Source organism: Rhinolophus hipposideros, assembly GCF_964194185.1.
Source record: "Rhinolophus hipposideros genome assembly, chromosome: 16".
In the NCBI taxonomy this organism is placed as follows: Eukaryota; Metazoa; Chordata; class Mammalia; order Chiroptera; family Rhinolophidae; genus Rhinolophus; species Rhinolophus hipposideros.
Genome location: NC_138062.1, coordinates 39110829 through 39251824, shown reverse-complemented (window position 1 = coordinate 39251824; position 140996 = coordinate 39110829). Strand labels below are relative to the sequence as shown.

The 140996-nt window shown below is 49.1% G+C and overlaps 4 protein-coding genes across 11 annotated transcripts in view; 3 read left to right on the top strand and 1 right to left on the bottom strand.

Moving 5' to 3' along the window:
- The window catches only part of CARM1 (coactivator associated arginine methyltransferase 1), a 40010-nt gene extending 33403 nt beyond the window's left edge, over positions 1–6607 (top strand). For 2 of the 3 annotated variants that reach the window (XM_081077442.1, XM_081077444.1), the window contains 8 exons: positions 3043–3128; positions 3296–3385; positions 3883–4020; positions 4104–4193; positions 4279–4391; positions 4537–4614; positions 4889–4957; positions 5113–6607. In XM_081077442.1, coding sequence (XP_080933568.1) covers positions 3043–3128; positions 3296–3385; positions 3883–4020; positions 4104–4193; positions 4279–4391; positions 4537–4614; positions 4889–4957; positions 5113–5255 — 807 coding nt within the window. In that variant the 3' untranslated portion in view covers positions 5256–6607. The remainder of the gene's footprint in view (positions 1–3042; positions 3129–3295; positions 3386–3882; positions 4021–4103; positions 4194–4278; positions 4392–4536; positions 4615–4888; positions 4958–5112) is intronic. The other variant, XM_081077443.1, reaches the window with a different exon arrangement.
- YIPF2 (Yip1 domain family member 2) lies at positions 5386–10807 on the bottom strand. Its single transcript, XM_081077445.1, has 9 exons — positions 10529–10807; positions 10030–10175; positions 9858–9938; positions 8819–8906; positions 7532–7648; positions 7282–7448; positions 7025–7207; positions 6805–6936; positions 5386–6706 (listed from the first exon to the last, which is right to left on the bottom strand). Exons 1-8 carry the CDS (start codon positions 10557–10559, stop codon positions 6823–6825), a joined length of 927 nt encoding a protein of 308 aa, XP_080933571.1. The 5' UTR covers positions 10560–10807; the 3' UTR covers positions 5386–6706; positions 6805–6822.
- Positions 10808–10950: 143 nt separating this feature from the next.
- On the top strand, positions 10951–14337 carry TIMM29 (translocase of inner mitochondrial membrane 29). The gene is made up of 2 exons (XM_081076527.1): positions 10951–11065; positions 11139–14337. The coding sequence occupies exons 1-2, from the start codon at positions 10972–10974 to the stop codon at positions 11825–11827; spliced, it is 783 nt and encodes a 260-aa protein (XP_080932653.1). The 5' UTR covers positions 10951–10971; the 3' UTR covers positions 11828–14337.
- A 27678-nt stretch (positions 14338–42015) lies between these two features.
- SMARCA4 (SWI/SNF related BAF chromatin remodeling complex subunit ATPase 4) lies at positions 42016–126979 on the top strand. Of its 6 annotated transcripts, none has more exons than XM_081076521.1 (35): positions 42016–42202; positions 54356–54605; positions 56860–56992; positions 57766–58170; positions 58463–58561; positions 59489–59747; positions 61774–61900; positions 62462–62635; positions 64624–64797; positions 66003–66170; positions 66273–66323; positions 71131–71261; positions 71445–71502; positions 81087–81208; positions 81546–81696; positions 83098–83261; positions 88561–88627; positions 89664–89774; positions 91308–91550; positions 93774–93887; positions 94554–94661; positions 95756–95842; positions 96703–96749; positions 97829–97995; positions 100389–100552; positions 102618–102845; positions 103121–103219; positions 103476–103553; positions 104296–104514; positions 108881–109143; positions 123346–123454; positions 123791–123892; positions 124639–124771; positions 124976–125118; positions 126476–126979. In XM_081076521.1, exons 2-35 carry the CDS (start codon positions 54384–54386, stop codon positions 126506–126508), a joined length of 4953 nt encoding a protein of 1650 aa, XP_080932647.1. In that variant the 5' UTR covers positions 42016–42202; positions 54356–54383; the 3' UTR covers positions 126509–126979. The 6 variants fall into 6 exon arrangements, with proteins under 6 accessions (XP_080932647.1, XP_080932651.1, XP_080932649.1 ...); XM_081076523.1 differs by lacking the exon at positions 42016–42202 and adding an exon at positions 42228–42398 and having other exon boundaries at positions 54353–54605; positions 108890–109143; positions 123349–123454; XM_081076522.1 differs by lacking the exon at positions 42016–42202 and adding an exon at positions 42228–42398 and having other exon boundaries at positions 54353–54605; positions 108890–109143.
- Positions 126980–140996: the final 14017 nt, after the last annotated feature.

The window sequence follows — 140996 nt, the reverse complement described above, 5'->3', positions numbered from 1 at the left end:
TAATTATTGAGATTTTTGAACTGATTATATAGACCTATGGTTAAAAATCAAAAAAGTAAGTGTGAAGCCTCCCGACTCCTGTCCCCAGACACAGTTCCGCTTCCTATTGGCAAACAGTATTTCTTGTATCTTTCCAGAAGTTTTATACGTAAATGCGTGTGTGTGCGTAAACCTTTCTTTCTCAAAATATATATATAGCATAATCAATATACTGTTCTTACTTTGTGGTCAGAGAACATACACTGTATGATACTAGTCCTTTGAAATTTGAGAGTTGCTGTATGCCCAGTATATGGTCTCTTGGTTTATGTTCTGTGTGTACTGAGAAAAATGTGTATCAATCACTTGTTGAGTGCAGAATTATATTACTGTCAATTAATTCACATTTGTTAATATGTTGGTCAAATCTTCTGTCTCTAGTGATTTTTCGATCTCCTTTTCCTATCTATCAGTGATTGTAGGTTTAGTTTCCGATTTAGTTCTGATAGGTTTTGCTTTATATTTTTGGACACTACATTATTAGGTACGTACAAGTTTAGGATTATTATATCTTCCTGTTGGATTGATCCTTTTGTCATTATTAAAAATGGCTCTTTTTATCTTGAGTGGTATTTCTTGCCTTAAAGTCTATTTTTTTTCTGATAGTGGTTCAGCTACTCTGGCTTTATTTTGGTTAATTTTTGTATAATATATATTTCTCTGCCTTTCTACTTTCAGCCTTTTGTGTTCTTATTAAGGGTTGTCTTACGTAAGTAGAATATATTTGGGATTTGTTTTTGAACTAGATTAATGTTTTCTGTCTTTCAATTAAAATATTTAGACCATTTACATTTACTGTGAATACTGCTCTTTATGGGTATAAATCTGTCATTTTACTGTTTTTCTATTTATCCTGTTTTTGTTTTTAATTCTTTTCTTGCCCTCTTTTGTTTTAATATAGTCTATATTATTGCTTTCTCCTCTTGAAGTCTTTCACTATTTTCGAGAGATTCTTGGGCCGTATCTTTTTTTTTTTTTGTATCTCTTTTAAATATACCTCCACACCATTCTCTTTCTTCTTCCAGGATTCTAATTATATGTACATTAGACCTTTTCATCATGTCTCAGATGAGTCTTACACTCTGTTCTATGTTTTCCATCCTTTATTCTCTCAAATGCATCATTTTCCTATTTTCTACTGATCTACCTTCCAGTTCTAATCCTCTCTTCGCTATGTCTAATCTGATTTTCTAATTCTTAATTTCTGTTCTAGAATTTTATTTGGCTTATTTTTTATTATTTCAGTTCTCTGTGAAATATTTTCACCTTTATTCTTGCACATATTAATTATAAGTCTTTGATCACTTTTAGTATCTGGCTAAGTATTAAGTGTATTTCTGTTGTTTCATTCTCTTGGTTGTTTGTTCTCATCCTTTGGTTCTGTCTCTTGGTGTCTGGTCATCCATCGCCAGAATGAGAAATTATAGAGGTTCTGGATGATGTTTTTCCTTCCAAGGATTTGTTTTCTTTGGGCAGTTAGCCATATGGACACATCACCTTGGTCCTGTCATGCGCTTGAGATATTTATTGGTTGCTTTTCAGACTTTACTTGGCTGGTATATTTCCTGGCTTCCCTATAGGGCAGTGTTTCTCAAAATTTTGGTCTCAGGACCCCTTCACATTGTTAAAAATGGAGGATCCCAAAGAACTTTGGTTTAAGTGTGTTGTATATATTGATTACTGTCAATATCTATGGGTATTAAAAACTAAGGCCAAGAAATTTAAAAATATTCATTTAATTAACATAAATAGTATTTTTAAGAAAAAACTATTTTCCAAAACTTTTCAGCAAGAATAGTGGGTTTTTAAAGATTTGCAAATCTTTAATATCTGGCTTAACAGAAGATGGTTGGATTCTGCTTCTGCATTCCTTTGCTGCGATATCACAGGTGAGCGAATGAATGGAAAAGCCAGAAAACATCTGAGTTTTATTATGTAAATAGTTTTGACTTTGAGGGTGCTCAGTCTGGAAGGCACCACTCCTGGAGAACCAGGGCTTTAGGCAGAAGCCTTCAGTGGTCTCAGTGAGCCTGGGGGTTCCCAGAGCCCCTCATTCCAGCTTTCCAGCACCAATACTACTGAGCCTTTCCTTGGCTTTTTAGCGTCTTAGAAGTGGTCTTCTGTTTGGTGTCTTGGCCTCTAACCCGCACCCCGTACACAACTCACGACTTGGCAAATGCCACACACGATGTGAAATCGCATACAGAACGTCCATCTTGCATTTCCGCATTTCCCTTTTCTTTTAACTCTTGGCCCCTTGAGTCCCAACTACCTTGGTAACCTGGAACCCCCACTTTGCTTTCCCCATGTAGGGAGGCTCCTGAATAGTCCCACCCCAAGGGGGAAAGGCACAGGCCAAAAAGCATCTCCTGTCTCTCTAGGCTCTTGGCCCCCAAAGCTGTGGCTGCTGCAGTCGCTTTCCAGTGCTTTCAAACAACTGGGATTTTCTCTCTGTATTTTATTCGGCTCATAGAGTTCTTGGCCAGAATGTTACTAGTCTGATAGAAAATCTCCATCGTAGCTGGGAATGGACATCAGCACACAGTTTTCTTAACTTGGTTTTTTGTGGACTTGCTTCACAATTTATCTCGGAGATCTTTCCCCATCTGTTCATAAAGAGCCTCTTCGTTCTTTTGTATGTGTGCACAGCCTTTTATGGATGGGCCATCGTTGATTTAATTAGAGGATTTCTAGTGCGTCACACTCTACACAGTCTCATTATGCGTGAGTTTGTACATGTGCATATCTACCCCTAGGTTAGACTCCTGGAAGTGAAACTGCCATGTTTTAATCCGTATGAACGCTTGTCATTTTGAGAGCTGTCACCTAATTGTCCTCCATGGCGTACCTATTCATTCTTCCCAGTATGGTTGAGAAGGGCGAACTGTTGAATGGCTGCTGAATGGCCTAGAGGCCATAGCCACACTCGAGGAGAGGGCAGGGCTCTCCCTTGCCTCGCTGGCCCCGAGCCTGAAGCCAGATCACCCCTATGGTCTCTCCCAGGACACATTTGACATCCGGATCCTGATGGCCAAGTCTGTCAAGTACACAGTGAACTTCTTAGAAGCCAAAGAAGGGGATTTGCACAGGTACCAGCCCCCGTGCCCCTCCTCTCGGGCCACTGCTGGCTCCCATAGGCGTCCTGCTGCCCCCGGGCAGGTGGGCGGGCGGGGTCCAGGACTGCGCACTGCCCACCCCTCTGCTCTCCTAGCAGCCCGTTCGGCTTCCCCGGCAATCACGGCCCTTTGCCTTCCAGGATAGAAATCCCATTCAAATTCCACATGCTGCATTCCGGGCTGGTTCACGGTCTGGCTTTCTGGTTTGACGTCGCATTCATTGGCTCCATGTGAGTGCAACAGAGCAGAGCATGCTGCCCCCGGCCCCCCAGGCCTTCCCTGCAGCTGTGATCCACAGGCCTGGCTGCTTTGGAAGCTGAGCTGGGGGCTGGGAGGGCAGCACGCGACCCCTCCAGATTCCCCGTCCCCTCCAAAAGGCAGTGAGAGCTTGCCTTTGAGCCAGAGGTGGTTGTGGGAGGGGAACGTGTCTACCCTGTTCTGAGTGACTGTCCTTCACGGGGCCTGGTCTGTCTCTTGGCACAGATGTCGCTGGACGGGCACCCATGGCTGGTTCCCCGTGTGTGTGTGTGTGTGTGTGTGTGTGTGTGTGTGTGTGTGTGTGTGTGCGCGCGTGCACGCGCAGCTGGGGCTGCCTGCGTGGCCAGCCTCTTAGCTGCAGGGCCCCAGGGGACCCCCGTCAGAGGCAGACACCTGGGGAGAGACAGCTGAAGGTACACAGGGCAGCAGCTCCAGCCCGGTAAAGCACATGCCTGTCCCTGCTCGGCAGAATGACCGTGTGGCTGTCCACGGCCCCGACAGAGCCCCTGACCCACTGGTACCAGGTCCGGTGCCTGTTCCAGTCACCACTGTTCGCCAAGGCCGGGGACACGCTCTCAGGGACATGTCTGCTTATTGCCAACAAAAGGTGTGAGCTGCCGCCCAGGGCTGGGGGAGGCAGGGGGCCGGCGCCCAGCAGCTCATGGCCGCTCTCCCCTGCCCTTTCCACAGACAGAGCTACGACATCAGTATTGTGGCCCAGGTAGACCAGACGGGCTCCAAATCCAGTAATCTCCTAGATCTGAAAAACCCCTTCTTCAGGTACGATGGGTCCTTGGCCTGCGTGGGGGGCGCCTTCCTGGCCCACAGCCCCTCGGCCCTGCCCATGGGTCCATCTCTGCCGCAGATACACAGGCACGACACCGTCGCCCCCGCCTGGCTCCCACTACACGTCCCCTTCGGAGAACATGTGGAACACGGGCGGCAGCTACAACCTCAGCAGTGGGATGGCCGTGGCTGGTGAGGCCCCCGTGCGGGTGGGTGGCAGCAGGGCCACTTCCTGGTCACACCTGCCTGCGCTCCCAGGGCAAAGCTGGCAGTTCTGGCCCCACACCCCCGCCCAGGACCCTGTCCCCTCCCCTGACGCCTCCGTCTTTGGGCACAGGGATGCCGACCGCCTATGACCTGAGCAGTGTTATCGCCGGTGGCTCCAGCGTGGGCCACAACAACCTGATCCCTCTAGGTGAGTACCCCCAGGTCTGGGTGCGGGGGGCTGCCCCCCAGGACGGCCTGGGAACTTGGGCCTCTGTATCACCGTCGCCGTTATCCTTTTCCTCTTCCTGGGGCTCCTGGCTGAGGTCCTCCATTCTTCTCTGCCTCGCTCTGCCGCCACTGCGCCCACCCTCTGCACCCTGGTGTGAAATCGCGAGTGGCAGCGCCACTGTGGGCAGAACGTGGGCTGGGGCTGGCCGGGGGCGGTGACGCCGTCTCCCTTCCTTCCTCCCTCTGCTGCGCAGCCAACACGGGGATTGTCAATCACACCCACTCCCGGATGGGCTCCATAATGAGCACGGGGATTGTCCAAGGTAACGAGGGAGTGGGTCCCGCGGGTGTGAGCGCTCTGACCGCCGGGCCACCCACCCGCCCTCTCGCCTGCTCTCTCTCTCCCTCTGACTCTGCTGTGGGGCTGGGCGGGCGAGGGGACAGAGCCAGCCCTCAGTGTCTACGCCTCGCCCCACAGGCTCCTCCGGCGCCCAGGGCAGCAGTGGCGGCAGCTCCAGTGCCCACTATGCGGTCAACAGCCAGTTCACCATGGGTGGCCCCGCCATCTCGATGGCCTCGCCCATGTCCATCCCAACCAACACCATGCACTATGGGAGCTAGGTCCCTGCAGTGGGGAATGGACTGACAGCACCAGGAAACCAAATGAAGACCCTGCCCACCCACCCCTCCGCCCAGGCGGCTTTCACCCCTGTACTGGAGAAGCCGAAACACCGGTCACAGCCTCTTTGCTATGGGAACTCGGACACTTTTTTACACAATGTTGCCGCTACCACCCTCACCCTACGCCCACCCACATCTTGGCCCTCCATCCAAATATGGCGTGTCGCTGCCATGTTTTACAGAAGATCATGTCGTGGGAGCCCTGTTTCCCTCTCCTGCCCTCCACCCTGACCTGGGGTTAACATCGCCCCCAACAGGCGTGTCCAGGCCTGACAGCTGTGGGCCCTGTGGGGAGCAGCTGCCACCCCGTCCCCGGGCGCCTGCCCCGCTCGCCTGTCTCCAGTGGGAAAGCAGTCCTGGCCAGGCAGGGCCTTCCCTTCAACTACCAGGCCTTGGTCACGATGGGCGTGACATGCTGCTTTTTTTAATTTTATTTTTTTACGAAAAGAACCAGTGTCAATTCACAGACCTTCTGAGAAACCAGGCCGGCCGGGCCGAGCCAGCATCCCCTCCCCAACTCAGAGGTTAGTGGTGAGGGGTGGCCCTGCCGGATCTTCAGGACGGGGTGGGGCTGGGCCTGTGCAGCCCCACAGCCCCTCCCACAAAAGGGTTCACCTCACACTTGAATGTACAACCCACCCTGGCTGTCGGGAAGGCCCTCCGTCCTTGGCCCCTGCCTCTTGCTGCTGTCCTTCCCCAAGTCCCTGCGGGTCCCCCACCCCCAATAAGAGCTAGAACAGGCAGGCCTGGATGGGGAGGGTCACTGTCAGTCGCTGGGGGCAGACACAGAAACCTCAAGGATCTGTCATGGAAGGCGTCCTTTTCCTTGTAGCGAAAATTAGGCCTGTGTATTTCCCTCCATATTTGTAGATGTTTCAGTCCCTACTATAATGATGGCATTTTGGTCCCTTCCCAGCCTGGGAAGGGACCTTGCAGGGACCTTTCCCTCCAAAAAATAGAAAAAACAAAATAAATAAGGAAATGTATGTTTCAGCACAGGCAATTTTCTTCTACTTCTGCCCCCCGCCCTGATTCTAACATCCCCAGACTTGGATGTGGTGGAGCTGAGGTCAGGCCCTACGAACTGGGCACGCTGGGAAGGGTGGGCACAGTGGAGGCTAGGGTGGCCCTGTCTGCTCTCCTGCCTGTCCTGTTGGGGAAAGCAGCATGCGCAGTGGGCGGCCTGCGGGCTGACAGCTGCACTGGACGCTCCCTGCTCAGCCACCCCTCTCCCACCTTTATATAAATTCTCTGAATCACCTTTGCATAGAAAATAAAAGTGTTTGCTTTGTAAGAAAAGTGTGGAAAGTAGCAGAGTGATCTCGAAGTGTCAAGGGAGCCTTCAGTCATCGTTGGGGGGCAGGCAGGCAAGGACATCCCTCGTGTTGGACCTGAAAAAGAGAAACTAGCAGTGACCCTGTGACTTCTCACTTGGAGGGGAAGGAGAAGGCCGGCAGCCCCTCAGCCTCAGCTGGAAACAGTTCCTTACCTGTAGGCTCGTGCCTTCCTAGGTCACCATGGTCCTTGGTGAGGTGGATGCCAGGAGTGTATTTGGGGACAGAGAGATGACCTGGGGTGGAGGTGCTATGTTCTCCGGAGGCAGTGGCTGGAAGAAATAAAACTGAACCGAGACGCCCTGGGGTCAGCGTCGGGGCCAGCAAGCTGACCCCCAACCCCAAGGCCCAGCTGTGACCACCCCAGACCGGTACCTTACAGCCCACGGCCAGGAGGGCATGGAGCAGCACGACGGCAGACAGCAGCACAGCGGCCACCAACCTGGTGTCCTCGCGGACGACGGGCCAGAGGGTGAAGACCAGGCCAGAGGCTGACAGGGCCAGAGCCAGCGCCCCAAAGAGCCACTGCAGCCACGGGACAGGGATCAGCCACAAGACCTGGGGGCGACATGGCAGCTAGCTACAGGTATCTCCACGGCACCTGCCCCCCGCCCCCCGAGGGCCGCACTCACCACGGTGGGGATGAAGACAAAGAGGGAGTAGCCATAGACGCACACGGTCTCCAGGAAGGTGTACGGCCCCATGCGCTCCCGGACGCCCTTGCGCCACCGCAGAAAGCCCCAGAGTGCCAGCGGCACCAGCCAGGCGTAGCAGTAAATAGAGATGCCAGCCACCGTCACTGCAGGGCAAGGCGGGCAGTCATCCCCGGAGCCTCGCGCCCGCCTCGTTCCCGCGGGGCTGTGCCTTGCCTGCTCTGCTTACCTTTGTGGAACTGGGGGCTGTAGTGGATGGAGGGGTCCTTCCTCTGCGCCAGCACCAGGGTCAGGTTGCCGGTAATGGCCAGGACAAAGGCCAGTGTGGCGCAGATCCAGAAAGGGCCTGCGGGTGGGGTGCGATCAGGGTCCCAGGCCCAGAGCTCCTAGGACAGCTGACTTGCCCTGTTTCGTCCCAGCCTCTTCCCAAGCTCTGGGCTGTCTCCACCCCAACTAACAGCTCACATCCATGACAACCTGGTGGCTGAATCCAGTGCTGGCTCTCAGTCCTCACTTTTCTTGGCCTTTCAACAGTGCCGTAGCTGATCTTCCCTCCTTCTGGAAACACTCTCCACATTCTTGGCTTCTGTCTCATGTCACCGGCAATTCCTCAAACTCTTCGATACCCTGACTTCTTTAACAATAGGGAGCCGGCTGGGCCCAGTTCTCGGCCCCCTCCATCTGTATTCACCCCTCGCATGACCTTGTTCAACCTCAGGCTTTGTGCCACCTCTGGGGGGATGACTCCCAAACGTCTCAAGTCCAGGCCTCTACCCTGAATCTTGGGTTTATAGTCCGTGTTTCCACATGTGCATTTCCTCCTCCACGCTCGCACTTGCCTCTCAAACCTACCCAGCTTTTCCCATCAATAAATTCCACCCTGGGTGTCGTCCGTGGCTGTTCTCTGGCCATCCCACACCGCGTGGGTCAGCAAATCCCATCAGCTCTACCGTCAAGACACAGGCCCAAATCCAAGCACTCCCTCCCCTGGAGCTGGGCCCCAGCACCATCCCACAGCTGAACCAGGGCTGCCAGCCTTGCCCTTCACAGTGGCCAGAGGGCACCTGAGCACTGAAGTAAGATCCCTTCTCACTGAAGCTTAGGAGGCCTGTGCCATCTGTCACCCTGATGGCCTCCTGGCAGGTCACTCTGCTCCAATGACAATAGTGCCCTGCAGTTCAGGTGTGTTTTGGCCACAAGGCCTCATGCCCCTTCTGGAGTGTTCTTCCCCTAGATCTCCCCACCCCCCAACCCTGACACCAACAAGGCTCATTCCCTCGCCGTCCTCAGAGGGCCCTTCCCTGAGCAACCCATGCAAAGTGGCAACTCTCATCCTCTACACCAGCTGCTTCTCTTCCTGCACATGGCTCTCTGCAATCGTTTTGTCTGTCACCCTGCACAGTAGAAGTTCCACGCTCTCCGTGAGTGATTCTGTTTTCTTCTCAGCTGTATTCCAGGGCCTGGCACTCAGTTCCCAGTTGCTGAATGAATAATTGAATGAGCTGAAAGCACTCACCATACAGGTCTGGCCGATTCCGCAGATGGTGCCGTACAAAGTTGTGGCCGGGTCTGGGCAACAACGAGCCTTTGATCCGGTCGAGAACCTGCAGGCGAGGCCGGGGCCCAGGATGGAAGCCTGCCAGGGCTCCCCACCACCCACAGAGGAAAGGGGCCAAGCTCCTCCCGACCTTACAGGCTTTCTGTTGCCCCCCCACACCCCTCTCCATACCGCTTGAAAGGAATCAGTTCTTCCCTCTGGGATTGTAATGGGCTGTTCCCATGGCCTGGAGCCCCTTCCCCTGGCCAGACCCCACTCAGTATCCCAGTGCTCCATTACTCTGAAGGCCTCCTGGGCCTGCCATCTTCCTCGCTAGGCCGCCCTTGCTGCCTCTTCTAACCCCGGTAAGGTCAGTCAACAAGTCCTGAGTATTCTCCTTCCCACATGTCTCTCCAACAGGTTTCCTGCGCTAACCCTGGCTGCTTATCTTCCCCCCTGGCCTGGGGCCTCTGATCCACCTTCCACGTTGCGTATCAGCTCGTTCCACTCAGTCTTCTGCTCTAGACCCATGACTCTCCAGCACTCAGGATAAAACCCAAGCTCCTTAACACAGCTAATAAGGCCCTTTGTGATCTGGCTTCTGCCTCCCTATCCCCCACTTCTCTCTCCAAACAGACCTAGTTCATGCCTCTGTCATCTTTTGATCCTCTGTATGTGATGTCCCCTGTGCCTGGAACATACTTCAGCTTCCTTCTACTCTGCCCTGACAAGTCTTCCCTTTCCTTTACGTCCCAGCAAATCCCTCACCTCCTCCAGGAGGCCTTTCTCTAACCTACCATATCACGCACATCCCGTGTTTCCAAAAGCCCCAGTCATCACGTCATAACCTTATAGCGTCATGATCCTCACAGTGCACCCGTTCCGTCTGCTACCCCGGGTGCAAGCTCTGGTTCTCCACACGTGTATCTCCAGCAACTTGCCCCGGGGCACAGAAGTGCTCAGTACGTAGTAGCGGGACCCTAAGCGTGGCCGTCCCACCGAGGTTCCTGGGCCTGACCTGTGAGGTGTCCACGTCAAAGAAGCTCTGATAGTAGTCAAAGGTCCAGAATCCGGGCTGCTGCTGCTCCTCCTGCAGAAGCTGCACAGTGCGGGCTTTCAGAGCCTGCCCTTCCAGCCGGGGTCAGGCGGGGGCTGGATGCAGGCGGGGCACAGGGATTTATGTGACTCACCGAAGTCTTGTCACTTTCCTCCACCTCGTCCTCAGCTCCCAAGCCCACAGCCACCGCCACGTGCCCCTGTGGGGTCAGCTGGTCACTTCTGCTGCTGGTGGCCGCATCTGGGGTCTCGGCCAGCAGATTGGTGGCTTCCTCGAACTCTGCCGAGAATAAATATGGGCCACAGGCGTGTGTGTGAGGTCAAGACAATTTGGTTTGGTCCACTGCTCACCTGGGGTCATCCCAGGGTCTCCCCAACTCGGGGCCTGGGCAGCTGCCTCAATTCTGGGGAGCAGGAAGGTGTGTCCTCTCACTCCTGACAAGGGGCTGCAAGTGAGCGCTGGTCCTGGACGGGGCGGGGCGGGGTCGTGGCCTGGGTTTGAGGTCCGAGTCCAGGGCTGGAGTGGGCTTTGAGTTAGGGCTCGGTTTCATGCCTGGAGTCGGGGTTGACACCAGACTGCGGCTCCTGTTAGGTATGGACAGCAGGTTCTGGCCAGGTCGCAGCCGCACTCACCATGGAAGGCTAGTTCGTCGGCCGCTGCCATGGTCGCCCAGGGGCATCACCGCACCGCGCTCTGAGCACAGAGGCCAAGCAGGCCCGCCCGCAATCCCACGCGGCACCCTTCGTGGAGTCAGCCCCGAGCCGGGCCTGGCGGCTAACCGCACTCACCCGGGCGTGAACTCGCCGTCCGTGCCCCACAGGCGCAACACCCCCTCTTTACCTGAGGCCGTCTCAGCTCGCGTGGCCAGGGGTTTTTGCGCCTGCGCGGCCCGCCTACCCGTCAATCAATCCAGCTCGGCCCAGAGAGCAACATCCGGAGCCTGTCCGTTTTCTATCTTCTTCCGATGGGAAACCACTTCCGGCAATTTTAGCGCTTGCGCAGATAAGACTGCCCGGACCATTTACTTTAACAGTTGGCGTTTCTCTTCGGAGATCGGTCTCTAAGCCGGAAGGGAATGGCGGCGGCCGCTCTGAAGAGACTTTGGTCGCGAAACCGCGGAGAGGTGGAGGACGCCGCGGCCTCTAAGCCAGGCGCGTGGGCGCGGCTGGGTGAGTAGCCGCTAGCGGAGGGAAAGGTAGCCGCAGTGGCTGGACCTCTCTCACCGCGCTTCTCTCCTTTTAGGCGTCTGGGCCCGCGCGCTGCTCCGGGACTACGCCGAGGCCTGCGGGGACGCGGCAGCGGCTGCGCGGGCCCGGCCAGTAAGGGCGGCCGTGTACGTGGGGTTGCTGGGCGGTGCGGCGGCCTGCTGCGCATTGGCGCCCAGCGAGGCATCCTTCGAGGAGGCGCTGCTGGATGCGTCGGGGACCCTTCTGCTGCTGGCGCCGGCCACGCGCAATCGCGACTCAGAAGCGTACGTGCAGCGGCTGCTCTGGCTGCGGGGCCGCGGTTGCCTGCGCCACGTGAACCTGGGCCTCTGTTCGCTGGTGTATGAGGCGCCCTACGACGCCCAGGCCAGTCTCTACCAGGCCCGCTGCCGCTACCTGCAGCCCCGCTGGGACGAGTTCCCGGACCGGATCCTGGACGTGGGCTTCGTGGGCCGCTGGTGGGTGCTGGGGGCTCGGATGCGCGACTGCGACATCAACGACGACGAGTTCCTCCACCTGCCGGCACATTTGCGCGTCGTCGGGCCCCATCAGCTGCGCTCGGAGGCCAACGAGCGGCTCTTTGACGAGAAATACCAGCCTGTGGTGCTCACCGACGATCAGGTGGACCAGGCGCTGTGGGAGGAGCAGGTGTTGCAGAAGGAGAAGAAGGACAAGCTGGCCCTGAGCCAGGTCGACTTGCTTATGCAGTCGGAGGGCGCGAGATGAAACACAGGGAGGGCAGGGTCCCAACGCAGCTCTGAGCTCTGGCAGACTGTTTGCCCGGATTATACAGTTGGTGTGAGTGAGCCTCAAGTGCAGAGTGACTGAATAACATGCGGAGTGTTCCCCCGCTGGGTTTTCATAAAATTAGGGGGTCTTTTTTTCCTTTCACATCGTTCCTTGTTAGCTGAAGCTAATTCAGAGCCTTCTTGGTCTAGGAGTTGGGGAGAGCGGAGCGACAAGACCATATGTTTATCACTGCCAGAATTTGTAATGAACCTTACACATAAGTAAGCCTTTTTCATTGGGCCTCACAGTCCCCCGGAGGTATAGCATATCTCTCAGGCCTTTCAGATTGTTGTTTTAAATTTTTAGGTGTAATGTTTATACTTTCATGTTCATGAGCAACTTTTTTTTAAATTTAATGTTGAAATAATTATAGTCCCATAGGAAACCGGAAAAATAATACAGAGACGTCCTGTGTCCCCTTTGCCCAGCTTCCCCCAAATGGTAACATTTTACATAAGCAATACCAAACTAGAGATTGACATTGTAGGACTGTTTGGATTTTACAGGGAACCTTTTTGCAAAAACAAGCTGCTTTTTACCATGTGCGTATTGATAGTGATGTTAAAGAAACTTGGAAGGATAAAACGTTTTCTGAACTGGAAGTCTATATGGAATCAGATTCTGCCTTTGTTATACTATAATAATGTTGAAAACAATGCTATGGAAAGGAATATGTTAGTGTACAGAGCTGGTACTTAACTAGGTTATGGTAATCATATTTTTTAAACTGAGTTATTAGAAGAATGAGACTAACTAGGTGACCTGTGGCTAGTTAATAAAACCAGGAGATGAAACAGCCAGCTTTGTTACCATGTTTGTATTCGTGTGCTTTGCTATTAAGTTTTGGTAGTTGAACCTTCCATTCGTACTATGGGTGCATTTGACACGTGGTAATTTTTATCCTTATTTTGGGGGCAGGGGAGTGTTTTCCAAGTCAGCATTTTCATTTTACAAAGGAAAAAGTGAGGTTCAAAAAATGTGTTATTTTTCCAAGACTGTGGCAGAGCCAAGATTCAAACTGTAACTCCCAACCCTCTCACTTAATTCTCAAATTCACAGCACCATCCTTGGTCCTGATAATACCCTGCCAGAAATTAAGTACTGCTATCATTAGCCATAAATAAAATTTGAATACAGAAATAAATATTTAAAAATGTAATGAAAACAAAAGACAAATAATATTATACTGTATTCTAATCCTACAGTGTGACATGCCAAAGGCTCTGAACCTAAATCCTGACATTTTTGTTCAAAAGAAAGAGAGAGAGAGATTGGCCAACTTCAGAGAAGGGTTTAAGCCACATTGGCATCAAAGTGAGACTTGTTCCTCACCATGACCAGGAGTATTGAAGGAGGACTACACATCTACATTGCTTGAGTCAGTTACTAAGTGCCACTTCTGACTTCCTGCTCAGGTGTGTTCCATGCAAACCTCCTGTAACAAGCTCAGCAGTGGTTGGCAACAAACTAAACAACTCTCAGTGTGTTCATAGGAATTAAGGGGCTTGCTGTAGACCTGAAGTCCGTGTGGCTTTGTCTCTGGTAGGAGGGTTGGCCTTTCCCAGAGGAATCCTACCATATTTTTACTCCCCACTCCAGTAGCTCTGGCATCCTGAGTTTGATGGAAGGCGTGTGGACCAGAGCTGTTAGACTGGGGACCGTATTCATCATGCTCTGCATGTAGGACCATACACAGGCTCCCACAGGACAGGTCCAGATTTCCTTGTTCACTGATGAGCTCCCATTTCCCGACAGTGCTCAGCCCAGTGTGAGCCCCAGCAAATGTGGAAAGACTTAAATGAGATACTACACATGGCCATTGTGGGTGGGAGCTGGTATCGTCAGGCTATTAAGTGGCAAGCAGACCGAGGTTGGCTCCCCTTCCATTGGCCAGCCCAGGGGAAGAGGCCTTCTGGTCTCAGCCCTGCCCAGAGCCACCAAGAGCAAAGTGGACATACTGTCTCGGTTTCCATAAGGGCAGTAGGATTTGGGAAAGAAGTGGGCTTTAAAGTAGGGTTTGAACCTCAGCTTTCACACTCATTAGCTTCATAACTGACCTGAGCCAGAGCAATTAGGCAAGAAAAAAGGCATGCAAATCATAAGTAACTGTCACTATCGTCATGTGCCACCTAATGATGGATGTGTTCTGAGAAGTGTGTCATTAGCGGATTTCGTCGTTGTGCAGACATCACAGAGTACACTTCCACAGACCTACATGGTACGGCCTACTACAGTCACACGGTAGGCCACACGGTAGAGCCTACTGCTCCTAGACTACAAACCTGTACAGCATGTCACTGTACTGAATACTGTAGGCAATTGTAAAAGTGGTAAATACTTGTGTATCCAAACATAGAAAAGATATGTTTAGCTAAACATACGGTATAACATAAAAAATGGCACACCTGTATACAGCACTTACCATGAATAAAACTTGCGGGACTGGTAGTTGCTCTGGGTGAATGGTGAATGACTGAAGGCCTAGGACATACTGTACATCGCTGTGGACTTTGAAACACTGTACACTTAGTGTAGTACACTTAGGCTACACATGGTACCATATTTTATGTTTAGATAAACATTCCGTGTTTCCCCGAAAATAAGACCTAGCCGGACCATCAGCTCTAATGTGTTTTTTGGACCAAAATTAATATAAGACCCGATATTATATTAGTATATTTATATAAGACCTGGTCTTATTTTACTATATTTTACTATATTACTTATTTACTATACGTATTTACTATACTTATTTTACTATATTACTTATTTTACTATAAGACTGGGTCTTACATTACAGTAAAATAAGACCAGGCCTTATATTAATTTTCGCTCCAAAATACGCATTAGAGCTGATGGTCTGGCTAGGTCTTATTTTTGGGGAAACATAGTACCTTTTCTATGTTTAGATACACAAATACCATTGTTACAATCAAGTCTTTAATCCATGTGACTTGATTTTTGTGTATGGTGTAAAATAGTGGTCCGGTTGCATTCTTTTGCATGTGGCCGAATAGATTGTCCGTTGCTCATTGTGCATTCTTGGCTCTTTTGTCACAAATTAATGAATCTATAAAACTAGAAGAAAATAGGCAATAAGTTCCTTGTCATCGATCTTGGTTTTTTGGATTTGACACCAGGCAACAAAAGAAAAACAAGTGGAATTACATCAAACTAAAGAGAAACCATAAACTGAATGAAGAGGCAACCATATCAATGAGAAAATATTTGCAAATCATGTATATCCAAAATATATAAAAACTCATACAACTCAATGGCAAAAACAATCCTATTAAAAATTATGGGCAGAGGATCTGAATAGACACTTGTCCAAGGAAGACATACAGATGGCCAGCCAAAAGGGACACGAAAAGGTGCTTAATATCACTAGTCTGGGAAATACAAATCAAAACCACAACGTGATGCCACCTCACATCTGTCAGAATGGCTGTTATCAAAAAGATAAGAAATAACGTGTTGGTGCACTGTTGGTGGGAATGTAAATTGGTGCAGCCACTATGGAAAACAGTATGGAGATTCCTCAAAAAATTAAGAATAGAGCTACCATATGACCCAGCAATTACACTTCTGGATATTTAGTTGAAGTAAACACTGGAAAAGAAACCTGCACTTTCACGTTCACTGCAGCGTTATTTACAATAGATACGGAAACAACCTGGGTGTCCATCAGTAAATGAATGGATAAAGATGGATATACACACAATGGAATGTTACTCAGCCATGAAAAGAAGGAAATGTTGCCATTTGCAACAATATGGATAGACCTTGAAGGCATTATTGCTAAGTGAAATAAGTCAGACAAATGCCATATGCTCTATATGTGGAATCAAAAAAAAACAGAAGCTCATAGAACAGATTAGTTGCTGTTGATTGGGCGGGGGTAGGTGAAATGGTGATTGGAGTCAAAGGTACAAACTTCCATTTATAAATAAGTCATGGGGCTGTACTGTACAGCGTGGTGACTACAGTTAATACTGTGTTGCATGTTTTAAAAAAAAGCACTTGAATCTCAGGTTTCACACTAGCTTTGTGACTGACCTGGGAGTGGTGAAGTGACATCTCTGCCTCAAGTTCCTTACCTGTAAATGGGAATGATTCTGCTCAGGACTGTTAGGAAAAAAACACATGAAAGCATTCGCAGTCCGTGGTGTGGCTGTGTGGGGAAGATTGAGGCTCTCAGTCCATCCCTGCCCTTCCTGCTTTACGTTGGAGGGGCAGCTGCTCCTCCCCAGCAGTGGACAGCCCAGCCTGCTGGCATGGAGCTGGCTCAGGACCGCCCCCTGGGGAGAGCTCAGTAAATGGAGGACCCATCGAGCCCGGAGCCTGGGTGTGGGCGTCGCTCGGAGCCAAAAGACACTTGAATCTAATATGAGCAAGTTCTAGGTCTCCCTTCCTCTTAAAATGTATTCTTGATTCGCTGTCATCATTTGGCCCCGCCAGGCCAGGCCTGCAATTGGCCTTCAGAATGTCCTTGGTGCCGGCCGTTGTAATCAGAGAGGCCAGCAGAGGGCACCCGAGGTTCAGTTCAGAGAAGCCGGCTGGCTCTGCCAGGCTTACGCCCTGGGAACCGCTGACCAGTTAGTTTGCTTTTGTTCTGCGAAGCAGCATTGTAGGTAGTGCTGTCCGCACACACCCGTGTACTGCTCTTTAGAGATGGTAGATAGATAGTGGCTGAAGTCAGGGCTGAGGTTTGATTGGAATCCCGTTCAAGTGTTCCAGCACGTACCTTCCTAGGGGGTGCTGCTGCTTACTGTTGCATCACATGGAGAGGCATACCATGTCTGGGTGTCCCACTGGGTAAGCCTGGTCCCTCCCATTAGGTTTCCTGTCAGCTTTGCTTCTCACAACTTTATCCTTTTTGATAAAATGCGTGAATCATGTCACTAGGGGCCCAGTGGAATGGAGCCCAGTACTTGAGTTCCTGTAATCTTACGTGGAGTTGATGAGGCACAGGCATCCATATGCTGTCATTGATTTACCATGAGCTAACACATGGGACTTCGGGAGAGATCGCTGCCACCCATGACAAGTCCCAGACCTGCCCTTTGGAGAATTCCCGGAGGGCGGCTGCAAGGGTGCCGTGTCTCTTCTCCAACTTGAGGCAGGACAGATGGCTGCTACTAACAGTCATTCATTATTGCACACAATACCTGTGAGGAGGGCCACCTCTGGACCAGGTGAGGCCAGAACAAGGGCAACAGCCAGGAGCCATCCTAGAGTCAGCTGGAACCACATGAATGGGATTAGTGCCTTATAAAGGGACCCCAGAGAGCTCCCTTGGCCTCTCTTTCCACCATATGAGGACACCGTGTGATGTGCCTCTATAAAGCGAGCTCTCACCAGACATCAAATTAGCCAACACCTTGATCTTGTTTGTACTTGCCAGCCTCCAGAGCTGAAATAAATGCCTGTTGTTTGTAAGCCCCGCAGTCTATGGTATTCTGTTACAGCAGTCAGAATGGACTAAGATAGTCATTATTTGTAGTTAAATGCATGAATTTAGATCCTGCAGCATATCTTTTATAGGGAGGGATGTGAGGTGACCTCAAATGACAGCCCGATTTGCTGCAAATGGAAAATCCTGTCCAATCATTGAGCAATGGATCCCAGGCATTAGATCCTGGTGGCCATACATTATATTTAGGCTTCTTACCATCATAATGCTACCTTTTTTTTTCCCCCCCGAAGAGTAAGAGTCTTCATTGTCTCTGCTCTTGAGACCATAGCTTGAAGGTTATTCCACTTTAGCATGTGGTCAGGGGAAGGTCCCTTTGCCTGTTCGATTTTAGGCCATTCATTACTCCATGAAGCTCTGCTTTGAAATGCTACCTTGCAAAACAATCAAAGCCCATTATGAGTCTTTCTGCTCATAAAATATTGTAAACTTGACCTACAAGATGGAAATCGTTTAAATGGAGCTTTAAAAACTGTACCAGTATTTTTTTCACCTCCTGGCTCTCCCTGGGCCCCTGTATGACCATGTTCTTGCAGGGATGACAGTGACGTCGATATGGGATAATATTACCATCGAGACAGCGGGGCCTGGTTCTATTAGCTGCAGTCATGGCAAGAAAGGGTAGGAAGCAATTAATTTGCCAGCAGCTCCTAGGATATATACTGCCAAAAGTCTGTTAGTTTGTGTTTCTACTGACAAATCCGTGAATATTGCCTGGAACCATCATGAAAATGAAATATACAAAACTGACAGAAAAGATGTCAGAAAAAGCTTCTAGTCTACCCCGTTTTTGGAGGTTTGCCCCATATTAACAGCAGGATAAAGCAGAAATGTTTGCATCATTAGTTGTAAGCATAAATGAAAAAAGAACAAAAACAAAACAAATAAGGCAAAGAATAAAAAAAAAGCCCACCTGACAAGTTCATACTTGGTTTATAAATCACCTGAAGCAGTCAGAGAGCTGGAGCTATGCTTCTATATGCTCTACACCCAGATTTTTTAGCAGAATTTTAATTTTATTTCAGTAACTTCACCATTTCATCCAATGAATTTTCGCAAAGTAAATTTTCTATTGTCACCATACATGGCAGACAGCATCATTCGTTCTAATTAGAAGATAATGGGGAAAACAGATGTGATGATAGCCTCTATGGGAAATAGTATGGTGGTCCCCAGGAAGAAAAAAATAGAATTTCCATGTGATCCAGCAATTCCACCTCTGGGTATATGCACCACAGGATTGAAAGCAGGGTCTTGAACAGATGCTTGCTTGCACAGTTGCCTGTTCACAATGTGAAGTCTCTCTTCTGGGTTGTAGATGGCCAACTTTTCAGTGTATCCTCACATAGCAGAAATAAGGCCAGAGAGTTCTGTGGGGTCTGTTTTATAAGGGCATTAATCCCATTCATGGGGGCACCACCCTCATAACCTAATCACCTCCCAAAGGCCCCACCTTCTGATGCTGTCCCACTGAGCATTAGGATTTCAACGTAAGAATTTTGCGAGACACAAGCATTCAATGCATCGCAGTGGCCATTATCATCAAAGGAAGAACCTTTACTATGGACAACAGCTAAGAGGGCAGCCGGAAGTTAGCAGCCTCTGATTCCTGCTGAGGACCCAGGCCATCATTGGTGGCACATTCACACCCTGTCCTTTGATTCAGTACTGGAAGAAATCTTTTTTTAAAAAAAGAAATGGTTCCCAGTCTTTATATCCAACAAACTCCCTGGCACTGAGAGACAGCAAAGATGGCTCCAGTCCCTGCCTTCATGGAGTTTACCATTTTCTAAAGAAACTGGACTGGGAAACTGTGTAGTAAGAGTTTAACCTTGCCCCAAAAGAGGTCTGTCTTGTTTCCCCATCTTCCAGGAGGTCACCTCTAAGATGCCATGCCTAATAGGAGTGTCTTTGTTTGCCTCGGGGCCTTGGGATGATTTAGGCCAGAAAGATCCACAATGTCATTTAAGGTGGGGCCTTTGGGTCATGTGGTATTAGTGGACCTGGGTAATCAACCACGTAAGCAATTGTGCCCACATGATGGAGCCCCAGTAAAAATTCAGAACCCTGTGCTTGGGTGAGCTTTCCTGGTTGGTCATACTTGGTGTGTATTGTCACAAATTGATGCCAGGAGAGGAAAGCTCAACAGAAACTGCACATTTGGTACTTCTCCTGGACGCTGCCCTCTGTTCCTCTTTCTTGGCTGATATCAATCTATATCCTTTCCTTGTAATAAACCATAACCATGAGTATAACAGCTTTAGGTCAGTTCTGTGAGTCTTTCCAGTAAATTATCAAACCCCTGGGTGGTCTTGAGGGCTTCTGATCTTGCAATTAATATCAGAAATGAAGGCAGTCTTGAGTGGACTGTGTCCTTAAATTTTGTAGTTGGCTCTAACCCTTCACAGCAAATAATTAAATGAAAAATACTGGGGGTGCCCAAAAACGTATACAACATTGACTTTGGTCAACGTTGCTCAAGCAGTAGTTGGCCGTAATCAGAAGTGTCTGGATGTTGATGGTAACCACTTTGAGCACCTCTTGTCATTGCAGAAGTCAAATGTGACTTGTATTCATTCATCTTTTGTTATCGGTATATATTATTACAATTTTAATACAGTTTTCCTTTCTTAAAATGTGTATACATTTTTTTGGTACCCTCTGTATTTAATTGAAATTCTCATAGTCCTTTGAATTGAAAACAGGGAGGGGTGCTCTGAGAAACCAGCATTCCTTGAACTTTTAGAATGTTCCACTGTTTGGGTTCTGCTAAGCACTGGCCAGCCACAGAGTAGGCAGTGTGCGGTGTGGGCCAGTTCAGATGTCACTCCTGGGACAGCGTCTGTGGGAAGCACTCAGCATCCCTGCCGGGACTGCACTCGTCTTCGGCGAGGCCATAATGTCTGCGGCTCTGTTTTTTCCCAGTTTCGCTTCTCATCTGTGGCCTTCAGTCCGCTGAAAAGTCTCCCTACTTCTGAAAAGTTAAGCATTTGGGTGTAGGCTTTTGAAATAATCCTGTAAATCTCACCCTTTGGGGGTTTATGAAAGCTATTACATAGTTAAAACACTTTCCAAAATATGAGGATGGCCAAAATGAGTGATCATTTCAGATGCATCAGGATGGCCAGTATATACATATACATAGTAAATAACAAGTGTTGGTGAGGATGTGGAGAAATCGGAACACTTGGCACTACGGGTGGGAAGTAAAATGCTGCAGCCACGATGGAAAATAGTTAGGTCCTCAAAAAATTAAACATAAAATTACCACGTGGTCCAGGGATTCCACTGTTGGTTATGTACCCAACAGAACTGAAAGCAGGGTGTTGACCAGATATGTGAACAGCCATGCTCACAGCAGCATTATTCACAAGAGCCAAAAGGTAGAAACAACCCAAGTGTCCATTAATGGGTGACTGGGTAAACAAAATGTGATATATGCACACAATGGAATAATATTCAGTCTTAAAAAAGGAAGCAAATTCCGACATGTGCTACAAGCTGCAACTGTTTTCCACAGTGGCTGCACCATGTCCCACCCCCACCAGCAATGCACAAGGGTGTCAAGTTCTCCACATCCTCCCAACACTTGTTATTTTCTTTCATTTAAAAAAATATAAGAGCTACCCTAATGAGAAGTGGTATCTCATTGTGGTTTTGATTTGCATTTCCCTAATGATTAGTGTTGTTGAGAAAATATTTTTAAGTTAGGAATTATTTCAAGATCACACAGAAGTACCCAAATTATATAACAGACAGCCACATGTTGTGTTCAGAAATGACAGCGACGCCAGATTGGTTCTTACCCGTCTTCTGGGCTGAAGCACAGCTTCTTTCAACTTAAAACAACAACAAATGGCACACTTCCCTGCGCACAACACCAGCTGTGCAGCAGCGCCACACACCTGTGCCAGGCTTTGAATGCAAACGGAGCCGGCCCGGTGCACACAGACACATAAGTTCAGCTGCTGCCTGAGGGCGGGTGGCAGTCTGCACAACCACGTGTGACATGCACTATGTTGTAAGCTCACAGTCTTCATTTTCGCAGAAACCAGTTGTCCTGAGTGGCCAGCTCTCTCTACACAGTCTCCGCCCATCGCGACCTCCTTAACTCCAGTTCCTTCTTCAGCTGTCCCTGCAGCATCATTCTAGAGGACTTTCTGGGGTCCAGCCCCTGGTCAGACCCTCAGCCTTCAGAGCGCTCGCCACAAGGAGATCACACAGGGATTCGTACATTTATGTTTCCCATGTCACATGCCCATCCTGACACATGAACATCAGGGATCTGGTCTGTCTCCTGTGCTGGGGAAACATTGGCTGAACTCTGGCCAGCGTACTACTTAAAACAATAGTTCTAACCTGTATATTTTTCATTATTACTAGAATTTCAAGTTCAACATCCACTTATATTTAACCGCATTTACCACTTTTTTTCATTCAATGTTCCTTCTTGGGTCTTGGCCCTTCCAAAGTTTGGGATAAATTTCCTCCTGCTTGGAGAATGTCCTTGAAAATTTCCTTTGATGAAAGTTGGCTGGTGGCAAACTATTTTATTTGGTTGCAAATGTCTTCATTTCGCTGTATTCTTGATAACTATTTTTGATGCAAAGTTGACTCTGTTTTTTTTTAAATCAGTATATTGAAGATGTGATCCCTGTCTTCTGGCTTCCAATGGTGCTTTTGCAATGTCAGCTGTCAGTATAATTGTTGTTTCTTTGAGGATAATCTATTCTGGCTGATCTGAAAGTCATCTCTTTGCTTTTGATGTTTTACAGTTTTATTACAATTGATCTAGGCAGGAATTATTATTTTGACAAATTTTAAATTCAACTATAACATTGTATAGTGAAGAATTATCCAAAGAAAGGTCTGGCCTCTGTCCTGGCTCCTGGGCGGTAACCCCTAAACCCTTGGGATTTCCCCTGTGACAGGAGTGTGTTGGCTTCGTGGTGGGCCCTTTGGGCCACACTTGGTAGTTTGTGCTGTTTAGGTGACTCATGGTGGGACCCTGGATCACTTAGAATAAGGAGATACTCAGAATGAGGGCTGGCCACACCAGGAGGACCAACCACGTGATTAGATGGATGAGCCACGTGATATCAGCTGGAGCTCCAGAAAAGGGAGAGGGCGCCAGAGACTGAACCGAGTGGAAATGCTTCAGTGAGTCGTGCAACAATTCAATCAGTGATGCTTACCTAACCCCAGGAAAAACTCTGAACACTGAAACTGGGCTGCGCTTCCCTGGTTGGCAATAATCTTCGCTTATTTTTGCAAATTGATGTGTGTGGAGTACATGCACCCCTGTCCCAACAGAAACTTCTCCGTGTTAAATTTCCAGTGTCTGGCCATGGTCAGTGCTGGGGAAACATCTGCTGAGAAATACCTGGGACTATTTTCTTTTCTCTATGTCTCATCTCTTTTTTGTGCCTTCATTCTTCAGTTCCTGCCTTCTTTTGTGTTTGATTGGCTTTTTTTTTCTAGTGTCCCATTTTGATCCCACCCTCATTTCCTTTTCATAGGCTTGTGATCTGCCTGTTGCTTGGGCCTTCTGCCATCCTTTGACCCAGATGGCGGTGGGTAGCACATGTCTCTACAGCTTTTGACAGATGCCACCTGGGACGTTGCCTCACCCTGGACTGCTCTGAGGGGATAAAACAGAAGCAAGCTTCTGTGCTAGTCCCTGGGTAGAGGGCCCTGAGGACAAACTAAACTGCACAGCCACAGTTTGAGAATGAGCTCCATATTGCACCCCCCACCGGGGCATCGAGCCCCACAGGTGAAGGGCTCTATCGCACAAGACTCATACGACGTCCCCACCCCTCTGATGCCAATCACCAAGTCCAGGTCGTCACCTGTGCTTCTGACCCTCCAACTATAGATTAGATGTTCCCATAAGCCTGTCCTCAGGTTCGATTAATTTGCTAGAACAGCTCAAAGAACTCAGAGAAATGTTTTACATATTAGATTCTGGTTTATTACAAAGGATATTAAAGAATACAAATCAAAAGCCAGTTGAAAAGATACATAGGGTGAGGTCCTTCTGTCCCCATGGAGTTTGGGGCTTAGTATGTGGATACACCTGGTTCACCAACTGGAAGCTCTCTGAACCCGGTCCTTTTGTATTTTTTACGGAGGCTTCCTTACATAGGCACGATTAATTAAATCATTGGCCATTGGTGGTTGATTCAGCCACCAGCAGTAATTACCACATGTGCACTGCCTCAGGGACTGGCTGGCACTTTCATAATTCCTGTCAGATGAGACACAGTCTATTTATGAGGGGACCTGGAGGTCACCTTCACAATGCTCTCTTCAGGCTGAAGAGCTGAAGAGAGCATTGTGAAGGTGACCTCCAGGTCCCCTCATAAATATGACTCTCATGATCTTGATCAGATGAAAATTGTCTCCATATTTTTTTTCAGGGTGACCGGAGAGGCCAGTAGAGTAGATTCTTAACTATCGAGTTGATGCTTCTCATTTGGAGATTCTTCACATCTCTCAGCCTGCATCTGAGGCTGCTCATGATGACCTGGCTGCTTGCAGCGGAGGTGAGATGGGTGACTTGGATTTATTATTGCTTATGAGGTTTTCAAAAAATTCAGGTAAAATATGCATAACCTAAAATTTACCATCACAACCATTTTTAAGTGTCCAGTTCAGTGGCACTCAGCACATTCCCATCGTTGGGCAGCCATCACACCATCCATCTCCAGGACTCTTTTCATTCTGTAAAACTAAAACTCTCCCCATTAACACGAACTCTCCACCCCCCTACCTCAGCTCCTAGCACCCATTATTCTATTTTCTGTCTCTGAATTTGACTCCTCTAGGGACCCCCTATAAGTGAAATCATGCAATATTCGTCATTTTGTGTCTGGCTTATTTCATTCAGCATAATGTCCTCCAGATTCATCCACATTGTAGCAGGTGTCAGAATGTCCTTCCTTTTTAAGGCTGAATAATATTTTATTGTATGGATATACTCATATTTTGTTTATCCATTCATCTGTCAATGGACCCTTGACTGTTTCCAGCTCTTGGCTATTGTGAATAATGCTGCTGTGAAAATTAATAAAGGAAACCTAAGATTGGAGTAGGGAGGGCCTGTAGGGGGAGATTTCATGTCCTACCACTCATCATTGGTTGCCCCAAACAGGAAGAGATATACCTTGCATCTCCAAGGGGAAAATGTTTTCTACTCTATATCCCAGCAGGAGGAAGGAAGATTTTTCTCTTTCCTGGCAACAGCTCAGCCAATGAAAAGCCACTACACTCCAAGCTCTCAGTTTCTTCCAATAGGCACTTTGGTTATAAAAGTTCTCCCAACTAACCCCTTTCCTCTATAAAAGAACAGTTCTTCTCCTTTGTTCTCTGACTGGCCTATGGTTTTGCTATAGTTTGCATGTCCCAAATTGCAATTCTCTGCTATTTCTGAATACACCCATTTCTGCTGGTAAAATAACTTTTATTTTTAAGGCCAACACTGCTATGAACGGGGGTGTACGAATATGTCTTTGAGACCCTGCTTTCAATTCTTTTGATCATATACGCAAAAGCAGAATTGCTAGATCACATGGTACTTCTATTTCTAATTTTTTGAGGAACCGCCATATTGTTTTCCACAGTGGCTGAACCATTTTACATTCCCACCAACAGTGCACAAAAGCTCTGATTTCTCTACATTCTCACCAACACTTGTTATTTTCTGTTTTCTTGATAGTCGCCACCCTCACGGGGGTGAGGTGGTAGTCACTTCCCAGTGTTAAGAGTCTGCTTCTGCCTTCCTAGAAGTGTTTTGGATTTATAAAGTCATTAGAACGGGTGAGCAGCCCCAGGGAGAAGTAACTGCCAGAGAAACCCAGGACAGTGAAACCCTTCCCCTGGGAGAAGCAGAGCCACTTAGGCCCCACCCACTGTGCCTTTCCCAAGGTCACCCTGCAGACAGGAGCATAAGTGCAGGTGAGGTTCATGGAACCCTCAGCTCTGGCAGAGACAGGTTCTCGTTTCTCCAGTTCAGGGTTGGACAACCTGTTCTGCCACAATCTCACAGACGCCACTCCCAGGTTTAATTTGCACTGCAAATGAGGTCAGTGAAGAAAGGGAGGAGATATTACAGGGAAGGCAAAGAGGAGGTGGATGGAAAGGGGTGGATGGGACAGCCACTTGACTCTGTAACACCCCTGCTCTCCTGCAGGGTCTGCACAAACCCTGGGGGCAGGGTGATGAGTCATTCCTGCTGTGAGCCTCCAAAGAATAGGTGAAGGTGAAAGGACGGTTAGCTACGCAAATCAGTGCTTCTCAATTTTATCCTCCAAGGGGCATCTGGCCATGTTTGGAGACAATTTTTTGGTGGTCAGAACCCAGGGATCGAGGAGGTGAAATTTTTTAAAATAGGAAATATTTTTTCTTCAGAAAGCATTGTAGGCATCCTAAAACCTTAAACAGGATTCTGGACATGTAAACCTACATAACAGACAAATAAATATGCATATCTGTTCCCCCTCTGGAGTTGGAACTGGACATTGGACACTGGAGGGAGGGTATCCTTTATCACATAAGAGTTTCTGAAATCATATGAATATAGAATCCTGTTTTTTTTTTCCTATAGAATACTTTATAATAGTGGATCAGCACTAAATACTAGTTACTGAATTTTTATAAGTTAATTTGTCTTATAGACTGATAAAGTTCTATACATCAACATGTAGAGACAGTCCCATTCCCCGTCGGCCCAGCCTCTGTACCCAGGTCAGTGTACAGACGTCTTCAAGTGGTGAGAGATCGGTCTAGGACCCATGTCCGGGGAAGTGGGGAGGGCAGGGCAGGGCAAGGGAGCAGATGTCTTTGAAAGGTTCTCCCTGCTCCTGGACCCCCAGCTGGAGGCTGAAAGGAGCTGCTGGGCTTGAGACTGTCTCCCCTTTCCATTCTTAGTCTTTTTAACAACCGACGGGGTCCTGGTAGTGGGGACATGGGTAGTTCTAAAGAGAAAACATGGAGGATAGTGGACACAGAGGAGAGAGATAAAACTCAATCCCATCTTTCTACATTGGCTCACACCAAACCAATCATCATCTGAGCAGCCGCCAGACAGTGAGATGGTCAATTACAGTAAAGGACCAAACAGAAGAGAAAGAACAGAACCCAGGACACTGGGCGCCCTGTCATGAGGAAGCTTCTGTAGGGAAGGCCAGACAAAGCCTGAGCCCAGGGTGGCACCCGGGGCGAGCCTGGGCTCTGGCCTCAGTGCTGAGCAGTGATGGATAGAAGCCAGGGTTGTTGCTTGACATCCTACAGTCACAAGACGGCCCCCGGACGGCCCCCGCAACAGAGGATTATCTGACTCAAAATGTCAATGACACACTGTGGTTGAGACCCTTGCCTTAGATTGTCTTCTGACAAACCGTTGAGAAAATGGACCCAACGTGGGCCAAACCCCAACATACACCTCCTGCTGATTTTTCTCCTCAGAGAAGGGGGATAGATGCTACATTTTAGCTGTTTTCAGTTCACACTCCCTGTGGCCAGCTTCACCCTGGGAAAGGAGAGAAAACAGAGCTCCTCTGCCAGCCCTGGGGACGAAGATTGAATTTGTTGGTGTGTCCACTTTAAGAGACATTTTGGCAGTTTCTTGCAAAACAAAACATACTCTTATCATCTGATCCAGTAATCATGCTCCTAGGTGTTTACCCAAATGAGTTAAAAACTTATGTCCATGCAAGAACGTGAATGTTTACAGCAGCTTTATTCACTAAATGTGAAAACTTGGAAGCAATCAATATGTCTCTCAATAAGTGAATGGATAAACCAAACCTGGTCCATCCAGACAATGGAATATGTCCACACCAACGTTGTCCAGAGTGTCCAGCAAACAGTGTCCTGAGCCCACATGTTTCCAGCCTATTTTGGTGCTGTGATGGTTAATTTTATCTGTCAACTTGGCTGGGCTACAGTGCCCAGATATTTGATCAAACATTATCCTGGATGTTTCTGTGTGGGTGTTTTTGGATGAGATTCACATTGAAATCAGCAGACTTTGAGTAAAGCAGATTGCTCTTCATAATGTGGGTGGGCCTCATCCAATCAGTTGAAGGCCTGAAAGACTGGCTTCCCCTGAGCAAGAGGGAATTCTGCCTGCAGATGGCCTTGGGGCTTAAACTGCAGTATCAGTTCTTCCTGGGTCTCAGATTTTGGACTTGTCAGTCTCCATCATCACCGGATCCAATTTCTTAAAATCAGTCTTGTATTAGTCTGCTCAGGCCGCTACATCAAAATACCATAAACTGGGTGGCTTCAAAACAGAAGTTAATTTTTTTTCACAGTTCTGGAGGCTGGGAAGTCCAAGACCAAAGTTCCAGAAACTTCTAGAGAGGGCTCTCTTCCTGGCTTATAGATGGCTACCTCCTCATTATGTCCTCAAATGGCAGAGAAAATAAATATGAGATTGCCCTCTGGTGTCTCTTATAAGGACACTAATCCTATGAGATCAAGGCCCACTCTCATGATCTCATCTAACCTCAATTATTTCCATAAAGACCCATCTCCAAATATAGTCACATTGAGGGTTGGGGCCTCAACATATGAATTTTTGGGAACACAACTCCATAGCAAATCTCTATCTTAGGACACACCCTATTATTTCTGTTTTTCTGGAGAACATTAACGAATAATAGTATGTAAGATGAAACCTTCTAAATAAACCAACCCCATCACTGTCATAGACCATCAGGCACAAGTGACAGCAGTCACCTGGGGTCCTCTCCCTTCCACCGCTTCACATGTCACCTGCAGGCAGGCTACTCCTGTCCCTGTCTCTAGCTCTGCATCACCCTTTGCTTCTGTCATTTGCAGCAGGTGGTCCAGTGCAGTGGTTAAGAGCACGGATGCCATAGTCCGCCTGTCCTGGTGTGAAGAAGCCAGCTCTGCGAGGACGGTTTGACCTTGGGTTGATTGTTAACCCTCTCTGTGCCTCAGTTCCAACTATAACATGGGGGCGGTGGTAAGTACAGCATAGGGTTTGGTGAGGATCATGCTCATAGAAGTAAGTACATATAGTTTTAAACACATAGACTTTATTTTTCGGAGCAGTGTTAGTTTACAGAAAATTGAGCAGCAATTACAGAGTTCTCACATTTCCCGTTCCTCAGCCCTCCACCCCATAGATTTGAGCTTCTCCTATTATTAACATCTTGGATTAATGTGGAACATTATTTACAATTGAAATTTATTACAATCGAACCCATTTTGATTCATTCTGAACTAAAGTCCATGGGTTTATATTAGGGTTCACTCTTGATGTTTTCCACTTTTTTTTTGAATAGGCTTTATTTTTTTGAGCATTTTGAGGTTCATAGCAAAATAAAGCAGAAAGTACGGAGATTTCCTATATACCTGTTGCCCCTACAACTAGCATCACCCCCACCAGAGTGGTATATTTGTTGCAATTGGGGAACCTACATTGACACACCATGACCCCTCAAAGTCCGTAGTTTACATTAGGGTTCACTCTCTGTGTTGTACATTTTATGGATTTAGACAAGCCGTAGTAACATGTATCCATCAATATAGCATTATACAGAATGGGTTCAGTGCCTTAAAAATCCTTTGTGCTCCACTTAATACCTCCTCCTCCCCTCTAACCCTGGATACCCCTGATCTTTTTACTGTCTCCAGTTTTCTGTAAACATTCACATGTAGATTTTCCAGAATGTCATAGAATTTGAATCATACAGTATGTAGCCTTTTCAGATTCTTTCACCTAGTAACATGCATTTAAGGTTCCTGCATGTCTCCTTGTGGTGGCTTGATAGCTCATTTCTCTTTATCACTGAATAATATTCCATTGTCTGGATGTACCAGGGTTTGTCAACCCATTCACTTATTGAGGGACATTTTGATTGCTTCCAAATTTTTGCAATTAGTGAATAAAGCTACTGTAAACATTCACATGTAGATTTTTGCATGAACATAAGCTTTTTTTTTTTAAAGATTTTATTGGGGAAGGGGAACAGGACTTTATTGGGGAACAGTGTGTACTTCCAGGAGTTTTTTTTGTCAAGTCAAGTTGCTGTCCTTTCAGTCTTAGTTGTGGAGGGCGCAGCTCAGCTCCAGGTCCAGTTGCCATTGCTAGTTGCAGGGGGTGCAGCCCACCATCCCTTGCGGGAGTTGAACCGGCAACCTTGTGGTTGAGAGCACACTGGCCCATGTGGGAATTGAACCGGCAGCCTTCAGAGTTAGGAGCACGGAGCTCCAACCGCCTGAGCCACCAGGCCAGCCCATGAACATAAATTTTTAACTCATTTGGGTAAAAACCTAAATGATAATTATGTTTCGTTTTGTAAGGAACTGCCAAACTGTCTCCCAAAGTGGACATACCGACAAATTCAATCTTCGTCCCCAGGGCTGGCAGAGGAACTTTGTTTTCTCTTCTTTGCCAGGGTGAAGCTGGCCACAGGGACAGGGAGTGTGAACTGAAAACAGCTAAAATATAGCATCTATCCCTCTCCTCTGAGGAGAAAAATCAGCAGGAGGTGTATGTTGGGGTTTGGCCCACGTTGGGTCCATTTTCTCAAGAGTTTGTCAGAGGACGATCTAAGGCAAGGGTCTCAACTACAGTGTGTCATTGACATTTTGAGTCAGATAATCCTCTGTTGTGGGAGCCACTCTACACTCCCATTAGATCTGAATTTATATATTCAAGGCTTAGAAGAGTAGCTGGCCCCCAGGAAGTGCTATACAAGGGTTAAGGATTGTTGCTGACTCCCTTGAGCACCTACCCTTTGGCTTGCTAAGCTCTTTCAACTCCTTTCAAAAAGGAGTCCCTCCTAAGTGTCCCTATTTCTGGGTTAGGGGGTAGAAGGTAAATCTAAGTTGAGTCTTTATGCAGTAAGCCAAGGAGGGAGTCAGAGAGAGCATTCAGGCTGAGCAATCGTGTGCAAACATCAGGGGACCTGCAGTTAGGTGTGTATGACTGTTGTTATGATGCAGGTGGTGAAGGAACCCCAAGGGGGGAGTCAGGAGGGGAGCAGGGACTTGTGGGCCATATTAAGTAAGACATAGTCAGGGCCTATTCTGAACCATTCAAGGATTTATGTAAATAGATAAGGCAGGCATCCAGCTCCGAGGGGTGTCCGTGTCTTCCTTTCTAGACAATGGCTCCTCCCAGAGATCAGATCAGAGCTCTGCTGAGACAGCCTGCCACCTCCCAGCTCCTCAGCCCTGCTGTGTGAGCCGGGACAGCTTTCTGAACCTCTGGGCTCAGCTGCCTCACCCGTGACAAGGGCAGCGGGGTGACAACCATCTGAAACCTTGCCAGATTGCCAAGAGGATTTCATCACCTAACACAAACGGTCGCTGGCCAGCAGTGACAGCATCACCTGGGAGCTCTTCAGCAATGCAGGTTCCCAAGCTCTGCCCCAGATATGCTGAAGAGATGCTCTGTGGGCGGGGCCCAGTGATCTGTGTGTTAAGGGGTTTTCCAGGGGATTCTGACAGCCACACTAAAAAACGTTTCCTAGCACACATTTAAATCTAGAATTTAAAAAAATGGTCATTTTGAATTAATCATGTGGCCACAATAGGTGGGAATACCTTGTTGGAGTTCCCCCCCTTTCTCGAAGTATCGGCAAGCAGGTGGGGTACATCTGTGAGCCTGTGGATCTGCCCCACTGAAACCTGCTTCCTCAGCTGTTCACAGACGTTCTGGATGGTGGGACTCACCCCGGGCACTCTTTAGGAACAAATGCCAGGGCCCCACCAAGACGGTCTCAGAATCTCCAGGAGATTCTCCAGGCAGTTTTAAACAAGCCCCATCTGCAGTTTACGTACCTGGTGAATGTGGGGAGCGCTGCACAGGCCAATGTTATGTCTTTGGATATTTCTCTAAAGTATACCGTCCATCAGGACGGAGGAGGTGCACAGTACATACCGTATTTCCCCAAAAATAAGACCTAGCCGGACAATCAGCTCTAATGCGTCTTTCGGAGCAAAAATTAATATAAGACCTGATCTTATTTTACTATAAAACCGGGTATAATAATATAATATAATATAATATAATATAACATAACATAACATAACATAACATAACATAACATAACATAACATAATATAATATAATACCGGGTTTTATATAACACCGGGTCTTTATAATATAATATAATATAATGTAATGTTATGTAATATAATATAAGACTGGGTCTTATATTAATTTTTGCTCCAAAAGACACATTAGAACTGATTGTCTGCCTGGGTCTTATTTTCGGGGAAACACGGTATGAATAAACCAAGCAATGAATTGGTTGAACTGTCTTGCCATACAATGTGACTATGGATCCCAAAAGGGAGTCCTTCTTTCCTTTTCATTTTCTTCTAGCAACTAAGGTTTAATTGTAGCAGAGAAGGGACCCTACATATCTTATGAGATCACTGACAAGCGGCTGCATCTCCCTCAACCCGATCGACTATTCATTTGCCCAAATTCATATGAGCTCCGCAAGCCAGATGAAGTTAAATAATCACGTTATATACAGCTCGTGGTAAAAAGCAGAGGTGGTGAGTTCTATAGACTTCAGAATATTGTGCCTTGGTCCTACGGACCTTGGAGGGAGAGTGACAATCAGAGTTTAAACTGTGCCCTCATCATGAATGAACTGGGAAGGAGAAGCTGAATGCACTCACCAGATCTCATTGCTGCTCCCGCTGTTGCCCAAAAAGGCACAAGAAAAGATGTTTAATGTCATTAGCCATTAAAGAAATGTAAATTAAGAACACAATGAGAGGGGCCGGCCCGGTGGCACAGGCGGTTAGAGCTCCATGCTCCTAACTCCAAAGGCTGCCAGTTCGATTCCCACATGGGCCAGTGGGCTCTCAACCACAAGGTTGCCGACTCCCGCAAGGGATGGTGGGCTCCGCTCCCTGCAGCTAAGATTGAACACAGCACCTTGAGCTGAGCTGCCTCCCGGATGGCTCAGTTGGTTGGAGCGCGTCCTCTCAACCACAAGGCTGCCAGTTGGACTCCTGCAAGGGACGGTGGGCTGCGCCCCTTGCAATTAGCAATGGCAACTGGACCTGGAGCTGAGCTGCACCCTCCACAACTAAGACTGAAAGGACAACAACTTGACTTGGAAAAAAGTCCTGGAAGTACACACTGTTCCCCAATAAAGTCCTGTTCCTCTTCCCCAATTGAAAAAAAAAAAGAACACAATGAGAAATCACTACGTATCTATTAGAATGACTAAAATAAAAATTAGTGACAATGCCAAATGCTGGTGAAGATGTGGAGAAACAGGAATACATTGGAACACATGAATACATTGTAGATGGAGATGTAAGTGGTACAGCCACTCTGGAAAACAGTTTGGTAGTTTCAGAGGAAACTAAACAGACAACTATTACATGATCCAGTTTATTATACTACTGGGACTTTATCATAGAGAAATGAAAACTTATGTTCATGCAGAAATTTGTGCATGAATGTTCAGAGCAGCTTTATCTGTAATAGACAAAACCTGGAAGCAGGCCAGGCGTCCTTCACACAGGTGAATGGTTAAACAAACTAGTTCATTAGTGCCGTGGAATACTACTCAGCAATAAAAGGGAATGAACTATTGATTTGTGAAACAACCCAGACGAATGAATCTCCAGGAAAGGAGTGTGATATCTATTCTCATTCTCTCTCTCTCTCTCTCTCTCTCTCTCTCTGTCTCTCTCCCTCCCTCCCTCCCTCCCTGATTAGCAGCTTAAAGATATCCGAGGAAATACAAGTGATCCGAAGCTTTGCCTTGTTTAATCTCATCTTAATATTTTTATGAAAATTTTATCCCAAGGATCTTTAAGATCTTCATATACACGTATATGTTTTAAAAATCTTTGAAGGAGACTCTTACACTGCAGTTTAAAACAAAATACTTGTATAGGAGTCAAAGCATAAAATAACGTTAGGATCAATTAATTACCTGCATACTGACTTAAGTTTTTAATGGAAAATTTTATTGAGATCATTGTTGATTTAGATGCAGTTGGTTTTTCTTTTCTTTTTTAACTGGTTTTGCAGTTGTAAGAAATAATACAGAGAGATTCTCACACACTTTCTCAGCTTCTTCCAGTGGTAACTGTTTTTTAATGTGGTAAAATATGAATAACATAAAATTTATTGTTTTTTAAGTGCACAATTTAGTGGTATTAAGTACATTCACTTTGTTTTGCAAACATCACCGTTATCCATCTCCAGAGTTTTCTCATTTTCCTATACTGAAACTCTGTCCCCTTAAACACTAACTCCCCGTCTCCCTCCCCCATCCCCAGTAACCTCTCCTCTACTTTCTGTCTCTATTTGCCTGGTACCTGATATAAGTGGAATCACACAGTATTTGTCCTTTTGCATCTGGCTTATTTCATGAGCATGATGTCCTCAAGATTCATCCATATGGTAGCATGTGTCAGAATTTCCTTCCTTTTTAAGGCTGAGTAATATTCCACTGTGTGAATGGACCACATTTTATTTATCCAGTTATTTGTTTGGATACTCGGGTTGCTTCCACATCTTGTCTATTGTAAGTGATGCTGCTATGAACATGGCTGTACAATTGTTTGTGTGAGTCCCCAATGGTAATCTTTTGTAAAACGATAGTAAAATATCACAGCCAGGATATATTTATATTTATTTAATATAAATAACTCCATTATTCCCCCCCCCAGCTTTATTGAGATATATGAGTCAGGATACTGACATTGACACAATTCATTGATCTTATTCAGATTTTCTTTTCTGAATAAGATCAGATTTTTTTGGGGGGGTTTACTTGTACTCATTTGTGCGTGGGTGTGTGTATTAAATTCTATACAATATCATGTGTGTGGATTTGTGCTTCCACCACCACAATCAAGATACCAAACGGTTCCGATGCCCCAAGGATCCCCACGGCTGCCTTTTATTTTATTTTATTGGGGAAGGGGAACAGGACTTTACTGGGGAACAGTGTGTACTTCCAGGACTTTTTTCCAAGTCAAGTTGTTGTCCTTTCAATCTTAGTTGTGGGGGTGCCGTTCAGCTTCAAGTTGTTGTCCTTTCAGTCTTAGTTGTGGGGGCGCAGCTCAGCTCCAGGTCCAGTTGCCATTGCTAGTTGCAGGGGGCGCAGCCCACCATCCCTTGTGGGACTGGAGGAGTTGAAACGGCAACCTTGTGGTTGAGAGCCCACTGGCCCATGTGGGAATCGAACCGGCAGCCTTTGAAGTTAGGAGCAGGGAGCTCTAACCACCGGAGCCACCGGGCCGGCCCTCCACTGCTGCCTTTTAATAACCATGCCCACTTCCCTACTGGCAACTGCTAATCTGTCCTCCATTTCAAAAATGTTATATAAATGGAATCAGATTGTCTTTAACCTTTTTGAGAATGGCTTTTTAAAAATGTTGTGCTCAGCATAATTTCCTGGAGATTCATTCATCTGGATTGTTGCATAAATCAATAGTTCGTTGCCTTTTATTGCTAAGGAGTATTCCACAGTACAGATGGACCTTGTTTAACCATTCAAGGACGCTTGGCCTGCTTCCAGGATTTGTCTATTAAAGATAAAGCTGCTGTAAACATTCATGCACAGAAATCTGCATGAAGTTTTAATTTCTCTACAATAAACTCCCAGCAGTATAATTACTGTCATGTGATAGTTGTCTGTTTAGTTTCTTCTAAAACTACCAAACTGTTTTCCAGAGTAGGTATGCCACTTATATCTCCACCTGCAATGTATTCATGTGTCCAGTGTATTCCCATTTATCCACATCTTCACCAGCATTTGGTGTTATCACTAATTTTTATTTTAGCCATTCTAATAGGTATGTAGTAATTTCTCGTTGTGGTCTTAATTTACATTTCCTTAATGACTAATGACATTAAACATCTTTTCTTGTGCTGCTTCGCCATCTGTATATCCTCTTTGGTCAAATGTCTATATCAAATGTGTGTGTGTGTATAAAACCTATTGTCGATTACTCTTGATGGAGGCCCAAAGTGTAATGATTCAGAACTAGTGTTTTAGAAGAGTTTAATAAATTCAACCTAAAATAAAACATACTCTACCTAGAACAAAACACCTGTAAAATTATGACAAATGTGGGTAATTAGATTTCCACCTGTAGTTGCAGGAAGTGGTATGGTTTAGTGCAAGCATAATGTGACATGCTGGTTATTTGCTGTGTTGAATTAAAATCATGGCTGCCTACTAAAAGAAATCTATTGTTCTGCATTTGTAATTTAGAAGAACTGCTTCTTGTTTTCCCACACTACATGTCTCACTGTCTGATTTGGGAAAATTACTTTCTTGTGAGGCTGTTTTCAGGGTAGTAGGTCATGTTTGAGGAATAAATACACATTTGGTTAACAAATAAGCGATTTCATGTTGCAAGGAAGATCTGGAGAGATTACTCAAAAATTATTCACTTCAGTGACAACTGATGAGGACGCATTTTACATTTTCACATACTGGACATGGGTGAGCTTTTTATTTCAAGCCCTTGCTAATGAGTTGGAGAGAAATCAATTTTTCTCTGTGATGGTTGGTTTTATGCATCACCATGGCTAGGCCATGGTGCACAGTTGTTTGGTCAAACACCAGACTAGATATTGCTGTGAAGGTATTTTTTAAAGATGTGATTAGCATTTAAATCAGTTGATGTTGAATAAAGTGGATGAACATCCATAACGTTGGTGGGCCTTGTCCAATCAGTTGAGGTTTTTATAGCAAAGACTGAGGCTTCCCAAAGAAGGAATTCTCTTTATGACTCTAGCATAGAAACCTTGCCTAAATTTCCAGCCTCCTGCCTGTCAGAATTCGGACTCAAGACTGCAATATCAACTCTTACCTTAATTTCCAGCTTGCTTGGCTGCTCTGCAGATTAGATTTTGGACATGCCAGCCCCTACAATGTGAGCCAATTCCTTAAAATAAATCTCTACCTAACAACAACAAAAAAGGTAGAATAAAAACTGAAAATAAACCAACGAAGAAAATCTCTATCCTATCTAAATATATGTATATTCTCCCCTCCCCCAAATATATATATACATACACATACATATATATATATGTATATATATATATATTCTCTGTATATTTTGTTCCTTCAGAGAAATAGTATCAATAGGATGTATATTTATATATCCAACATCTTATTGATTCTGCATCTCTGGAGACCCCCTAAAAGATCCTCTGAGCCACGTGAAAAACATGAGAAACTCCCACCTCATAAGCCAACAGATACACAGGTTGTAGACATGAACACAGAGTGAGATTGTAAAAAACCAACAGTGAGTTTTATTTTTGCCGCGTGGGGAGTGACGCTGGGAACATCTGGTCTTTTACATACCTTTTTGTATTACCAGTACACCTTTCCCCATGCACCTCTTACTATCCTTCCTACCTGGGAAGGTAGTAGGGTCAGGTGTTATGGCCCCACAGGGCAGATAGGGAAGGTGCCGTGGCCAAGAACACGAGATGTGGGCAGAGCCCAATGCAGTGTAACTTCAGGCCAGGGCCCATGCATTCTCCTCCCTATTGGCGTCTGGGAAGCTGGGGGTATAGTACTGAGGCCTCAGGAAGCATCTCATAGACCCAGATTCCACATGAGGAGAAGGAGCATCGAGTCACCCCAAGAGCTCCTTCCTTAGCGCCCACGCACTCATTCATTCATCCTCTTCTTTGCACCAGGAATCTGGTGCTGTGCTAGGTGCTGGGGAATACATGGGTGACAGAGACAGACACAAAGCTTATGTTCCAGCATGGGGGATGAGTACCACAGAGGAAAATGACCTGGGCATGCAGGAAGGGACATCCGCAACATTACATGGCCTCTGGGACAGAGCCATGCAGGTGTTGGGAGCATAGAGAGGCCCCAGGGCAGGAATGTGCCAGGCTTGAAGAACAATAAGCAAGGAGGTGGGTGGCCAAAGTGTAGAGTCAGGAGGGTAAGAGGAGATGCTGTCAGGGAAGGAGCAAAGGGCCTGTAGGCCCCTGTGGTAACTGACTTTGGCTTTTTTTGTTTACATTTTTAAAATAAACTTTTTTTAGAACTGTTTTAGATTCACAGCAAAATTGAACAGAAAGCAGTATTTCCATATACCTCCTGCCGCACAGGGGTACAGGCCCCCCCCCCCCCATTATCCACATCCCTCACCAAAGCTGTGTATTTGGTATCAGCGATGGACCTACACTGAATCAGCATCAGCACCCAAAGGCTGTAGGTTACAACAGGGTCACTCTTGGTGTTGTACATTCTATGGATTTGGACAAATGTATAGTGACATGTCTCTACCACCAATGTAGTATCTTACAGAGCAGTTTTCCTGCCCTAAAAATCCTCTGTGCTCCAGCTATTCATCCCTCCCTCCCCTCTAATCCCTGGAAACCCATGATCTTTTTTATCTACATAGTTTTGCCTTTTCCAGAATGTTAGTATATAGTTGGAACGATATGGATAAACCTGCCCAGATTGCTTTCTTTCACTTAGTAATATGTATTTAAGGTTCCTCCATGTTTTTATGACTTGATAGCTCGTTTCTTTTTTAGTGCTGAATAGTATTCCATTGTCTGGATGTACCACAGTTTATCCATTCACCTTCTGAAGGATTTCTTGATCATTTCCAAGTTTGGGCAATTGTAATTGAAGCTGCTATAAACATCCATTTGCAGGTTTTGGTGTGGACATCTGTTTTCAGCTCCTTTGGGTAAGCACCAAGGTGCATGATTGCTGGGTCACATGGAGAGAGTATGTTTAGTTGTGTAAGAAACTGCCAAACTCTCTTCCAAAGTGGCTGAACCATTTTGCATTCCCACCAGCAACGACTAAGAGTTCCTCCACATCCTCTCCAGCATTTGGTGTTTCAAAAGTTTTGGATTTCTCCCATTCTGATAGGTGTGCCGTGGTATCTCACTGTTGCTTTAATTTGCAGTTCCCTAATGACACATGATGTTCAACACCTCTTCGTATGCTTATTTGCCATCTGTGTATCATCTTTGGTGAAGTGTCTGTTCAGGTTTGTCCATCTTTAAATTGGGTTAATTTTCTTATTGTGGAGTTTTAAGAGTTCTTTGTGTATTTGGTAACAGTTCTTTTTCATGTGTCTTCTCATACACTCTCTCCCTTGCCTTCTCTTTCTCTTGATGGTCTGCGTTTTATTCTTGGCAAGATGGGAGCCATTGGAGGGTTTTGAGCAAAAGAGGGACATGATGGAACTGAAATTTTAACTCCTATATAATACTCAAGTGGTGGTGTCTGAGAGGTAATTTTCTGGCGCTCCAGGGTGAGGTCGAGGCAGGAAATAAACATTTGGAAATCATTAGCATGTAGACATTTTTCTAAAAGATTCTTGTACCAAAACTGAACATTTTAAACTGAACAATTTCGTAGCATTTAGTACATTCACAATATTGTGTAAGCACCACCTCTATCTAGTTCCAAAATATTTTCATTGTCCCAAAATAAAACCCTTTACCCACTAAGCAGTTACTCCCCCTACTACCTTCCGCCCTTGGCAATCTGCTGTCTCCATGGATTTGCCTATTCTAAACATTTGAAATAGATTCATACACTGTGTGGCCCTTTGTGTCTGACTTCTTTCGCTTAGCATGTTTTAAGGTTCATCCACATTGTAGTGTGTTTTAGGACTACATTACTTTTTATGGCTAAATATTCCATTGAATATATAACAACACAATTTGTTTATCCATTCATTTGTTAAGGAACATTTGAACTGTTTCCATCTCAGCTATTGTGAATAGTGCAGTAGCAATAAACATTTGTTTACGAGTATCTGAGTACATGTTTTCAATTCCTTTGGGTAGATACTACCTAGGAAGTAGATAGTTTTTTCAGGTCACAAGACTAGAAGCCAAAGGGGTGAATGCAGAGAGAAGACAAAGGTCTGAATCCTGGGGCAGGTCATTATTAAAAGGCCAGTATGGGGCAGACGGGTAGCTCAGTTGGTTAGATTGCGAGCTCTGGGCAACGGGGCTGCCGATTCAATTCCCACATGAACCAGCGAGCTGCGCTTCCGCAACTAGAATGAAGTCAATGAGCTGCCGCTCAGCTCCCGGGTGGCCAGATGGCTCAGTTGGTTGGAGAGCGGGCTCTCAACCACAAGGTTGCTGGTTCGACTCCTCCTCGACTCCCTCCAAGGGATGGTGGGCTGCGCCCCCTGCAACTAAGATTGAACACGGCATCTTGAGCTGAGTTGCCCCTGAGCTCCCAGATGGCTCAGGTGGTTGGAACGCGTGCTCTGTGGTTGCTGGTTCAACACGCACAAGGGATGGTGAGGCGCGCCCCCTGCAACTAACAAGGGCAACTGGACCTGGAGATGAGCTGTGCCCTCCACAACTAAGACTGAAAGGATAACTTGACTTGGATGGAGCTGATGAGTCCTGGGAAAAACACACTACTGTTCCCCAATAAAAAGTCCTGGAAATACATACTGTTCCCCAATAAAGTCCTGTTTCCCTTCTCCAATAAAATCATATATATATATATATACTAAAGACATCCATTTTGCCTAACCCGGATTCCAATGTACAGCCATGAACCACTGGTACATAGGATTGTTCCCAACAGATATCGTATCTTTCAAACAGGACTCCTGACCCTTCCTTGCCAGAGTTTCCATGTCCCCATCATCCCAGTTGCAGAGAAAGCTGGGAGTTCACTCTTGACCCTCCTTTATCTCTCATGTCCACTCTTCCAATTTCTATCTATTCTTCCTCCAACTCTCTGTACCTCTACCACATTCACACTACTGCAAGCCACCACTTTCTCTACTCTGGCCACTGCTATGGCATAAAGGGACTCCCCACTTCCTCTCCTTACCTGCTGGCCCAGGCTCCACCCAGCAGCCAGAACAGCCATGGGATTGTCCTGATTAAAGCCCTTCAACTGCTTCCCACTGTGCTCCAGAAACAGCAGATGCTCACCAGCGCCCACAAGGCCCTACCTGGTATGGCTGCTACGCACCTCCCCCTCAAGCCCCCTGGGGTCTTTTTCTGTTCCCACACCCTTTTCCTCCTCAGGGCCTTGGCACATCCTGTTTCCTCTCTAGTGTCCTCCTCCTCTTTGCTCTTGCTCATCCTTTGGATTTTGACAAACGTACCTCTCCCTCAGAGAGGTCTACCTGACTTCTCCATCCCGGGAAGACCCCATGTTATGACCTCATCACACCCTAGGCTTTTCTTCCCGTTGCACTTCGATTTTTCTATCACGTGTTAGTGTGACCAATATGGGAGACTGTCAACTGAACTCACTGACTGTCCGCTCCATGGGCAGGAGCCCTGCCTTCCCAGTGTTATCACTGCAGCCCGATCAGCTCAGTGCTTAGCATGTTGAGGATACTTAAGAAATATTACTTAAAGATGGATGTTGAGACCCCACTTGCCCATTTACTGTGTATTACTCAACGTTACGAGGTAAGGTGTAGGGACCTCCAAGGTGACCTGCATATGGACTCCTCATAACCAGCCTGTGGAGAGGGGCACCATTATTATTTCCATTTTACAGGTGAAGGAAGGGTACTGTAGACGAGTCCAATAAACTTGCCTGGCACCCACCAGCTACTGACATGGAGTCAGGTTTTAAATCCAGGTCTTTCTGATTCCAGTGTGAGCTCTCTTCTACTCGACGCTAGGAGTGGCTCAGGGTGGGCTTGGAAAGGCTCCACAAGCTGATGCACATGTGACACACAACAGGCGACCTATCAGTCTTTCAGTTACAAAAAGTGTTTAGTATCTAGTGTGTGGCAGAGGGGAGCAGCGTGCTGGGTGCTGGGTATTCACTAAAGACCAAAATTAACACCTTTGTCATTTAAACTGAGGGGAGGGAGACAGACAACAGAAGAGGGTACCAAGAAATGTGAAGGGAAGAGCAGTCAGTGATCAAACCCGAGGCGAGGCTTGAGTTGGTGAGTCAGCGGACACCTACAAAATGAAGCGCAGGCCTCAGAGGCAAGATGGGGAGCCACAGGCCGGGGAACGTGACCGTGGGGAGCGTCTGTCCAGTTGGGGACTAAATGAGGTGGCGCTGGGGCTACTTAAGGACACAGACGAGGCCGCCTCGAGTTCTGGGCCTTCACACTAGGAACAAGGCTCTCACTGCTTTGATGTCGCCTCAGATGTCTTCTTCGCATCGAGCCCTGCCCTGGCTGTCCCATTTAAAATGTTCACGACCCAAGATGTCTCTGGCTCAACACAACGTATTTTACTTATTTCTCTTGCCTCTCACTTGCCGCTGCACTTGCGCCTGGGACACAGGAGCAGGTTAACAAACATATTTGCTAAACTAATTCACAGAACTAGGTAGGCAGAAAAGACAGCTGTAGTGGGGGCCCACCTGGCTTCGCAACGGGCCCCGCCATCCCCCGACCAGGGATGAACGCGAGTCTCAGGCCCGCGCTTGGCCGACTTTGCTCAACCTCAGTCCAGCTTCACGCACAGGCCCTCAGGTCCTCATTCCGACGGTCAGGGACACTCGGCCATCCCTTCCCTGCAGACGCCACCGCCTCCCCGTCCCATCCCCCAACCTGCCGTCGCCGCCGCCACCACCGCCGCAGTGGCGCCCGCTCTGCGCACGCTCGGCGGCGTCGGGACGCGCGACGTGCGGAAGAAGAAGCCCCCTGTGCGCAGGCGCAGGACCTTCCTGGAAATCGGTGGGAGGTGCGTCGGGCGCGTCCGCTCTCTGTGGCCCGGCCCACCTCCCCTGTCCCCCGTCCGACGCGCACGCGCGCTGGGAGCGGAAGGGCGGGCGGGCGCGCGCACGAGGCCGGGCGGGCGGCGGAAGCGAGAGAGGCCGTCGGTGGGGGGGAGGAAGCCGGTGAGTGCGCGCGCAGCGGGGACGCGGGAGGCGTGGGGGGGCGGCCGAGGCGGGCGCGCGCACGAGGCTTACTCTCGCTCGGTGGCGGCGGCGGCTTCTTTGTTTCGTGAGGAGAGGCCAGAAGCTTACTCTGCCTCCGGCCCCGCTCGGAGGGGCGGGGGCGGTGCCGGGAAGGCGGCGGTGCCGGCGGCTCCCGGTAAGGAACGCGGGCCGCGGGGGGAGCGCCGCGCGGGGCTTGGGAGGGTGGTTTGAATGGAGCCGGGGGGCCGAGGGGGGAGGGGGCCACTGGCGCCCAGAGCAGGGCTGGGGTACGGCGGCGCCCGAGGGTCAAGAAGCCCGTCCGGCACCGCGCGCGCGGGGAAAGCCACAGTGTAGCGAGCGAGGCCGCGGCGGCTACAGCATCCGCGGGCGGGTGGGGTGGGGTGGGGGCCCGGGCCGCGTGGAGGCCGCGCGACCCCCGCGCGCGCTCTCGCCAGGGTCGCGGGACAAAGCTTGCTGCCCCCTCGGCGGCCAGGGGTCTCTGCGGCGGCTGCAACAATAGCCGGGCTCCGGGGATTTTCTGGCTCTGTTGTAAAAGGTCCGAACCGAATATTGCCCTTTAGGGAGGCTGTGGTCGCGGCTCCGTAAGGAGAAACCCAGATGTGTCCAGTGCCTCCTGGCAGCACCCTTGGGTTAGCCGACCTAAGATTTTATTTTAAAAATCACGTATTCTAGGTTTTCAAGGAAAGGTCAATAAATTGGCCCATCCCTTGCAAGTAGTGACTTCAGAATGTTTGCCCTGAGTGGTCGACAGCGAGTGGAGGAGGACGGCACTGTTTGCTGTTGAAAGCATTGTGTTTGTTTTGCATCCTTTCCCCTTCCTCCCGATTGATTTTCCAGATGAAGACTTTTATTTAAAACATGGTCCTTTAAGAGAGTGTTTTGACGATCTTGAAGACACCAGTCTTGATTTTTATTTTTTCTCTCCTAGTGAATCCTTGGAAAAGGAGGGAATAAATAAGTGGAAGAGCCACATCCCAGGAATTTGAAACAAGTTTTCAGTTTGAATTGACAGACGGAATTAGGGTTTGATTCTTGGCTTTGTCGGTCACTTAGCTGTGTGACTTTAGGCAAATAGTTTAATCTCTGTACCTCTTGGATTCCTCCTTTGTGAAATGGGAATAATGTCCCAAATGGAGCTAGTGAAAGCCTGAAAATGGTTCCTGGGAAGTGAGAAGCCCTGTTGTTACTGTCTGGTTCAATCTCTTTCTTCATTGTTTAGCGAATATCCATTGAGTCCCTAACTGGGTGCCAGATGGTTGGTGGTCGGATGCCCTGAGGAGCCTCCAGTCTTGTAGGAGAACAGGTGGTAAATGTGGGAACAACTCCCCTTGGCCTTTCATTTAATCCTCACAACTCTTACTGTGAAAGGAACACAGTGGGTACCCAGGGGAGTAGCTGGAGCCAGAGATCAAGGAGGCTGCCTGGAAGAGGGGGCCTCTACTCAAGAGTCAGGGAGGATGTCCAGGCTTGTTTTTTGACTGCCCTGTAATAGTCATTGTTCCCTCTGCTACACTCGCACGTTGCCTTGATCCTTTCCTGTGTAGAAGTTAACTCCAGGTTGTAATTCCACATCCAGTCTTCTCTGAGAGCCATCAGAGTAGGGTGGTGTCTCCCGCAGTGTTCTTTGGGCCTGGCACATGGTAGGCCCTTAGCAAACGTTTGTGCAATGAGTGAAGGCCCTTGGGAGGATTGAGTGAACATGTGCTTGAAGTGCTTGGTACAGGACTGATAAGTGGTGGGTTGTAAGCAGTAAACATTTTACTTGTTGGTTTTGAACTTTCTAGGCTATTGTTTCCCAAATCTCATTCCCCCAGAAGGAGGGTGTGGGTTGGTAGTTAGTGTGGAATGGTGGTGAGGAGTGCTGTTCTGGAATCAGACCTCCTGGATTCACACTCAACTCTCTAAGTCTTAGCTTGACCTTGAGCAAGGTAGTTATCAGTGGGTCCCCCCCACTTGTGAAACAGGCATGACAGGGATGCCACCTCAAACGATGGTTGTGAGTATTGAATGAGATAACTTACTGTGTTTCCCCAAAAATAAAACCTAGCCGGACAGTCAGCTCCAATGCGCCTCTTGGAGCAAAAATTAGTATAAGACCCGGTCTTATTTTACTATAAGACCAGATCTAATATAATATAATATATACCAGGTCTTATATTAATTTTTGCTCCAAAAGACGCATTAGAGCTGATTGTCCGGCTAGGTCTCATTTTCGGGGAAACATGGTTTGAAGCTGCTTAACACACTGCAGCACCCGGCATATGGTGAGCTAGTTATATATATTTTACTAATTTGCCTTACAATCAAAGCATACATAATTGTGAAAATAACAAATGTTTGTCCTCGTGCCCTCTAAAATCATTTTGTGTCTCACTCTTCTGGAGACATTGATCTTTTAGGGTTTGAATCCGGTGGGGGTGGGTGACATCAGTGCCGTGGTCTCCAAAGTTTTTTCTGTCTGTGCAAAGCATCCCACATAAACGCATTTTTATTTACATACCTTTGCCACTCTTTGTGGACCCTCAGAACCCTGGGAGGTAACCCTAGAGCACATGTAGGAGGGTGGGAGGAACTCCATATTTTGGGTGAATGTCTGGTGAAAACATTCTGCTAACGAAGAAACTGACATCCAGGGCTATTTCTTCACCTGGGGCTCTCCAGTCAGCCGTTCTGGGTTTTGACTCCAGGCTTTGCCACTTTTTTTCTTGTTGCCTCAGAGAAATGGGGTTGACAGTAGCTTACTGGCACATAGTAAGTCCTCAGGTTTGCCAGCTGATTTTGGCCTCTGTCATCAGGGCTGCCATGGCACAGGGGACCTATTCACATTGACGGTAGACCAAACACCATGTGAAAGGTGCCCCTGGAGTTGTGCAAGACGTGGTCCAAGAGGGACCCATTCACACTGACCACAGATAGAACACACTGTGAATGGAGTTGTGCAAGAAGCGGCCTAAGCACTCATTTCCCATTCACACAGTGAACAGCCGTGCTCTGAGTGCCTGCCACGAGCCAGGCACTGCTAGGGGCTGGCGATTCCATCGGCAGCGGGCACACAAGGGCCCTGTTCTGGTTTGCTCAGATCCATCTCCTTATTTGCAAAGGGGGGCAGTAATAGTACCCAACTCGTGGGATTGCTACAGACTCAACAGCAAAATGACAAATGTAGAGTGCTTAGAAAGGTGCCTGACGCATATTGGTAGCTGTTGTCATTTACGAAGATTCCTCCAATACCTTGGTGGGTACAGAATATATTTTTGTCCCTTTGCAGTAGTTCCATATGTTTTCAAGGTGGTAACGAAGGCATCAACTCCTTCATTTTGTCCTTAATACTTAAACGTTTGTATGCTTTGCAATTTCACCATAAGGCAGTAGAAAGAGGGAAGTGTGTTTGGTGGCATGGCTTTTGAAAGATATCAAATGTTCATTGTTCACTTCACGTATTTCCTCATGATTGGAACACTTCAGAGGGAATCAAAGTTTTTTAAAAAAAATTAGAATAAAAAGGGTGTGGAAAACCTATGAAAAGGAAGTAACAGCTGCAGGAATGGGGGGGAAATGTCAGAGGAGCAACGTGTCAGAATTGGGTCTGAGGCCAAATGGAGCTGCTTTGCTGTCAACCTTATAGCTGTCACTCCGAAGAAGTATTAGGCTCACTAATGTGATCAGGGATACCTTGGTTGGAGTTTTCTAGTCGCACGCTGCTGTTACTAATTTTTCAGGATATGGAATTGACAGACATGGGAAATTTGGCCTCTGCTCATCTTCCTATATGGGAAAGGGCCTGAAGAGAAGCGCCAGGTGTAGCTGGGTTTGTGGAGGGATTCGATTTCACAAGGCAGAGGAAGGGAGGGGATGCATGGGGTTCCCTCCAGTTATCTCAGGGCAGGGGCTTTCTTTAGAAAACGGGATGTGTTAGCAGGACATAAACCTGCCCTGGCCCCTTCCTGGCCTTTGCACCAGATTTGTTTCCAGAGCTTTACTTTGGGACTCATTTACTTTGCTGAAGGGGCACGTCTTCATTTTTGCATTTTACTGAGAACAGTCTGAGTTTTGTTCAGTGTGAAGTTCACCAGCTGTTGAGTGTGATCAAGGAGGATGGGCCCCAGTTTTAGTAGCAGTGGCCTTTAAAATGTATCCTTGGGCTGCTTTAAATTCCTCTTTAGCCAGCAGGTCAGCCCTACTGGCTCAGGAAACAGGTGGCCACATGACAGTTGCTGCTTCACCTGTGACAGTCTGAGACTTGAGGCGGTAGGGTTTGAAGTGTGCCATCCTGACTTGCCTGGAGTGTCCCAGTAAAGTGTCACGGTCCTAATGGTGACATTCACTGCACCCTGCGAGCCGCATCTGGCCCTGGAGACCACTGATCACAGCCTGGGCTGCAGGTGTGCTGAGTGCCTTTGCCCACCTCCACAGAACACCCCCTACGCGCTCCTGCCTGGAGGAGGGCTTCCCTTTGCCTGCACTCCACACCCTGCCAGGCTCTCCTCTGCCTTCCGATCCTCAGCCTGAATCAGCTACTCAGACCTTGCAGTCAGACAGACTTGAGGCAGGATTCTACTTCCTGTGTGATTTGGGGCAAATGACTTAACCTCTCTGACCATACAATCCTGTTACTCCCGTAGTCTCCCCACTCGGCAGTGTTGAATAAAGGGGATATGAGTTGGGGCTGAAATCTAGCCTGGCTGGGCTTTGCCACGCTTGGCGTCAGGGCTGAGCGGCCCCAAGTCTCAGGAATAAGCCATTTCCGCAGGGTCACCTTGGTCTTCCTTGACCCCCCTCCCCCCACATCTGTTTCATCAGCCTGTCCAGAGAAATCTAAAACCATCATCAGATCGAGCCACTGCCCTGCCCAGAATATTCCAGTGGTTTCCCATTGCACCTGGAGTGAGACTTCTCCTTCCTCACCACTGCCTTCAAGGCCTGCGATCTGCTCTCCTACCCATCTCCGACCTCATCTGCCACACACCCCTTGCCCCCAGGTCCCACCTCAGGGCCTTTACACTCGCTGGTCCCTCTGCCCATAGATGGCCATGTGACTCCCGTTTCACTTCAGGTCTCTGCTCAGATATGTCCCCATCACTGAGACCATTCCTGGCCACCATGATTGAAAGAGCACCTTCCATCAACTAAACTGCTTGATTATTTTTTCATAGCACTTCTACCCCCTACATGATGTCATGTCATATTTGTGTATGTGCTTGTCTCTGTCACTCAGTTACCAGTCCCACCAGGCAGGGACTTTGTTCTCTGCTAGATGCCCATTGCCTGGAACCTTGCTCAGCCCAGAGTTGGTCTTTGGGTGGGTGGGAGTGCCTGTCCCAAGTGACACCCGGCAGGTGTGGGGGCCGTGCCTCCCAGCCCACTCTTGCCCACTCTTGCAGTTTCTGAGCTCCCATCTTGGAAGCCTGCTCTCCTCCCCTCTCCACGTGTCGTGCTCAGGGTTGCGTATGTGCGTATGCACAGCAGGCATCACAATATACCCAGCGGTGAGGGATGACATCCATCTAGGTTTGACCAGCCTTAAGGGGACCAGGGTGAGCAGGGATTTGTAAAACTTGTTGCAGTTACCTGAGGTGTGTTTGTGTTGGGCCATGTCCTGACTCTGGGTCATGGTCAAAAGAGTTTGAAAAGCATCCATCTAATGGATGGATAGGATAGTGTTCGTGTTCTTACCCTATAGACACTATACCTGTCTTCTGGATTAGAGTGTGAACTGCCTCGGCAGAACACCAGTGGTTTTCAGGTGAATGGAAAAGTTTTTAAGGAGTAGGAGGTGGATTCCAATGAATAAAGTGATACATAATTCCCAGTGCTAAAAATAATACCTGTTAACAATTTGGCTTGTCTACCTTTTAGGTACCTACCCTGCTTCCCTGGAAGTAAGTCCTAGCCAGACAATCAGCTCTAATGCGTCTTTTGGAGCAAAAATTAATATAAGACCCAGTATTATATTATACCCGGTCTTATAGTAAAATAAGACCGGGTCTTATATTAATTTTTGCTCCGGAAGACTCATTAGAGCTGATTGTCTGGCTAGGTCTTATTTTCGGGGAAACATGGTAGAACTGAGAAGACATTGTAATTGATCATTATCCTTTCTGAAAGGCATTCCCTTTTAACTGTAGGGCAAGGTTTTGCTGCTTAATTATATTGCAAGGAAAATGCTACAGGACACCCAGCATTGGGGAAGCACAGTCTCAGGAATAAGCCATTTCCTCTGGATCTTTAAGACCATAGATGCCTCGCCCCTTAAGTCCGTCCCAGGTTCAAGGACTAGAGCGCCCCACAGCATCAGGTCCTCTGTGGAGGGTTTTCTTAGTAGAGTGAGTGTTCAGAGGGAAATGTTTTGTATTTTAAATATAACGAATGGGGCTGGTTTTGCCCAGCTGCCATTGATGGCTTTGAGCACTCTGCCATAACTTGACTGCCCTGTTGTATCTGCTGATGAAACGTGCTGTATCTGCTGATGAAACGTGTTTCTCCACACCCAAAGACAACATGGCAGATATCCTGGGGCCAACCTGGGGCTGTTTTTCTGGCAGCAAAACAAACCGTAATTCCAGCAAGCAGATATTAGAGGGTCCCTGCCACAATGGCTGGCCATCAGGGTCCTTTTTTATTTATAAGAGAAAAACAAGGGTGTTAGGAAAGAAGAAACTAGACCTTTAATCCTCCAGCAATCTGGTTCCTCATTTGAATGGCGACAGACGTTTCTATTTTAAATGATAATTTTGATGAAGTTGAAAGTAGGTGGAAAATAATGCAGTCCTCAGACCCTTTCATCTTTCTCTTTTATTTCCACAGAAGGCATCTTTTCTGGGTATTTAGTTCTCGGGTATTTTTCTGACCTAGGGTTGTTTTCTTTTAAGTGTTTTATAAAAATCTGATTACAAAAGTAATAGAGGGTTATTGTAAAAGACAAATACACATAAAGGAAAAAAACACTAGAAATCCGTGATGTGGAAAATGTAAGTTCCCCAACCAGAAAGAGCTGCGTGCTGGCCGCTGCCAACCAATTTGGTGTATATTTTCTTTGGGCTTGCTTCTAGGGTTAGATTAATGTGTACACAGTACAATTGACCCTTGAACAATGTGTGGGTTGGGGGTCCCCCCTTCCCCACCCCACCCAGTTGAAAATCTACGTGCAACTTTTGACTTCTCCAAAACTAAACTAATAGCCTACTGTTGACCAGAAGCTTAGCGATAATATAAACAGTCAACTAACACATTCGTTGTATGTTATGTGTATTATATATTGTATTATAATTTAGAGAAAAAGAAAATGTTAAGAAAATCATAAATAAGAGAAAAAACATATTTACAGTATTGAAAAAAATCTGCATATAAGTGGACCCATGCAGTTCAAACCATGTTCAGGGGTCTGCCTACCAAAATGGGGCTCAGTCCAAGCACTTGGACTCTTTCCCCTGCTTCGTTGGGACCATCCTCTGTCCACGTGCACAGAGCTCCCTCATTCACTGTTAGCGGTGCCACGACTTCTGCAGCACGGATCATGGGGGCATTTTATGGTGTTTTGGCAATTGAGGTGGTTCTCAGAGAAATCGAGGTAATGTGGCCAAGTCACTTCCAGACCCTTTGGCCCTAGGAACCCGGGAGCCTGTTTTCATCTGTGCCCTCCTGAACGTCTTAATTTTCAGCTTTTTTATTCTTGCCCCTAGTAGTTTGACTTCCAGTCACATTCCTCTGGGCTGCACGCCTGGATTCCCAGGCTCTCTTCCTCCTCGTGGAGCCATGAGGCACCCACCCCACAGGCCACACACATCTGGATTAGGCTCCCAGACACACGGACTAGCGCTTTCGCCATTTTGGCCCCTGCATTCCCTTGTCCGTCATTTCTTTCTCGTCCGCTTAGGTGCAGCTGTCTGGTTTGAGATGGATTTCAGTGTTGTGTGAAGTCCCGTTCCCTTTCCCAGCCCAGAGACCAAGTGACAGGTCAGAGAGACTTGCTGCAGGAGTCCGGGCAGCACCATAGAAGCCACCCGAAACCTCCAAGACCTGACTTAGGATGACCTCGGGGACCCAAGGAATTTGCTGGAAAAGCCAGCTCTTTAGTTTCCTGTAGAGAAAAAGTCAGGGGTGTTTGGTGATGAGGGAAGAAGGGGTGGCGAAAAGGGGCGTCCCTTGTCCTCTCTCTTCTCGAATTCCTGTCTGCCTTCCTGGGTAGGCATCTCGCTGGAGGACAGTGGGACCCCACCCCACACCTGTCCCAGCTCTCAGCAGGGCCAGGCCCAGCCCCGCCCCTCGGGAAGGGTTGGCTGGCACATTCTGTGGCAGTGGGAACCTAGAGGTTAAGGGCAGGAACTCAATCCTGCCCATTGAGTTCCAGGCTGGACTTTGTTTGCACAGTGCCGTGCTGCTCTTCAGGGAGCCGCTGCCCCTCCAGTTCAGCAGTTTGCCTTCCGCAAACTGCTTCTGGACGGGATAGGCGAGCATGGTGTCATGCGCGCCGAGGGCTGGGAGCATTAATCCAGGTTTGCCCTGCAGGGAGGCTAAACTTAGGAAGTTCCCCAGAGTGGTTCCTTATTATATGGCTCGTTCCCTCATCTCTGTATGGGGAAAGAAGGGTGGAAGGACTTCATCTGAGTGACACTTCTAGGACAGCAGTGACCAGCGATAAGCAACTGCTCGGTAAATGTGAGGACCCTCGAGTGTGGTAGCACTGCCTGCCTGTCGGAGCCTCGCATGTGTTAGCTCCTCTCCTGCTGGCTGCGACCCCGGATGGAGGCACGGGTCTCAGCTCCCGCCTACAGAGGACACACCAGAAGCTCAGGCCACGTCATCACCCAGCATCGCACAGGTGGCAGGTGACAGAGTCCATGCTCGAAGTTTGGGTTGCCCTGCAGCCTGGCCTTGTGACCCCAGCTGCTCCCCTGACCTGCTGTGTGCTTGCCGAACCTCAGGGACCTCTCTGTCTGCGAGGCCAGTAATAGGCCTTGCATGTCGTGTGGTGGTGCAGGCCTGGTGAGGAAGTCCCTCTCAGGCTGGATCGTCCTCCCAGTGATTTCTTTGTGACTCAGCAGTTGTAAGTCACCAGGGGCAGGGGCAAGTCACAATCCCCGTGGATATTAAAGTATTCCTTCCCTTCTTCTATCCCATGAGCTTGAGGTGGTAGAGGGAAACCTGTTTCCTCTGCTCACACTTCTGACACCAGATGTAGATTTCCCACATCAAGCATTTCTCCCCGTCTCTGTGCACACCAACTGGGTATTCTGCAGTTCCGTTCTGGGAATAAATGCACTCAGTGCAGACTCCACAGGTTAAGGGCGTAGTCCCCCAGAACTGTCCCCACCTCTGCTGCCAGTCACAGCTGGTGGGCCCTCAGGCTACCCACTCTTCTGTCTGACTTAGCTACAAATCACACTGGGGTCTGTTCCCATCAGGCCGCTGCGCCGGCCCTGCACGGGAGTCTTTTTGAGTGCCCTCCAGTATCTGTGGTGGCCTCTGTGTATTGTTGATGAAGTTAGCACTGCTGAGCAGAGGCAGGTAATTCCTAGAGGTGCCATGCGCTTTGATGGGAAGAAGAGGGGGAAGGGCTGATTCTAAGTATAAACCACCTTTAGAGGAGCCATCATTCCAAAGACACTTCCAGTGTTGGCTGGGTGGCATGTCTGCCTTTAGACAGGGAGATGATGTCCCCGAGGAGGCATGAAGTCTGTTTTGCTGTCAGTTCAGTTGGCTTGACTTAGAGACCTCCAGGTGAGAAAGAAACCCTGGCCTGCCAGATGCTGCAGGAATCCTTAAGGATTTGCAGGACCACCATGCCTCTTCCCGCCTCACTGCAGTGCTCTGTGGACCTGAAAGGGCCTGTGGATGTGCAGGGGCCAGAGGGGAGCCCTGGGGCGCCATCATCGTCCACGCAGCTGCAGCCACGTCCATGTCATTTGGCTGCCCACCTGTGAAATGTGACCGCAGGGGCATCCTTCCCTGGACTAGAGGTTTCAGACTCCAGAATCAGCATTTTAGCAAAAGGATACAGGGCACGGACTGCTGTCTCATGGCAGAGACTTAGATGGCATCTCAGGATCAAACAGGATTCTGTTTCCTTGGCAGAATGTGTGAATATCCACATAGAAGTGAATTAGATCAGGTTTTGCTTCCAATTGAATTTGTATCAAATATATCTGTATTTTAAAATTTGTGGGTCCCCCGTTCCCCAACCCCAGCTTATTGGGTTTGGATTTGTGGGGAAGTGATTGTGAGCAGACAGCAATTCTCCAGCACTCTGTATGGTTGATTTAAGGTCCAGCACGGAAGCTCTTTGCACTTTGGAGGGAATCCCGGACACCCAGAGGCGGGGGTGGGGTGGGGGGAGTACCTCACACTGGGGTCTGTTCCCATCAGGCTGTTCTGCCGGCCCTGCCAGCCCTACCAGCCCTGCCGAGGTTTCGGACCCTCTCTGCTCCAATTATTTGATCAGGAAATTGGAATGAAGAAGTTTGGGCTTTTGATCTATTATCGAGGAAAATAACCCCACCTTTCAAATTAAACCTTTTTTTAATCAAGAGAATTGAAAATGTTCTTACACTTCTTAACAGGATTTGTCCCTTAGAATCAGAAGTGCCCAGTAAGGCACTTCTGGGGCAACAAGATTCTATTTGAAAACCAAAGCAAAAACCATATTTGTGACATGCCAACAGGCAAGGGGCTTTCCTTCCTCCCCCCCCCTTTCTAATGCGCCGCCCCCTTTAAGCCGTTGTTTCTCAGTCTAGTTGTGTAGGACACAGCTCCCTGGCCCATGCTGGTGTTACGAGCCTTGCGCTCCCCCGGCTAAGGCAATCGGTCATCGGTTGTCAGTTGTTGGTCGTCAGTCGGCCTCTCACGGCAGCTCTCGCCAGCTGCTGTCCGCTCACGGTAGCACATGGCAGCTCGGTCTGGCTGCCGGCCATTCACGTAGCCGCCGGCCGCTCACGGCAGCTCACAACAGTCCATGGCAGCCCACAGCAACTCACGTCAACCTCTGGCTGCTCACAGCAGCCGAGCTCCAGGGAGAGCTGTTGTTCACAATCGTAGCTGTAGAGGGCACAGCTCACTGGCCTAGTGGGAATCGAACCGGCGACCTTGGCATTAGGAGGCTGGATGGCTCAGGTGCGTCCTCACTGCTCTGGGGACTCTGAGGATCCCCACCTCCTCCTCCACTCTGCTGGGAGGGGTGAGGAGGGCAGAGTTGCTTCTTCCTCTCTTCAGGACCAGCAAGTGCTTAACTTCTGTGTCTGGTGGGTGACGAGTGATTTTAAGCTTCTGTATTCTTTTTGTGTTTTCCAGATTTCAGCACTGAGACTGTATTACTCCATCATGATGAAAGAGGTTATTAAAGAGAATTTTATTTAAGGCTGTATAATTACATAACAGATTAAGATTACCTGAAAATTGAACACTTACTGTAGAGAGCCTTTATAAAATTTATCAGCTCCTCTTAGCAAGCATGATTTATCAACACTAGATATTTTTTTAAGTTTATTTATTTATGGATCTTTTTGGAGGCTCTGGGTCAGAGTTCCGGGTATCAGTTTTTAGTTTACAACAATGGTCACCAAACTTAGCACACTTGATTATCACTGTTGAAATATTTGAGATATTAGAGTGCCCTTCATGTAAATACTTATTTTTAAGTGTACCTACTTTTTAAACTTAAATTCACTTATTTTAAAGGAAACTTGGTCTCACTGCCTTAAATGGAAAACCAGTGTCACTTGCCATGAATGTTTGTTTTTGTTGAATTTACAAGGGTCCGGTCAGATGCTGTTGCCAGTAAAGGATTTGGGCCTTAGTCATGCTCTCCTTTTTTGTTCAGTTGGAAGGTGAGCATTTGAGCAGTGTGCTGTGAAGTGCGGGCCAGCGTCACCCTTTGCTGTAATCCGAAGCCAGGCACCCACCTTACCTAGGGGACTTTGATTTGATTTTGTGTGCCTGATGTATGCCCTCCTTCCAGGGGAATAGAAGAGAAAGATCTTGGTGACAGGGGCTCGCATGTCAAAGGTGCCAGCTCCTTGTCACATGGGTGCTTCTAACATGACTGGTCCTCCCGCGGTACTCTGACCCACCTAGCCGATGGCCATGACCCCCAGACTGACTGAGACTTTTTTCCAGCAGGAGGCCACTGACTGCAGCTCCTGTGAAGATGTCCACTCCAGACCCACCCCTGGGCGGAACTCCTCGGCCAGGCCCTTCCCCGGGCCCTGGCCCCTCTCCTGGAGCCATGTTGGGCCCTAGCCCGGGTCCCTCCCCTGGCTCTGCCCACAGCATGATGGGGCCCAGCCCAGGGCCTCCCTCAGCAGGACACCCCATCCCAAGCCAGGGGCCTGGAGGGTACGCTCAGGACAACATGCACCAGATGCACAAGGTAGGGAGCCCTGGGCCCACCACGCTGACCAGCTCGTCTGCGTGATTGGAGGTGGGAGGGTGAGCCGTGCATCCTGGCCCCTGCTGGGGCCGGCGGTCATGTCTGTGTCCGCACTGCCCCCACCCCCGTGTCTCCTACGCCCATTCTACATGGGAAATGTGGTAACATTGCTCCTAAGTTGCCTTTGGATAAAAATGTTCAGATCCCTAAAAGATAGCTTAAGGCACGTGGTCTCCTCCACTGGGGTTGCTCTGTGTACCCAGGGAACCCACAGAGCAGGGCAGTGTAGGCCCTTTGTCCCACACTTGGGCACCACCGTCTCACCGCTTACCTGACCTGTTCAGGGCTGCTTTTGCCAGTGAGGTGAAAAAAACCTCTCAACACAAATAGTTTTCCTTTCTTTCTCTGTGTTCCTGGGAGGTGGTTGGAGGAAACAAGGAACTATCTCCTTATATGGATTAGCATTTGCAGGAAAAAGTGCCATTTCCCGGCCTCAGGGACCACATGAGGCTTTCAGATGAAAGGTGCACATGGTGTGGCCTGGGGTGAGGGGTCCCTGCTGACCCTCCGGGCTCCCTACCAGGGCTGTCCATGTGATTGCACCATATTCCACTTCATCCTCACCCCCTTCCATCAGGTATAGGTGGGTGTTATGCCCATTTTACAGATGAGAATCAGGGTCTCAGAGAGATGGTCACTCAGCTGGTAGGTGGCAGAGCTGTCTCATTCCTCCATCGCTCCCTGCACCCCAGGCCTGTGACACCTCAGTGGCTTCCAGCATAGCAAGGAGACCCCCTCCCTGCCTTCCCGTCTCCTGTACATTTCTTTTTTTTTTTTTATTTAATTTTTTCTTTTTAATTTATTGGGGTGACAATTGTTAGTGAAATTACATAGATTTCAGGTGTACAATTCTGTATTACATCATCTATAAATCCCATTGTGTGTTCACCACCCAGAATCAGTTCTCCTTCCATCACCATATATTTGATCCCTCCTGTACATTTCTATTAACTTCGGTAAAGTATGTCTTGTCACTGCCTTGCTGGGAAGCTATTGGTGACTCACCCTTCCATACACACACTGGTTAGGCCAGCTTCTCCTCTAGCACAGCCCTCTCTATCCTTCTCTGCTCCTTTTCTTTCTTCTTCCTAGAATTGCTCATACAAATATGCACGTTCACAGATGTCTGTCAGAGGCCTGCCATGTGTCCAGCCAGTGTCCGGAGCCTAGGAGCTGCGTCTGGTGATGACAGGGCACCCCCTGTCTGTACTGAGCTCATGCTCTGGGTGGAAGCAAGTCCATCGGGCAGCTCTTCCAGCCCAGGAAAGAGGGTGTGGAGGGCAGGCCCGCACCCAGGGCTCCTGTCAGCCTCCTGAGGGCCTCACCCATTTCCGGTATAGGCAGCTGCTCATGTCCCAGCCAGGCACCCTCTCAGCCTCCTCTCACTGCACATACTGAGCTGCAGTTGACTTTGCTGGGTCACCCATTAAACTAAATTCCCGGAGAGCAGGACAGTTGCGTCACCAGGGCTTAGCAGAGTGCTCTGGAAGGGTCTTAGGACATGTCCCCATAAGCAGCCATTCCTGTAGAGGAAGTGCTCCGTGCTGAGCATTAGGAGGAAAGTAGGTGTCATCGATCAACCACGGCCTAAGAGTGCCTCCTAGGAGGGACAGAGCGATGGCACAGACAGACTCCCTCAGCTAGCGGGCAAGAGGCTGCCCTCGGCTCAGTGAGGACATCTGACATGTTGGTACCATACTTGTGGGCAGGAGTGTCTGTGTAGCCCTCATATTTACAGTCTCGCAAGGAAGAGAGTCCCTTATCTAAAGATTGGTGGTTATGAGGTCTCCTTGTGACAATGAACAGAGTCTTCCGTCCTAGCTAAAACTGCCCCAACCAGAACTGTCACTCGTGTCCTTTCCTCGTGGGGTTTTGGGCATCTGAAAAATGGCCAAATTTGGTGCTCTCACCAGGCACCCTGGTCCAGTTGTCCCCTCGCCTCCGGACCCCCAGTTTTCCCGGGCAGTCACCCTCCCCTGGATGGCATTATTTTACGCATTCGTGGGACACATCAGTAGCTGTCAGTTCCACATCTTAGACATAAGCTGCTTGGTCATGTTCGCGATTCAGTAAATGCCGCGGCGACGTTGGGTGGATGTTTTCAGTGACATTGAACTTCTCTCGGGTAGTGCTTTGCTGTGCCACCTCCTCCTGCCCCCCTTGCTGATGATGCCTTGTCATTGCCCCCTCGCAGCCAATGGAGTCCATGCATGAGAAAGGCATGTCAGACGACCCCCGCTACAACCAGATGAAGGGGATGGGGATGCGGTCGGGGGGCCACACAGGAATGGGCCCCCCACCAAGCCCCATGGACCAGCACTCCCAAGGTATTGTCTCGTTTCCCTTCTTCCCTCGTGTTGGTCACCCCCCAGGAGTCCTGAGGTCATTTTCGTAGTCGGGTCTCCCCCAGGCAGGCCTGAGGGCAGTGGGAGACACGCCTCAGGAGGCTGTGGAGCTTGGCCTTGGCTGGTGCCCTGCTCAGGCCATCTTGTCTCAGAGAAGCCCCAAAAGGGCGGACGCTGGTGGGAAGGAGCCATGTAGCACTGGGTGTGAGATGGCAGCGGGGAGAGTGGGCTTCTCAGGCTAGCAGCTCCACTGCCATCCTGGAGCATATTCTAAATGCAGATTCCTGGGCCTAATCCTGACCGGCCGAGTCAGAAGCTTGTGGAACCCAGGCTCTGCACTAAAGTGTTCCAGATGGCATTTCCAGAAGTTTAAGAAGTGATGGATAGTTGACTACCTGTCATTAAGACAGGAAGCTCAGGCATCCCCAGATAACAGAAGTGAGGGGAGTCACTGGCCAAGGTGAGGCCCAGGAGGGCAGGCCTAGAGAAGGCCTGGATCTATGTAACCTCTCAGTATGGACCATCAGCAACTTACTGAAAGGTGGGCTAAACAAAGCTAATCACTCTAGCCACCGGTCAGGCTGCTGGTATGTGCACTCTGGGTACCTCTTATTTGGACAAGAATGAAAACATTTGGCCATTTCATGTCTCAGGCTAGGTGCCAGTACAAAACTTGTGGAAACCTTGCCATCTTTGTCTTAAAAATCTCTGACATACGCTGCTGAGCGACCTTTCCGGTCTGCATTTCCCTGCAGGTTACCCCTCGCCCCTGGGTGGCTCCGAGCATGCCTCTAGTCCAGTTCCAGCCAGCGGCCCGGCCTCAGGCCCTCAGATGTCGTCCGGTCCAGGAGGAGCCCCACTGGATGGCGCTGACCCACAGGCTTTGGGGCAGCAGAACCGGGGCCCAACCCCGTTTAACCAGAACCAGCTGCACCAGCTCAGAGCCCAGATCATGGCCTACAAGATGCTAGCCAGGGGGCAGCCCCTGCCCGACCACCTGCAGATGGCAGTGCAGGGCAAGCGGCCGATGCCCGGCATGCAGCAGCAGGTGCCAACACTACCTCCACCCTCTGTGTCTGCAACAGGCCCCGGCCCTGGCCCTGGCCCTGGCCCTGGGCCAGGTCCAGGACCAGCACCTCCAAATTACAGCAGGCCTCACGGTAAGGCCCACTGTCCCGAGCCCTTGGGGGAGGGAAGGGTCTCGCAGTGACCTGCACGTGTGGGGGCAGCAGTGGCAGGCAGACCTAGGGGACGGCACAGTGCCCAGTGCTCAGGGCACTCGGGTGGGCAGGACTGCTGTCAGGATACATGCTCGTTCTCTAGTTCCCCTCCACCCCCGATGCCCACACGGGATTGTTGGGGTGTCCCCTGGAAATAGGGCTGTCCACGGGGTGGGTGCAGGGAGAAGAACAGAACACGTTTATCCTCTTGTTTGTTTCTCCTTGTGTTTAGGAATGGGAGGGCCCAACATGCCCCCCCCGGGCCCCTCAGGCGTGCCCCCCGGGATGCCGGGCCAGCCCCCTGGAGGGCCTCCCAAGCCCTGGCCTGAAGGTGAGTTCCCTCTGTCTTGGGCATGTCTGCCCTGAGTCCCATCACGAACTTGTGCTGTGTAGCTCCTAAGACGAGCCTGGCCAGAGACACGGCCCACGACAAGTCCTCGCTTCTTGGGGCCTTACCTGTTCTTGGTTATTTCCCAGAGGCGTGGGTTGCTTCCACTCCATGGTCCTTGCCCACCCTTGTCCTGGGGGTTGCAGAGATTCTGGGGTCTCTCTAAACAGATAACAAGAAGAGAATGATATGAATGAATGCGTCCCCTGTGACTCCAGGGAGAGGCCATGGGGAGGCATGGCTGCGGCCACAGACACAGTCCTTCAGGATGTGGTGCCTCCAAGCCTGGAGGTCGCAGCTGACCCCCTGACCCTGAGAATCCCCCCTCCCTGATGCTATGGGAGGCAGACAGCCTGACGGAGCGGCTCAGTGTTCTGTCCTCACCATGTGTGGCCTCTGTCTGCTGTCATTGTAGTTGTCAGCAAGTATTTGAGGGTCACTTCTGTTGGGTTGAAGCAGTGGGAAAAATGGACTCGTTTCTCATTCTCTTAGAGCTGCAGGTTCAGTGAGGGGCATTGACAAGCTGATCGCTCAAGTCAGGTTCCGTTGGAATCTTGGTGGATGGGGGTCAGGAACATGCTGGTCCTGGGAGGCCGCAGCCCCGAAAGCCCGAGCTCAGGGTCGGCCCTCGGATCAGTGCAGGGCTTTAGGAAAGGGCTTGTAGGCTGAGGTCTGGAAGGGGCTTGGACCTGAGACAGGAGTGAGGAGACTCCTGAGTGAGAGCGAAGCTGCCTGCCAGTTCAGGGGGAGATGGGGAGGTGCGGCCCTCGCAGTTCGTGTGACCCCAGGGCAGTGAGCACCCAGCAGGCTTTTCCTTTCCATCTGGGACTGAGCTGGAGCTCAGTTGACCTGCTGCTTGACTCTCCCCAGGACCCATGGCGAATGCTGCTGCCCCCACGAGCACACCTCAGAAGCTGATCCCCCCTCAGCCTACGGGCCGTCCCTCTCCTGCGCCTCCCGCTGTCCCACCTGCTGCTTCCCCCGTGATGCCGCCCCAGACGCAGTCACCAGGGCAGCCAGCCCAGCCCGCCCCCATGGTGCCGCTGCACCAGAAGCAGAGCCGCATCACCCCCATCCAGAAACCGCGGGGCCTGGACCCGGTGGAGATTCTGCAGGAGCGGGAGTACAGGTGAGGGCCCCGGGGTGCCGCCCTCAACCCGCTCAGCCCCACACACGTTGGTGTGGTTCACACTTCTAAAGGCCAGTGGGGTTTGCAACCAAAAATCACCGTCTGCCTCTCTCCCCAGGCTCCCAGTTCCCTGGTTGGCATGTATCGTTCCAGAGAAATTCTGTGCGTATACAGGCAGATAGGTACAGGTAGCCCAGTTGTCCCCAAACGGTTCATGATGTATGTTCCTCCCATAGTAACATGGAGATCATCCCCTATCTGTCCAAAAGGAGCTTTTCTTTTGTCTGGTTGCACAGTATTTTGCCTGGTTGTGATGCCATCATTTATTCAGCCAGTGACCTGGCTGAATGGACATTAGGTTGTTTCTAATCCGTCGTTAAGACAGTGCCATAGTAAATATACTGTGTGTTTGTTTCTCATTTCACATGTGTACACGTGTGTCAGAATAAGTTCCTGAAAGTGCCATTGCTGGGGTACAGGGGACGTGCACAGGGAAATTTTGTAGATGCTGCAAAACTCCCCCCACAGAGATCGGGCGGGTGTGTGTTGGAATGAACATGCCTGTTTCTCCTCGCCAGCAGAGTGTATCCAACTTTTGGTTCATCAGCACTTAAAAAAACCCCAGAAAACCGCTGCAAGCTCTGCAGTGGCTCCTTCTCACATGTCAGTAGTGCTGGCTGCTTTGCCAAGGCTTCCTGGGCGCCAGGCGCCGTGTGAGATGCCTGGGGCACAGCAGGTATGTGTGCTCCATCCCACACCGCCAGGGTTGTCTGGGATTCACTCCTCAAGCACCTGACGCTTCCTGTTTCCCCGCTGCGTTCATGGCGTACACAGAACAGCCTCCCTTGGTGGATGTACGCTCCCTGAGGGGAGGGGCTGTGCCTCGGTCACTGTGTATCCCCAGATGCCGCAGTAAATCTGCCTGATGACCATCTAAGGTGCTTCCAGCTGTGACAGTGCTTGGAGCTCCAGCTTCTGTACCCAGCCTCCCCCACTCCAGCTCCATCTGGATGGCTTCAAGATGGCCTATCCAGGTGTCCTCATCTCCCCTGGCTTTCCCTGCTGTCTCTGTCCTATGTGCCCACCCTCCCTCAGCCCCTGACTCTTGCTCGCCCTCGCTCACCCCCGTGTCCTCTCGCCAGATCCTCAGCTCCCCTCCGCTCCCCAGGAATGGCTGCCCACCCCTCCCTGTAACTCTGCCCCCTGCTCTGCACTTCCTCCCTGCCCTCACCCCTGCCTGTGCAGTCTGTTTCCCACACAGCGCTCGGAAGTCTCTCTTTACACGTAATGTTAGATCTATTCCCCAGGTTAAAACCTGCTGTGGGCTTCCCTGTCCCCGTCCAGTGAGCTCGTCCAGTTCCGCCCCTGCCCCATGCTCTGTCCTGGCCAGCCCCACTTTCCTGGTTTCAGGTTCTGTTTCCTTAACAGTTTAGACGCATTTCTGCCCGAGGGCCTTTGCGTAGGTGATGCACGACTCCTTGTGCTCACTTAGGCTTCATTGCTGAGGTCACCTCCTCAGAGAATCTCTGCCCCACTCCCTCACCTCCCGCCACCTCCTCAAAGTACTTGCCACAGATATTTTAACTCCTTAATGGCCTGTCTTTCTGATAAGGCTGTGGGCACACAGTAGGTGCTCAGTAAATCTGTGTGAACGACCGAGTAAGTGGATGATCCCTCTGAACTGCAGGCACAGCCCTTGGCGTTGCTCTCGAGGGAACTCCCCAGCTTATAGATGAGGACACAGGCTCCCAGGCTAAGTCAGTTCCCTGGGCCGGGAGAGGGAGCCTGGCTCATGCCGCCAAAATGCCGTAAGCCAGCTGCACCCTGTACGCGTTCCTGTTTGCTGTGGCTCTGAGCGCTCGGTGGCTGCCATCCTTTTCTGAGCCATCTCCTGCCTCATGACCAGCATCTTCCTCCCTTAAAGGATGGATTCTTCTGAGCCTCCAGCTTTGAAGAAAGGGTGCAGGCAGGCTCCTCATAAGCAGACCTCTCATTGCCTGTCCCTTTCTCTGTTTCTGCCTCCCAGGCTGCAGGCTCGCATCGCTCACCGAATTCAGGAACTTGAAAACCTTCCCGGGTCGCTGGCCGGGGATTTGCGAACCAAAGCAACCATTGAGCTCAAGGCCCTCAGGCTGCTGAACTTCCAGAGGCAGGTGGGCATAGGTGCAGGCCCGTGGCTTTAGGGAAAGGGCCCTTTCTGCCAACGCTGATGCTTGGATTCAAATAACTGCTCACTGGGCAGTTGTTAAATGTACCTCCGCCATGAAAAGCAGCAGTGCCTACCGACACTCGTTAGCTCGCTGTGCCGTCCTTCCTCTCCGTTCTCTGCACAGTGGTAGCACGTTGGCTGTTCCCCAAGGCGGCAGTTACCAGCTTGAAGCAGCAATGTGTATGGGTCCATTATCTGAGGGGGCTGAACTCCTGAATGACCCATAAGGTATATACTGCTGTGTGGCTGAGAGAAGGCCAAGCTGGGGACCTGCGGGGTCAGAGGACCTGCTGCTTGGTATCCAGAAGTAGTGTCTCCTGCTTGCTCCAGCCTTGGGAGCAAGGCTGGCGTCCCTGGCGTCCTCCACACTCGTATCTGTGCTTCCGGCGTTTCGTAAGGCCCCGTGTGGAAGCAGCAGTGTTCTGCCTACCTTGCACTGTAATTGTGCATGTTGTGTGGACCTGACCAAGGTGTACCCATCCCAGTTTCTTCTCTTCTTCCAAAGCTGCGGCAGGAGGTGGTGGTGTGCATGAGGAGGGACACGGCCCTTGAGACGGCCCTCAACGCCAAGGCCTACAAGCGCAGCAAGAGGCAGTCCCTGCGCGAGGCCCGCATCACCGAGAAGCTGGAGAAGCAGCAGAAGATCGAGCAGGAGCGCAAGCGCCGGCAAAAGCACCAGGTGCGTCCCCAGCGGCTGCGCGGCTCTCCCTGCCAGCCCTCCTGTGTACCTGAGTCTTTACCTCGCGCATCCTTGAGTCTCGTTTGTTTTGTGTCTAAACATGCAGTTTCTCTTTTCTGTTCATAATAGTATTTTAGGCACTAAGAATGTATTAGAGAAAAGAACTGAGTGGTAGGGTAAGACAGGCCATAATCCAGCGGGTAGGCAACATTGGGAGGTGTTAGGATATAGAGGAGCAGGAAGCAGGGGTGGAGCGTGACGGGGAGCTGTTTACACAGGATGGCTGGGAAAGTTCCTTCTGAGAAGGTGAGCTCTGAGCAGAGACCTGAAAGAGAGCCACATAGATATGTGGGCAAAGAGCTTTCCAGATTGATGAGGAGGTGCAAAGGCCCTGGGGCTGAAATGTGCCCGTGTGTTCTATGAAAGGCAAGGATCCCTGTGTAGCCAGAGTGGAGTGAGCAAGAGGGAGAGTGGAAGGTGGTGAGGACAGGGAGGGGTGCTGGAGCATTGCAGGGTCATTGGCTGAGGGGACAACTGGGCTATTGCTTGCAGTGAGGTAGGAGCCACGGACAGTCCTGAATAGAAGAGGGACTGATCTGAGTTAGGTGTTTTTTTTATAAATTTTAAAAAAATTATTGGGGAAGGGGAACAGGACTTTATTGGGGAACAGTGTGTACTTCCAGGCCTTTTTTCCAAGTCAAGTTGTTGTCCTTTCAATCTAAGTTGTGGAGGGTGCCATTCAGCTTCAAGTTGTTGTCCTTTCAGTCTTAGTTGTGGAGGGTGCAGCTCAGCTCCAGGTCCAGTTGCCGTTTTCTAGTTGCAGGGGTCGCAGCCCACCATCCCTTGCGGGAGTCGAACTGGCAACCTTGTGGTTGAGAGAACGTGCTCCAACCAACTGAGCCATCTGGGAGGCAGCTCAGCTCAAGATGCCGTGTTCAGTCTTAGTTGCAGGGGGTGCTGCCCACCATCCCTTGCGGGACTTGAGGAATCGAACCGGCAACCTTGTGGTTGAGAGCCCACTGGCCCATGTGGGAATCGAACCGGCATCTGTTGGAGTTAGGAGCATGGAGCTCTAACCGCCTGAGCCACCGGGCCGGCCCTGAGTTAGGTTTTTAAAAGAGCAGTCAAGGAGACCAAAATCTGTACTCAAGTAGGATTTTTATTGATTCTGTTTATTGTTCACTCATTTATATTTTCTGAAGTTTTTCTATAATCAACATCTGTTACTGGTATCATTTAACATAACAAAAAGTGGGGTGGTCGGTTAGCTCAGTTGGTTAGAGCGTGGTGCTGATAACACCAAGGTTCCCAGTTCAATCCCCCCATGGGCCACTGAGCTGCGCCCTTCTTAAAAAAAAAAAAAGTCAACAATCAGTATAGTCTACTGCTAACATTTGGGTATATGTATCATTCCAACCTCATTTTTTTCTGTATACATATAGTAATCAAAAGTTAAATTGTGCCTTTTAAACATATATATACAGACATTGACCTGTTTAAAGTATCGTTGAAGCATGCCTTTTAATGTCTGCATTGTATTCCATCTCAATGTGTCCAGCATCCAGTAGTTTATGTAACTGTTTCCTGTTTGGGGACATCTAGAGTATTCTCAACTTTCCAGTGTTAAAAATAACACTGGGATAGGCATTCTCATACTTGAATTTTTCAGCCAGTCTCTGCTATTTCCTTAAAATTCCTAGCAGTGGAATAACTTGGAGCGCTGGGACATTAAGCAATTGATGTCCCTGACAGCGTGTCTCAGCGAGGTTGAGTGCCTGTCTGCGGTGTACAGCGGAGGGCCTCTCACCAGCTGCCAACACGGTTTTCTCCTCACACAAAGACTGCAGAACCACCAAGGCAGACTGTCACAGTACTGTTCTGATTAAGTCCTCTTGGTTTTAAACAAGCTGCCTTGAAAGTTTTGCCTCTCTTGAGGAAGTGTGACAGTGACTCCTGTCGAGTAGTCTTGTCTGTGTTTGTCGCTGCAGGAATACCTCAACAGCATTCTTCAGCATGCCAAGGATTTCAAAGAATATCACAGATCGGTCACTGGCAAAATTCAGAAACTCACAAAGGCAGTGGCCACGTACCATGCCAACACAGAGCGGGAGCAGAAGAAGGAAAATGAAAGAATTGAGAAGGAGAGGATGCGGAGGCTCATGGTAAGATTCTGCGTTTGTGACTTCGTGTCCCTTGGTGTGTGCACTGGGGGTTGCAGGGACAAGAGACCCATCTCCCTGCATTACGCTGAGTCGTTTTACTGCTCAGAGTTAGAGGGGGACAGAGAGAAAGAAAGGGCTTGGGTTTCTTCTGAAAGGACTGGCCTCAGCCCTTTGCCCGAACACACCAACCGTCAGAGTGACTGCGTGACGTCAGCCGGTTAGGTGGCTGTTGCGTTCTCCAGCACATGGAGATACAACCCCTCTTGGCCGTCAGCCGCTGGTGGTGTGTCTCGAATCCCACACCTCACCCACTGTGCGGATGCTTCTCTCTGGGCAGAGACTGCCAGGCACTGCTGTATGTACGGGACACAGTAGTGAGGGTAGGACCCGCCCGGCCCTCGGGGCTGGTGCCAGCCCTGGGGAGAGATGCCCGGGTGAAACCAACAAATAGTTTTGAGTGTTGGAAAGTGCACTGAAGGGAATGAAGCAGGATGAGGATGGGATTGACAGGGTGATACAGGAAGGGTGGGCATAACCCACAAGTGCGGAAATGTGGAGGAAGTGCCTCCTAGGGATAGAGGAACCAAGGGCAAGCACCCAAGATGGGGAAAAGCCAAGTGCTATGCACAGCAGGTGGTCCCTGCAATGGCGTGGTGCCCGGGAGAAGTCAGTCTCAATGACAGGTCACTTGGGACCATGACCCAAGAGAGGCCATGGGCAGGGCTTTGAATTTAATTCTGAACATGCAGGGGAACCATGGGAGGCTGCAAGCTAGAGGGTGATGTGATCCACCTTATTCTTAGAAAGCTGGGAGGGGTTTGCCCCGGGGGTCTGTGGGAGCCACGTGGCTTGGACCAAGTGGAGAGAAGTGTTTGGATTTGGGGTTGTGTCTGTGGGCAGAGGCGACAGAACTTGCTGTTAGCCTTTTTAAATATGTCAGAGCAGGGCTGTGTCTGTCCAGCAGGTCCTCCAGGGCCTAGGCCTGGGGAGGCGTTGGGGAAATACTGAAGGGAGCAGTGACAGTTACGTGAAAGGCACATAGTGGCACATACAGCACAGTGCCGCTGTGCGTAAGTGCTACCTAAATGTGGGTCTGGTTGCTGGTTAACAGCCCGCAGTAGACTTCTCGTTCTGATTTGCCTGCCTTGGGTGCTCATGGACGAGCATGTCTCACAAGCAAGTGCTGTAACCACACACTTTTGCAGGCGGAAGATGAGGAAGGGTACCGCAAGCTCATCGACCAGAAGAAGGACAAGCGCTTGGCCTACCTCTTGCAGCAGACGGACGAGTATGTGGCTAACCTCACGGAGCTGGTGCGGCAGCACAAGGCTGCCCAGGTCGCCAAGGAGAAAAAGAAGAAGAAGAAAAAGAAGGTGCGCTGGGGCCTGGCCGCATGCCTGCCCCTTGGTGGGACGGGAGTGTGTGTTGCCTCAGCTCCGCCATTAGGGAGTGACCGTGTCTCTCTTTACTTCCAGAAGGCAGAAAATGCAGAAGGACAGACGCCTGCAATCGGACCCGATGGTGAGGTGAGGAACCAGGGATTTCTTTTCGTGGCAATACCAGCCCTGGAGCTTAGGTCTGTTTCATCTTTCAGTTTTTTTTTTTTTTTTTCTGTAAACTACATAGGCTGTATGTGATGATGGTAAGAAGCCATGTATGTCCCCTGCCACCATCCCTCCTTGATACCCAGAGAAATGTTGTTAATATTGGGTGTCTTCCAGATCTTTTTCTGTTCACGTGCCACATTATTGATTTTTCAGTTTTTACTTTAACATAATTTTAGACTCACAAGAGAGGTGTGAGAGCAGTACAGAGAATTCCTGCGTACTTTTCACCCAGCTTCCGTTTTCACGTATCATTTTTTCACACGTTTCCATAGTGTAGTGGTCATCACGTTCACCTACCACATCTCATTTTTTTTTAAGCCATTTGAGAGTCATGTAAACGTGATGGCACTTTACTTTTGTATGTTCCAGTGTACATTTCCTAAAAATAAGGTCATTTTTTTCATAACTGTACAATGATCAAAAACTGGAAATGAATATGGACGCAATGCTATGATCTAATCCACGGCCCTTATTAAGGTTTTGCCAGTTGTCCTGTTGTCCTTCACGGCAACAGACAGCCCCGGTCACACATGACACTCAGTGGTGGTCTCTTGCATCTCTTTTGAAATTGAACAGCTCCTCGCTTTTTCTTGCCTTTTATGACCTTGGCATTTCTAAAGAGCACAGACCAGATATTTCCTATAGTGGCCTCCAGTTTGGATGTGACTGATGTTTCCTTGTGATTAGATTCAGGTTACGTGTTTTCTCAGGAACGACCGTGAAGTGACACTGTACTTCTTGGTGCGTCACATCGAGTATATGGCGTAGATTTGTTCCATCACTGGTGGTGTTGACCTTGATCCCTTGGTGTCGGCCAAGGCAAGTCCCCTGTAAAGTTACTGCTTTTCCTTTTGTGATTATTAAGTACCTTGTGGGGAGATACGTGAGGCTGTGTACACATATTGTAACTCCTCAGACTTACACCCACTGGTGTCAGCGTCTGTTGGTTATCTCTGCCTGTATCAGTTTTTGCTTCAATGGTTATGGAATGCTGATTTTCCCCATCATTCTTTTGGGTTTTGTAGTTGGCTTTCTGTAGGAAGGAAAAGCTTTCTCTTTTTTTTTCCGTTTGGCCCATGGGCTGTAGTTTGCCAGCTCTTGGTGCCGATTCCTGGATTGTTATTTAGTTTAATGGATTCACGTAGTTTAATCCTTCACTGTCGTTTATGCTCAAATTGCTCCAGTTTAGGCCAGTAGGAGCCCCTTCAGATTGGCTCCTGCGTTCTTTTGACATGTCCCCATCATTCTTTGGGGGCTTCCTGACTTCTTTGCACACTGGAATGGTCCAGGCTCACTGTCTGCTTTTCCTGCCTAAGCCCTGGAGTGAACCATTTCTTCATGGAGCCCTGGCTCCTTTTCTCGGAGAAAGATATTTAGAAACCAGGGTCTAGGAGGGCTCATTGTTCTTGGAATATCATTGCTTCTAGGCCCTCTCAGTGGACAGATGTAGGAAATAGGTGTACGTATGCTTCACATTTGCATTGCTAGCTGTATAAAAAACCTTGACATCACGCTGATGCCAGCAATTCTCACCCAGTACCATGGGGTTATTTCTGTCCTCCTCCCTTTCCATGTTGAAACAACAGAAACCTGGCTCCCATTAGTTACGATGTGTTTCCTTATTTGCTCAGTCCTAAAATATGCAGGATGTTATATTCAGAATTGCTAGCGTGTTGCCCTCCGCAAAAGGAGTCTTCTAGCTAGAGGTCAGTTTTTGTTTGGAGATCTTCCTCCCGAGAGTCTGTGCTCCAAATACTGGGTACAAAAGTTACTTGGCATAGTTTCCTTCTTGTGCCCCAATAGTGTGGTTTGCTCCACCTTTATTGGTTTTATTTATTCATTGTTTATTTATTTAGTGTGTGAAACACTAGCTTGTTCCAAAAGTCATAACCATACAAAGTGGCCCACTCAGGGAGAAGTGCTGTCCCCACATGCCCATCTTTCCATAACATTCCTGCCCGCCTCCTGAAGGCAGCCGTTCCAATGTAATACACTCGTTTGGAAGAGAAATGTATAAAACTGAGATGTGTCAATAAGAAGCATACCTAGTATACTACCTCCCCTGACCCCTCCTCCCACTTCCCAGAGGGAAACCATTAGTAACCATTGGAATGTTTGCTTCTGTTTTTTTCTATGCATGAGCCACTGGATGGTTTTCTTTTTCCTACCTAGCATTGTATCTCAGACATCTTCCCATATTAGCTCATGGACGTCACTGAAATGTCATATTTCTTACAGAAAAAATATAAGTGATAACGTGAAAAGTAAGAAGCCCTAGGCACGCATGTTGATCCCTGGGTGACATCTTCTCTGTACTTCCCAAAGTCTTTATGCTTATATCCTCATTGTTTTGTTTTGGGACTGTTTGGGTTAATTTAGACATTAGCCTGATTTTTCCCATTTAGTCGAATATCTTGAGCCCCTTTCCATATCAAGCCAGTAGTTCTATTTTCATTTTATTATGTTGATATATTAGAATCAATTTCATCATTCAGACTGATAGCTCTTTAAGTTGCTTCCCATTTATAGTTGTTACAGAGATGTGCACTGAGCAGCTCTGTTCTTCCTCCCATATTGGTGTCTATTTCCATTGTTTCCTTTCTCTCCTGTTGTGGACATTGTTGTAATGCGCCTTCGTGTACATTACCTTCTGATGCTCTCTTACCTTGGGCTGCCGTAACAGAATACCATAGCATCGTAGCCTGGGTGGATTAAATAACAGACATTTATGTTCTCATATTTCTAGAGACTGGAAATCCAAGACCAGGGTGTACAGGTAGCAAGGTTGGTTCCTGGTGAGGGCTCTCTTCCTGGCCTGTGGACGGCTGCCTTCTCCCCCGTGTTCTCACATGGGATGAGAGCGTGAACTCTGCTGTCTTCTTAGAGGGACACTAGTCCCATCACAAAGGCCCCTCCCTCATGACTTAATCTAACCCTACTCTCCCCCACCTCCTCTCCAAATACAGTCACATTGGAAAGTTGGGGCTCCTGCATTTGAATTGGGGGAACACAATTCAGTCCATAGCAGATGAACTCCTTTTCCTGTGGGCCATTTCCTAGGTGGTAACAACTAGTGATTAACTTGAAGACATTTATTTCACATGATTTTATTTAAAATGTTATATGGAATTTTTAGGGAAAAATATGGGGTGGCATTTTACTATAGTATAGTCTTTGTAAGATTGTTTGGGGTGTTCAAAGGAAACATCAGTTCAGGGAATTCTGTTGGGCAATTACTGCAGCTGTCCCTCTTGTGTAGTAACAGATGGCTGTGAATTGTCCTTGTTCCCAGCCAGTGGTTTTCAGCTTTGGCTGTAATCTGAATCACCTGGGGAGCTTTTATAAAACCCCAGAGCACTCGAATCAATTCTAGGGGGGGACAGGTGCAGGCATCAGCACCGTTAACCACTCCCAAGGCGCACTTGGGGGTGAAAGCCACAGAGGGTTTGTGTGGCAGGGATTGTGCCACCTTCCATGGTGGGCCACTCTGAGGGTGAAATTGTCATCTCTATGCTCTGTGGGTTGTGTTGATGGTGAGAGTATAGCACTTTGGAGGGAGGAGGGGAGGTATAAGTATACCTGGAAGACGCTGTTAATAAAATTTGAGTAAATGTGAAGATCTAATAGGCTTCATTAAACGTTTTATGAATTGGGTAGCATCTCGTCTAGCAAGCAGCTAGATAGCCTGAGGGATTACACAAGATGGAAGGCTTTTATAGAAACAAGGGTGGGGCAAGGAAATCATCAGCAAGAAAAATGAAAATTCACTGGAATAAAGTAAAAGTTCAGGTGATGACAGCTTCTCATTGGTTGAGCTGGGTTTCAGTTGGCTGGGCTTGTTGCTGGGCAAGAGGAAAACCTTTCTGTTTGTGTCGTAAAGTAGATGCACTTCCTGTTTGGGAGTTCAAGGTAGGTCTCTTCCTGTGCAGATCTGTAATTGACTTCTTATTTGGTATAATTGCTGTGGAGTGGTAGTGCGGTAGAGCTCCCTCTGTAGGCCTTCCGGCCTTCGATTTTAGTCCAGTTTAATAGTATCCAATGTTTTCTTTATTAATTTTCACAGTGAAAACTAAGAACTCCATCCTGATCCTGAAAGAGTTCTCCAGGAAATTTGAAGGGGGAAATGTTCATCCAAAGTTGATACCTGAATATGAGAAATCAAAGCATTCCATATTTGTTGCTAACAGGAAGTTAGTTGTTTCATTTTTCAAATTCTCCAGTTAGCTATTTAACAAAAAAGAATGAAATAACAAATACAGTATAGATGGAAGAAAATCAAGGGCCAGAGAATATGAATAGTACAGTCATTTGTGTAAAAGGGAGAAACCAGTCCTTGTTTCTTTTGCCTGGAATTGGTCTGGAAGGAGGCACAGAAGCTGATACTGTGGGCGTCTATGAAGAGAGAGCTGTCAGGCGGGGGGACGAGACGGGGGAGAATTCACACTTTATTCTACACTTTCGAGTTTTGAACTATGAATATATTACCTGTTTGGAAACGAAAACATCTATGTCAATTACCTCAAAGAAACTGCTGTCATCAATGGGTTATATATTTTTCCTGAATTATAAATATGCAGGTAACCCCTTTTCACAACTACTGGCCACATTTGAGTGCCATTTTCTGGCCATGGAGTTGTGAGGGCACTTTCCCAGTTGGCCATGATTAGCAAACACCTGAGGTATGGACACCACAGAACCTAAAGTCACACAGGTTGCTCTTTTTCAGCCTCTGGACGAGACCAGCCAGATGAGCGACCTGCCTGTGAAAGTGATCCACGTGGAGAGCGGGAAGATCCTCACGGGCACGGACGCCCCCAAAGCAGGGCAGCTGGAGGCTTGGCTCGAGATGAACCCAGGGTGAGTTGGACCTCAAGTTCCAGCTGCAAGTTCCAGGGTCCTGAGTCAGCCTCGTTCCCTGGGAGCTGGCTGGCAGCTGGGGGTGATTTTGCTTGCGTTTGGAAACAAGCCAGTTTGCTAAGGAAAGTGAATCATGCCAGTCTGGGGGAGATTTATATTAAAAACAGTAATATTTTTTTCTAGGTATGAAGTAGCTCCAAGATCTGATAGTGAAGAAAGTGGCTCAGAAGAAGAGGAGGAGGTAAGAATCCACTTCCTGCTGTCGAGGCCCTCAGCACTCTGTAGCGATGACCTCTATCCCTTATGAGTCTGTCACCCTGGAACGCTGTGACCCTGTCGTACTCCAGCAGGGCGTCGTAGGGGGCAAGAGATGGGCAGAGGCAGAGGACAGTCGAGGCCCCAGGCCTGGTGGAAGGTTGGTGCTTTAGAGAAGCGATGCCCAATGTAGTAGCCTCTGGCCACACGACTGTTTTAATTTTAAACTGAATTAATCAAGTTAGGTAGAATTTAATGTCCTTGATCATAGTTACCTTTCAAGTGCTCAACTGCCTCCTCCCCCACCCCCCCAAAATAACCAGTGTGAAGTTGTGAGCATTAGGTCACGTACAGGTTTGCTTGTTATAATCTCTTCTTTGGAAACATTATAAATGGTTTTGTGCATATTCTCTTAAGTCATTTAATTATGCCACGTTAAGGTGATTGCTAGTTTCTCCCTGGCTGACAAAGCTCTGCTGGAGAGCCTTCTCCTCCGTCCGTCTGCATTGCCTACTTGGGAGGGTAACTCAGGGACACAGTTTCTGTGGCAGGCGTGCTTCACGGTTAGCATCTGTCCAGCAAGGGGTTCTGCTGCACTCCTCTTCAGCTGGGCTCAGTGACCTGAGAGGCTTTTAAGGGCCTTCCAAAGCTTCGCCACTCCTATACATTTTTAAAAAGGATATTTTAATGGGCATTTCCTTGATTTCTATTAAGGTTGAACATTGTTTTAGGTGTTACCATTTAAGTTTCTTCTGTGAATGGTTTGCTTCATTTGCCTATTTCTATTCAGTTGTATTTTCCAACTGAAGTTTTAAGTGTTCTTGAGGTATTTACCTCATCCTGAAGTCAGCTTTTGTTCACTTATCCATATGTTTCTCTTTGTCCTGTTTTCACTCCCTTCCCTCCTTACCACTTAAGGTCGTCTGGAATTTATTAGGTGTAGACTATGGGGTGGAGCTCTACCTTTTCCCCCTCCCAGTAGTACTAAGAGAATTGGCATGCCATGTAACCCATCCCTTCTCCATTGACCTATGGTATTTTTGAAAAATGGTAGTTGGTATTTATATCCAAAAGAGTCCTTTTAGGATTACCTGTTTGGTTTCTTTTAACATTCTAATGATTCTTAGACCAGTGTAACATTTTGTTGTAATTTTTTTAACAGAGTTATGGAGGTATAATTTACATACCATAAAATGCACCCATAGGAAGTGTACAATTCAATGATTTTTAGTGAATTTTTGGAGTTGTATGCGTACAATTATTGCTACATGCCATTTTCATCACCCCCAAAAGCTCCCTCCTGTCAGTTTTCAGTTTGTTCCTGCCCCCTCCTGCCCCAGAGACCACCAATGCAGTTTCCGTCTCTACAGATTTGCCTTTTCCAGGTATATCATGTAAATGGAGTTATGATGTGTAGTATTTTGTATCTGGCTTCTTTCACTTAACATGTTTTTGAAGTTCTTCCATGTTGTTCTGTATATCAAGCGGTCACTTCTTTTTATTCCTGAGTCATATTTCATTGTACAGTTCTACCACGTTTTGTTACCCTTTCACCAGTTGAGCAATTGTGTTTCCAGTTTTTGCTATTGTGAATAATGTTGCTGTGAACATTTCCGCACATGTCTATGTGTGGACATATGTTTTCATTTCTCTTGGGTAGATACCTAAGAGTGGTATTGCTGGGTCATATGGTAAGTTTATGTTTAACTTTTTAAGAAACTGCCAAACTGTTTTCTGAAGTGTTGTGCCAGTTCCCAAGTTCCCGTTGCTTCACATTCTTACCAGCACTTGGTGTTATCTGCCCTTTGGATTATAGTCATCTTAGTGGGTGTGTAGTGACAACTTATTGTGGTTTTGATTTGTATTTTCCTGGTGACAAATGATGTTGAACATCTCTTCTGAGGCTTATGTATCATTCATATATCTTCTTTCTTTTTTTTGCTGGATGATTGTTTATTTGCCACTTGGTGCAAGGCACACGGTTACGGGATGGCAGCAGGCTCACATGTGGCTCAGAGAGGCTCAAGTTCCTTTTTGGTGTTTTGCTGTTTTGATACAAAAGAGCCCGACTGCTTCCGCTTGCTGCAGCCTGCCTCGCCTGTGGGGCAAGGTGGGGAGGGGCTCAGAAGAGCCTAGCGTCTGGAAGTCTGGTGGCTGGTGGTGGCCACTCAGGATGGGGCCCGGCCTTGGCTTTGCTGGGCTGGCCACCAGGCTGCTTCCTGTGGCTTCCTGAGCCAGGTCGCAGGAGATCGTGCTGCTGGAGGCCTGGGGAGATTGTGGGTGCTCTGGGGACTCCAGCACTGTGGCTCTAAATGGGACAGTGGACTTCACGAAAAAGAAGCTTGCCCACCAGTGACTGGTCAGCCTTGGGGAGACCCAGGTGGTGGGGGATGGCTTCCCCGGGGTACTCGGCACTTCCACAGGAGCTGTGACTGGAAGTGGAACCCAGGCGGCATCAGTAGTAGTTGTGGGTGGCTGTGAGTGAGCCACTGGAGGGATCGGCTGCCATGCTCTTGCTTGTGGGCTGGTAGATACCTCAGCGCCGACCCCTCGGGGCCTCAGTGCGAGATCACGGGTGATGGGGCGGGGGGTGGGGGCGCCAGCCCCAGAGCCCATTTGCAGAGGAGACTGTGTGAGACTGCTCCATGACCAAGATACATGGGACTCATATATCTTCTTTGCTGAGTCTGCTCTGATCTTTTGCACATTTTTAATTGGGTTGTTTGTCATCTCATTGAGTTGTAAGAATTTTTTATATGTTCTTGATGCATGTCCCTGATCAGATATATAACTTGTAAATATCTTCTAGGTGGCCTGCCTTTTTTTATCAGTGGGGTCTTTTGAAATGCAACATTTTTAAATTTTGGTAAAATCTAGTTTTTCAATTTTTTTTCTTTTTTTGTTTTTACAGATTGTGCTTTTGGTGTTGTATCTAAAAACTCTGAAGTCACAAAGAGTTTTCTCCTGTGTTTTCTTCTAGAGGTTTTATAGTTTAATGTCTTGCATTTGGGGTCATAGTTGAGTTGATTTCTAGGTCTAAGTTTATTATTTTGTATGTGGATATCCATTTTATAAAGCACCATTTTATGGAAAGACTACTCTCTCCCCCATTGAATAGTCTTGGCACTTTTGTGGGACATCAGTTGACCATAAGTCTAAGGATTTGTTTCTGACTCTCATTTCTGTTCTGTTGCTCTCTGTGTCTAACATTGTGCCACTGCCACTCTATCTTGATTATTGTAACTTCTAATTCATTTTGAAACCAGGTAGTGTTATTTCCCTAACTTTATTGCTTTTATTGTCTATTCTAGATCCTTTGCATTCCTATATAAAGTTTAGGGTCAGCTCATCAATTACTACAGAAATGCTTGCTGGCATTTTTACTAGGTTTGACTTGAATCTATATACCAATTTTGGGAAAATCGCAATTTAACAATATTTACTCTTTCAGTATACGAACATGGAATTTATTTATTTATTTATTTATTTTAATTTTTGGAGTGACATTTGTTAGTAAAATTACATAGATTCCAAGTGTACAATTCTGGAATTTATTTTTGATAATCTATTTACTTTGATAATCTTTAATTTTTCTTAGTGGTGTTTTATAGTTTTCAGAGTATAGTTTTTATACTTTCGTTAAATTTTTAAATATTTTATTCCTTTGATGCTGTTATGAATAGAATTTTCTTAATTGTATTTTTGAATATTTTGTTGCTATTACATGGAAAAACAATTTTTTTATATTGATTTTTTAAAATATTGACCTTTATCCTATTAATTTGCTAAACTCATATTGGTAGTTCTGATAGTTTGGTTTTTGTTTTTTGTAGATTTTTTTTTCTTTTTATTGGGGAAGGGGAACAGGACTATATTGGGGAACAGTGTGTTTTTCCAGGACTTTATTTTCCAAGTCAAGTTGTTCTTTTCAGTCTTAGTTGTGGAGGGTGCCGTTCAGCTTCAAGTTGTCCTTTCAGTCTTAGTTGTGGAGGTTGTGGAGGGCGCAGCTCAGCTCCAGGTCCAGTTACCGTTGCTAGTTGCAGGGGGCGCAGCCCACCATCCCTTGCGGGACTCGAGTTGAACCGGCAACCTTGTGATTGAGAGCCCACTGGCCCATGTGGGAGTTGAAACAGCAGCCTTCGGAGTTAGGAGCACGGAGCTCCAACCGCCTGAGCCACCGGGCCAGCCCTTGTTTTTTGTAGATTCTGTACAATTTTCACGTAAGGATCATGTTACTGTAAATAATGGCAATTTTACTACTTCCCTTCCTGTCTATGTGCCTTTAATTTCTTTTTTCTTGCCATATTGCACTGGCTGGATTCTTCAGTGCAATGTTGAATAGAAATGTCAAGAGCAGACATCCTTGCTTTGTTTCCAAACTTAGGAGTAATGCATTTAGTCTGTCAGTGCTGATTGGTATTAGCTGTTGGTTTTTCACAGATGCTATTTATCAGATTGAGTAAATTTTCTTCTAATCCTAGTTTTTTGAGAGTTTTTATCATGAACGGGCTAGATTTTGTCTCATACTTTTTTTCTCTGTTAAGTTGATTGGTTTTTGCCCTTTAATAATATGCTTTATTGCATAAATTAATTTTGGACATTAAACCAACCTTGCATTCCTGGGACAAGTTCTTCTTTGTTCTGGTGTACAATATTTTTTGTATGTCAGTGTTGCTAATATTCTGTTGAGGACTTTCGAGTCTATATTCATGAGGGATATTGGTATGTAGTTTTCTTGTGATATCTTTGTGTGGCTTTATGTTAGGTTAACATTTGCCTCATATAGAGTGGGTTGGAAAATGTTCCCTCCTCTATCTGGAAGAGTTTGTGAAGAATTAGTATTCGTCTTTTTATTTTTTAAAAAATTTTTTTAGTTTATTGGAGAACAATGTGTTTTTCCAGGGCTGCTCTGCTCCAGGTCCAGTTGCTGTTTTCAGTCTTTAGTTGCAAGGGGCGCAGCCCACCATCCCATGTGGTAATTGAACTGGCAATCTTGTTGTTGAGAGCTCATCCTCTAACCACCTGAGCCATTTGACCGCCCCTCTGGAAGCTCAGCAGCAGCTCATTGTCTTTAATCTAATTGTAGAGGGCGCAGCTCACTGGCCCATGTGGGAATCGAACCGACAACCCTTGTTGTTCAGAGCTCATGGTCTAACCAACTGAGCCATCTGACTGCCCCAGTATTAATCTTAAAATATATGATTGAATTCACCAGTGAAGCCATCTGGGCCTGGCCTTTTCATTGTGAGATTTTTAGTTACTATTAATAATTCAGTTAGCTGTTACAGGTTTTATTCTGATTTTTCTGCTTGAGTCAGTTTTAGTAATTTGTGTCTTTCTAGGAAATTGTCCATTTCATCTTAGTTATTTGCTGACATAAAGTTATTCACAGTAGTTCCTCACCATATTTCTGTGGGATCGGTGATATCTCTTTCATTGCTCTAAGCTTGCGTTATTGATTTGAGGTGCTTAAAACTATAAATTTATTGACGTGTAGATGCTTAAAGCTATAAATTTTCTTCTAAGCACTGCTTAAGCTTCAGTCTATACATTTTGATAAGTTGTTTTTGTTTTCATTCAGTTCAAAATATTTTCTAATTTCTCTTATGATTGATTGATTGATTGATTGACCCTTTGGGTAATTTAGAAGTTTGTTGTTGGTTCTGCCCAGTGGCTCAGGTGATTGGAACACCATGCTCCTCGCCAGTTTGATTCCCACCTGGGCCAGTGAGCTGCGCCCTCTACAGCTAAGATTGTGAATAGCGGCTCTCCCTGGAGCTGGGCTGCAGTGAGCCTCTGGACGTTGGCGTGAACTGCTGTGAGCTGCCGGCAACCGACTGCCTTCAGCCAGGCAGGAGTGCAAGGCTCAATACAGCATGTGCCGGGGAGCTGTGTCCTACACAACTAGACTGAGGAACAACCGCTTGAACCGGAGTGGGGTGGGGGATAGGCAGAAGAAGGGGGGGGAAATTTGTTGTTAAATTTTAAGCGTTTGATAATTTCCTAGATTTTTTCCTGTTTTTGATTTCTAATTCTCTTGTAGTAGGAGAAGATACTCTGTATGATTTTAATTCTTTTAAATTTATTGAGACTCATTTTATGGCCTAGCATTCTGGAGACTGTTTCATGCTCACTTAAAAAGGATTCTGCAGCCTTTGGGTGGAGTGTTCTATATATGGTAGTTGAGCTAGTGGATAGTATTGTTCAGGTCCTGTATATCTGTGCTGATTTCTGTCTAGTTCTATCAGTCGTTGAGAATGAAGTAGTAAAATCTCCAACTATTTTTGTTGAATTTATTTTTCCTTTAAATTCTGTCAGTTTTTGCTTCATATATTTTGATGCTCTGTTCATAGGTATACTTCGTTTTTATATCTTCCTGATATGTTTAATATTTTATCATACAATATCTGTATTTGTCTCTAGTAATATTTCTTGTTTTAAAGTCTATCTTGATCTATATTAGTATAGTCACTTCACCTTTCTTATGATTACTGTTGGTATGGTATATGTTTTTCCTTTACTATATGTTACTTTAAACCTGTCCATTGGAATTTAATTATTGATATACCTTTGTTTACATTTGCTATTTTGTTATTTCTTTATTTGTCTCTTGTCATTTTTTGTTTTTCTGTTTTTCCTTTAGTGTCTTCTTTTGTGTTGACTTTTTTAGGGTAACATTTTATTCTGTATGTTTCAGTCGTTACTAATTTTATTTCAGTTATTTGCTTTATACTTGCTCTGAGGATTACAATATGAATCTTAATTTATCACAGTACACTTCAAGATAAATAATAACTCCATTCTGGTTAAAGAAAGAAGTTTTGCTCCAGTATAACTGCTTTGCTCTTTCTCATTTGTGCTGTTACTGTCGTACATATTGCATATCTACATATGTTATAAACCCGACACACAGTCTTCTAATTAATACTTTATGTAGTCTCCAGCCTAAGTCTAAAGAAGTTACTAGGGTAGAAGTAAGGGAAAATGTATTTATAGAGTCTTTTATGTTGATCCATGTATTTACCATGTATGATGCTCTTTATTTCTTCTTGTGGATTCGAGTTACTGTCTGCTATCACTTCCTTTAGGCTTAAAGACTTCTTTTATCATTTATTATAAGGCATGTTTGCTAGCAACAATTCTGTCAGTCTTCGTTTTTGTTTTAAACTTTTATTTTTATTTAAGTGTGTTTTTCCAGGATCCATCAGCTCCAGTCAACTAGTGTTTCAATCTAGTTGTGGAGGGCACAGCTCAGAGTGGCCCGTGGGGATCGAACTGGCAACCTTGTTGTTAAGAGCATGGTGCTCTGCCCACTGAGCTAATCGGCCGCCCCTCTCAGTCTTTGTTTATCTGGGAAGGTATTTCTTTGGCTTACATTTTGGAAGAATAGTTTAGCAGGATATAGAATTCTTTGTCCACAGCCTTTTTCTTTTTGAATATGTTGTTCCACTACTTGCTGGCCTCTTGTATCCGATGAAAATTTAGCCACTAATTTTATTGATGTTCCTCTGTACTTCATGATTCGTTTTCATCTTTCTCGCTTTCAGGATTTTCTATTTGTCTTTGGATTTTAGCAGTTTGTCAACCCTCTTTTTGTATTTATTTTCCTTGGTGTTTGTTCAGCTTTTTGGCTTGGTAGTTTTATTCTTTCAATCAAATTTGGAAGTTTATCGTTTCTGTCTTCTATTGAGATTCTGTATTTCTTGATTCATTGTGTTTAAAGATGGTTTCCTTTAGTTTTTTGGACATGTTTATAATATTTTTGAACATACTTATAATAATAGTTTCAAAGATTGTATGCTAAGTCCAACAGCAGGGAATAATGACTGGTTCAATTGCTTTTTTCTGAGTATTTATCACACTTTCCTCCTTTTTGCTGGTATTGTAATTGTTAGGGGAAGCCTATTTTAGCCACTCTAGATTCTAACTTCACCTCTAGTGGGGATTGTTTTGGTGGTATTGTTTGTTTGCCTGTTTAGTAATTTACCTGGGCTAAATACATGGAATTATTTCCCCTACGGTGTGTGCTTCCTTTGGTGTCTCTGATCAATTTATTGTTTGGATTTTATTCTCATTTTTGTTTTTAATCCTGACTCTTAAGGAGAAGTCATTCAATTGGGCAGAGATTGTGCTCAAATACCTAGAGCCAGCCAGTAAGACTTCTGTCTCCTGCCAATGGGTTAGTGTGTATAGCGGAAACAAGTTTCACATTTAGGCCATTTTCAAGTCTGCCCTGGCTTTACTTTCTGCCAGGCCCTTTCTCATTTCCTCCGCTCATAGTCACAGCCTCAGCTACTGATATCTTTCCCAATCACTGCTGAGAGCCTCACTGCCACCAACAGTGCTGCTGGCATGGCGATTGCCCACCACCACAAAATGAATTAGTTCCCCATCAGCTTCAGCAGTCAGCCCTCACAGCCTGCCTGCCCGCAGAACCTTCATGACAGAGCTGTGGGGCAGGAGAAATTCAAGCAGTCCCAAGTAAGAACACTACAAGTTCCCACTCTTCTTACCCATAGGTCAGTGGTTTTTCAAGCATTAATACTTCTCAGTCTCCTAGAGCTCTGAAACGATTGCTTTTGCCAGTTCTGTCCAGTTGTAAAGTTGCTTTTTGAGGAGAGAATTTGCTGACTGCCTCACTCAGACTTAGCCAGAAGTCTCACCCCTATTTTAATTTCATACGTGTTAATATCAGTTAGGATAAGTCTGTACCCGTTATGTTTTGTTTTTTTGGGGGGGAGGGAGGGGGCAAAACATTTGTGCTATTATCATCTGTTCATTATTCCAAGTGATCTATGAAATCATTTTTCATGCCCCAAGGGAAATCCCACTGAATTTTGATTAATTACAAATATATATTTTTTAGTTTTATAGCAGTTCCATTATACATAAAGAAAATAATCTGCTGGGATTTTGTATATAACTTATACAGCAGGAATACAAGGATGGTTTAATATTGGGAAATACACACGTGTATTTTATCAACATGTCATGCAAAATCCCTTTCTCATCTGCTCAGTAAATGCTGAAAAATCGCTTTAATTAAACACAACACTCATACTTAATTTATGTTTATAGAAAACCTCTTAGTAAACTAGGATGCCTGTTATCACCAGTGTTACTTGACAGTTTTAGGCATTTTAACCATATTAATAAAACTGGAAGTAAATAAAGAGCAGTAAAGATTAAAAATGGGCTACGAAATGTTTAATAGTTAGAAAATCCATGAGATTCAAGTGAAAAACTGCTTGAATGGATTGGAGAACAAATGTGTAGTATACTTTGTTTAATGAGTACAGGGGAGCATAGGGAATCTACTATTAGTAACAAAAGTACAAAATACCCTGAGATAGCCTTAAAAAGGAATGTCTGGACTCTGTGCTTGGAAAACTAAAAATAATACACTGAGCAATTAAACAAAGATGCAAAGAAGAGTCATGACACATTCCGTGATAAAAGGCGTGAGAGTTTTACAAACATCACTTGCTTCCAAAAGTGTGATTTCCCCTGTGACTCCTGTGCCCACCCCTGTGGGATGGCCTGAAGTGACACGGGCTCGTCTATTGGTAGGAGGAGGAGGAGGAACAGCCACAGCCAACGCAGCCTCCTACTCTGCCTGTGGAGGAGAAGAAGAAGATTCCAGATCCAGACAGTGATGACGTCTCTGAGGTGGACGCCCGGCACATCATTGAGTAAGACGTCCCTGCACACGCTCCTACTCCACCAGCTTCCCGCAGGGGAATGGGCAGGACCATTAGAATCCCAGCTTCTCCCTGGATGGCACTCATCGCCATCCCGCCAGCAGCCAGTGTGGAAACACAAAGGGGAGTCCAGTCTTAGCAACCCCCTCCCTCCCCTGGGTTAGAGTTGCTGCCTTGCCTCTCCTCAGACTGTCTAGTTACACTTTTATTTACCTTAAGGCTCAGGTCGTGGGTTATCAAGCAGGAAGGGCTTCAGAATCTTCTGTCAGAAGTGCATTGTCACAAATGGCGATGTATGTCCTCACACAGTGCTTCTATTTGCTTCCAGGAATGCCAAGCAAGATGTCGATGATGAGTATGGTGTGTCCCAGGCCCTTGCTCGTGGCCTGCAGTCCTATTATGCAGTGGCCCATGCTGTCACTGAGAGAGTGGATAAGCAGTCGGCGCTTATGGTCAATGGCGTCCTTAAACAGTACCAGGTGAGGCGGGGGAGGAGGAGGACATGCCCACGTGGCAGTCTTGGCAGAGGGGTTCACAGGTTGTGGGAGGCTACTGAGGTTAGGCGAGACCCAAGTTCATGTTCCACTCTGTCTTTGGGTACCTTGCTCTTTCCCCCTAAGCCTCAGTTTCCCTGTCTATAATGCAGACACGTGATCTTTTAGGTTAGCCCCCAGGAGGAAGTGAAATGGTACAGTATATCAGTATCTGCTGGGTGCTTGGTCTGCCTGATGGCAGGGTAGCAGTGTGTTCTATGAGGTTAGCTTCTGAGTCTCCAGCAACTCTAACAAAGGGATTGTCATCCTCCGCATTTTACAGGTTGGGGGGCAACTGTGGAACAGAGAGGTCGGTGATTCCTCAAAATCACATAGCTCGGGAGTGGTCAAACCAGGATGGGCCCCAGGTGTGGGCCCACAGTCCCTCGGTCCGTGTTCCCTGGAGCTCTGGGCCGTGTGAGACAGGAGTGAGCTTAGAGATCGGGAGACCAGAGCTCTGGGCTCTGGGCTCAGCTTCTTCGTTCTGTGAGGGTGAGGTGACGCCGCCGCTAAAGCTCTTTGTCAGGCCTGGCCTGGAACAGCCATGAATCGGAGTTGCTCATGCTAGTTCCCTTTTCTGTGTCCCCACATCCCAAGCTCATCTGTAAGCTTCTAAGAGGCATCTGGTTTATCTCCAACCAAAGAACACGTCGCCCTGATTTTCCATTTGGTTGTGACCCCTGAACCCCAACTATTCTTGAAAGAACTCTCAGAACCTCCAGGCCAATATCAAGTTCCAAAGAGTCGAAACCCGTGACCAGTGGAAATTTCCACTGACCAGTGTAATCAAAGGAATTAAAGCTTGGCCAAAAGTAACTTCCTTAACCTGGTAGAAAATATCCAAATTTTCCTTCATAACGTTATATTCAATTTGGAAACTGTCTTCTCTTTAACTGCCTATATTGCAGAAAGATCACAGGCTTTGGAAAGCTCTCAGTGAATCTTGACATAATGGTTAGACACTCGTTGGCCAAGTGGTGGATTCATCAGCAGGCTCCCCTGAGGCCCCCATGCTCACCTGAAGCGTGTGTTGCGTGGTTGTGGGCAGGTTTGTCCCAGTGGCTGTGTGGCTTGGTGTCAGTAACAGATATTATGACATAGAAACTTAGCTATTCAGATGTGCACCCGAAGAAGACATTTTCTATACTGTACATACATTATTAACACAGCAGCCCTGTCATTTGACAGGAATGATTACTGAGGATGAGGCTAAGAAAACAGGAGCAGGATGGTTCAGAGCAAAGTACCAAATAAAGACAGCCGTGGTGGTGGGTGGCTGATGTGCTCGAGTCCCCGAGGTGCTCAGACCTGACGGGGGCTTCAGACTGGCTGCCCCTCTCCTTGCAGATTAAAGGCTTGGAGTGGCTGGTGTCCCTTTACAACAACAACCTGAATGGCATCTTGGCTGACGAGATGGGCCTGGGGAAGACCATCCAGACCATCGCGCTCATCACGTACCTCATGGAGCACAAGCGCATCAACGGGCCCTTCCTCATCATCGTCCCTCTCTCGTAAGTGCGCCCGCTGCTGGCACCCCGCTGCCCCTGGCACCCAGCCTTCACTCAGACACCTGTGGGTCAGTTTGCTCGGGCTGCTCCAATCAGCACCACAGCCTGGTGGTGTCTTCAACGGCAGGCACTGTTTTCCCGGGGCCATAAGTCCGACAACAGGTATCAGCAGGGTTGGCTTCTTTCGAGACCTCTCTCAGCCTTGCAGATTTCCATCTTCTCCCCGTGTCCTCACATGGTCTTCCCTCTGTGTCGTCTGTGTCCTGTTTTACTCTTCTTACAAGGATGCCAGTCACTGGATTAGGGTCCACCTGATGACCTTACTGTAACTTCATTATCTCTTTAGAAACCCTCTCTCCAAATACAGTCCCGTTCTGATGTCCTGCAGGGAGGACTTCAATATGTGGGTATTAGGAGGCCACAATTTAGCCCCTAACAGCCTGCCCCTGGTTTCAAAGGGCACGATAGGAAAGGGGCAGGTGACAGTCTCCATCCATTGTTTCCACTGGGGGAGCTCTCCCAGGATACCCTTTGGGTTCTCTTCAAGCCTGCCAGCCAGCACATCCCACACAAGGGAGTCACGGGCTGAAGATCCTCCTGCTAGAAGAGTGGAGTGGAGCTGTTTGAGTAAACCCAGTTTCCACGCCTTACTGGTGGCACTGGAACCCTGGCAGTCACATCTGCTCCCTGCCCAGGGATCACGGATACTCATGTGTGGATGTGGTAGGGCTGGGGTACCCATACAGCATCCTAGGAAGGTCTCACTCACCACCCCTTTATGCCACTGGCCTCTTCCAGCAGACACCCCTCCGGGTCCAAACGTCCACTCTAGGCACCCCCTTCCCAGCTCAGCCTGTGCCACAGAATGTCTCACCTGCACCAGGCTGTTTCCAGAAGTCCCAGGGCCCCTTCTCATTGACCCAGTGCAGGTCACATGCCGGGTCTGGGGATGGTTTGCTCTGATGGTGGCCAGGCTTCTGTGGGCACTTGGCCTGGTCTGGAGGGAAACCCCCTTAACTTTGGCCCAGTGCTCAGTGGGGACCCCGTCACCGTCAGACCAGCAAATGAAGGGAAGAGTGCTCGTGCCCTCCTGCCTTTAAGACAGTCAGGCCTCCAGCCACGCGCCCAAGGCTGGGGGGCCCCAGAACCTTTCCAGAATTTAACTCGGAGAAATTTATTTCTTCTTTCTGCCTTCCCTTCCTCATGGTGGTATAAAATGGTACGCCTTGTCAGGCTTCATGGAGAGAGCTGTTTCTGTTGCGATAGGAGATCCCAGGCTGGCAGATGGCCTTGACTCCTCCTACCTCGTGGTCAAACCCAACTTTGCTTCTCAGCTTCCTGCTGCACTTGCCTGCACATTGTCACTCATCCCTGCAGGGGTTGAAGTCTCCTCTCTCTGTTTGTTCCCCCGAGACGTGACTTCATCTTCATTGGGATAGCTCTCTCCAATGTGCTGCACTGCGGCCTGGGTTTTTCATTTTTAACTTTCCATTTTGAAATTGTTTCAGACTTACAGTGATTGCAAAAACAGTATAAAGAATTCCTATACACCTTTCACCCAGCCTCTCAAATCTTAACCCCAGGAAGGGAGCAGTGATTTAAAACTGTTAATGAATCTACAGACCTTATTCTCTTTCCCCTTAATAACCTTTTTGTGGTCCAGAATCCCACTTTGCGATTTGCTGTCCCGTTTTTGTGGCACATCTGTGCCGGTTTCCCAGTCCTTCTTTGTCCTTCATGATCTTGACACTTGAATCCTGGCCAGGCATTTGGTAGACGGTCCCTCAGACTGTGATTGTGTGATGTGCCTGTTTCTGACACTCTGGAGGCATGCTGTGCCCTTCTTGGGGCCTCTTCTCGGGAGACGCGAGGTGCCAAGGGGCCCCATCACGGGAGGGTTATGTGGTGCCTGCTAGTTTCCTCACTAAGAGTTGTCCTTTGTAATCCTAAGTATCTTGTGGGAAGGCACTTAGAAACCATGTAAGTACCCCATTTCTCATCGTACTGGCCAGTAATTTCAGCATCCGTCAGATGGTCCCACCTGAAATTATTACCGTAGGAGGGACCAAATAAATAGTAGATTTCTCTTTCCATCATTCCTTCCTCGTGTATGGCAATTCCTCTGGAAAGAAGAATTGTCTGTTCTCCCCAGTTTATCTATTTAGTCAGGTCATTCTTTATATTACAGTGGGCTCTTACCATCATGAGAACCCAGAATGGACACTGTCATTATTTTGTTCCTAACTTGTCACAGATGTAGCCTTGGGAGACCCTTCCAGTTGGTTTTAATGTGTCCCTGTCATTATATTGTGGTCGTTTATTTGAATACTTTTAGATTTATGGAAAAGTTGGGAAGATAGTATAGAGAGTTCCCGGATACCCTCCCCTCAGTTTCCCCTGCTGTTGATAACTTCTTACATGACTGTTAACGTTTGTCACAACCTGGGAACCAGCCCTGGCACATTACTGTTCATTGAACTCCAAACTTTGAATTTCAATGGTTTTTTTCCCCCCTAATGTCCAGTTTCTATTCCTGGATCCTTTATTACCTTTAATTCATGTCTCCTTATCCTTCACTGGCCTGTGACTGTCCCTCAGACTTTCCATATTTTAAATGACCTTGATGGTGGTAAGGACGGCCCAGGTGTTCTGTAATTTTCTCATATTTACGCAGCATGATGGGTTTGGGGGTGGAAGACTAGAGGTGAAGTGCCCCTCTCATCGCATCACATCAACGGCAGTTACTGTCACCATGACTTCTCATGGTTGATGTTGACCTTGATCACCTGGCTGAGGTAGTATTTGTCAGCTATCTCTGCTGTGAAGTTGCTCATTTTTCCCCCTTCCATACTGTATTCTAGAAAAAAGTCATTACCTTCAGCCCATACACGGGGTGGGCTCTACCTCCTTGAGGGAGAAGAAATACATAAATTATTTGGGATTCTGTACAGAAGATTTCTTTCTTTTCCCAGTTGTACATTTATTCGAATCATTTCTATCAGCATGGACTCACAGGTATTTATATTATACTTTGGGCTATATGCCCATACTCGTTTATCTGCTTTGTCGCTCAAATCGTGCCAGCTGTCACCATCAGGAGCTCTGTCCCTTTAACCCGCCCCCGTCACTATGGGGTGTTTTGAGCTCTGCTTTTCGGCACTCAAAGAGGCTCCAAGCTCAGCTTGTCCATTTCCCACCCCAGGCCTAGAATCCGCCTGGTTTGTCTTGTCAGAGAATGGAATTGGAAACCATGCCTTGGGGATGCTAAGCATGCTCCTTGCTTCTGGGAGGTCCTGGGCCCTCTGTGCAAACAGCACTAGGGCTTAGTGTGTGTGTGTAAGCCTGTACGCACCTGCCTGGCGTCACTGCTGTGTCTAGTCATCTGACGTTTAGTAAGTTAAACATGTGTTCCTACTGTTGTCTCTGACTCAGCTAGGACCCCACGGTTCATTCTAGGGCTTTCTCCTTGTTTATTCCCAGTGTACAGCACTTTCAGAATAGTTAACCTGTGAGAACCAACTTGACCAACTAGAGTATTGTGTTTAGATCCAGTTCCTTTCATCTTTTGGCTTAGTTTCTGGTTAAAACCCTGTTTCCCAAGGTCATTTTCGTCAGCTCCTTTCCCTCGTTCCCTTCAGTGAGGTTATGCCACGTGTTCACCTTCAGCCTGTTACGCCCATGTGCCGCCCTGACAAGGGTCCAGTCTGTGGGATGTCGTGCTCCATGCCCTGGAGAATGTTTTTAGACTGTGAGCTTCCGGCTCCTCCCTCCAGTGGTTGGGGTGCAGCTGTCCACCGTGAGTTTGCTTGTCCTGCCCCCTTCTTGATCTCTGGCTCCCCCTATCTCCTCAGTCCCCCTCCTGACTCTTTCCCTTCCTGCTGCACGTGCTCCCACCCCTGAGGATTCAGCCCGCTGCTTCTCTTGAGCTGTCCCCCATTGCTCCCTGCAGTAGCAACCAGACCTCCATGACTGGGCCGAGGCAATCTTGCTGACGCTCAGTAAGGGGGAGTCTGCAGCCAGGCCTTCTGAGGCGGCGCAGTGGCTTGAAGCTGCTGTCACGGCCCCAGGCTCCTGTGTTTTTTTGCTCAGTCACTTTCTGCGTGTGACTTCCGCTCTCAGGCTTCTTACCTCATGGCTGCAAGATGGTTGCACTGCCTCTGTCATCTTATCTCAGTTCCCAGCATAATGGGCAGGGCAAAGGGGAGCAGGAGCATATGGAGCTGAGTCTCCCCACTCCCCACCTCCCTTCAAGAACTTTCCCTGACTTTCACCCCAGCGACTTGAGCTTCCTTCTCATTGGCTCCAACTGTGAGCACCTGGTTGGCCCTGGCTGCCAGGGAGCTTTGGAGCTGTGGGTTTAAGGTGGAGACGGCACCACCCTCATGGAGCTCCTTGGAGGGAAGAGCTGGATGAACCAGGAGTAGTCGCTACCACTCATCCTTTGCATTCTGTCTTTACACACCACCCAGCCTAGACTTTTTGAGTGGGTTCACTCCCCCACAGAAAATTTGTGTCCCGGTATTTCTCTGAGAACTCGCCCCATTGTGAACTTGGCTTTATTGTTGCCATCACCCTCTCCTGAGGCTGTCTCCGTCCCAAGTGACGTGGGCCTCCTCACCAACCTCTGCCCACCCTCACGTCCAGTCACTGCCTGTCTCTCTCCCCCCTCTTCTTGGCCTTGCTCAGAAGTCCCCCAAGTTCTCATTCCCACCCTGCTCCCACTCCGTCTTCCACCTGAGCCCAGCTTGGTCTCACCTGCTCACTGTCCTCTTTTGTTTCTTACTGGGCCGGAGCCCCCAGTGGCTTCCATCTTTGTTTCGAAGTAGCAAAAAGACACAGATGGTGTGTCCTGTTCTCCCAGGTCTCCATAGCGTAGCATGGTCTCTAGCACGATTCTGAACCTGAAACGAAGCACCGTGAGTCTGTCTGGTTTTTCTGGCAGTAGTTCCACAGCACATGGCTTGTTCTCACAGGGCTGTGACCCCACAGTGGTGACAGAGGACTGGTCTGTGAGGTCCAGCCATGGGTACAGCCCACTCTGGCCTCCCGGTTTCAGCTTAGGGTGACCCAGGCTCCTCCCTGTCCCGAAACCCACCCCCACCCTTGTGTGTGTCCCTGTTCCTCCCACCCAAGGTACCTTGCCCTCCTTCCCTTGTGTGGCCGCCGTTGGAGATGGTTAATTACTCTGCCAGCTCTGAGGGTCACAGCTATGTGGGCCTCACTTCCCAGTGGACATCGGTGTGAACAGTGAGCTGCTGTTCCCAGAACTAGAACCTGACTGTTCCTTCCTTGTTTCTGTCAGAACACTGTCAAACTGGGCGTACGAATTTGACAAGTGGGCCCCCTCTGTGGTGAAGGTGTCCTACAAGGTATGTCCCAGCCTGACGAGGTGAACGTGGGTGAGGGCAGGGTGGGCGAGCAGGGAATGCAGGTGAGTGAAGACGGGCGTCAGCCTGCATTAATACATGAGGCATGTGTGCGCCTTTTCCTATGTTGTTATATGCATAGGATCGTGTCATTGACACCGGTTTGAGATCACTTGTTTATTTGGGGTAATGCTCGTTTTAAGTGAAGTTATGCGCTAATTTGTGGAATCTGGTGACTGATGCACTCACTGGAAGCTTTCGTCACTGTCACCTGAGTTATGGTTAAAACTCATTCATCATGTATGAGGACTTATCTAGGTCACTTCACCCTGTGAAATGGGGCCTAAGTGTACGTGTTGTCCTGGTGGGGACACTGAGGCACACGGCCTCACGCAGCCTCTTAGTGGCAGAGCCAGGTTATGCCTGACCGTTGGGCTCCCATCCCACGCCCTTCACCCTGTGCTGTGAGGCTCTTTGCCCGTGGGGTCAAGGGGGTCCTGGCAATGGGAAGAGCATGTGTGGGGAGAACTTGGTACGTTTGGAGAGTCAAGTGCTGTTCTGGCAAAAGCTTATGGGACCCAGTGAAGATCAGTCTGGAATGTGAGCCTGGAGAAAACCGGGGCCCTGGTCACACTGGCCAGGAGTTTGGAGCTGGGAGGGTCTGTGCAGCTTTGCTAATTGAGAAGAGGCTGGAGCCGCTGTCAGGGAGTGATGTCGATGGCTGACGCTCGCATGAGAGGCAGTTAGGGAGAAGCTGTGGTTTCCAGCTTGGAGGCCTGAGAGGGGACCCAGGAAGAGGTGGGAGCTGATTGGCCACTGGGACTGGGACAGATGGTGGTACAGGCAGCAAGCCCCCCGGAGGCCCGGGCTGCCGATGGCCCACATGCCTTCCTCCGCTCCCTGCAGTTGGCACGTGCATGTTGGGGTTGGAGGGCAGGAGCCAGCAGCCTTGCCCACCTTTCCTCTGCCATCAGGATGCTGGGACTCGGCCTCCGGGGGCCTGGGAGGCTCACGTGTTCATGTCTTTTCTCCCGCACAGGGCTCTCCAGCAGCCAGAAGGGCTTTTGTCCCCCAGCTCCGGAGCGGCAAGTTCAATGTCTTGCTAACAACGTACGAGTACATCATTAAAGACAAGCACATCCTTGCAAAGGTAGCGTGTCCTTGTGTAAAACAACCAGGTCCAGGTACTCGGTGCTGTCGGGGACACGTGATCCTGCCCGATCCAGGGTTATCATGTCTGTGTCACACGTCTCATCATCTATCATCTCAAAGCCCCTTGCAAGTAATTTTTCAGTGATTCCCCTGCACGTGTGTTTAAAGACAGCTGCTCTGTGTGTGTGAAAGGTCCCGGTCCAGGTTACCCTGGGTTTGCCCCCGACTGTTCCCAGGTTCAGGTCCAGAGACGGGACCGTCTACACAGCCTGTGGGCTCGCTCCTCCCAGTACTTCTACCCAAAGAACCTAGTCACAAGATGCCTCTTGACCCACCTGCACAGTCCCTGGCAGGGCCACGAGAAGTCCAGCCTCGTCTCCTCCTGTCTCTAGAGGCCTCGGCCCTCCCTCCATGGTGGCTGTGCCTCCCCAATCGCAGCCACAGGAAACCAGCCCATGACGCGCTCTGAGGCCCTGTGTGCGTGTCAGCCTTGGGCTGTGGGGCTGGCTCATTCAGTGGGAGGCTGTGCAAGCCTCTTAGCTGATATAGTTGTGAAGGCGGCTCTGGTTAAGCTACATTTAATTACTGAGAAGAAACTGTGACCCAGATATAAAACAGACGCCGTTCCGTGCCTGCCTGCAAAGGCTGGTTTCCTGGTTGGGGAGGTGTCGAGGCTAAAGATGAGGCACCTGGCCTCACCCTGGCCGTCCAGTGAGGTCAAGGGTGGGGTCTGACCCCGGGACAGAGGAGGTGTTTATATGCTACCGCGCCTCCGGGACTCGGTGAGCATGCTACTGGGTGCTTGATGGGCGTCCCCAAGTCTACAGTGAGGAGAGTGAGGGCCAGGAGCAGAGGTGCAGTGTGGGGCTCACCCTCGAACTCAGTACAGAGCCATCCTCTGCTTCTCTGGCAAGGGCTTTAATTAACGTAAACGCCATGTGATGGAGGTTCTTCGTGGGAGGTGGCTGCTGTGTACTGCCTCACTCAGGCCTCACTGTGGCCCCGGGAGACTAGCGCAGGGTGGTTCTGGGGCTCCCATGCACCCATGGAATCGGCATGGAACCCGTACCCTCAGGTGTGGAGCCAAGGCTGTGGGGCGCAGCCCCAGCCCCCCAGAGCTCACACTCTGCGCCTGTCTGTGCCGCTCTTGCCTTCAGAGGCATAGCCTGCTGATTAGAAAATGGACTCATTACCACCCCGTGTCCCCTCTAGACCCCTGGGGGCCTCTAATCAGCGAAGGGTGTGTTGTTGGGGATTCTTCCTGCTCCGTACTAGCATATGTCATTTTGGGGGGAACCAAAGTACTTTTCTGCAACGTGCTGTTGTCCGTCCAGCAGCCTGTCTGTCTGTCCTCACTCGTGCTGACTCAGGAGGTGCATTGTGTGGTGTGTCCATGTGCTGGTCCCCTCGGGACGTAGTCATGCCCACGTGCTTCGCCTCCACGGGCCTTCCACCTAGCGCCTCTTGCTTAGTGGCTGGGAGAGTCTCGCGCTGCAGCCTTTCCGCTGAACACGTGCTCTTGGGCCTGCAGATCCGTTGGAAGTACATGATCGTGGATGAAGGCCATCGCATGAAGAACCACCACTGCAAGCTGACACAGGTCCTCAACACGCACTACGTGGCCCCCCGCCGCCTGCTGCTGACGGGCACACCGTTGCAGAACAAGCTCCCTGAGCTCTGGGCACTCCTCAACTTCCTGCTGCCCACCATCTTCAAGAGCTGCAGCACCTTCGAGCAGTGGTTCAATGCGCCCTTTGCCATGACTGGAGAGAAGGTGTGTGTGTGTGGCTGGCCACGTGGACATGGTGGGTCATCCACAGAGGACCTGTGCCTGTGTTGACAGTCCTGGGTTCAGCTGCTTGCCTCAGTGGGTGTATGTTGAGTGCCCACCACCATGGGTCAGGCCTGTGCTGGGTGCCGGAGCTGGAGTCTGTGTTCGTGGAACAAGTCAGCCTTGGCCTTGAGGCTGGAGGAGCCACGAGGGCCCCAGAGAGGCAGAGATCGGGAGGGTGAACTGTGAGGAGACACTCAGGGCTTCCCTAACCCTGCGCTTCAGCACAGGGCGGGCATGGTGAGGAGACGCTCAGGGCTTCCCTACCCCTGCGTTCCAGCACAGGGCGGACACGGTGAAGAGACGCTCAGGGCTTCCCTAACCTTGCGCTCCAGCACAGGACGGGCATGGTGAGGAGATGCTCAGGGCTTCCCTAACCCTGCACTCCAGCACAGGGCGGGCATAGTGAGGAGTATGGCCTTGAGGCAGCCGTGGGGCCAGAGCAGGGTGTGCCTGGCAACTGGAGTGTCTGAGGGGCCTGTCGGTCCCTTCAGGGCATTCAGGTTTCACGCTCAGGGCAGTGGGAAGTTCAGTTTTCAGTCACAGAAGCAACATGGTCAGATTCTGTAAGTTTTGTTTTAAAGAGCTCTGTGACCAGTGTATCTCATTGTCTGTTTGGCCATGGGAGGCACTATCAGTCTGCAAACCAGATTGTGGCATGTGGGCTGTCAGCAGTCAGGTCTTCATTATGTGATGAAGTCCCCAAGCCAGCTCCAGAATAAGCCTCCCTTGCTATTGGGTTTGAGCTGTGTTTGTGGGCCAGCTGCGTTTTCTGTTGAAGGCAGTTAAGCCGCCAGAGCCTGGTGACTGAGGAAGTGGGCACAACTACAGATGGTAACGAGTGTCACTGCTCTCTAGTTCCTGATTAGGATCTTTTCCTCAGGCAAATGCAAGACAGCTGGGGCCACCACATTATGTGTGTGGTGAGGCTTCTGCTAATCTCGTCCCTGGGGTCCTCCCTCCTTGGCGTCAGTTGAGACCAAAGCCCTTCTGAAGAAACAAACCTCTCCAAGAGTCCCCAGGACCCCCATCCCAAGAATTGGGGAGCACATGTTCTAGTTTTATCCATTTTCTTTTTTTTTTTTTTAAAGATTTTATTGGGGAAGGGGAACAGGACTTTATTGGGGAACAGAGTGTACTTTCAGGATTTTTTTCCAAGTCAAGTTGTTGTCCTTTCAATCTTAGTTGTGGAGGGTGCCGTTCAGCTTCAAGTTGTTGTCCTTTCAGTCTTAGTTGTGGGGGCGCAGCTCAGCTCCAGGTCCAGTTGCCATTGCTAGTTGCAGGGTGCGCACCCACCCCCTCCCTTGCGGGAGTCGAACCGGCAACCTTGTGGTTGAGAGGACGCGCTCCAACCAACTGAGCCATCCGGGAGCTCAACGGCAGCTCAGCTCAAGGTCAATCTTAGTTGTAGGGGGCCAAGCCCACCATCCCTTGTGGGAGTCGAGGAGTTGAACCAGCAACCTTGTGGTTGAGAGCCCACTGACCCATGTGGGAATCAAACTGTCAGCCTTCGGAGTTAGGAGCACGGAGCTCCAACCGCCTGAGCCACCGGGCCGGCCCTAGTTTTATCCATTTTTAAGTTGAGCAAAAGCTTTGCCAAACAAGATTTTTTTTTTCAGGGAACCCATAGAAGAAGCATTCAGGTGTCGTCTTATTTTCACTTTTTAAAAATTTCATTAGAGTAGCAGGTACCCTGGGAGAGCAGTATTTCTTGCCTTCCATCTCACTCCGGCTGAAAGGAGGGCGGATACGAGGCTCCAAGTGATGGAGCCTGTGTGAGAATCAGCCAGTATATACCAAACCTTTTATGAATGTGGCCCCCATGGTGCCACTTAGCTTTCGTTTGGACATGTTGGCGGGTGTCCAGGCCCCGAGTTTGAATTACTTTGGTGAAGCAACACAGCTTGCTGCTGTGTTACTCTTCACAAGGCCTGTGGCAGGTGATGCCCAGGGGCCTTTAGTGCCACATCCCAGGATTTCCAGGGGAGGACCAGATCCTTGCTGTTTTCCAAAGGTAGAAGTGCCTTGCCAAGCCCCATAAAGAAAGCAGTATGAAAAAGAGAGGCTGGGCGTAGGCCGACTCCAGATAACCTTTAGCTCGCCTGCACACGCCCCTGCTCTACCTTCGGAAGTCACGCTTGGTTTACATCTCTCTTGGTATGCCAGGTGGACCTGAACGAGGAGGAGACTATTCTCATCATCCGTCGTCTCCACAAAGTATTGCGGCCCTTCCTGCTCCGGCGGCTCAAGAAGGAGGTTGAGGCTCAGTTGCCCGAAAAGGTAACGTGGGTGTTTTAAGCAGAAGCAGCTGCAGTGTAGCACCGTGAGGGCTCCCCAGTGGGCCAGGTCAGGTGCCTCTCCCGTGCGCCTATGCCTGTGGTCTCATGGCCCTGGCCTTGCCCCGTTATTCTAGAGTCGATCCATCCTGGGGACAGCCACTCACCCACTCTAGGTCACTAAAGCATCTAAAGCAGAAGACAGAGGTGTTAGATTAGAGCACAGAATCCCGTGTTGTCAGTGGGCCAGACGCTTGGGCAGGTCCTGCCCAACCGTGTCACAGGAGCTCGTAAGCCATGGGCTTGTTGGGTTGGGCAGCTCCCCACCATGAGATGGCCCTGGGTTCTTACTTAGGGAACCAGTCCCATAGCAGCCCCAAAGATCCCCCGTCTTCCCCTTGGCAGGGCTTGTGGTTGTTGGCCACAGTACCCCATTCAGTCATACTTGCCCTTTGTTTCTGGCCAGTGGTGGAGAGGCCTTCTGAAGGTGGCCAAGTTGCCCCTTATGCCCAGGACACCCCGCCCCCCTAACATTTCTGTCCTGGTACATTTACCTTAGTCCATGAGTTCCCTGATGCCCCCAGCTATGGGGTCTCCTCACTGTTACCTCTGATCAGAGCACACATCCCAGGGCCCAGGATGCTTCTGAGAAACCATATGCCCCCTGCAGGTGGAGTACGTCATCAAATGCGACATGTCTGCCCTACAGCGTGTGCTCTACCGGCACATGCAGGCCAAGGGGGTGCTACTGACCGACGGCTCCGAGAAGGACAAGAAGGTTGGCCTGGGCCCCACTTCTCTACCGGGTTGGGGGCAGCCAGATGTGGGGAGCTTCAGCATGCTGTCACCAGCAGGCGGGCCTTCTACCTCCTTGAGAATCAGCCAGTATATACCAAACCTTTTATGAATGTGGCCCCCATGGTGGTGCTTCTGAGGGCATGGCAGAGCCATTGATGAAGTCATAGCTGGTGTGAACACGCCCCGTCAGTAGGACTGCGGGAGCAGATGATCATGGCCTGTTTCTGGGGCACACTTACTTCTCCAAGACCTTCTGAAGTAAGCTGTTGTCTGGTGTCCCCGTAGTTTATGAAATGTTGGCCCCTACAGGTGTGACCATTGGCAGCCTGGGGCCCAGTACTAACTCCAGCAGAGTTAGAGTGTCCTAGTGAGCCCCACCTTCCCATCTGGGAAAAATCTGCCTCAACAGCCATGACCACTTATCCCTTCACCTTGTTGCCAAATGACTTGGGGTTGGGGTGGGATTACATTGGCGAGGAGGGGGCTGGGTAGGCTTCTGCTTTCTGGGATCGCTCTGGGGTCCCAACCCCACCCCACCCCTAGCTCCCCTTACTAGGACTGAAATTATCCTCCCAGGTCCTTTGATTCCGTGCCCAGTGCTTGACCATGCCTCCCCATTTCGTCCTCTAGATGTTTTGTTTGGGCCCTTTTTTACCTTAGCTGTGGCAGCAGTGTATTTGTTGGTTTACTTCTGGCCCACGGCATCCAGCCACCCCCACATCCTCCCTTCACCCTGCAGCCAGAGACCTTCCTAAGTCATCATGGCCCATCTGGCTGCAGCCCTCCAGGGACTCCCCATAATGCCCAGGACAAAGCTGGCCTCTTAGAGTGTTTCTGATTTGGTCTCAGCTCTGTCAGTCTTATTTCCCTTCCTCCCCTCCAGTGCACCAGGAGGCTGTGCTCCCTCCAGAGTTGGTTTCAAGCCTCTGAGCCCCTACAAGAGCCAGCTCCTCACTCCTGATTTCCCTGCTGTGAGCCACGCCTTCCTCCGAAACTTCTCCCTCCATAGTCCTCTCACCACCCACCCTCCCAAGGACAGGATCCGATTTGGAATCCTCTCTTGTGCCTCTCCAGGGCAAAGGCGGCACCAAGACCCTGATGAACACCATCATGCAGCTGAGGAAGATCTGCAACCACCCGTACATGTTCCAGCACATCGAGGTGAGGCCCGCTCTGCCAGCCCCGCCCTGCCTGGTGCCCATCCATCACGGGGACAGCAGGCCCAACAGCACCCCACAGGGCCCTCCTCTCCAAGACGTCTGTGGGTGCTGAGCTCCTAGGCAGAGCTGTGTTGCTTTTCCCCGACAACTTGAAAGAAAAATTATTTTTAATATGTTGAATAGGTGATGCCTGTATGTTTGTCTATTGATTTTCTGTTTGCAAGTGCTTATGGGAAAGAATCTAAACAGTGTAGGGAAATGTGTGATGAAAATGGAACCCTCTGAAAGCTTGCCCTCAGATAGTACCTTATGTGAAAGTATACAGAAATTTTTCTTTGCGGTCATTTCCCACCTGGTGAGGTCACACTGCCTCTGCTCGTCAGCATACTAGCTTTTCCTGCTAATTGGCACATGGGGCCGTCCTGGGGCGATGCATTGAGAGCAGCTTTCCTCATCGTGAAGTCTGGTCAGAACCTTTTGGGCCACAGTGCCCTTGAGAATCGGGATTCCTGCTTCTGGAAAGCACGTATATGTCCATATTTTTCGGCGTAATGTTTTAGGGTTGTTGCAATTCCCTGGTGCCCCTGTGATTCCATTTTTAGCACTCCTGGGATGACCTCAGGGGCACATTGTCCTTGCGTGCTGATTTGGGTGGTTAAGAGTGTTACATTGTCACTTCCAGTTTTTCATCGGAAGAGCATGAGGGAACGGACATGGGTGGGATAGAAAAGCAGCATTCGGTATCTGTGTGGCCTTGGAGCCACTGTGGGCGGTCGCTGAGCACTGGTATGAGGGCTCAGAGGCATGGCGCTGGATGGCCTGTTTCTGCCACCTATTGAATTCTCTCTCATTCCATTGCAGGAGTCCTTTTCCGAGCACCTGGGGTTTACCGGCGGCATTGTCCAAGGGTGAGAAGCTTCCTAGCCGGATGGGACGGGCAGGCAGTGTTTCTCACTTGTTTGTTAGCTTTATTGCCGTTTTTGTATAGGTTCGATTTCAAAGCACTTATTCATGGCAGAAAATTTTAGAAAATATAGACAAACTCAAATAAGAAAATGAAAAGTCCTCCACACTTTGAGAGTTGCCCACCATTAATCCCAAGAGGCTGAATTCCTAAAGGAGACTTGGCTTCCAGGCCCTACTCTGCCACCTGCAGGCTCTGTGAACCTTGACAGCTTTCTTAACCACTCTGAGCCTATACGCTATCTGCCAACTGAGAGATTCTCTCCCCACCTTGCTGTGGGTGTGTTTTCTCCAGTTTTGTTTATAATTATAAAGTATAGACCCTGATGTTGGACATGGAAACTGCCTCTAGATTTCACCATTGCCAACAGCCTTGCCAAAACATTCCTGTAGCCAAAGCCTCAGTCATTTCTGTGGGGGGCTAAACCCCTTCCAAGAACAGGCGCCACATCAAAGAGCAAAAAGTTCTTTTACCTTAGTATTTTGTTGATACCAAATTGTATAATAGGGTCCCACAGACGTGGGTTTGAGTCCTTACCGGGACATCAGCAGCCATGCCCCCCATCAGCACTGTCCCGCCAGCCTCAGTGTCCACATGTGCAAACCAGGGGTTCTTGACTGGAGTGACGTAGAGAAGCTGCAGTGGCCCCTCAGCCTGCTGTGGCCTGGGGTGGGCTCCACAGCGTAAGCCTTTGCTCCTGGTTCTTGAACGAAATGGTGACATTGTCCCCAAATAGTTACTAACAGCGTCTCTTGTCACTCGTGGAAGTGTCCCAGTTGGATGATGATTACAGGGTTACCGTGACCGAGGATGGTCTCAGATGATTTTAGCTCGGTAGAAATGGCTTTGCTGAAACTTTATTGGGTCGGGGCGGTCTGCCTAGGAAGCATTTCTGTGCCCTTGACCGTGGTGAGCAGCCCCCGTGGGCTGGCCCAGGTCCGGCTGCAGATGGGAACGGGCCTCCTTTGCCACCGACAAGGTGCCATTAACACTGTGTTCTTCCCTCCTCTCTCCGCTCACCAGGCTGGACCTGTACCGAGCCTCGGGGAAATTCGAGCTCCTCGATAGAATCCTGCCCAAACTCCGTGCCACCAACCATAAAGTGCTGCTCTTCTGTCAGATGACCTCCCTCATGACGATCATGGAAGATTATTTTGCATATCGTGGCTTTAAATACCTCAGGCTGGATGGTGAGTATGGTTAAGAGAGACATTTGTTAAGGGGCCTCATTATCCACTGCTGCTGAACCTTCGGGCAAGTGTTCCCTCCCTCGCAAGGCAGAGTGAGGCCCTGGGACGCTGGGTGTTTTGGTCGGAGAGCATCACAGCATGCTCAGTGACAAAGGCTTACGGGACTGGGAAGTCCTGTGGCGGGATCGGCGCCCATGGCCTGGGAGACTGGCTGGGTCTTTGTACTGCAGCACTGGGTCCAGTGGGTGAGCGGTACACAGCAGTCCTGTTTTGATTGGAAGTGACAAACCCATTTCCTGTGTGCATAAGGAGAAAAGCGTAAACACATGACTGAACCCCAGTGCTTATCTTGCTGGATCCGGGTGTCCAGATGATGTTGGAGCAGCTTTTCTGGAGCTCGCGGCTTCATTCTCTCCAGGCTTCCCTTCCGCCTGCTCCGTGTACCCAACAGAGAGGCAGCCCATTTTCCCAGAGGTCTGGGGGCTGGCTCTCATTAGGCTGCTGCGAGCCATGTGCCCATCTCTCTCCACTGCCCAGGTGGCCATCGAGCTGTCACTGGTCAGGCCTGGAGCTGGAATCAGGCTTGTCCCGTTGAAACTGTGAGCACCAAGAGCAACAGGAAAGGGAGGGAGGGGAACACGCGCTGCAGGGGTGAGGGCAGCACATCACCCTGGGAACAGCACTCTGCTGTGACCCCGTACTCATGGGAAATTCTGCGTCCCTGCCTTTGTCCCAGAACATTGGAGCTCGGGGGATGAAGGGGCTGAGTGAGATGCTGACAGCATGCAGGACGTGGTGTGACATGTCAGCTGGGCAGGGAAGCCATACAGAGAGTCTCCACCCTCTGTCAGACGGTGGGCGTGAACTTGGGAGTTGCTGGAGCGAAATGGTTAAGCAGGTTTCTTCTTTCCCCACGCTTCTCAGAGCCTTTATCTAAGCTCATTGCCAGGTGCGTCTCCATGGCCAAACACCCCAGTCCTCTGTGCCTCTGTTTTGTGCAACTTGGGGAACTGTGGTTTCACAGACCACGAACTTGTGGTTGCTGGACTGACCGTCTGTTGGTGTGCGCCCTCCTCGTCCCCACCCAGAACTTCCCTGTGTCCCCAACGTGCCTTCCTCGTCCTGTTCTTGGAACTCCGTCCCAGGCAGCTTTTACTAACACACCTCTGCTCGTGTGCCTCACCTCATCCCTCCCTCTGTTCTTCGGCCTCTCCAGCTGCATCTCCATGTTTCAGGGGCCAAGCCTTTGGGAGGACCCATTCTTGTCTATCACTGTCCCAGCCCCCCAGAGAGGCCGTATGCAGAGTGAGTTCCCTCACGTCCATTCCAGTGCCTGTATATCTCTTTTTTTTTCCATCTTTTTCTCCACAAGAAGCATTCTTTGCAAAAGGATGAGTACTTTGTGAGCTTGGCATGGTTCATCCCTAGTACCGCTCGTGGTCATTACTATGGAGGTAGAAACTCTGGTAAAGAACAGGAAGGGTGGGGGCTCAGTGACACGTGAAATGGAACCTTCCACTATCAGAGTGGGTAGTTTAGAGTGAGGGAGCAGGCTGGGCGTCTGGGGAGGTGGCCCCTCCACCTGGGCCTGCCCGTACCCTGCTCACGGCCTCCATCCCTGCTCAGAGCTGGGGCAGCTGTGGACACGTCTGCAGCCCAGGCATGTCCTGGAAGTGAGTGGCCGGAAGTGTTTAGTTTTTGTTTCACCAAAAATGACTCCTGAATTTGCCATGAACTGACAGCAGCCCGAGGAGCTTAGATGCTCATGATGCTGAGGCTCTCGTCCTGGGCCATCTCCTGAGAGTCCCTGTGACTTGATGAAGAAGGGAACCCTGTCCTGCCCAAAGGAAAAGGAGCCCCTGATATAAGGCGTCTGTGTCCTTGCCTGTCTTTGTGGACCAAGAAAGCCCATCGCAGTAGGCTTGAGGGCAGTGCTAGGCCTCTGGCTGGTTGCTTGTTTCACGTCTTGGGAGTGAGCAGTGTTACTGACCTCAGCGAGGGTGTATCCCATCACTTCGGGGAACAGCTGGGCAGGGGTGGAGGTAACAGCACGGATGACACGCCCTTGAGGCCCGAGTGTTGCTGGGCTCCAGCCCTTGCCTCATCTACTTCTTGTAGCGGTCCTGCTTTATGCAGAGGTGCAGCCAGCCCTGGGGCTCCTTCTCAACTGCTGAGGCAGGAGTGTGGCGTTCAGTAGTGTCAACGTAAATCTGAGTCGCTCGCTGTCATCGCAGCTCTGCCACGAGCTGAGGGGAGTGGCCATGGCTTAGGTGGCCCCCTATGGGGCACATGTGCACTGTCTCTGCTCTGCAAAGCCTGGCTTCCTCTGTGTCTCCTCGCCACCGTCCACCTCCCCCATCGCCGCACTAACTGGTGTTCCCTGCGCCCGGCAGGAACCACAAAAGCGGAGGACCGAGGCATGCTGCTGAAAACCTTCAACGAGCCCGGCTCCGAGTACTTCATCTTCCTGCTCAGCACCCGGGCCGGGGGTCTCGGCCTGAACCTCCAGTCAGCCGACACTGTGATCATTTTTGACAGTGACTGGAACCCCCACCAGGTAAACGCTGCCGGCACACTGTGGGGAGGGGCTCGAGGCCTCAGGGAGACGCTGCCCGTCGTCATGCGCCGCTGGCCTCCTCGGCCTTGAAGAGAAGCCCAGAGTATTCCTTTTCCTGTTTCTCAAGCCGAAAGTGGCTTTTTGTTCTGATGGTGACAAAAATATATTCCTTTGTTATCTGTTTTTAAAAATCCTAGTGTTTCATAAATTCGTAAAGAAAGGGGAAAAGGCCTCAGTCCTGTCAGCCGGCGGCGCTCACGCTGTTCGGTGATGCAGGTCCTCCTGTCCGTGCTTCACGTGAGCACTCTCACTCACACTGCTTTGTAAACAGTGTTGGGCGCACGTTGTGTGCACTGTGTCTGCTGCTCTGTTTCTCACCCGTGCGTCCTCCACGGGGCTTATGCCAATAGATACCAGGATGGTATTTTATAGGTACAGCAGTTTTAAGGTATTTAGCTTTTTCCTATGTTTTATTATAAAAGTAACGTGTTTTTTAAATGTAAATATCAGTGACTCAGAGTTAAGAGTCCATTCTCCCCCTTCCCAACCTATCCCAGTCTTCTCTGAGTGTATGCCATCATCTGTCTGTATGTTCTGTTTTCCACAAAATTACAGCATGTTCTAGCACATGTCCCTTCCCTTGAGCAGCTGGTGTCTTTTGCCTCCGTGTGAGGATACTGCGTCTCTGCTCAGCCATTAATCAGCTGCTGGCTGTCCCAGCTTATGGTAGCCCTGAGACTTTTAATCCTGAGACTTTTAGGCAGGCGTCTGAGTTTCTTTTTCTCAGCACGACCTCTAGCCCCTCTCAGGAAGCCCTGTTGTCCCTTCTTGGAGCACTGGCCAGGCCAACCTTGAGAGACGGGATTGCTTGGTCCACAAGTGTGTCCCCTTCATGATGATGTCACTTCTGCCCAAGTGGCCTCTGAAAGGCTCTCCAGGTTTCTCTCCCATTGACGACGTATGAACGTGCCCCTACCATAACCTGGTGGCACCAATTATCAGTGTGTAAATTGTAGCTCATCTGATGGGCGAATGTTCTGGGTGGTTGTAGGGTCTTTACTGTCAGCCTGAGGAATAGTTCGGGCCCAGATCTCAATGACTGGCCAGTTTCCTGAGAGTTGGTTGAGATGTGCCTCCCCCATTAGCAGACAGCGGACAGTGGTTCCTGTGAAACCATGTCCTCCCTCTGTCACACTGGGAGGCACCAGAGGCCACTAAACTCACTGCAGGGCCAGGAAGTGTGTCACTGAGTGCTGGCCCTGCCAGGAAGCCAAGCAGTAGATACAGCACACTCCTGTCTCCCACCAGTTGTGGCCTCTGCCACCCCCGTTGGGTGCGAATCTCGAGTTCAGCCTGGCACAGGCCAGGCCCCTGGCACAGGATTTTATGGGAGCCTTTCTGGTAGTGTGTTGGGGGGGATGATACAAACAGCACTGGCAGCCATAGCTACCACTTTCACTGCAGCTTGCTTCACACCAGGCACTGGGCTGAGTACTTGATGCCCATTCTCTCCTTTCAGGCACACAATAGCCAGGAGACGGGATTGTGCTGGCAGAGTGGTCCTGAGGCTTGGAGGGTTGGACTCAGGACCGGGTTGCACAGCAAGGAAGTAGCAGGGTCCACGGCCAAAGTGGGCATCGCTTGCATGCTGCTCAGCGTTGGCCCCGTCCTGTGAACGGTACCCTCACCGTGTTATGGCCACACTGAGCACGGGGCCCTCCTGGGGCAGGTGAGGGGCCCCTTGCTGCTCTGACAGGAGATGCTTGGGAATATAACCGCCCACAGGCTTTTCCTCCAAAACTGCTTTCTTCTCGAGAATCTCTTAAATCCCACTAGGGTAGAAAGTGACACTTCTACAGGAACTTGGGGTGAAATCACCCTGGCATAGGCTCTAAGTCCTGTACCTGAGCTGCCAGCCGTGCAGCTGCTGGTTGGGGCAGGCAGGATGTCCAGGCAGGAGGCAGGCTTGGAGAATCAGAAGGTCCCCACCACTCTCCATGGCTTCACAAGGTCCCCTTAAAACTGGAAAGAGCTGGCTTGGGACTGACCGAGCTCTCTTCCCCAGGACCTGCAAGCACAGGACCGTGCCCACCGAATTGGGCAGCAGAACGAGGTGCGCGTGCTCCGCCTCTGCACGGTCAACAGCGTGGAGGAGAAGATTCTGGCTGCGGCCAAGTACAAGCTCAACGTTGACCAGAAGGTGATCCAGGCCGGCATGTTCGACCAAAAGTCCTCTAGCCACGAGAGGCGCGCCTTCCTGCAGGCCATCCTGGAGCACGAGGAGCAGGACGAGGTGAGGGCAGTGCCGGCCCCGACCCCCTCCCCAGCGTGAGTGGTGGACGCATGAGCGGCTTTCATTTTTGTTTTTTTACCTTTTTTGCACTCTTTTTTTTTTTTTTTTTTTTTTTTTTTTTTTTTTTGCATCCCTTTGGAGTAAAGGGAGTGTGGGCTGAAAGGAAAGAGGATGAGTACTTGCTTTTTCTTTGAAGTGGTTTTTTTTTTCTAAACTGCTGGTAAAAGACGCCGGATTGACAGCCCTGGAGACTGAAGTCCTCTATTTATCCACAGAGCAGACACTGCAGCACGGGCAGCGGCAGTGCCAGCTTCGCCCACACTGCCCCTCCGCCAGCGGGCGTCAACCCCGACTTGGAGGAGCCACCTCTAAAGGTGAGAGGGGTAGTTCAGTCTCCATGCCCATTCAATCCTCGGCTTCTCGGCTGAGACGGCCAGCAAGGGCCCTGATCCCACGGAGCGTGCGTGTGCGTGTGCGTGTGTGCTTCTCGCTGCCGTGTGGCTCCCCATCCACCGCAGCCGGACTGGGACCACCAGCTCATTTCCCATGGATGCCGCCGCTCGCCTCCGAGCCCGGCCGCCGCCCAGCCCGGCCTCTCCGCCCTTGAACTAAACGTGTGAAATCTTGTAGGAAGAAGACGAAGTGCCGGACGATGAGACCGTAAACCAGATGATTGCGCGGCATGAGGAGGAGTTTGACCTGTTCATGGTAAGCACTGGGGCCAGGCGCAGAGGCGCCCTTTCTGCCTTGCACATATTTATGGTGCTCCGTCTCCCACCGACAGGAAGCAGGGCTCTCGGGGGTTCACACGCCCCACCCTGATGACCTCAATCAGCGAGAGATCTCAGTGACAGTGGTATCTCTGGCAAGTGATGGAGCCAGGGGTGGCCTCACAGTGCCTCCTAACTGACCTACCTTCTGTGTCCTAAGCGTGTTGAGGGGACCGTGAGACACACACACACCCAGCCCTCCTGCTGTTTGTGACCCTCGTCCCCAAATGCCTGTCCTCCTTAGTCTGTTGTCCTTCGTGCTCCCTTTCAGAGGGTGTTAACTGTCCAAGGCCGAGGAGCTGGCATGGGCCTTGGTCATACATGCCTTATGCCCCCTGGGTGGAAAGCATAGAATCAGATGGGGCTCCTGGTCCCTGCAGGCTTTGTGCCTCTTGGCAAAGCTATACCTGGAGCTGTCACCCCATTTCAGCCCCCTTTCTGTGACCTTCCTATCCTTCCCAGTTTTCTCTGCCCCCCAAGCAGAGCCCCTAGCCAGGGCCTGACGTAACAGTCAGTCGATCTTGGCCACCACAACACCCAGAGCTGCTGTTTAACTATCGTTGCGGCATTGGTCCCCGAGGCAGAGAAGCAGTCCCTTGTCTTCATGCCCCCTCCAAGCCCACTGGCCCTCACGCGCTGATGCCTCTCTCCCTGTCCCCACCCCTTCCCTCGCTCCCCAGCGCATGGACCTGGACCGCAGGCGTGAGGAGGCCCGAAACCCGAAGCGGAAGCCGCGCCTGATGGAGGAGGACGAGCTCCCCTCCTGGATCATCAAGGACGATGCTGAGGTGGAGCGCCTGACCTGCGAGGAGGAGGAGGAGAAGATGTTCGGCCGCGGCTCCCGTCACCGCAAGGAGGTGGACTATAGCGACTCGCTGACGGAGAAGCAGTGGCTCAAGGTACATGCCAGGGAGGGCCGGCGAGGGGTGGGGCTGGGGCAGCGGCTCGGCCATTCGTGGTTTTCATTCACGACGGCGACACTTGTAACACGGGATCAGGTTCGCTCCGTTCCTCCTAACCTGATGCGGGAAGGAGCACCCATGCCATCCCTAAGCAGCTCAAAGCTCACTGCTGGGTGTAACTGGCCTTTTCAGGTATGAGGCTTCACCTCTTCACGAGGTTAATACAAAACATTGCCGATCTCAGCACGGTGCTGGCCTCCTGAGGGCCTGTCCGTGGCAAACCCAGCGAGAGACTTGTGAGAGTCCAGTCGCCCTCTGAGGTGTTCAGGAGGACTGATGGGGTCAGGCAGCCCAATTTGGGCACATCACCCCCATAGCACGTCACGCCTAGCGTCTGGACTCCTGTCCGGCTGTGAGGAGGGAGCAGGGGGGGCGCAAGCCCCTCACGTGACTGGCGGGAAGCTGCTGATAGAGGTGATATGAGCACTCGTTTTCAGCAAGTGGCACCGGCCCTTGTAGCCGCAGCTGCAGAATTCCGAGTCAGGGCCGCGGGTGCCTGGGGGCCCTCCTGACTCAGCCCCCCACCCCCACTCCTCCCCACCTCAGCCAGGGGCCCACTGCATCTGCACATTCCCCAGCAATGAGGTCACCACTGGGGTTATGGTGATAAATCAGACCCCTCTCCATGTTCAGGGCTCAGAGTGCAGATGTGACAATTAAGAATCCAACCTGAGAGTTGTTTCATCAAAATGTCTCTGAAGGGCGGGCCCGGTGCCTCAGGCGGTGGGAGCTCCGTGCTCCTGACTCCAAAGGCTGCCGGTTCGATTCCCACATGGGCCAGTGGGCTCTCAGCCACAAGGTTGCCCGTTGAACTCCTCAACTCCCACAAGGGATGGTGGGCTGTGCCCCCTGCAACTAGCAAGAAAAAAGTCCTGGAAGTACACACTGTTCCCCAATAAAGTCCTGTTCCCTTCCCCAATAAAATCTTTAAAAGAAAAAAAATGTCTCTGAAGCAACACTTCCCAAAAGGCAGATGGCAGCTTTCAGCTGCACCCTGCTGAGTGCCACACCCCAGAATGAGGCATGTGGCCTTTGGGCATACACCCTGAAGTTCCCTTGGCTTACCTGCAGCCATAGTCCCCTCCTGGGAGTTCAGATGACCCCAGACTTGTGACCTCGCCCACTGAGGTGTTTGTGGGAGTGGCCATTGCAACATGCTGGGGAACCAGACGAACCTTGGGGTAGGGCAGGTAGGATGTCCCATTTTCCATCACAGGACTCCAGAGCCAAGAAGAAAACCCCTGAGGAGGGAACTTGGGCCCAATTATAGACCCGTAACAGCTCCTGTGGCGCATAACCAGCCCCGCATTTTTGACAGTGGCTGCCTTTTGCCCATATGTTGTTGATGTTTTGTGCACATTTCTTTCTTTTCATGTTTTTGAGGTGTAATTTATATCCCATAGAATTCAGCCATTTAAGATGTCAGTGGTTTTTACTATATTCAGTCATGCAACTATCATCACGAATCAATGTTAGAACATTCTTATCACCCCACAAAGAAGCCCTTTCCTCTTTAGCTGTCTTCCTATTTTTTTATTCCCCCTGGCCCTTGGCAACCACCCTATCCTGGACATTTCATGTAAATGGGGTCATGGAATACGTGATCCTTTGGTATCTAGCTTCTTTCACTGGGCAGAATATTTTCATGGTTTATCCACTTTGTAGTACATCTCATTCCTTTTCAAGGCTGAATACTCTTCCGTTGTGTGGGATAGACCACATTTTGTTTGCCCACTCATCAGTTGATGAACACTGGAGTTTTTTCCAGTTTTGGCGTTGTTTCCACTTTGAATAATGCTGCTGTGAACGTTAGTGTACACGTTTTGTGAGGACATATGCTCTGATTTATCTCGGACGTATACCTAGAAGTGGAATTGCTGGATCAAACGGTAGTTCTGTGTTTAACCTTTTGAGGAACTGCCAAACTGTTTTCCAAAACGGCTGCACTTTTACGTTTCTACCAGCAGAATATAGGGGAGTTTTTCCATATCCTCGTTAATCCTTGTTAGCTGTCTTTTTGATTCTAGCCATTGTAGAGGGTACGAAGTGGTATCTCACTGTGGTTTGAGTTGCGTTTCTCCGATGGCTAATGGCATTGAGCGTCTTTCCATGTGCTTGTTCGCCACGTGTACGTCTTCTTTACAAGATTCTTATCATATGTGTGATTTGAAATGTTTTCTCCTATTCCATGGGTTGTGTTTCACTTTCTTCATGGTGTCCTTTGGAGCACAAAAGTTTTTCATTTTGATAAAGTCCAGTTTCTCTATTTTTCTTTTTGCTTGTCCTTGGGTATCATGTCTGAGAATCCATCACCAAATGAAAGGTCACAAAGATTTACCCTTATGTTTTCTTTCAAGAGTTTTAGAGTTTCAGCTTTTACACTTACATCCATGATCCTCTCTAAGTTCATTTTTGTATAGGCATCAAGTCAGGCCCACCTTCATTCTTTAACATGTGGATAGCCACTGGTCCTGGTACCGTTTGTTGAAAAGACTATTCTTTCCCCAGTGAGCAAGCACATGCCTTTTTGTGTGTCATACTCAATAAAATTTACATTAATAAAAAATACATTTGCCTGAAACAGGTACTCTCCTCTCTCAGTGGTGAGAGTGTAGTTGGCACCACTGTTTTGGCGGCCACTCTGATGCCATATGCGCCCAAATCCTTCCGAATGTCGTGGTCCTAGTCTCACTGGCCATGCAGCCAGAGACCCTGGTGTTATCACAGATATCCCTAGGGCTGCTATAGCAATTGCCACGAACCTGGTGGTTTAAAACAACAGTCATTTATTCTCCCACAGTTCTCGGGGGCTAGGAGTCAGCAGGGCCCTGTTCCCTCCGCAGGCCCTAGGGGATGGTCCTTGCCTCTTTCAGCCTGTGGTGGCCCTGGCATTCCTTGGCTTGTGGCACATCACTCCATTCTCTGCCCCCGTCTCTACATGGCCTCTCCCCAGTGTCTGTCTCACTAGCTTTTTCTATCTCTCTCATTGGTTTTGGAGCCCACCCTAACATAGGATGAACTTACCATGATTCTTTAGTAATTACATCTGTAAAGACCCTATTTCTAAGTAAGATCACATTCTGAGGTTCCAGGCAGATACAAATTTTGAGGGACACCATTTAACCCACTACCCCCTCACCCCCCATGCTTGTCTTCCCCCATGCCAACCTTCCTTCAGTCCCTCCTGCCTGCCAGGTACCCTCCATGCTGGTCCTTTGGCCTAGATCCTTTTCCCTCCCTTCACCCTTCAGATCTCGACTTAAGTGCCACCTCTTCTCCCGACCCCCGAACAAGACATGTCTGCTCCACAATCAGAGCACTCACCCTTCTACTAGCACTCAGCACGCCTGCCACCATGTTTGTGGGAAGTCTGTCTGGTTCGTGCCCACCTGGTTCCATTGAGTGCTGTGTCCTCAATTCCGGGCCCTAAGCCCAGCTCATGGTCACGGCCAGTAAATATGAGATGAGTGACCAGCACATCTCTTTGGGTCCAGGCCCCACTCCCTTTTCTGATTCCAAGCTTTCCTGGGAACCTGACTTCCCTTCACTTTGTTTTCAGAGGTACAAGTGCAAATTACTTACTGAGAATGCATAAATCAAGATTATTTTTAAATTATTATTGTTCACATTCATGTCCTTCACCTCAGCAGTTTCACTCCCAGGAATCTATCTGTAAGGAAGATAGAGATTGGTCACGGTGTTATGTAGAATAGCTGCATCTGCCCAAATCATGGAAACAACCCAAATGCCCAAGAACAATTAAAGCCCTTTGTACAATGAAATACTAAACAGGCATTAAAAATTATGTTGCAGAAAAACGACAGGAAATATATCCAGGATGTAGTAAGCAAAAACATCAATCACGATGTGGTATGTGGGTGCAATTCCGTGCGGTCTTGATAGTGCACGGTGTGTGTGGGACGGGTGGGGAGGTCCCTGAGGTGGTGGCGGTGGTGGCCACATGCAGTGTGAATATACCTAGTGCCGCTGAACTGTGCACTTAAATTGGTTAAAGTGGTGAATTTTACATTATATCCGTTTTACCCCAGATTTTAGAAAAACATGCAAGCAGCAGTATTAGCATTGTCACCTCGGGGTGGAGGGATTCCACGAGTCCCTTGCTTGGGCTCCGCACAGTGAGGCTGTGACACTCGCTCGTACAGTACAACCGATTGTGTGTGTGGGGTACACGCTGGGGGAGCAGCGCTGGTCTCGGCATCTGGGAGCCGTGCCCACCTCTCGGGTTTGCGCGCGGCCTCTGCTTGTCTACCTCGGTGCTGGTTGTCCTATTTTACCACTATTGACCCTGAAGGCCATCGAGGAGGGCACGCTGGAGGAGATAGAAGAGGAGGTCCGGCAGAAGAAGTCGTCGCGGAAGCGCAAGCGGGACAGCGACGCCGGCTCCTCCACCCCAACCACCAGCACTCGCAGCCGCGACAAGGATGACGAGAGCAAGAAGCAGAAGAAGCGAGGGCGGCCGCCCGCTGAGAAGCTCTCCCCCAACCCACCCAACCTCACCAAGAAGATGAAGAAGATTGTGGATGCCGTGATCAAGTACAAGGACAGGTAAGCCGAGGCATGGGGCGGGCGGGTGTGCCGCGGGTCCTCCAGGCGCCTGGGAGCCTGGTGCGGGTTGACTCGCTCGCTGCACGGACATTGGTTGAATCTGTGTGTCTCGATGACCCTGCCCTTGTGAATCTACGTTCTAGAAGAAGAAAGCACATGAGCAGTGTCAGCGTGAGAAGAGGGAAATAAAGCGAGGCGGGGTGGGGGCGTAGAGAGCCCTGAGGAGGGGAGCTCTGGGGATGAGTTCTCCAGCAGAGGCAGGAAAGGAGTAGCCGGTGGGTTCAGAGGCAGGTATGGAGCAAGGTGGAAGGAGCGGGGGTGTCTGCGCTGTGGTGGGTGCCTGTCTCAGGCCGGTGGACTATGGTGGAGGCTGTGTGGCTTTCCTTCTATAGACTCCCGCTCTTGCTGCCCTCTCCCTATACTTCATGACAAGCAAGTCCAGTTCTCACCCTGGGCCTCTGCGGGTCAGCCCCAGGTTATAAAGGCCTCGCCCCAAGCGCTGGGACCCGTCCTCATAGGCACCCAAAGCAGGACCTGTATGTGGATCGTCACATGGACCATTTAAATAACAAGAAAATAATGGTCCTCCCACAGCCCTCCAAGGAGACGCTACACATTCTGCCAGCGCAGGGTGGGTTGTGTGGAACTGCAGAAAGTGGCCAGGGACGCAAGGCCTGCACCTTGCCCGGAATTCGGCTTGTTCTTCTGCTCCCATGTCTTATTCCACTTCCTGGTACATACTGGCTGTTATGTTTGTCCCCATATCAGAGGGGTTGTATAGCTCGACTTTATAGTAGCACTTTACAGTTAGTCATAAAGCAAAGTAAGGGAGAATTTTAATCAGTAGGAGAGAAAAGTGTCGAGGTGTGAGCCCTCGGTGCATCTTTGGAGAGAGACTTAACAAGCGCAAAATTTTGGTGATTTAAGGATACAAATTGACCTTTAAAAATAATGTATTAGAAGAGAAACAGTTGAACTGAAAAAGATTCATGTGCAAGTTCAACTGCTGAACCTAAAAATGTAATTAGTATCAGTTATGAGAAGGAAATACTAATGCTAATGTGCAAACTTGACCTTTGAGGCAAATTCCACAAAGAAAATTGTAGAAGGTAAAATGTGAAATGTGCAAAAATCCAGTAGACCCTGGTGTCTTCTTCCCAATCATGTTCTTGTGGGGGAAACTTAAAATTACAAAGTGAAGAAGACCCTCGAAGGTCAATGGGGCAAGGATGGACTTTTCAGAAAGTCATGCTGGTCATTGGATGTCATTAACCCTGCCTCACACCATGCAAGCATTAATTTGAAATGGATAATAGACATAAATGGGAAAGGAAAAACAAAGTTCTAGAAGAAGGCATGGGAGGAAAACTTCATGGCCTTGAAGTAGACATAAACTTTAACAGGACGCAAACACCACTTCTCACTAAAAGTCAGAACATCAAAGGACGGAGGGCAGTGAAAACTCCTGCCACAGACTGGGAAAAGAAAACCCAATTTTAAAATGGGGCAAAGGCATGAACAGACACCTCCTGCAAGAAGATGTCCTGATGACCAGTCAGCATGTGAAATGGTGCTCAGGACCTTTGCATCTACCACACCAAGGAAATGCACAATAAAACGAGGGTGAAATGCTTCCACGCACCCAACAGGATGGCTGTAATGCCTTTAGGTGTTGACGAGGACGTGGGGCAATCGGACCTCACACGCTGCTCATGGGCGCGTGCAGCTCTTCAGCAGTATCTTCCAAAGCTCAACGGAAGGATGAACAGGACCTTCGAACCCGGCAACCCCAGCCCTCGTAAACCTGAGAGGGCTGAGTGCGTGTCCACCAAGAGACTTGTGCAAGCGCGTCCACAGCAGCTTTGATTGTAACTGCCCCAAAGGAACAGCCCAGTGTCCCCCCCGGGAGAAGGTGTGGAGTTCTCACCGCCACGAAAACAAATATCACTGCTCCATGGAAGAATCTTCCAGACGTTTTCATTGCGTGAAAGAAGCCAGACACTAATGAGTACCGACTGTGTGCTTCCAGTTCATACAAAGTTCAGAAGCTGGTCCATTATAATGGGCATAGAACAGTGGTTACCTAGAGACGGGGGAATTAACAGGGAAGGACCACGAGGGAGCTTTCTGGGATGTTGGGGAAATTTATTTATTGGTCTGAGTTTATACGCAACAACATGCATCAAGGTGTACACACACGTAAGATGTGTGTGCTTTCCCACGTGATGTTACTCATCTGTTTGTAAAAAGCTGAACTCATTAATGAGGCCTGGGATATTTTCAGATTTAAAAAAATATGTCAGGTGTCAGTCCACTTTCTTAGTCATCCTGTGACTTACTGAAAAACCTTCCTTAGCATCGTATTTAGCTGTATGTCACACGCCAAAAGAGAACAGCTTCCCCAGCTGCTACAAACAGTTGTTCTTCCAGACTGCGTAAGATGGAGTGTTAAATCAGGCAATAAATTACAACTAGCTTTTCGGGTTCAGTGACGCCTGTGTGGAGACTGCTGTTACAGGAGCCTGAGATCCTCACAGGGATTCTGACATCCGGTTCAAGGAGATGGGAGAGCGCAGCTGCTCTCCCAGCTGACGTCACACCCACGTGGCGGGACGCCTTACCGGAGGATGTGATGCTTGGTTTACATTTAACCTCAGATTCTCCTGGAACAGATGACATCACAGAACTGAGAATTCTCCATTTACAGGGAAGAACTGTAGAGGAGTTAATAAGGGAGCAACAAATACGAGCATTAAAGAAAACTACCACGTGCTGGCCTTGAGAAACGTTTGGTTCACAGTTGGAACGGGGCTGTCGATTCACGGTTTTGCTGGTGATCACACAGGAAGAGCTCAAGCAGGCACATAAACTCAGGAAAATTCTCATGTTTTCCTGGTTGAAAGCTTTCGTAACCTGGCAAATACTTTCAAAAGATGTTTGGGTACAAAGTTGACCTATTTAATGGATATTTTTGTTGTTCGTGACAAACTGAGTTTGAAACCACGGGGAAAACAACAATATGGTTCACTCGGTCCACAGACTGCGCTCACTTCTGACCCCAGTGCAGAGTTCAGGGGTCCCAAAGCCACCCTCAGGCTCAATGATTCTCTAGAAAACTCGCAGAACTCTCTGAAAGCTGTTAAACTCATGGTTGTAAGTTTATTACAGCAAAAGCATAACATTAAAATCAGCCAATGGAAGATGTGTGTGGAGGAGCGTCCAGGAGAGCTCCACGCCTGGCGCTTCCTGTTGTCCTCTCCCCATGGAGTCGCAGACAGTGCCAGCAGCTTTATGAAACAACATATGCAGAGCATTGCCAGCCAGGGAAGCCTTGGTGTCTGGAATTTTTACTGGAAGTTGGTCGCATAGACTTAACCAACTTCCCACATGGCTGACGTGTCTCCAGCCCCTCTGCGGGTCGAGTGGATACCACGTGACCCAACACCCCTGCCCTAAATCACATTCTTAGACTGTCTGGGCCCAAGGCACCGGTGAGGCAGACACTCCCAGGGCCTGAGAGATCACCTCCCAGGAGCCAAGGGCAAAGGCCAAACCTCTGTCTGAGCCAGGTTAAATTCTTTATGAGCTTTCTGTCATACCTGGAAGGTTCCGAAGGACCGGCCACCACACCAAAGGGAACTGGAATGGGATAAAATTACAGGTCGCTTAACTTGCACTTTCTTCTCTCAAACTTCCAGTTAGCTTCTTTCCAGAAGAGAAAATGAAACATTGGATTTTTTTTTAAATGCATTTTCCGGAACCCAATTATAATTAGCTAAATTCTATACTTGAGTTAAATCTGGAGCCTAAGGAGAGAATGAATTGTTACAGCGTAGTTCTTCCTGGACACCAAAGAATGATTTCACAGTGTTGTCAGCATTTGGATTGAGTCAAGAGCCTGCTTTGTGGAGCAGGAGGGTGTGGTGCCGCTCTCATTGCCCAGTGCCCACAGGTGGGAGCCAGGGTGCCCCTGAGTGAGATACCTCCGTGGTAGCAGCCCAGCTGTGCCTCTGCTGCGTGTCTCAGCAGGGCCGCCCTTCCATCAGCTTGGCATCACTCCAGCCGTGGCTTTTCACTGTTTATTTCATGATCCTCCCGTGGTATTTAAATACCAATGCAGTCTTGTATGATAGTCCCTTTGTATGTACGTCATTCACCAGAACGTAACAAACGTCCTGTGTTGGAAGCTTCGCTCCCTTCGTGCCTCCAGAGGTCCCATGCGCCCTCTGAGTGACACTTCCTGGAGTTGTGTGGCATCTGGCCTTTACAGCCACAGCCCTCTACTGGGTTGTGGTGCAAATTCCCTTTGCACTCTGGGGCCACAGCGGGAAAGCTTGGAGAGCTTGCAGTACTCTACCTTTGAGCGGAGTTGGCGCAGATGGCCCCGGGTCCAGGTCGGCCTCTTAGAGAAGCGCCTTATAAGCAGAGCCTGAAGTCGAGCAGGGGCCCACCAGGAGAAGAGGAGGGAATAAGCGTCACGGGCAGAGGGATCAGCACATGCAGAGGCCCGCAGGCCAAGTGCACAAGTGCTCCGGGCCCAGAGGAAGCTGAGGGGCCCCCAGAGGGGCCAAGCCAGCACGCAGGGCCTGGGGATTGGAAATCTCAAATGGCATCAGAGGACTCGCTGGTTAACACCCAGAATCAAAACCAGAATTTAGGAATTAATTTGGAAGGAGTTTGCACTTAACACGTAAGTAAGTCAGGCACGCACGGGATCCTGGGTCAGGTTTGGGACCTTGTCTTGGGGCTATGCGTGCTGCCAGTGTTCTATGTCCCTGATCCTTCAGGAGCATTCAGGTACTATCTCCACGTGCCAGTCAGCAGAATATGCTCTGGGCCACAGCCCTGGAGCCCTTGAAAGGTTTCAGAGAAGTACATCTGCTGGAGATATGGCCTCAGCAGGCAGCCTCCAGAGGAGCCCACAGAACCTTCTCCGTGCTCCCCAGGCCACAGTGTAGAGCTCAACTACTACCCGCGACGGGGCAGAACCGTCTCCTCCGTAAAGACTGCGTAGGGGGCAGGCGTCAGCACCAAGACTCCTGAACTTGTTGATCATGCTGAGAGCCCAGAAGGAACGTCTTTGTTCTTAGGAGACACTCGCAACTTGCACCCAGGCAGCTCAGAAAGGCGGTGATGTATACAGCCCAGGCTAAGCTCTCCACAGCTGAGCCCACGGGCAGGCCCTCGGGGTCCCCTTCCTTCTTCCCGCGGCCAGAGACAGGCAGCAGCCCTATAGGGACTACGGGGCTTGAGTGTCACAGAGATCTGGCTTTGACATGCATCTCTCTGCCTCAGTTTCCACATCTGCAGCACAAAGTAGAAGTCCCTAAGTGGGGTGAGGGAGAGCCCCAATGAGATAACGTGGGCCAGACACGCAGCCCAGAGACCAACCCACATCCACTGTGGGTGAAGAAGGGCACCAGCCAAATTTGTGGTGACACCTTCGGCCCAGGCCTGGGCCTGGCGGCACTTTCCTTCTGCTCTTGCATTTCCTTGATTAAAATCAAAAAGAAAGTGGCTCTTCAGAGTGAAAATGTTACGCCTTGATTTCTAAGAAAACTGGAACAACATAACAAGTCCGAGGGAAGCATTCTGCAGGAGAGGTCATTGCAATTGGCTCCTGGCCCGTCAGGACAGGCTTCTGAGGGGAAGGGAGAGGCCAGAGTGTAGGCAAGTGTGGGAGCCCTTCCTGGAAGGGGCCGGGGCCTCAGGGTTCTCTAGCCTCAGCCTTTGGAAGGCCAGATCGCTCTTCATCTGGAGGCTGAGCTCAGAATGAGCGCGCTCCAGGAGGAGGATGTGGGCGTCTGCCTGCGGGTCCAGGACTGAGGTCAGCCCTATCTGCTTGGTGCCCAGCCTGGAACCTGGCATAAGAGGTGTGAGGTAGCTGGAGAACAGCGTGATCCCCATCCCAGCCTCAGGCCCTGGGCCAGCCTGAGCGTGGGTGCAGGCCGGGCTAAGGGCCCAGTGGGGCTCAGAGCCACAGGAAGATTAGCCAGGGTGGCCTTGGGGAGCCATGCAGAGGTTCTGAGCCTGCCACAGAATTTGCTGGAAGCTCTGCCTGCCTTGTTTTCTATTCCCAGACTTCGCTCTCTGCCAGTGATCACCACGGTAGAGACAGATCACATCAAAAAAAAAAAGGACAGCAGGTTTAGAATGATCTTAAAACTAGAATTACAGAAAGCTTCAAACAGGACAGGGCAGATCCCTGGACTCCAGAAACAAGTAGATTTGGGTGAGCAGGTTGCACCTGGAGCCCCTGCCCCCCTGCTTCCCCTGGAGACCCGTCCACGTGAGGTCCTTCTAAAGTGCGCAGTGCATTTCAGCAAGCACATGCCACTCCTTTGCGCAGGGAAAACAGTAGAGATGTTCGTGAAAGGAGGATAGTAAACAGGTAACACAGGAGGTATAAAATGGAATATTCAAAAGGACTAAAAAAACGAAAGAAAGGAAAAGGATGAAAAAAGAGGTCTGAAGACAAGGTCGAGTAAATGAGAAATTTATAAGTAGGTAAAACTTAAAATTAAGCCAAGAGACAGATAAGAGGATAGAAAGATGAATTGAGAAACGTTGAACTGTGGGGAACCTAGTAAAAAATGTAAGTCAGGAGGAAGGAAGAGTGCGTGTGAGGGTCTCCAGATGGGTGTGGAGGTGAGTCTGTCAGCCTCGTCCCGCAGCAGCTTCCCAGCCCGCTGAGCCCCAGACACACCCCTACTCATTCTCTGGATAGATCAGAGAAACCCCGGCACCCTGGGCTCCCAGGGTGGGGGTCCTCTGCCTTGGGCCTGCTCAGCACTCGGAGCTGCTGACACTAATTAATTCAGAAAAGCAAGCTCGCTTCTCCAAGCCCTGGTCCCCCAGCCCTGCACAAAGTGGTCTCGGACCTCCCTGCACTCACATGACCAACTCCGCCCTCCATAAACTGGTCCTGGGTGCTTTGTTCGTTGTCCTGTCACCCACAGTGAATACCTTCTGAGCGTGTCACAGCAGAACACAGCACAGTGCCATCCCTTGTGGCATTCACTGTCTGCTTAGGGAAGCCAGCGTGTACATGCAAAGTCGCTGCCACACTTAGGAGCATGCCTGGATGATGATGCGGCTTCTCCCCTTGCTCCGTGACCCTGGCTGGGCCTTCTGTCTCTCTTCTCCAAAGCTGAGGATCTGGCCTCCAAAATAAGGTTTTCAAAGTGAGTGGTTTCCTAGCTTAGGTTACCATGGCAGGGCGGGGCAGGAGTTCTTTAAAAGGAGATTTGGATTTTGTTGTTGAACTGTATTAAGAAACGTGTCCCCTAGATGTGTCATTGGCTCATTTGAAACTATCAGCTTATTAGACAATCACCCTCAGAACCTATCGCCAAGCTAGCCCTCTGCACGCGGCTGCCACAGCAGAGCTCCCTCAAACCGTCCCTTTACAGGAAGAGTGCTGACGGTGCATGGTAGGCGGTCTGCAGACCATTCTCATTGGCAGGCTTCTTGGTGAATATTATTTTTTTTTTCTTCATGCTTAGTCAGGATTTTTTCTGTATGGCAGAGCCATAAATCCAACACTGAGATGCATCTTCTAGGGGTGGGTTGGTGCCCCGCAGATGGAGGCTCTTAATAGATATTTGTAAGTAAATGGATCTGCCCCAGATTGCTCGCTTTTCTAATCATCAAGATATCCTTGACTTGGTAATGTGTCCAAAAATTGAATGTAAGAAATAATTCTGTACATTTAATGTGTTTCATTGTTTCATTTTCCTATTTCGGTTACGAAGTATCTTTTGAGAATCTGTTTCCGGTAAATGTTCTGCTAAATCAATCTTAAAAATCCTGAGCTGCTCATGTCCAGGGCCCTCGCTGGCTCCGCTCACTGATTGAGAGTCAAAAGAGAAAATCGTCCAGGGCTAGATGTCATTGACAGATGTCATAGGAAGATGGTGAACTGGACTCCAGGAAGGAGAGCAGGGCTGAGGGGCACAGGGAAGGATCCAGGCAGTACGGGACCACTTCTGTACTTGACAAGTCTTATCTGTCTTGAGCACCATCTTCCGTTGGTTGCTGGTGCCTGGCCTAGGCCATGGGAACTCAGTGCATAGTGCCGTGTTCCACTTTGGGCGTCTGCCCTGGTCCGAGGATGCAGAAGTGAGGACACCGAGCAATAGGTCACCATCCCTGTTACAGACATCCTTTCTCTAGTTTTCACACCAGGGATCAGCAAATCTGCAAATTGGCAAAAAGACAAATCTGGCCTACTGTCTGTGTATATATAGCCTATGAATTAAAAAGGGTTTTTTTAGATGATTTGGAATTAGAATTAAAAGGAGAATGATATCATGATGTGAACTTATATGAAATTAAAAATTCATTGTTTATAAATGAACTTTTATTGGAACACACCCAAAGCCATTTGCCTACATAAAGTCAGTGGCTGCGTTTGTGTAACTGGCATAGTTGAGTAATTGCAACAGATACGGTATGAGGCCCATAACCTAAAATATTTACAGTGGCTATTTACAGGAAAGGTTTGCTGACCCTTGGTTTAGAAGCGAAAGGGTTAAGAGTCCCTGACTTAGCCTAGGGGACCTCTGCTCGAGTCCTGCCTGCCACCAAGTTTCTATGTGTCTGCAGCCAGCTTTCATAGCCTCTTTGGTTTTTCCATCTGTTTAGAGAGGGCTATGGACGGATGATCCCTTAGATACTGAGAATCCATGATTCTGTCCTATTCAGGGCGCTGTTGGTCTCTTCTGATTTTCTTTGTTTCTTCTCTGTGTGTTATAATTTTATCTTAAGGACAAATACAATAATATAGTCAAAGGGATGTGTCAGTTTGGACTTTTTGTCTCTATATGTCAGGAACCCAGTTCTAAGTCCCTCGGCAAAGGAGGGATTCCTTTGCCCTGGAGGCCATGGAGGAGTTAGTGAAGACTAGCTCTCGAGGCCCAGCGACATCAGCCATCTCTCCCCTCCCACCCAGTTCTCACAGCTGAACCGTGACTACCACAGCTCTGGGCTCCTTCCTCAGTGCCTCATACCCCAAGAGGAAAGTGACTGTTGCTCCCCAAATACTGGTAGAAAATCCCAGGGGAGGACTCTGATTGGCTGGCTGCGTTTCAGGCCCTTGTCTGAACCAATCACTGAGGTGAGATGGGTGAGGGGTTGTGCTTGGTCCTGTCTGTGCTGGGAGAGGATGGGACTCAATGATGGGTAGCCCCACCAGCACCCAGAGTCGGTGTAGGGGAGGACACATTTCCACAGAGAGACAGACCCTATCTAGGCAAGTTAAATAATAAGGGTCCCCACCAGGGCTGTTCGAGCTCCAAGAAGAAGGTCTCGTGAAACTGCATGGGGCCTTGGTCTCTCTGAGCCTCTCCTGCCTATCACGTCCCATTGTGATGATGGGATGGAGGTAACGAGGTTGAGGAAAGTCCCTGCTATGGCAGCTGACATCTAGAGGCATCACTATTCTCGTCGTCATACGCGTTGTCAGCAGCAGCCACTGTTGTTGCCCAACCAGGTGATCGCCCAGGCTGGAGGCATTAGGGCCACTTCTTCCTTTGTGTCTAAATTAGAGTCAGAGCTGATCCTTCCAGCCTCAGGATTTTTCCAGGCTCTTTCGTTCCCATCCCTATCCCTGCCAAGGCAGGCGCACATGGGACAGGGCCGGGGGTGGACTTCCAAGCAACTCTGCCTGCAGAAGCTTCTTCAGAGCAAGTGTCACAAGACAGGAAGCTGACGCAGCGTGCCCTCTGTGCAGTAGGACTCCTGGTCGTTGCTGCCAGAGTCTTTTCTGGAACAAGGTGGTGTATAACTGACCACACAGGCATTGAGGGGTAATGAGGCACCCTGGTTAGAGGTGACCTTGGTGAGACCCAGGTTCAAACCCCGCCCCATGACCCTGAGACTTTCACCCTGAGCTCTTTCTTCCTCCATTCAACAAATGTTTATTAAGCGCCTACTGTGTACTAGCCTTTGTTTCAGGTGCCTAAGATAGAGTGGTAAGTAAAACAGGCAAGGTCTCTGCCCTTGTGGTTCATGTTCTAGGTGGGGTCGGGTGGGGTAGATGCTAACTTCTATAGACAGAAACTAATTGGCCTCATAGCTAATGCAAAAAGGTAAAAATATCAAAGCTTCTAAGAAGAAAATGGTATATATATAGCTCTGTGACCTTGGGTTAGGCAAAGATTTCTGTAACAGGACAGAAGAAACATCACATATAAAAGGAAATGTTGATAAATTACACTTTAATTAAAACTAAGATCCATTCACCAAAAGACCACCAAGAGAGTAGGAAGACATACCATAGACTAGAGAAGGTGTTTGCAATCAATGTGTCCCACAGAGAACTCCTGGGAAAGCAAAGATATGAACAGGTACTGCCTGAGAAGCCGTCAGCTGACCCGTACGCCTGTGAAAAGGTGTCCAGCGTCATGCTCATCAAGGAGCTAGGAATTAAAACCACAGGGAGATAGCAGTTCCCATGTAAGGTGTAGAACAGCCACATCGAGGAGTAGTGACAGGGGCGAGTGTCAGTGCACAGAACCACAGCTTGCCTGCTGCTGCAGGGGTGGACACGCACTCAGTATCTGCCAAAGCTGAGTGTCCCCCACCCTGTGCCCAAGCGCTTCCACCCCCAGGTAAGTTCCCGAGAGATGCGAGACCGCAGCCTCTTGCTTCGTAATATCCAAAACCAGACACAGCCTGGGTGCCCTCAACAGCAGATAGACAAGTGGGCTGTGGCAGGTGCCCACGCTGGGGCACAAAGCAGTTGTCTGAGCGCATGAGCGCACTCCAACCGGGCTAAATCCCAGGTGGTGATTGCGGGGAGGGGTTGCTGCCAGGCCTGGGAGCTCTCACCCTGTGTGGTCCCGTAACATGAGGAAGAGGCCAAACTCAGCTGGTGTCAAACGTGAGGGATGCTCACAGGAGCCTCAGACCCCTCGGGGACTTGAGCGCTGAAGATTTGTGCCTTCATCTTAACAGCTCAAGACACCTTTTCTATTAAGAGGTGTGAGGGCTAGATGGACGAGAGCACTCGCAGGAGAGGTGACGTTTGTGCTGAGGTAAGGGTAGGAGTCTCAGTTTCTTGGGAGAGCAGTGGTTTCATGGGCCCAAAGGTATGTGTGCGGAGGTGCAGAGAGAGACGCTGCCGTCAAAGGCCATGGGCAGCCCTTCCTGGTGGATCATGGAACCATTAGAAGGACTTTGGGATTTATTCCCAGGAGGTGGGGAGCTGTGAGGTGTCCCGCTCTAATACAGAGGTGAGGAAGGTCGGTGAGTCGGCCTGCAGGGCGCGTGGCCCCAGGTGTATTGCAGCAGCCTCTGGGGGGGGCCTCTCTAGGGAACTTAAGAGCAATTAAACTCTTACGGCAGTGGCTTTCCAAGAGGTCTGGCCTGTCTGAGAGTGGACAATTTTAGAAGTCCCCTGTGGTCCTGGCACTTGTCCCTCGCTCACGTACACCCAGTTCCAGGCCATCAGCACTCAGAGCTTGTTGCAGCAGACACGGCTTGTGGGGCCCGGTGCTGGGTGTGCGTCTCTGCACAATTGCAAGGTTTATAAGAGGAGCGTTTGTCCCCGTTCTTTTCTATCAAACAATTTTTTAGCCTGGCAGGAGAAAGGGTTTTCTTACAAAACATTTTTTTAGATATTTTGGGGAAGGGGAACGGGACTTTTATTGGGGAACAGTGTGTACTTCCAGGACTTTTTTCCAGTCAAGTTGTTGTCCTTTCAATCTTAGTTGTGGAGGGTGCTGTTCAGCTTCAAGTTGTTCTTTCAGTCTTAGTTGTGGAGGGCGCAGCTCAGCTCCAGGTCCAGTTGCCATTGCTAGTTGCAGGGGGCACAGCCCACCATCCCTTGCAGGACTCGAGGAATTGAACTGGCAACCTTAGGTTGAGAACCCACTGGCCCATGTGGGAATCAAACCGGCAGCCTTCAGAATTAGGAGCATGGAGCTCTAACCGCCTGAGCCACCGGGCCGGCCCCCTTAACGAAACTTTTTGCTGCATTACAGCGCTAGAGTCCCACTTTCGGAGCTCCTTGGAGGGCCACACACACCCCCAAGGCTGGCCACAGACGATGGGGCTGCAAGCAGGCCTTTTCAAGCTGGGAAGATACCCATTTAGTGGGCTGTAAAATGAATGTTTTGGGCCCCAACTAGCATTTCTCAACGAAACAGAGTAGAAACTTCCAAGTCCTTAGTACTTTGTTTGGGAGCCAGACTGTCACCCTGCGGGACTTGTTATTTTAGGCCTGTGGACAGGAGTCCTGGGTCAGAGTGTAAAATAGAGGGCTGTTTGCTTAGAAGGTTCCATGGGGAGAGCCAGACGTGTGCAGCTGAGTTGTGGGCCGTGTTCCGATCCAGGCTCTTCCTGAGCTTTAGGACCAAAGTTTCCCAGAGCAGAGCTGGGATGACCTCTTTCCCTTCTCCCCAGTCTGCTTATCCGTGGTGAAGCAGCCAGCGTGTTTTGTTACCTGTTCTCATTTTTGGAGTTGACATAAATTCCGGTTGCCTGTGGCCAAACTTTACCCACAACCCGTTCACGAGAGAAAAGAAACCTGTGCATCCAGGGAGGGGCTCGCTGGCTGGGAAGATGGCCTAGAGGTGGCGCATCCTCCCTTATCTGTGACAGCTGGACCCCGCACAGGGCAGGATGTTGCTGAAAACGCCACCTGGAAGGGAAGCTGCCACTTGCTGGCGTCCTCACGTAACACTGGGAAGAAAGGCTTGGAAGGCAAGGCCCAAGGTGGGCTGTGCCCAGCCAGAGCAGGCTGAACTTTTGCCTCCGGTTCCTCATTGCAACAATTAGAATAACAGAGCTTGGTGGGAACCAGTGTTAAGGTGTACTTGGCCCAGAGCAAGGACTGAGTGATGGCACTTGTCCAAGGCAAGTGAGGTGTAGGGACCGGGCTCCAGCCCAGCTGTTGGGCCAGAGGCCTCGTGATGCACAGAACCCCCAGTGAGCAGTGGGCCGCCTGGGATCCCGCTGGGAACAGCCTTGGGGGCAGTCCTGGCCACGCTGCTCCTTAAGGCCATTGTGAAATCGGGAGTATCCAGGGACAAAACCCAAACAGCAATTGTACTGTCCCTGCTGTCTTCCACAATAGTCGACAAAAACAAGAATGGGATGCAGTCAGGATGGGCAGCTGCAGGATGGAGTGAGTGGGCTACTCTGTCCTTTAAGAATAATCTTGAAAAGAAAGTAAGAGAAACGGAGCAAAACAAGCTTAAACAGCCCGCTGGCAGCGCTGGGCCCAGATCGACCATCTCTGAGAAGTGACTGCAAAGCCCAAGTGGTGAAGCAGCAGAAGGAGCCAGGGGCGGCGGGGCAGACACCTTGGCTGTGGGATGTGGAAACCACCGCCAGAGTGTGTGGGCGCCTGGGTGAGGAAACGGCACCTGTGGAACAGGATCGGCCCCAACTCACCAGCTCCCTGGGCCGCAGCCTTGGGCTTCTGCTGCCTGGCTCAGGAGTCCCAGCAGGACCCCTGGGGCGGGTCAGGCAAGGCTGTGGGAACAAAGGGAAATCGCACTAGAGAGCTTGTTTTCTATCCTGGTCTTTCAGTCCTTGATGCGCCTGCTCCCTCCGCAGGCAGACACCAGGAGTGATGTCGCCTCTGAGTTCCTGTCTCCAACACAGCCAGGCTCAGGTGTGGCATGACCTGGCTCAGTGCATGGGTTCCTCCAAACATGAGACCCAAGAGACGGTGCATGAGGCCCCGTTGCTTCTCAGGGCCACAAGTGGCACATCTTTCCTCTGATCCCTTGTGGAAAACAAGTGCTTTCTCAGGGGAAAGGACTAGAAACAGCCTTTTGTCTTCCATTAACATCTTGCTGGGGGGCATCTTCCCTCCTGGGGTTTTTGCAAAATGCTCTGAAGTTCATTGCTCTTAAGTGCTGCCCGCAAGAGACACAACATGCTCGTGGGGGTCGCACAACATGCTTACAAAAATCCACCTCGGAAAACGTTGGCACTTAATGCTCCCAACATGAGCAAAGTGATTTTTGCATCGTGTGTGATTGTGATCTTTCAAGTGCCAAGGTCTCTCTGCCTGGTTGCCTCTCAGGAATGTTCCAGAACTCCCAAGGCAACACGTGTACAGGAAAGAACGCCCGAGTTGCCTTTGATTTTCTCATCCTCTCTGTCCTCAAACAATGGAGGGTAGCCCTGTGGGAGCTGCCCCAGTGGGCAGGGCCTGGGAGTGACGCCCACTGTGTCCCCTTGCAGTAGTAGTGGACGTCAGCTCAGTGAGGTGTTTATCCAGCTGCCCTCTCGCAAGGAGCTGCCTGAGTACTACGAGCTCATCCGCAAGCCTGTGGACTTCAAGAAGATTAAGGTAACTCCCGAGTGCGGGGTGGGCGTTTAGGGGAATCTAACCCAGGACCTTAGGCCCCGTGGCCAGGGATCCCACCATTGGCTCTTGGGGTTCCTCATGGCCTTGAAGTCCCTGGGGCTGTGTCAGCAGGTAGCCAGTACTCGGGGCTCCTTCAGGGTTACTCTCAGCTCAGGCCTCCAGTCGTGCATGCGGCCCTTGTGTTCAGTGGGTCTGGGCTTCTGCGTCTACGGAGGAGCCTGGAGCCTGCGCTGTGACCTTGTTAGGAGAGGGAGTCCCCGCCCGAGTCCAGAGGCGGGGTCCCCAGGTAAGGCTGCTTCTCCTGCCCCCCACCTGCAGGAACGCATTCGCAACCACAAGTATCGCAGCCTCAATGACCTGGAAAAGGACGTCATGCTGCTGTGTCAGAACGCGCAGACCTTCAACCTGGAGGGCTCCCTGGTGAGGACGCAGGGGGAGGAGGCACCCACTCCAGGCCTTTGCCACCTTCACAGCTCCGCCTCAAGCCACATGCCCCTTGCTCCCTTTGGAATTGATTGGTTTAAAAATAATTCCCAGCAGCTTGGAATATTTTACAAATTACAAAAGCAATATGTGTTCTTTACTGAAAAGGCAGAAAAACAAACGACAGGTGAAATACAGAAAATAGACTCAATCCCATCCATCCAGGAGGGCCCTGGGAGGGATCTGTGTATATCTTGGAATTTAATTTTGAATTCATTATGGGACTGCTTGAAAATCTTGTGGATGTGTCTTTTTCTATGATGAGATTAATAACACACACACACACACACACACACAGCCTCAACGTAGTAAAGTTTTCCCAAGAGTGTTGGGAATAGGTGCCTTCTGGAAAAGATTTTACAGTCAGAAGGTTGGGGTAAATGCTGGCTTCAATGGGGTGTGCGTTTCTAGTTGTTGTAGACCTCAGATCCTTTAAAAGTAGATGTTCACTGTGATTCTGGGAGAGGAAGGAACCTGCGGCTGTTTCCAAAGTAACACGCCTGACCTTTTGTCCAGGACGATTTCATAATCCTGACGCTCTCTCAGACACCGATGGGGAAAGGATTATTGAGATATCGCCGTGCCCCACACGGGCTGCCCTGGCCAGAACTGTGGCTCAGGTGGGGTGGGATGGGCAGGCCCCCCGTCGGGGCCCAGCCCACTCGAGCCTGTGTCTCCACCAGATCTACGAAGACTCCATTGTCCTACAGTCCGTTTTCACCAGTGTGCGGCAGAAAATAGAGAAAGAGGATGACAGTGAGGGCGAGGAAAGCGAGGAGGAAGACGATGGCGAGGAGGAAGGCTCGGAGTCCGAGTGTGAGTTCTGGGGTGCCTGGGTGGGTGGATGGGGCTTCCGGAGCCAGTCGGCATCTCGGGGTTCACACTCACCTATGAGAACCAGAGAGGCCTTGCGGCGCCGCCTTTTCACAGCCCACCCAGCTCCCAGATGCCCCCAATTCAGGAGGTGCCGTGCTCCCCTAAGCTCACATCCTCCCCCCCCTTTTCTGGTCATCACCCCAGCCCGCTCAGTCAAAGTGAAGATCAAGCTGGGCCGGAAGGAGAAGGCACAGGATCGGCTGAAAGGGGGCCGACGGCGGCCAAGCCGCGGGTCGCGGGCCAAGCCTGTGGTGAGCGACGACGACAGTGAGGAGGAGCAGGAGGAGGTGAGGCCGCAGGGCCCTGGGCAGTAGCCTGTCGGAGGTCCATCCCCATGCCAGGTCCTGGGCCCTTACCCCACGGTCCCTGTGGGGGTAGATGCTCTAACACCCCCACTCCACAGATGGGGAAACTGAGGCTCAGCGTTCCCTGGCCTGTAACTCAAGCCCAATTCCATGTGACACTCAGCACCAGTGGGCACCTGGGGGGATGGGGTGGGCTTCCTTTTCCCGCTGCAGCAGCCTGCAGAGCTGTCTGCCCAGGACGCCACCTAGCCTACCTCAGCCCTGGGTTGGGTGGGGGCAGGGGGTGGTGGCAGGAGACACTGGGATTGAAGGTGCCCCCACACAGCCCCTGCCCCCTCGGCATATGTCCTCCCCAAGCAGACAGTGCCATCCAGTCAGGGCTGTCATGGCGTCCTCATCCCACATGGCACACCCCAGGCTCCTCTGCTCCTGCCTAGGAGGATTTCCAAACAGTGTTAGTGGGTTAAAAAAACAAGAACCCCTGGCTCTGCAATTACAAAAACAATGTGGAACAAACACTGAGTGGGGCTAAGTGGTGCCGCGGTGATGTGTGTCCTCTAGCACGAGCTGCAGTCCCCACAAACGGGAGAAGCTACATGCATGTCGAGCCCGCAGTGGACAGTTTCGGAGTGTGAGGGGCAGACCCACTTGCTGGGTTTAAGTAAGCTTTGTCCCCTGGCCCTTCCCTGCCGTGGGTCCGGGGCAGTTCACTTCACTTCGAAGCCTCAGTTTCCACTTGTACTGAGCAGGGTGGTGGAGTGGATTTTGGGGTGAGGCTCCTGGCCAAGGTCAGTAAGCTCCTTTTCCGTGTTGCTGGTCTTCTGTAGATATTTGCAAGAACAGCAAAACCAAGTCCCTTGGCATAGATCTGACCAAAGACACACATGACTTTCTGAGGGGGTCAGTGACATCCTGATGGGGAAAGGTGGCCCTTGTTTCTGGAGAAGACGTCTGGGCTATAACGGTGCCCCATGTGCCCTGTGCGGACCCTGCAGGCCGTTTTGTGACCTTTACCAAGCTGCTTAAAATGTTTAAACGGGCAAGCCAAGAGCCTACGTGGTCAGGAACAGCCACAGGGAGGGCAGACAGCAGTGAGACTCCCAGCTCCCGAGGAAGAGTCAGTGTGGGCACAGGGGGCCCGGCCTCAGGAGGAAAGTGACGTCGGGGTATAGTTGTGGCAAAAGGGCTGAGGCCAGAGGCCGCTCCACCTCGAGCCTCATGGCACCTGTGCTGCTCATGCAGCCCCAGGGGGAGCGGCTCCATTGCCCACATTGGTGTTTCCGTTTCAGGGATCCCTCGAGGGCACCCACTCATGCTCTCTCCTCCTGTCCCCCCGCAGGACCGCTCAGGAAGTGGCAGTGAGGAAGACTGAGTCCCGACATTCCAGAGTCTCGACCCCGAGCCCCTCGTTGCAGAGCCGAGACGTGTAGCCCTTAGCAGTAATGGGTAGCAGCAGATGTAGTTTCAGACGTGGGAGAGAACTGTATAAACGAAAATCTTCCATATTTATACAGCAGAGAAGATGTAGGACTGTTTGTGTCTGGCCCTGCGCTGGCATCAGTAGCATTTGTAACAGCATTAACTGTTTTAAAATGACAAAAAAACAAAGTTGTGAATTGGGGAACACACGACCTCTGCTTTCCTTTTCCTTTCCTGACAGTACTGTTGCGACCGCAGTTTGGAGTCGCTGTAGTTTAAGCCGTGGGTGCATGTGTGTAGCCGTCCACCCCTTGTACTGTATTTTATCGGACAGGTCACGCTCGCCGGGCCGGCTTCCGCAGGCCCAGCGAGGGTATGTCAGTGTCACTGGATGTCAAACAGTAATAAATTAAACCGACAACAAGACTCACAACCGTGCCTTCTTCTGGTGAACTCGTCTTGGGTCCTGGCGCATTGGCGGTGCGAGGCCCTGGCGGCCTGTGTGGGGCCTCCTGTCCTGTCACCACATCCCAGGGGACCTCTCCCAGGGGATACTGAGGCAAAGGGAAAGGACTTAGCCAGGCCTCAGACTGTCTGACAGCAAGCTCAGGTGCCTGGCCCTATGGGGGTCACTGTCATTCGTCGTGACCTATGCAAGCCGCTCTGCCACTCAGCCAGCAGCTGGGTCCCTTCCCTACCTGCAGACCAGGCGGGATCGGGGCCGTGTCACACGAACAGGCAGGTGCCATGGCGAGCAGTGTCGTGATGATGAAACTCGGGGCACCTGGGAGCCCAGTGAGCAGGGAGGGCTTCCAGGTCCGGAACTCCTTTGGGCTGTCTCTGATTTTTGTCTCTTCATTAAGACCTTGTGTTTCCTGAGTCACTGTTGTCATACTTGCCTTTAATTCTTCAAACATGGTGTCCCTTAGTTCTTTGAACATATTTATAATGGCTGATTTCAAGTCCAACATCTGGACCCCCTCAGAGAAAGGTTCTATTGACTGCTTTTTGCCTTAGTGTAGGTCACGGTTTCCTATTTCTTCGCATGTCTTCAAATGTTTTTGTTCAAAAGTGGACATTTTAAAAATAATGGGTTGTAACAAGTCTGAATTCTGATTCCTCCCACAGGGAGTTGTGGTGTTTTGTTTTGTGTTTCTTTAGGATTTGACTCCCCCGCAGTGTGCAGCCACTGGTGATTCTGTTCAGTTTGAGGGTTTTGTTTTAATTCTTATTTTCAATCTGGCTTCCTCTAGGAGTCACCCCGGGTCGGCCAGTGATGGCTCGGAAGTGGTGCTTAAACACCTGAGTCATGAGGCCCCGTACCAGTGGCCTAGGCTCAGGCATTTTGCAGGTGAGACCTGCCTTTGCCCTCTGCCTCTTGAATTTTCTGTCATGCATATGGCCTCCCGTTGAGCAGGTTGAGATTTGTGGGTTGCGGGACACTCTCCAGCTCTCCCGAGCATGCGCGCAGCCCCTCGGAATGCATGGGCCCAACTGAGGCTGTCTGGTTCCTGGACCTCCTGGCAACTGCGGGCTGGTTAGGAGCCCATGGCCTGGCCCATTCATTTACTGTGAGACCCCTGCTGTTGCCAATATGCCCAAGGGCCTGAGGGTTTGCCACTCAGCTCCAGATCAAGTGAGCACCACTGCCCAGCAGTGATGTTTACGGTCCGCAGGCAGGAACCGGGAGTCCCAGGCTGGGAGCAACCCCAGGCAAAAATAAAATACCCCAGTCTCCCACTGCTCGCCATTCAGGCAGTTTTCTTGAGTAAACACTTCTTAGTTTGTCAGATGCCTTTGATAAATCCTGAAATGGTTGTTTTCAACAACTCTGTCTAGTTTTATTGTTGCTGTTAGGAAACAGATTTTTCAGGATCCTCACACGATCATTTTGGAAATCCACCTTTTCTTTGAATAGCTTTGACTTTATTTTAATAGATTTGCATTTATTTTAATATTTACAGAAAATCAGTTCACCAAACCCTTGATTTCATGGTATTCGAAATGAGGTCAATTGAAAATTGAGTCCTTTGAGAGGGAAAAAAGTACACTCAGAACTTGAAGATGAGTAAAGTATGATGATACAGTTTGTTGGTGAATGGCAGCAAAATCCAAAGTAAAATTGACTTTAGATGTGACCATTTCTCTCATGTTAGAGTGTACAGTTGGTGCCTCACAGTGTTGGAGAAAAACTTCTGTCTTGTGGTTTCACTATGTGCCACCCTTATGTTCAAGGTCGCCTCATGGCCCAGGATGGATGCTGACGCTCCATCTATCCATTCCACGTTCCAGCTGTCAACAGGAGGCAATTGGGGAGGAGAAGGGCCCACTCTACTCCCCCCTTTAGAGACCCTCTCTGGAAACTGACACATCACTCTTATGTGCCCCTTGGCGTAGTAGTCAAATGGTCACATCTAGCTGTATCACACCCTTCTTAGGAAGCTGAGAAATGTCACCTTTCCACTGTTGCCTGTGTGCCCAGCTAATGTGGGTTCTGTCACTGAGGGGCCAGGTATTGGGGGCCACATTGAGAAGGAGGTTCATGAAGCCTGAAAACACAGGAAATGAGGTGTGAGCTCACCACCCATTGGTGGTTACCCCGTTTTCTTATGAGAAGCCAGGCACAGAGGAGGGAAGCATTTGCCCGAGGCTGCACCCCGTCCTGGAACCGGTGGTTCTCAAGTGGTGCTCAGCTTCCACTCCAGGTGGTCGTGGGTTTGAATCCTGGGCCTGCCACTTCCAGGCTGTGTGACCTTGGCCAGCTCTCTACACTTCTCTCAGCCCAGTGGGAGGTAAACCAAAAGATGCTCGGGAAGGTTTCTACTTCCTTCTTGAGGCATTTCTGGATTTTGTGTGGTGACTAAAGGAAAATAATTTTTTTGAAGAAAAAGGAAGGGAATTGACAGGAGTTAGTTTGGCTGAGCATCCACATGTGCAAAGCCAAGTGTCATGGTCACCCAGGGACACGTGGGCTGTGGTGGGGATGAGAGGTCAAAGCTGCAGGCCTGGCTCTCCCACGTCACCCTTGACCTGAGGTCCTGGAACCAGCCTGGCCCTCATGTGGACACTGGCCACAAACCCGGGACCTCCATTAGCCTGAACTGCCACTCCTGGTGACAGCTGCTTGCTGCCTCCCCTCCCAGCACCCATCTATCTGGACGGCCCATCCCCTCCATCTCTGCCCTGCTGGCCAGTGCCTGCCTTCCCCATTTATTCCAACAACCCTGAGGGGTGGGGAGGCTTTATTCCCATTTTGCAGATTGCAGGAGGGGCTCAGAGAGGTTGAGACATTTGCCCAAAGTCACACAGATTTGAGCCCAGGTTTGGGAGACACAAGAGCCCTCAGGGAGAAAAGTCTTGCCTGGGTCTAGCAGAGTGAAATAGCCCCATGGAAAGGGTGGTGGGCTGAGCAATGGGGTGCAGGCTGGGGACACAGAGGGGGCCTCAGTAAGTCATGGGTGGGGATATCCATGGAATGGCTTACAGCTGGAATGTCAGATGTCAGGGCAAGATGGAGGCCATGGAGTGCCCTGACAGAACTGAGACTGGGAGGGGGGCAGTCAGGAAGAGTATGGGACCTCACGTGACAAAATACCACAAGAATATCCCCCATCCCACAAGCAGTTCTAGAACCTTGCAACTCCCCCCATCAAGACATAGACTAATTCTCGAGTTTAGCTTGGGATTCACTGGTAACCCGTGGAGAGCGGTGGAAATGACACCACGACTGCTGAGAGGGAGACATACAAGGCACCACAGCTTCTACCTTTGCTTGTTGGAACACTCAACTCCTGAAGCCACCAGCTGCCATGAAACAGCCCAACTGCCTGGAGACTTCCATGTTGCGAGGAAGCCCAAACAAGCCTATGCTGAGACCACCCAGACCACATGAGAAAGAGATTGCTGGCCAATCTCCAGCTGCTCCAGCTCTCTTCCCCGAGCTGTGTGCACCAGCGTAGTTGAGCCCTTCCCACATTCCCGACACGTGGAAACCATGAGAAAGACTAAACTGTGGTTTTAAGCCACTAGGATGATGGGTGATTTCTTGTGCAGCAACAGTAACTAGAAAGATCCTAAAACAACTTTTCCAATGACACAGGTCTAATTAAATTAACATGGAAAGATCTATAGAGCATTGTTAAGGATAGAAAAGCAAGTGGCACAATGAAATGTCCAGCAAGATGCCATCTTTAGTGCACACCCAGGATCCCAGATATTTACTCTGGATACATCCCAGACACACCACATTCCAAAGGGATAAGAGGATGGAGTTGGGAGCTTCTCCAAGCTGGTGAGGTTCTGGACACGTGTTCATGCATTTTAAGAACCATTACTAGATTTCTCATCAATGTTTAATTCAACAGAATACTTGGGTTTTAAGTTTATGTCATGGTCTCAAAAATTTCTACTGCCATGAGGCCATTTGTATCTTCCGGAGAATTAATACTTACGAGGTGGCCAGAGCCCAACTCATCACGTTCCTCTCACATCTGATTCTGCTCCTGTATCGCCACCTCACAGGTGGCCCCAAAGGCCCCCAGCCATCCAAGTCAGTGGTCATTCCTTTCCTTCAGGCTCCATCATCCAGTCAGTCCCCCAGCTCAGCCCTTCTCCTTTCTCAGTAACTCTTCAGTCTATCCACCTCTCCTCCCCCACCTGGTCCACCACCTTCACCATCGCTGGTCTCAACTCGTGTGGTCAGCTCCCCGCTGGTTCCCTGGCTGGCCTCCTCACTCCCTGCCTGGGTGCTCTTCCCACTTAGCCAGAGTCTTCTAAACTATTGCAATTCCTGAGTGCACATGGGCCCTGATCATCTGAACCTGGCATCTCTCCAGCCATATTCTAACCTCAGCCACACTGAAATTTTATACCGCAGACTTCTGAGCATTTGCATGTGCATGTCCCTCTTCCCAGAGGGCCTCACCTGGCAAATCATTTTCCCCTGAGCCTCATCTCAAATGACTCTTTCCTGCCCCTTCTTGCCTTTGTTGACAATCTGGGGGAGGAAGTATGTAGGCCTTCCCTAAGAGAATCCTAAAAAGGTGTTTTCAAAGCATACTCCATGACACCCATGAAGGCTTGTTGATAAGTAACAAACGAGGGGGCAGTGGTAAATATGAATTGGTGGAAACTGTAAAATAAATGCTACCTTGTTTGCTGAATAAACAAAGATGAGTTAAAAATATTTATACCCTTTTCTCAGGAATTTCTCTTAAGGAAATCATTTGTGATACAAAAATATATGAACAGGTATCATTCCCGTGTTTTTGATGGGAATGAAAGTGCTCAACAGTAATGGAGTGGCAATGCCTGCCAAGGTTCATCCAGAAGATACTGAACAGCCATTAAACTTCATATCACAGGCATGAGGAAGGGTTCACATATGACAGAAAGGGGGGGAACGGGCCACAATATGGTATCGGTCATAAAACCCAAGTCTAGTCTATAGTCTTGTTAATTGTGTTATACTAATGTCAATCTCTGGAGTTTAATAAACTACTGCAGTGAGGTAAGATCTTCTCTACCCTGAGGGATGTTAGGGGAAGGGGCTATGCGGGGCCTCTCTCTACTGTTTGTGCAACTTCTTGTGAGTCTATAGTTATTTAAAAATAAGAGTAAGAAAACGTTACCAGTCAGGACAGGCTGGTTATATGCTGCTATAACAAATATCCCCATCATCTAAGTGGTTTACATCAACAAAAGGCAATTGTTTTTCTTCACACACGAGTTTATGTTGTGTAGTCACTCAGGGACCCAGGAATATGGAGGCTCTGTCTTGACATGTGCCTCCATGGGTTGCCAAGCTAGGAAAAAGTCTCTGGCTCAATCAATAAGGCCCCACTGACTTCACTTGGGAACAAAAAAAGAGCAATCCTTTTTGGACCTAGAAGAGCAAGCTTAGTGACTACCACATTGTGCATAGAGAAGAATCCCATTTCATAAAAATCTGCATGTTTATATATTTTTTAAAAAAATATATATATATAACGATATATATATATATAGTTAGAGAGAGAGACAGAGAGGAGACTAGAAGAAATACAAACAGCGATCACCCTGAATTCATTGTGGGTGTCTGTCTATTGATTCTGAGAAGCTTCTAAGTTTTCTACTTTCTAAGGTTTTTACATTTAAGTACGTGCTATAATTAAACAAAGATAACAATGAAAATAAATGGAATTCAGATCAACCTCAGAGGAATGTTCAAAGTAGGAGATCATGAGACCAAGAATTTGAAGTGACATGAGTGGTTGTTTCAGCCCCAGACATGGGTTACTTCAGTTCAGTTTTAATCTAATAGACATTTTATCAAGCAGATTCTTGTTTGCAGATGTCACAAACCAGATTGGGTGGTTTCAGAATCAAAAGGACAATGGGTGCCAGATCTGCAGTCTGGCTCTGGAGTCAGTCTTGTGTGTGAGGATATAATTGGCTGAATCCAGGTCACATGCTCATGTTCTTGTACAGTGGATGCTGGGAAGGCAGATATCTGGCCTTCGGAAAGTCTAAAGTGGCAGGCAGCTGGCAGATCCCCAAACTCAGTAAAGAGGTTCAGATCCTGAACAAAATAAAGGAAGGGGGGTATAGCTCAAAGAGGGGAAGACCAGCTCTGCCACCAACCTGCTCTGTGACCTTGGGCAAACCCCTTCCCTTCCCCGTGTCTCAGTTTCTCCATCTGTTAAAGTAGGGGATGAATGATTTTTCTCATTGTCCTTAGGAAGACAGACATTTAATATTTTAAAGACTTACTAAAACCAGTTTGCCCAATGAAAAAAGATGTTCAAGATCTGGCTGTTTTACGTAAGGTGGACACAATTAAATTCAGACTGAATTAACCTCCATCTCCTAGAGGACTTTTTTCGTAAGGCAGAGGTTGTAAAACTCTTATTCTTTGGCAATCTGATGAAAACTAGAACCCCTCTCTCCATAAAAAATTCACATTGCACAAAAGATTTCATTTGGTTTCAGGGGGTTTAAAATGAATAAAAACATCAATTTTCATTCGTTAAGTGATTCTTGAGGTGACTTTATGGAAACCCCCACTGTCTAATAAGGCTTCTCAAGGAAGTATTGCATTTATCATTCATTCATTCATTGTGTATCGAGCTCCATCTGGGAGTTGGGGGTACTGCCATGAACAAGAATGAAGTCCCTGCCCTCTAGCAGTTCCCATTCTAGTGACCATATGGATGTACAGGGTGATTGTGGCAGAGCACTGGAGGGACACTGCAGCCACCAGTGATGGAGAGGAGGCTGGTGAGGTGTGAGGGAGGAGGTGATACTTGAGCTGAGCCTTAGAGGATAAGAGTTGGTTTGTCATGTCTGCCAGGGGCTTCCGTTAAGTGTAGCAGAAATTCAACCCAAACTGGCTTATGCAAGAAAGGAAATATACTGGCACACGTAACTGAAAAATCCAGGGGGTGGCTTTCAGGCATAGCTGTATCTAGGTGCTCACATCTAGCCATGAGGTCAGGACTCCCTGCCTTGTCTTTGTTCCTGCCTCTCTGTGGGCTTCCCTCTTGGCAGGCGCTTCCCTAGTGGTGGCGAATGGGATGCCTTCCCCATTACTCCATCCTCCTTAACCCAGCTATTCCAACAGAAGGACAGCTCCTGTTTCCTAATCCTCTCATTGGCTGGCTTGATCTCTAAGGTTGGGAGTGATTTTTTATTTTGCCAGGCCGGGGTCATGTGGCCAGTCCCTTGAGATTGGAAGCAGAGACTGGCTATTGCTTCCCCAAAGTATATGAACTGAGAATCAGAGAGAGGTAGTCTCTCCTTCCCCTCTGTTACGAGAAGTAGGGAGAATGGCTGCTGGGCAGGCAAAATCCCAATATGCCCACTAAGGTTAGATGAGAGGCGTAGAAAGAAAAACATTCTGGTAAAAGAAACAGCATGAACAAAGTCAGAGTGTGCAGTGCTTAGTGATCAGGCTGGGAGATGAGACCTGAATGCCAGAATGAGGTGTCTGGAATATCCACAACGACAATAATAGTAAGACCAGCTAGGGGCGGCCAGATGGCTCAGTCGGTTAGAGTGTGAGCTCTGAACAACAGGGTTGCCAGTTCGATTCCCACAAGGGATAGTGGGCTGTGCCCCCTGCAACTAAAGATTGAGAGTGGCAACAGGACTTGGAACTGGGCTGTGCCCTCCACAGGTAGACTGAAGGACAACCACTTGGAGCTGATGGGCCCTGGAGAAACACACTGTTCCCCAACATTCCCCAATAAAAAAAATAAAAAATAATTTTTAAAATAATAATAAGACCAGCTAATACCATTAATACATTTGCCCCAAATGCTAGTCCTAACAAGTGAGGGTGATCCTTATCCCCATTTAATGAAGGAGGAAATCAAAGCACAGAAGAGTCAAGTAATTTGCCTAAGGTCACACAGGAAGTCTCAGAGGCATCAGTATGTGCTCACCATGGTTCTCTACCGATAAAAATCAAGGCAAAGTTAAAACACTCTTTCCAAAGATCTCTGAAGCGCAGTTACCTCAACCCTTTCAGGTCAGTTAGGATTGCATTCAGCTGCACGTAATAGAACAGCTGACTTAAATAACTTGGGACTTACTATTATTTGCAAATAACATGGCAGGCAATCTTGGCCCTGGCTGCTCTTAGTATTCTCAGAGTATGACTTTCACCTCCATGCGGTGGAGACAGCAGCTTCACTTCCAGGCACCAATGTAACATCCAGGCAGGAGGAGAGAAATACTAAGGGCCGAGAGCCAACAGCCAAGGATTGTATTTTTAACAGGGCAGAAATTTCCACCTGCTTCATTGGTTAGATCTGGGTCTCAGGACCACCGGCTGTGGCAAGGGAGTCTGGGAAAGTATTTTTAACTGGGTACATTATAGGCTGAAACAGAACTGGGATTCTATAAATAAAAAAGAAAAGGAATGTCAAATGATGTAGCTGCTGCAGAAAACAGTGTGAAGTTTCCACAAACAATTAAAAATAGAATTACCATGTGATCCAGCAATCCCACTTCTGAATGTATACCCAGAAGAACTGGAAACGGACTCACAGAGATGTCTGCCCACCCATGTTGATAGCATTATTCACAGTAGCCACAGGTAGAAGCAACCCAAGTGTCCACTGATAGATAAATGGCTAGACAAAACGTGGTGTATCAATACAGTGCGATATTATTCAGCTTTAAAAAAAAAAAGGAAATTCTGACACCTGTTACAACATGGATGAATCTTGAGGATATTAAGCTAAGTGAAATAAGCCAGACACAAAAGGACAAATACCGTGATTCGCCTTATACGAGGTCCCCAGAGGAGTCAGAGTCAGTCATAGAGACAGGAAGCAGATGATGGGGCCAGGGCCTGGGGGAGGGGAGTGAGTGAGGGGAAGATGGGAAAGTTCTGGAGATGGATGGTGGGGATGGTGACACAACAGTGTGAATGTGCTTATTACCACAGACCTGGACACTTAAAATGGTTAAGGTGGTAAATTTTATGTTGAGTGTATTTTATAATTATTAATTAATTCTTTAAATTTGGGGGGGAAAAGGAGAGCGCTCTAGTTGCAGGCAGCCTGCAGACAGGTGTGACGTCTCGTCTACCTAACCTAAGAGGAGAGTTGCATCAATTCAACCCCGGAGGAAAGAGCCCTGGATTCCAGGTGGACAACCAGTGACCCAGGCATCCTCAGGTGCAGAATGACAAGAGCACAGGGCTGCAAGTCCCCTTCAGAAATTTCTAATGGGCTTTGTTTATCTCCCTGGATTCCTATGGGTTCCTGGCAGCAAGGTGAGGATGGCCTGAAAGAGAGTTCTGGGAGGCTGCGCTGCCCTTGACCTTGAGCCCTAGGCTTGCGATGGCTGACGTAGGAAGCTGAGAGCCAAGGTCGTACATGTGGCTTGCGGGAGCTTTGACAGAAGCGTTTTTTTCCCCTCTTTTCTTTCTTCCCTTCCTTTTTTCCTCCCTCCCTTCCTTCCTTTCCATTTCTTTATGTTCTTCTTTTTCTTTCTTTTTCTATTTTTTTTTAAAGATTTTTATTGGGGAAGAGGAACAGGACTTTATTGGGGAACAGTGTGTACTTCCAGAATTTTTTCCAAGTCAAATTGTCCTTTCAGCCTTAGTTATGGAGGGCGCAGCTCAGCTCCAGGTCCAGTTGCCGTTTTCTAGTTGTAGGGGGCACAGCCCACCATCCCGTGCGTGACTCGAGGAGTCAAACCGGCAACTTTGTGGTTGAGAGGACACGCTCCAACCAACTGAGCCATTTGAGAGGCAGCTCAGCTCAAGGTGCAGGGGCGGAGCCCACCATCCCTTGTGGGACTTGAGGAGTTGAACTGGCAACCTTGTGGTTGAGAGCCCACTGGCCCATGTGGGAATCTAACCGGCAGCCTTCGGAGTTAGGAGCACGGAGCTCTAACCGCCTGAGCCACCAGGCCAGCCCAAGGTGAGTGTTCTTGACTTAATAAAAAAAAGAAAAGGGTGGCCAGTTAGCTCAGTTGGTTAGAGCGTGGTGTTAATAACACCAAAGTTGCCGGTTTGATCCCCGCATGGGCCATTGTGAGCTGCGCACTCCTAGGAAGGAAGGAAAGAAAGAAAGAAGGAAGGAAGGGAGGGAGGGAGTGAGGAAGGAAAGAAAGAAAAAAAAGAAATCAGATGCTGAGGTTGCTAAGAGCTACGGTAAGAATGAATCTTCTGTTCATGAAATTGTGAGGAAGGAAATTTCCTTCCTCAAACTGCAAACGATCTCATCTTAACAATATTAAGCTTTCCAGTGCATGAACTCAGCATGTCTTTCCATTTATTTAAGTCTTGTTTTATTTCTTTCAGCAACATATTTTAGTTTTAAATGTACAAGTCTTTTACCTTCTTGGTGAAATTTATTCCTAAGAATTTTTTTCTTTTTGGTGCTATTATAATTGGAATTGTTTCCTTAATTTCCTTTTTGAATTGTTCTTTGCTAGTGTGTGAAATGCAACTGTTTTTTGTATGTTGTTTTACTACATACAACTTTGCTTGAATTTGCTTGAATATGCTACAACTTTGTTGAATTTGCATATTATCATGTTTCCCCGAAAATAAGACCTAGCCAGACAATCAGCTCTAATGCATCTTTTGGAGCAAAAATTAATATAAGACCACGTCTTATTTTACTTTAATATAAGACCGGGTCATATAATATAAGACCCGGTCTTATATTAATTTTTTTTTTCTTATATTAATTTTTGCTCCAAAAGACACATTAGAGCTGATTGTCTGGCTAGGTCTTATTTTCGGGGAAATGGGGTAGTTCTAACAGTTGTGTGTGTGTGTGCGTGTGTGCGCGCGTGTGCGTAGACTCTTTTAGGGTTTTCTACACATACAATTTCTACTTCTTTTCTACCTCTTCCTTTTCCATTTGGATGTCTTTTTTTTTTTTTTCCTTTTTGGCCTAATTATGCTATCTAGAACTTCCAATACTATGTTGTTGAATAGAAGTAATGAAAGTAGGCATCCTTGTCTTTTTTCTGATCTGAAAAAAAAATCTTTTTGCTTTTGAACCATGGGAATGTTTTCAACTCTTCAAACTAAATGCAAATATCCTTTTTCTCTAGTAGCCTTCCACTTCTCATACTAGAGTTGGCCTCTGCATTCTCAGGCACTGTGTGGCCTTGTGTTTATAGGTACACCCTGCCTTGCCGTCTCTCCTGAAGTCCTTGAGGACAAGGTGGTATCTTGGTCAGTGTGGGGACAGAGCCAGGAATGCAGTTTCCCGGCTTTCGGCCTCACGTGGAAAGGTGCTGGCTCAGGTAGTAAATGGCCATCAACTGTGATTGGATGGCCATCAGCTGTGGCTATTTGGCCGTCAGCTGTAACCAGTGAGCCATTGGCCACTAATATAACTGCTGTGGCTACGTTAGCAGCAAATGGGGGCTAGCAATAAGATGGTGGCTTTGCTATCAGGAGTGGATTGCAGTTAGCACGGTGGATTGCAGCTAGCAAATGGGGTTGGTTGGCAGAGAGAAGTGGGCAGCGGGTTGCGGATTGTGTGGCTCCTGCTTCCTGTGTCTCCAACCCAGCCGCCAGCGAGACTATAGTCTCCCCTACCTATGGCTCCGTGGGTGTTCCTTTTTGGCCTCACCATGTCCTGCGTTCTTATGTGGGGAGCGGGACCAGAGACCCTGCATGACACCCCGCATGACAGTCAGTTTTAAATCTCCCCCAACCATCGACTCAGGACTGTCTCTGTGTTCTCAATATAGACTTGTTATCGAGTCTAGAGTTCTATTTGAAAGGAAGGACTCACAGCCCAGGACAAAATTTGAATTCCAAATTATCAAAATCCCAAGAACAGTGAAATTTAAAAATAACGCATCTCTGATGTTGCAGCCACTCCCATGATACTTTCTCTTATTTTCATTTATTTATTTAACCCTTACTACAGACATGTACCGGAGATATAAGCCATGGTCTCTGCCCTCACGTGGCTAACAGGTATTTTATGGAGATAATTGATGGCAACCAAGTCAAGGCAGGTCCCTAAGCACACCTATTAAAAAGCACCAAGGCACCTGTGGTGCGTTACTCACCCTCTCTCTGGGCCAAAGGCCAGACCGCAGCTGCCATGGCTCACCTCTGCCAAAAGGCCTGACTTCCTTGGGTGGAGCCTCTGGTAGTCTGAGCCTCCTGGTGAATTAGCGAGGTGAAATCCGGGACAAGGCGGGCTGTCCATTAGAATAAGGAAAATGCCGAGCCTGGGTTGCTTTAGAGGACTTTGTAAGCCCAGGAACTTTCAAATGAAGCGGATTCCAGGGAAGGATTACTTTTAAGTGCCTGTGAGAAAGAAAGTCTTCCTTGAAGAGAAGAAGAAAAAAAGATGCTGTTGTAACACAAAGACAACCAAAAACAAAAAAATGAACCCATGTATGGTGTTTATTATGCCATGCATGGCTCCAATCACTTCATATACATATGTATGTAAATTCACTTAATTCTCACAACCCTCTGAGCTAGTTGCAGAAGAGCAACGGAGGCTCCAAGAGGTAGAAGTTGAGAAATGAATCAGCGTGACCCCTTGTCCATGCGTGGTGTTAGGGACAGAAGGGGCCTCACGATTTCCGCAGGCAGATCAAGAGAGCTGGGGAGAGCTATCCTGGAGAAGTTGCTCAGGCCTTGGCACCCCAGCAATGTTCTTTTCAGAGTTTTTGTGGCCCTTTTCCAGGCCCGCACTTACATCTACATAGGACTAGCTCTGGAGACACATTAAGCTAAGTTCCCTTCCTGAAGAAAACTTCTCCGTGGTCACTCTTTCCAGGCCTGTTGAGGGGAAAGGACCTCCTACCCCCAGGTGGTTAAGAGAAAGCTGGGTTCACAATAGAAACAGAGCACAATATGTCTTGTAATTTTTCTGAAAGGAAATCAAACCTGTGATCCTAATAGACTGAAAAAAAATGTAGCATATGGTATAAGGGATGGAATTTAACGGTGACACATTGAAAATTTTGCAACAACTCTCAGAACTTGTCCATCCTTGTAAATTTATCTAGGTGATGGCTAATTATTGCATTTGACTCTGACACTGAACCTGCCAAGTAAGGGAAACAGGCATATTTACTCCCCTTTCCAGGTTGTGAAAGCTAATTTACTCACCCAAGCTCTGTCTGATTCTGGAGTTAGGGCTCTTAACTGCCAAACACGCTGCTTATAAATTTCTTCCCCTGGATTAATCACCATTTTTCTTTCTGAGTGTTCAATTGTCCCCTTTCTGTCTTCTCTCATGGGTTTCCCCATCAGCGTGCTGAGAGCTTAGCATGCCCCACCAAGCTCAGTTTGTAAGCCCCAGAGAACTCTGCTCATTTTGGGGGGAACCCTCCAAGAATTCCAGATGTTGTGGGAGTCTTTTTTGGCAAGGGGCCACTGGCAACTGCAGGAATCCCCAAAGAGACTCCGATTCTTAAAAGCTGTTCTCTATCAGCTCCGTTCGCTATTCACTTGACCCATAAAACCGCACAAAGTCATGAAAATCAAGAGATTCAAATCTTCATGTTCACTTTAAAAACACTCATGATACTGCACAGGCCATCAAGGGTATGCAGATCTAAAACGCCACCAAGTATGTGAAGAATGTCACTTTATAGAAGCAATGTGTGCAATTCCGTCTTACAATAGTGGAGTTGGGAAGTGTGCCCAGGCCAAACAGTGGGGATGGACAAAAGATTGGCGGCCCAAAGAGTGATGAATTTTTGCTGCACACACCGACAAATGCAGAGAGTAACGCGGAACCTAAGGGTTTTGATATAGACCCTCTGGTCATGGAGCACAGCAAGGTGAACAAAGCTCCCAAGATGCGGCGCAGGACTTAGAGTTCGTGGGCAGGTTAACCCATAATGAGCTCTCCCTGCCACACTGAGCTGATCTTAACTGGAAAGGAGCAGATTGTTCCTAGACTAGAAGAGAAGCTTGCCCAGAAGAAAAAGATACCCCAGAAGAAACT

Excerpts from the sequence above, each read along its gene's own strand:
- YIPF2 (XM_081077445.1), bottom strand. The coding sequence starts at position 10,559 with ATGGCAGCGGCCGACGAACTAGCCTTCCATG. Across the intron at positions 10,176-10,528 it reads CGACGAACTAGCCTTCCATG|AGTTCGAGGAAGCCACCAAT; the intron begins GTGAGTGCGGCT and ends TATTCTCGGCAG. Across the intron at positions 8,907-9,857 it reads TTGACGTGGACACCTCACAG|GTTCTCGACCGGATCAAAGG; the intron begins GTCAGGCCCAGG and ends CCTCGCCTGCAG.
- SMARCA4 (XM_081076521.1), top strand. The coding sequence starts at position 54,384 with ATGTCCACTCCAGACCCACCCCTGGGCGGAACTCCTCGGCCAGGCCCT. Across the intron at positions 59,748-61,773 it reads CTGCAGGAGCGGGAGTACAG|GCTGCAGGCTCGCATCGCTC; the intron begins GTGAGGGCCCCG and ends TCTGCCTCCCAG. Across the intron at positions 109,144-123,345 it reads GTGATCAAGTACAAGGACAG|TAGTAGTGGACGTCAGCTCA; the intron begins GTAAGCCGAGGC and ends GTCCCCTTGCAG.
- TIMM29 (XM_081076527.1), top strand. The coding sequence starts at position 10,972 with ATGGCGGCGGCCGCTCTGAAGAGACTTTGGTCGCGAAACCGCGGAGAG. Across the intron at positions 11,066-11,138 it reads AGGCGCGTGGGCGCGGCTGG|GCGTCTGGGCCCGCGCGCTG; the intron begins GTGAGTAGCCGC and ends CTCTCCTTTTAG.